Source organism: Quercus robur, chromosome 2 (genome assembly GCF_932294415.1).
Source record: "Quercus robur chromosome 2, dhQueRobu3.1, whole genome shotgun sequence".
Classification (NCBI taxonomy): Eukaryota; Viridiplantae; Streptophyta; class Magnoliopsida; order Fagales; family Fagaceae; genus Quercus; species Quercus robur.
In genome coordinates, this window is record NC_065535.1 from 24,486,023 (window position 1) to 24,610,683 (window position 124,661).

Consider the following 124,661-nt stretch of genomic DNA (forward strand, 5'->3'; position numbering starts at 1 on the left):
ACAATCAAGAATTTCTATGGTGAAGTCAATCGTGTAGATTATAGATTAGTGCACACCAAAGAAGGATACTAAGAAGAGTAGTCCAATTGAGTTGGAGTTGAGCTTGGATTGATCAGTAGGATCTACCATAGGTAGGTACTTTGGGATCGAGTATATTCCCTATACTTGTAACCTCAATCTTTGTTAGTGGATAATTCAAGGAGTGATGACCTATATATCACCTGTTAGGATTTTTCCTGCGAAGCTTTCACCATCGTGACCATGTTGCCCGTGTCAAATTTATTTGTTGCTGCATTAATTGAATGTTGCATAAAATTAGACAAATTTAATCAACCGAGGTAATTAGTTAATTTAATTGGGGCCACACTTGAACGCAACAAGTTTGACTCTCTAAATTTTGTATTAAAATGGAATAGTCAAGGGGTACTTCAGAAGGAAACTTAACGATTTTATTTTAATCCAAAACTTAAGGGTTAAATGTAACAATTGAAAATTTATAAATTAAATTATGGTAGTGTTAACCACAAGATGGTAAATTGTGATTTTTTTTTTTATAAATTTTGGCTAATTATTTCAAATATATTATTCTTCAAACTTATAATTAGTTTACAAAGTAATAAATAAAAATTAATTTTTTGTGAGAATAGTAATCTTCTTCTAAACTAGAAGAAGAAGTTTATATCAGTAACATTTAAAACTATGGGAAAAGTGTTGGGAAATTTAGTCCTCAGTTGATTTTAATTAATTAACCAACTTGATTAGTTTAAACTAATAATGCGAAATTCCAATTTAACATGTGATGTACATAACTATATATGGTTATGAAGAAAAAACTCGGACAGAAAAAATGGTTTCGATAGTTTGTAGCTTACCACCAAACTATAGAATTCACTAAGTAAAATACAAGTTGTTACAATACAAGATTATCATCAATCCAATAATTGCTACCTACGGTAGAAACTTACACACGTAACAGTATGCAGCTCCAACCATGTTGAACTACTTATGAATCTCTTTAATGTACAAATACCTAATCGATATCTAACCCTATAGCAACAACTTGATTAAAGTAGGTTGTTGATGCAGTAACTTCACTTGAGGCACTCCTTTTTTTTTTTTTTTAATGTATATAGGACTTGAGGCACTTCTTGGTCTTCAATAAGGTGTCAGAGAGTTCACTTGGTACAAACCTTTGGAGCCAAACATCGCAACAAGATCTCATTTTCAATGAGTGTTTTCATGCTTATGATGACCTAATAGTACACGGTTCCTTGGGTCCTTTGGTTATTATGGATTGCAAATTGAGAAATTAGTTTACTCAAGTCTCGATAGGGTTTTCCTCAAAAAACAAAAAGAGTCTCAGTAGGGTGACCGGAGTTGAGGAAAGAATTTAGCTTTAATGAGACTCAACCGATTGAGCTGTAGTCGAGGCAGCATAAACTTCAACTTCGGAGCAATTTTTTGTGTTTTCAATATAATTCTTCAAACACTAATCTCGACCCTAAATCTTACAATTTAATTATTACATTTGAAACAAAGCTTTGGAAGGGGGTTTGCCAACAAATACATTTGACCCTACTGAGAGTTTGTCAGAACGGTGTGATTGCGAACTAACTTTCCTCTCCCTACGATCTTCGAATGTTTGATGGTATCAACTAATGCTATTGAGTATTGACCATCATGGTACGTGGAAGGATGGACCGAGGACTTTCACATTAAATGCTTTTCCTTTTTTGTTTTTTAAGAAATTTCCAATTTATTCCTATAGCCTATAGCATTTTTATTTTTATTTTTTGGAGAAGAATATAGGACTTGATAAGTTAATAACCCCAATTTAGCTTTAAAAGTAAAACAATTATGCTTTGATTTGTCCTGGGCTTCAACAAGAGTTGTCTCCAAGTCCAAATACATCCACCATAGTTAGAAAAACATACGTTTCACAAAACTAAAATAGCACATTATGCAAAGCTAGAAAACATATTTAAAATTTCATATTTGGCAATTAAGGAAAGAAACTCAAGCCCTACAGTAACTAGGGAATTCTAGCCTTTTGCCCTTAATTTTTTAAAAATTTAGCAATATGCTCCTATTTCGAAACTATATAGGGATATGCCCCTGTTTCGATACTCAATTACCTTAAAATCGAATTTCAATGAAATACTCGATTCGTAGAAAATCGAGTTATGCCCAATAAAATTATTAAAAAAAAAAAAAATGCATGGAACTCGATTTTAGGGAAGTCGAGTTCCAAAACACTGCTATAAGGCTTCAAAACGTCACTATAGGGCTTAAAAACGCCACTATAGGGCTCCCTGAACCTAGTATGGGGCGATAACACATAAAATAAATTTTGCAGGAAAACGCCACTATAGGGATTTAAAACGTCACTATAGGGATTAAAAACGCCACTATAAGGCTCCCTGAATATGGGGGCAATCGCACTTATAAAAAAATTTTCATGAAATCGGCGCTATAGGGATTTAAAACGTCATTATAGGGTTTAAAAACGCCACTATAGGACTCCCTGAATATGGGGCGATCACACTTGTAAAATTTTTTTTTGCATGGAACTTGATTTCCTGAAAGTCAAGTTTAATGCAATTTTTTTTTTTTTTTTTTTTTTTTTAAGTTTGATCAGGCATAACTCGATTTTCTACGAATCAAGTATTTAATTGAACTCGATTTTAGGGTAATCGAGTATCGAGACAGGGGCACGCCCCTATATAGTTTGCAAACAGGAGCACATTACCAATTTTTTTTAAAATTAAGGGTAAATTGCCAGAATCTCCCAGTAACTAAACGTATGGTAGGCTAAAATCAAGAGAAGTATAAGGGCGAATGAGTTAGGAAGGGAAAGGATATGGTGTTGGTGATGCGTGTTAATAGCTTAATGCTTATTTTTATACTTTGCTGGAAGTGTGTAAAAGGTGCTGGTTGAGCGAATAGATGGAGGGAGTTTTTTCATAGTGAAGATTAAATATTGTCTTATTGTTTCATACAAGCCTTTACGGTGGTTGATGATCTACTTTTGCTGAATTTATGTATTGCTAATGCTGACGGAACATCAAAAGCCTTTCCTATGGGCAGCTGTGGACCTGTGTTGGGCATAGGAGTTGGTTGCATTTTGGATATGTTTGGGAATAGCTTATTTAGCTAAAATTAAAAACTTTTTGTTAAAAGTGTAAAAAATAAACTAAAAAAACTAGCTGAATAGTACAATAGAACTCATGAATAGCACAAAAAAGAAGCTAAAAACTCAAATAAGCTGAAGCTTATAACTCATCCCAAATGAACTCTTTAATTGTTCATGGTTTTGGAAGCTCAATGGTAAAAGAGAAGAAAGCCTTATAACTCAATGAAAAAAATTCACAAATACTCTAAAAACATTGATTTATGAAATATTTTTAAAAACTTTTTACGATAAAAAAATAATAATAATTAACTTTTTGACAGTTTTTTATATTTTTCATATAATTCATATTAATTTTTTTTTATACAATATTAAAATTTTTTTAAAATTGTCAATTTACAAATGCTCTAAGAACACCATTGAGTTAACACTAATTTAATTAGCCGTGATTGGTGTTTCCAAAGATATGTTCAAATTCCCCAAAAAAAAAAAAAAAAAAAAAAAACTGTAAAAGAAAGGAGTTGTATTGTAACTAATGTTACTTAATCGGCTAATTATAAGGCAAAACAACAATTGCTGATAATTGTTTTGGGAAAAAATCAAGGTAATTGGGTGAATTGTAATCGAGAAGTTAATTAGAAAAGGAGAGAAAATTGAGGCCAAATTTTAAGGAAAGCCAGCAGACTCAGTTGGAATGAAATCCTTCTTTTTTTTTCGTATTTCTTCATGGGCTTGGGCTACTGTACCTTCTTCTTTTTTTGTTGATGGAATGGACTGTACTTTTATGAAAGATATTTTAATCATCCTAACATTCTTTAGACTATTTGCCTGCCATTGGCCTGTAGGCTGTCTCATCTGTGGGCTGAGTTAGGCTCATAAGCCTATGGCATTGGAAAAAAAAAAAAAAAATATATATATATATATATATATAGGGTGCGGTTAATATGTGCCCTTAGGACATATATTAACAAATTCATTTTTGAAAAAATTTTATTAAAAATTGAAAAAGTTGTCAAAATTTTTTAAAATCACAATAAAACTTTTTCCAAAAATGGTGTACTATTGTGCATCCTTAGGGCACACATTAGTAAAATATATATATATATATATATAGAGTAATAAAGGATTTATTATTAATGTATACCGCCGTATTTTAATAAACCATTTTAAGAAATCTTTTATAAAAAAACGAAAAGTAATTAACCAGACCTTAATAATAATAATAATAAATGAGAAGAAAAATCCACTTAATGGAAAATTCTTAGATATTCTTGGAATATGAAAAAATAATGTTTCTCTCTTCTCACATTCATAGTAAGCCTCATTATGAATTAATTTAATAAAAATAGACCCTAATATAGATGTGAAAAAAATAAATACTATTCTACATATTTCTAAAATATTTAAAAATTACACTTCTTTTTTTTTTTTTTTTAATTACACCTCAACAACAAACGCGTAGTCAAATTCGTGAGCTCATGGTGGACATTGGAACGCGTAGAAGAACCCGAGGTTAGGTCCTACTTCTGCTGCACACGCGATATAACTCCTATTCTTGTACAATCTTTAGGTATAGGTATAGGCGTATAGCCCTTCATGCTTTATTATTTTCCAAGCAATTGTGCTATGCTACGTCAACTCATTAAATATCCAATACTAACTGGAAAGTTGATAGAATAAAGTTTCACCTTAATTTCTACACAACTGAGTGAGCGAGAGAGAGAAAATCACTCAAATCAGTTTGTGCTTCATTTATGACACCCAAAATGTTGTTGGCTTGGTCACGATGTTGTCTAGATTAAAATATGACATCAATTGTTAAATCATCACATTCACATTCAGCTGTTGGCTGAGATGGTCCTCCAGGCTCCAGCCACCAAAAGCTTACTCTTCTTCTTCTTCATTTTTTTTTTTTTTTTTTTTTTTTAAACGTTAGGAATAAGGTTAAAAGTTAACTTTTTTTACTTTGAATCTCAGGTCTTACTTGATATTACACGTTAAATATATTGCGTTCACTTGTTGAAGCTTACTTTTTAACTTTTCTTATGTAAGGACAAAGACAGAGATTTAACTTCTTTTTTTTTTTTCCGAATCTCATATATCTTGGATGATAATTACACCAAATCTCAATCCGTTTATAAATGCGTAGCTAATTACGCAAAGACAAAGGAATCCGCTTGAATTGATTTGTATGCTAGTAGTTGGCAAAATGGCGAATTAAATAATCATGCTACCTAACACTATTGCTTTCCCCACGTTAAAGGCAAACTTGATTTGAAATTCGAGTACCGAAGTGACAATAACTAGGTTCCTTCTCAACATAAACTTAAAAGAGAATTCATCTGCTCCAAAAATGAATTTTTTTTCTTCTTTTTGCCGGATAACAACCACGTTTCACATGCGTGAGATCAAAGCCATTGAACATTGATACAATAACCAGGAATTAATGTGTCTTATACAAAGCGTCTAAACAATAAATTATAAATGTATAATAAAAAACCATACCTCATTAAATTGAAGTCATTAGTTGGACTATGAGGCCGTTTGGATTCAGCGTTTTCCGCTGAATCCAAGCTGCGTTTTCTGAAATTTTTTTTTTTTTTTTTTTTTTTTTTACTTTAGCCGCATATTTTGACTAAATCAACTGTGAACAGTGCATTCGTGCACTGTTCATGGACCCACAAATTTCACTTTTCAGCAACTTCTTCATTAAAAATGGGTCCCACGATACTATTCACATATTTAAAAATTATTTTGCTATAGTGTTTTCAGTTTCAGTTTTCAGTTTCAGCAAAAATAAGCTCAATCCAAACGGATCCTATATAGCTTTTCTCTTTCTTTTTTTTCTTTTTTTGAGCTAAAGAGACCCAGTTACTCACTTATTAAAAAAATAAATAAGCACAGCTTAGGAAAATGAAAGAAGAGTCTAAGTATTATAAAATAAATGTGAGTTTTAATTAGTTCAACTTGTGATTAAAGTCTATAATAGTTGAATAAGAAATTTTGTGTTTAATTTTCACATACACAAAAATCAATTAATATTTTAATTTGATGATAAATAACATAATCATTAAAAATGATGGGATACTTTGAAACCCTGTTTATTAAAAAAAAAACTATTATAAAAAATATAAACTATTATAAAAAATGCTGCGAAAATATTTGCGTGTACAGCATTGCAGCAATTGCTCATAGGTAAACATATTCCCTTTTTCGCAGAGAAGTAAAAATGCTTTCGTGCGTTTTGGGCTACAATTTTGTCATGGATAAGACCTCCACATCATTTTTTTTTTTTTTTTTGCTAAATAGCCTCCACGTCATGTTGACGAGTCAAAAATACTACTAGATCATAAGATCACGATTTCTTGCTTGCTTAACTAAACAATTCCACTTTTAAGTTATTTACAAGTATACCAAAAATGAAAATTTGACTTCCTTTATAATTCAATGGTGAGAATAACTGAATAAGTGAATGAGGGGAGAGGAAAGAGTAATTGAGGGGACAGGGATGTGGCTTTATACTCCCCTGTTTGGATGATTTTTTTTTGAGGAATCTTATCAATGATTACCTTAAGACACATGTTAAAGATTAATAAATGCTTAATTATGAGCTACAAGCCTCTAATGCGTACTCATTAAAAAATAAAATGCATATGTTAATGATTCATTGACTTACATGTACAAATTTTTCTCTAAAAAAAAAATATACACAGATTCATTGTGGTTGTGTACATTTTTATAAATTTGTACAATTTAACTTTATTGTTTGAAAAATATATAAAAATATTAGATGTTGTTTCTCAAAAAAAGAAAAGAAAAGAAAAAGTTAAAAAAAACACTCAATATATTTTAATCATTACTCTTGAGACATTCGTTAATAAAATCATTTTTTTTAAGTGGACAATGATTGGGATATATGTCTTACTAGGGTTTTAATAATATATATAATATTCAATAGTATAATAATTGGAGATAAGAAATTTGAACCATGATTCTCCTAATAAAGAAAATGAGACTATGCCACTGTTGCCACAAGACTACCCGTCTCTTGCCTCTTGGCTGTCCCTTGCTAGTTACAAAATAAGAAAAAAGGAAACACTTAGATATATAATGGAAGAAAGTTATACTGTACTCATTGATTTGCATCTCTTATATAGCAAAAGATAGATGAACAACGAATAATGGGGTGCCAAAATAACAATAAATATAAAAATTGAACATTTTAAAAGTTTCACACAAGAAATATGAAGAGTTTTCAAGGCTAACCATATACCTTTTAAAAATCTTAGGTAAATTTAAGGTAAAAATCTAATATTTGAAAACTTTGGGAGAGTCATGGGTCCCTCCAAACCATCAATGTGATTCCATCCCTGATTACATATGTACGTGTCATATGATGGAATAGACGAAGATCATTTTCATTAAAAAGAAAAAAGAACCTTTTTTTTTTGTAATCTAGGAAAGAGCTGTCTCTTTACATTTTGCAAAGGTTCATTACACTTCTCACATGCCTTTCCTATTCATCCATTTCTTTGATGGTGCTATTCTTCAACGTCTAGAATTGATATCAAAATTGTAGGGATGACATTAATAATTTATAGGTTAGAGATGAAATAGAAATCAGACACATAATTTACCAATAAAAAATTCGGTGCCCTTAATCATAATAATAATAATTGTTCCGTCGTTATCATCATTCTTATCACTATGATTCATAGTAAGAGCAGCGTTATGTTCAAGCCAGGGGTTCAAATGAAACCCCTGACCTGTCTAAATATTTTATATATATATATATATACTTCAAAATTTTGTTTTGACCCCCTAAAATAAAATTTTGAACACCCTGAACTAAATTTTATTTAAACCTAAAATAAATTTGAATATGATCATCTTAATGCTACTTTCATAATATTTTCACAATAAATGTTATGTGGTAAGTTGTAACTGGTTTATTTAAACCCATAATTGACATCATTTTTTACCTACCTTCAAAAACTTGCCACCTAGATTTTGTTTTAAATTATTTGTGAAAGTATTGTGTATTGAATTTTATAAAAAAAAATGTTTCAAAATCTTGCTCTTTCATTTAAAAATAAATAAATCTTCTCTCCAGGACTCAGGCTTACTTTACTGTTGACAACAGAATAAAGCTATTTTTCCCTGCACTTTTCTTCTTCATAAGCAAAATATTACACCACTATTACAATCAACATATCTCTATCTACATATGTGATTCTTTCCTCATTCTCCTTATCTCTTTTTCTCTCTTCTATATTATCTTAGTTTTTCTCTTTGTTTGATCAAATAGTTTGATAAACTTTATATATTTCCAAGTCCAAGAAGTTTTTTAGTGTTTGCTCAAATTCCAAGAGAGTGACCATGTTTATAATTAAAAAGCCATAAACTTCAAAAACAAAAACTTATATTAGTTACTATTTTTTTTCTTAGTGAGCGTTTGCATTACATTTCTCCTCAGCGTTTTAGCGTTTGCATTTACTCACCACGAGGACCCACGCTACAATGCCACGAAATAAATGCACAACTCTTCCCAGCTGAAACACATGGATGAGATCAGCTTGAACGCACCGTTTCATTAAGCTGTGCGTGTGCGTGTATTGTTCATGGACACATCCTTGAAAGGAAACGCGTTGTATCGTGTACATGTACTGTTCACTCACAATAACCCACGAAGAAGCAGAGTAATAAAACACAAAACGGTGCGTTCAGGCCAACGTCTATTTTCGCATTCTCCAGGTTTCCTTTTTTCTCTTAACTACCATGGCAGATGTCTTCAATTTTTTTCAATGCTCTGTCTTCTTCCTCTTCAATGAATTGCACCTACCCACCAACCAATAAACCATCAAAACAGAGGAAACACAGTAATTACAAATCCATTACACGGAACAAACGAACCCGATCCCCTTTGTTCTTCCTTCGCTCGAGCTCACCTTCTATCCGGTTAGGACATCATTGCTGCCATTGTAGGTCTCTGCATTCATAGGTAAGTTGTGTCTAACTTCTCATATTCTCTAATTTGTTGGTGTGTGGTTATATTGTTTTCCATGAGGTTTCAATCTGTGGTTTTTTGTGTTCAACGTTTGTGTGTGGTTTTTGTGTTTTCCATGACACTAGTATGTGGGTTTCTCTCTCCTTCGTGTAATTTTGTGTGTTTCTCTTCCTACCTATGTTGTATTTGTATTATGCAAGTTTATTTTGCATTTTTCATGTGGGCATGTGTAACCGATTATGATATGCACACGAATTGTTTGTTGAAATGCCTCAATGAGTATAGAAGGAAGTTGTAGCAAAAATGGGTAAAGGGAAATCGAAGGACGGTGGTAATGATGCGAGAACTGGGTGGAAAGAACCAGCGGAACTAAAAGTTTTTTGTGATTTATGTGCTGCTCAAATCCTAGACAGCAAGAGTGGAGAATTTTTGAAAAGGGAAGGGGTTGATGCAGTGATTAAGCAGTTGGGTAAAATGAGAAAAGTGGTGACTCACATGCAATTTAAAAATAAATGGGATCATTTGAGAAAACAGTGGAAGGTGTATAAAGAGTGTTTTGAGCGTGAGACTAGGTTAGGTATTGATTCTGTAACTGAGAAGCTCGAGGCCAGTGATGAGTGGTGGACCTAAAAGATTGCGGTTAGTTCACTTTACATAATTGTGAAAAACTCCACTGTCTACAACTATATTGTGTTCTAACTACTGGTTGTCCACATGTAGGCATGTCCCAAGGCATTAACCTTTTAAAAAAAAGGTATGCCGAATGTTGACTCCATGGAAATCATATTTGAAGGCACGGTTGCAACGGGAAAAAATGCATTTTGCACAAGTGGTGAAATACCAAAAGAAAGCATCGAATGGTCTGGGGACTCCGCTAATAACAAAGAATTTGTTGACCCCTAATGTCAACCCTCTATGAATGTTGACCCAATGGAGGTTGAAGGTCCATCATTGTCAAGGGCAAGACCAGCAGTGAATAAGGGGAAAGGCTTAGCAAGCGGTGTCCACTTTTTTTGAGGAATTTGCAAGAAACCAAGAAAAAAGCGTTCAGTTGTGCAAGAGATGTCTGACTCTTTGAAGAACATCTCAGATGTTATTGTTGAAAGTAGAAGTATAAGTACTCGTACACCATTTACTTCCATAGCAGCTGCTGAGGTTCAAGCAACTCTAGACATGGTGTTGAGTCTTCCTGGGGTCCAATTGGGTGATCGCCTTCATTTGTTTAGCACCTGCTTCTTCATGGGAAACTAAAAGGGTAGGTTCATGTTTGCAGCACTTGTGAATCAAAAGGACGTCCAGTTGAAGTGGCTAGAGTTGCAGTACCAAAAGAAACCTTAATATCATTTTTCCTGAAGGAAAGGGGATTGTCTCGATAGGGTTGCTTAGGCTTGGTGTTGTAGTAATCGGATTTTCTTTATGTACCTATTGCACTCTTTTTTTTCTTTTTTTTTTTTATTGGCAGAAACTATGCTTACCATGGGTGTGTATGTAAGACAATGATTACTAATTAATTGTCATCTAATGTATGCTCACTTGTTCCTTTTTCTTTTGCTAGTGTTTATAATTGTTGTCTATAAGTAAGACAAGAGTTAGTAATTAAACCATAGTTCTAATTGCATTAGTGTCTACCCCATAGTTTGAAGTAAATTTATTACAATCTAGATCTTGAATGAGTCTTTGCTAGGATAGTCAAATTTATGTTGTTGGACTCAATAATTTATGTTGTTGGACTCAATAATTTATGTTTCTCATAAACAACTAGGGCTTTGAAGGCGACTACAATGATACTCAATCTTACAGTTGCAGACAATGGTGCATCTCTTACTGCTTGAATATAAAACTACCTAAAATTATTTTATGAAATATTTACTTGGGCAAGTTTTCTTGTCATCTATCTTGCTGTTTGTCATTATGTTTTTTAGTGAACATTCTTTCTTTTTGCCATGTGGAGGAGTCAGCTTAATCAGCCAATTGGTTGATTATGCTGTGAGCTGATCTACTTAACTTGCAGTTAAAATTATACAAGTTACACGCATAGATGCTTTCCCTTACCTGTGCTGATTGTTATCTACGCATTAATTTTATCATTCTAGATTATGTATGGCTAATAACTAAATTCTATAAATTTATAATGGCACATCATTGAGCACTTTTTTGTTGTTCTCTCAGTTATTGAAAATCTATAATGTTTATGTTGACAGGATTATTTTTAATGAACTTTCCAAGCTCACGTCAAAGCTAGACTTGGTGGTGAGAATTCATTTCTTTTTTTCAATTGTTTTTTATTTCCATTGTTTAAAATGAACCGACATGTTCATTTTCAATCACAGTAATTTGCAATTGTTTCACATAGTTTAATCTGTCGCCCTTATGTATGTCCCACTCTTTATTATTGAGTTTGTTGATAAGTAGGAAATGAAAAGTAGGAAGAATTCTTTGTAAAGATTAGTGAAATTTGTACATCCAGCAGCAAAATAAGCTTTCCAATAAATAATAAAACAAAACAGTTTTTGATCTTTTTTGTACAATTTTGGAGTACTTTAATGTATCGAACATGTGTTTACTAGGTGTGTTACTATTTTCTTTATCATATATTTTTATTTGATTGATATTACATATAAATATAATAAGTTATTATTTTTTTGAGAAAGTAATAAGTTATTATTAATTTGACAAAAATGTATGATTAATTATTTAATTATACTTGTTTATGCATTCAATTGTTATTGTCCTACCGATATATCTTTAAACTATTAATAACTTTTTAGACTATTATACAATATAGTTGTATTGTATACTAAATTCTATTTAGAATACAATTTTAGATTATTGTATATAATATGGAAGTTGTATGTACAAATATATATATATATATATATATATAGATATATATCATTTTATTTTTTACTTGCACTCATGACAAGTGTCTATCTCTGTCATTGCCGACCCTCTAGAAAAAAATCCTAGAGCTGACACTGATTCATAGCCAACATTAATCTTGCTGATTTCGTGCATGATGCATTGAGTGGATTTAGAAGCAAGCAGCATGTGTCTCTCAAAGAAAAATGAAAAGTGGGAGCGACGTCTCTGATCGCTCCCATTTTAATTTATGACGCGGGGAATTGGTGCACCAAAATGAGGTCATATCAAGGAATATATATATATATATATATATTTTCAAAAATAAAATAATGTAAAGCGTGCATCTGTTGCGTCGCTATTAACAATTGCATAATAATCGTCAAAATATACATTTTAAAAAGTCAATGATGATGCATTGGTTGTATTAAGTATAAAAGCACTTGTGCAGAGGAGGAATGCCTTCTTTTATGGAGGTAGGTGTCCATAATATCATATGATTAAATTGCAAATGGCTTATCAATATATATATATATATATATATAAAAGATAAATAAATAAATAAATTGCTCATGGCGTGGTGCGCGTGAAAAGTGAAAATAATATGCCACATGATCCGCGCTTTCTCGGGTTTCAAAATAGAAAATTAAAATCGCATGATTTTTTTTTTTTTTTTTATTTGATAAGAATACCAGGTTAGCTAAATACGCCAAAGGTGTTAGTGATTATGTAACTTGGATAGGTGAAAATTCTAGTATGCTTGAATCCGCATTAGCTCAAGATGTATTGAATTTATCTTCTTCTTAAAAACCGCATAAATTGACCAAACATCAAAGTGTTCGATAGAGATTTTTTATTTATTTATTTTTTTAAGAAATATAGTTAGAAGAGAGAAAGATGAGTTCCTAAAAAAATAGATGTGTGTATGTATATGTGTGTGTGTGTTGGGTTTAAGTCAGGGACAAAACCAAAATTGTAACTCGGGTGGCCTAGGTTCTTTGTTTGAGAATTTTCAAATTTTGGAATATCAACATTAGAGGTTGCCAATGTTACATCATTGATATATGTTTTTGACTTCTTTGTATTTTTTCTAATGAAATAAAAGAATTAAACATTATAGTTGATAATCTACGAATCAAAGGGAAGTAATAGGAGTATTAATTATATGGATTTATAGCCAAGAGTTTTGTATCTTAATTGGCACTTGCTGATATTTTCAATGTCCGAAAATTGGTGAGATAGAATAAGATGTGAGATCTTTTCTTATCAAAAATTGCAATTTGAAGAAATAGTAATATGTAGCTACACTTCATTATCAACTTGCCTACAGGCTTCGACAATTTTCATATAATCAGGGACGGAAAGTTTGACTAAGTGTTTGTTTGAGAACAGCTTATTTAGTTGAAACTAAATTCTTTTTGCTTAAAGTACTGTAGATAAAGCTAAAAAGTAGCTGAAATAGTATAGTAAAGCCCATAAATAGTAGTAAAAATAAGTTGAATAGTAAAAAAAACTGGCTTTTTAAGCCAATGCCAAACACACACTAAGTGTGCGCGTTTGCATCCAAACCTAGGTTCTGTGCATTGTTTACGAGACCCACAAACCTATTTTTTTAGCAAAATTTTCATTAAAAATGGGTCATATGACACTATTCACACATTTAAAAATTATTTTACTATAGTATATTCAGTTTTCAGCAATAAGCGGTATCCAAACAGACCCTAAGTGTTTGTTTGGCAAATATTATTTTTGCTAACTTATTTTACCATTCAGCTTATTTTTGATACTATTTACGGGTCCTACTACACTTTTTGGTACTATTCATGAGTTCTACTGTACAATTTCATCTAACTTTTATCTTTATTTACAGTATTTTCAGTAAAAAGTTTTCAATTTCATCAAAATAAGCGGATCCCAAATGGACCCTAAATCAATATACTCAAGTTAAGTTATATAATAACATCTCAATAAACTCACAATTAAGTTGAATTTTCGAATGGGTATTAAAATAGATTGAGTGTGGTTGTGCCTAACTACTGTGTGGAGCGGTCAATGGTGTAGGATGTTACTTGATGGCGGTGGAGTGGAGCCATGAGGAAAAGATAAAGTTAAGAGAGGCAGAGTTAATTGGGTAAAAGTTATTGGGGTTATGTGATTTATTTTGCTAGAGATTTATGATTTCTAATTGTTTTGTTGGTAGTATTTTATTATTGTTTAGCCCCAATTTATCATTTGTTTGTTGGAATTTTAGTTTATTTTAAGGATTTTCTTGTTATCTAGGTTATTGTCCAAATGATTTATTTATTTGCTTAGGACAACTAGGCAATTATAGATAAATATGTTTTGGATTTCATGGGTATTTGAAAAACTTTTGGGTGAGGAGGCCAAGATATAAATTTTAGTGCCAAATGTTAGAACTTATAAGAAACTACATATGTTATTCTCAATTTTGTCAAAACCCCGTGGCGCGGGGGGGGGGGGGGGGGGGGGGGGGGGAGGGGGGGAATGTGGGTTCACTACTCAATATTTTTTTAATGAATGCAAATTTTGACAAATCTTTCATTAGGACCCGGGAGGGGCATGGGTCCCCTGGGCCTCAACATGGGTTCGTCTTTGGTTTAAGTTACATTTGGTGTAACTTTAAGTTATAAGTTTCACCACTCAATATTTTTTTGAATGAATGCAAATTTTAACAAATCTTTCATTGGACAAGATTTCTTTTTATACTCTACATACTTACAAAAATTTAAGACGATATGAGATTAATAACTATATCATTGACCAAATGATTACATTTTAAGTTTTTGTATTTAAAAGTGTGCATGCAAAATGAGTTTCTAGATTGAATTGTAAATAGTATCCAATTGGCATGTTTCATGGTATGTGTATCTATACTACTATTCAAAGAGCTTCCAAGTCATGGAAGTCTTGGATATCAAAAAATGACTTCTACGCTGATTTTCAAGCTATGACCTCTAAGTTTTTGATATCCCAAATTATCCCCTACCTACTCACTCACAGGTTTTTAGTTAAGGGGATAAATTTGCAAAATAAATTCTCACAACTTAAAACCTTCCACTAAACCCACATAAATAGCCGTCTCTCTTTTATTTTCACTTTTTAAGTGCTCTCTGTTTTTTGTCAGATTCACATGATGGTCCAAGGTAATTGCTCCATTTTCTGTGTTTTTGGTTTTAGTTTTTATTTTATTTTATTTTTTTTTAAGGAAGCCTCCTCCATTTAAACCTGGTTGTTGGTTAAAGCATTATTGTAATAAGGTCCTTATTTGTTCTGCTCAGTGCAGACTCTGCGCATTGGGTAACTCTTAACCCTTCTGCAATTTTCATATTAGCCATAACAAAATCTTTCTCTAAACTAGTTTGAAGAGAAACACTTTAAAATCTTCATATTTCTTTTTGTTGAGTGTGAATTTTGAAAGTCTAACTATTAGATTGCATGTTCTTATTATTTCTTTTATGCTTGCAAAATTTCAAGAAGATCAAAGATCAATTATTATGTTATCAAATAAATGTTAAAATTTCAAGATTTTGTGATCTAAAATTGTGTTTAAAAAATAAGTTTATTGATCGAATAGTAAATAACAATTGATTTGAATGAAATTTGATATATATGTTAAGAATGAACATGAAATTCAACAGTTAAATTTTCAAAATTCACACCTAAAAAAGAGATATATTAGAAGTTTTAGCCAAAAGTTAGTCCGGCTATGGTAGGTTATGTATATGACCTTATATATACTAGTTTGGAGAGAAATTTTGTTCCATTAGCTAAAAGTTAGTCTGGCTATGGTAGATCATGTATATGACCTTATATATGTTCTGTTTATTTCGCTAGAAAACCTTCTATAGAGATAGTTTTCCACAATTTCCAGTGTTTTGTAGCACCAAAAAAAAAAAAAAAAAAAATTTGGTCAACAGAAAACTATCTTTAGTCAACGGAAAACCTTAATAAAAATAAAGATTATTTTCTATAGGTTGTTTTCCAAAAAAAAAAAAGTTGGAAAACAATCTCTCTCTCACGCTTCACATTTCCTATAAATATTATATTATTTTGTAGTCTCTGTAGCCATGGGAAACAGGAAATTTTTTTGGCGCCTTCTCTCTCTCATGATAAGCTCTCTTCAACAAAATGGTTATATACGAAATGATACAAAACTTTAGCCTAAGGCCTCTACAGGACTATCAAAAAAACACAAAACCATATAAAAGAATTTGAAGGTTTAGTTCCACTCAATATCTACTGTAGCACTAAACAATCAACAGGTCAGCGAATAACTCTAAACACAAATGGAAGTAAGAACAAACTGCTTGAATTAACTCATAACTACATCTAGATATGTAATCCAAAAACAAATAAACCCAAGGTGATCAAGTTAATCGGCTCTATAGTTTCACCTGAAAACTGACAAAATCTGGTTGTAAACCATCGAGTGAAGCTAAGGGTTTGCTTGGTTAAGCATTTTGGGAAAATTTTAGTTTGAAAACCAAATTCATACTTGTTTTTTTTTATTTTATTATATTGATTACATAAGATGTGTTTACGTAAATTTCATATTATTCATGTTTTAAATTATACAAGAAATGTTACAAAAAGTTTGTGCATACCAAACACTAGAAACATTTTCAAGCTCATTTTCAAGATTGTTATCAAACACCAGAAAATGAGATAGTTTTCCAAAAAATGTTCTCTAAAAAATGACCTATTTTTTAAAAAAACTTTAATGCCGAAACATACAAAGTGATAATAAATAAACTCATTAGATATTTTCCCCCAACTTAGCAGGTAACGCCATTGGAGGATTGGTCTTCCATTGAAGCATGTATTATACGATATATGAGAAGTTAAATACTACTGTACACTGCTATACGATATATCTTTGCGATTGGAGAAGTTATATATTACTGTACAATGCTGAACGTGAATTTATATATTTAGGTTATTTATTTATTTATTTTTTTATGGGTTTGATAATTTTGATAAAAAAATAAATTAAAAAAAAGGTTAGATGAAGATGTGAAATTTGATTTTTTTTTTTTTTTTTTTTTTTACTAGAACACGTGAATATGATATATTTTGAGTTTTTTCTTTCTTTCTTTAATTCTTTAATATTTTCTTCTACTTTGCAAACCAATCAGTAAATGAAACTAATATTTTGTTTACAGAAGCCACGTTCATGATGTGAAATTTGATATGTTTTGAGTTTTATTTATTTATTTATTTATTTTTTATCTATTCTACTAGCTAGAACACGTGAATATGATATATTTTGAGTTTTTTCTTTCTTTCTTTAATTCTTTAATATTTTCTTCTACTTTGCAAACCAATCAGTAAATGAAACTAATATTTTGTTTACAGAAGCCACGTTCATTTTGTTTTGCCCTAAAAAAGATGCTTCTTTCCACTGGGGTTTGAAAACGTGAGAGCCAAGGTAATTGAACAGAACACTCCACTCGGGTTTGAAAACATGAATCTTATATATATGCTTGGTTTTTAATGTAGTGAATTATTTTAATTTTACCCTATGTAAATATTTCATGTTTCTACATTGATCCATCAACTTCTTTATAATAACTTTAGTAAATATTTTCTCATGCAATTTTTAAATAGTTTTGTACTTAAAATTTCATTATCTATTTTCACTTTATGTAAATTTATAAGATTTGCTTAGAGGATCTTTTTTTCCCCTAAAGGTTAATATTGAATTATAGCATCATCTTCCAATCATTGAAACATTGATCATAATATTAACAAAATTGTTAGGTGATAATTAAGAAATACTAGACTCTGAGTATGCGCTCACTTGCGTGCTCAAAGACTCTTATACATACATACATACATACATACATATATATATATATATATATTTGTAAAAGTTAATAGTTTTCATTCATTATAATTTGAAGTTACTACATTTTTCAATAACAAAAATACCTACTATATAGTGTGATGAGATTTACGCCAAAAAATTATTTTACCCACAAATGCATAAATCTCATCACACCCTTAGGCATTTTTATGATTGGAAAATGTGGCCACTTCGAATTATGATGAATGAAAACTATTGTCCTTTACCAAAAAATAAAATAAAATAGAAGAACATCTAAGCACGCACTTGAGTGTGTGCTCAAAGGCTAGTTAACTATTAAGAACATAGTGAACATGAAATCCAACAGTGATATTTTTTAAATATTAATACAATAAAAAGTTATTAGGTAATGTAACATTACTTAAATTTATTCCATTTGTAAGTTTTCATCCAGCCAATTTGTAAATTGTGAATTATCTTTTTAAATTATATTGATCAAAATTGATATTCTTTAAACATTTTAGATCAAGAATTTTGGTTAAATAAATTGGATATTACACAATTAGAGTAGACTAGTTTTAAAAAATTATGAAATATATAAAAATTAAATAAATTTAAAATAATTTAGATAATAAACATCACTTTACATGCCTAAACATTTACAAGTCAAAAAAAAAAAAAAAAAAATATAATATAAGCCAAAAGAAAACCTTATTTTTCACCGATAACAATGTAATATGGATCTCTAACTCATATCCATAATTTTCCTTGTAAAAATAAAAATAACAAAAGTGTAGTATACATACCTATAATTCTCAATACACAAAAAGGGTTTTTATCTTGCAAAATAATAAATGCTTCTATGGGGTCGAAAGGACTTGGAACAAGGATGGGCGTCCTAAGGCTCTAATCATCACAATTAATTTGTTAAACAAGAGGGTAATCCACAATGGGAAGACTGAACAAGTATAATCAAGAATCAAAATGAACACTTAGATTTAAATACATGAATACACTTTTGTCGATGTTACAAGCAAGCTTTTATAAGTGGAAAACACTCCTAAGACTTAAACACTTTCTCTCCCCATTTTTCTAGTCCCCATTTAGTGTGTAGGAAGAGGTTATTTATACCTCAGATAATCCTCCCCCTTAGTGGATTACCAGGCTAGACCCCATCGTGGATTACCAGGCTGGATGTCAGTAAATCTTTGTCCAATCAGGTTTCTCTTCCCTTAGTTTCATGATGAAAATGGACTTTTGGAGTGTCAACATTGTTTAGGCCGGTCATTTAGCATTAAATGCGACGTGCATTAGGTAGAAACACCTAATTATTGTGGAGGTGACTACTGCTTAGATTGCGTGCCACTTTTCTTGGCTCCTCGGTTGTTTTTGGGCAATTCCTTCTTCCTCAGCTGTTTTAACCCTCGAACGCAACCTTCCCGTTGCACAATGAGTCTTGTCTTCTCTTCTTGGGAATAAAGGATCCAGCCCCACTCGACCTTTTCCCTTACTCAAATAATAAGGAGAGGTTGGAGTTAGAATTGCAAGTTACAACAATATAAGAAAATGAAATTAAGAGAGTCAAGATAAATTTAAAGACTAGCATACAGTAGATATCATAGGAGTTAGATTAGAGTTTTCTTTACCTATTATATATATATATATATATATATATATATGTGTGTATATTCAATAGTTTACAGCGGAATGGTGTATTTGAACATTAGGTGTCTCCTTTTGAAAACACTAGGAGGTAGTAACCTATATTATACAAGTTAGTTATATAGTTGACTCTTTTTAAATTGTTATCCATCTATATTAAAACAAATGAATTAGATATTACCACATTATTAATACTTAAAACAAATATTGACTATCACAATAGTGGTATATATATATATATATATATATTCAATAGTTACAATGGGAGAGCGTATTTGAATATTGGATGTCTCCTTTTATAAACATCGGGAGGTACTAACCTATATTATACAAGTCAATTATATAGTTGACTCTTTTTAAATTGTTATCCATCTATATTGAAATAAAGGAATTGGACATTACCACATTATTAATACTTAAACAAATATTGATCTTAAACAAATATTGACTATCACAGTAGTAGATATTTTATATATAAAAATATAACTTTACCAAACCTGTCCTTTAATTTGATAATGATTTACTTGAGGATATGATAGGGATATTACAAATTTTAGAACATAAGTCTTTCAAACTAATGTATGGTCACAAAATATAGTTAAACATTTATTTACTATATTGTTAAATGACACTAATCACATTCATTACAACTTCAGTTTTTTGATAATTTGTAGAAAATTATTCAATACTTCCATTGTAGGAAATTTAACCGAAATCTCAACCTGTGAGAAACAAAAAAATAGAGAAAATACACGCCAAAGAAAGCAATCACACGCACAAGACAATATTTTCGTAGTTCGGCAATTTGCCTACGTTCACGGAGTTGCAGGGATTTCACTATTATCAGGGAAAAGTACAAAGTGCGGCTACAGTTTTTCTCTCTCTCAAAAATACGGCAACCACGCAAACCCTAATCACACAATTGCGTTTTATACACAAAATGGGCCAAAAGAAATTTTCCTGGGGGCATTCGGCCCAAGCCTCCGCTCTATGGACTAAGCCTTAATAAATCTCTCATTAAAAATCATGCAACATTATTTGGGTCGGTTTGGGTTGTCAAACCAAATCAAACAAAACTAGTCTTCACAAAGCCCAACATCCATTACCATAGCAATGCTCCATTCTCTAGGTCCCACAATTAAGGGTACGTTTGGTACACTGAATGAGGATTACGATATGAATTATAATCTTTATTACTAGTAATAAAGTGCGTTGTAATGTAATAACTAAACATATTCATTATTTTGGTTGTGAATTATAACATTAGAATGAAACTTAAATATTTATTTTAGGAAATATCTTACTCATACAATTATATCTTCTTAAAAATTGTTATTTTTAAATTTAAGAGAGATATATGTTATTTTTTATGAATTTTTATTTTTATAATTGTTAGATGTATATGGAAAGTTTGCTTATTTGAAAATATATTAAATTTTGAAATTATTGCACTTACTAAGGAATATCTAATGCAACCTTTTAAAGAAGAATAATTATTCCTCATTTTAAAGAATAACTATTCATAAGGAATGACTACTTCTTGTAATAAAAATATAACCAAATTAAAGAATAACTAAACTATAGGAATAACTATTACACTACAGTGCCTATTACAGTTTACCAAACATGCCCTAAGAGTTTGAGAGACGGAGAACCAAGGATTGAATCTCACAATGGGAAGTGTATGTGGAAAAAATTGCATGCTTTCGGCTCATGCTCACTAGCATTCTCAATGGGGATGAGTGCATAATTATTGTTCATTCAGATTCCCTGCTCCCACAGGCCGAAACTTAGTAGGTAGAGTGTCATTATGGTCACACTTAAGTAGAAGATGCCAACTTAGGTCACCCACCCTACCCATTTTTTTGTTCACTAAAAAAAAAAAGTTAGATTATATGTGCAAATGTAGTTCATGTTTTTTTAAATTGAACAACATCAAATTTGTTCACAGTTACTTGATTAAAATTACTTTTTCCACTGTGTCTAAAATATTTTACCTTAAACATATCTATACTAATAATTAATAATTCAATGATTATTTAAATTGTATTATTTGAATTTGTTATGTATATGATTTTCGTTTTTAAGCACAATCTCAATAATAATAAATAGATCATATCCATCAATAGTAAAACTATAATACAATATGGGGGCGTTGGTTCGCCCCGATATTACATTACACCATAATATTACATTAATGTAATTTTATATTAATGTAATTTCAATACAAGAATACAATATTACATTATTTAAGAATGTACGAGATTAATGTGATGTGATATATTTTGTAATTTTAGATTATGATAGTGTTAGAAAAAATAAATGAAACCAAAAACCTTAATGTCACATCATTGTAAAGTACATCACATCAAAGACACATCACAACGAACCAAATGTCCGAATAGTTCTTCCATTATAATCATTAAGTAAAAGTAAGCAAGACTTAGTATAGTTGAAGAGAGACAACGCATGTCCAATTGTGTACAACAGTAAACAAGCTTTCTTTCTTAGTACATGCGTAGGTAGGAGATGAACATGTGATGGAGTTTTTTGGTGCTATGTGGTATTGAGATGGTGAGATCAGTTTAGTGAAGTTTAATTAACATGTGGGGTGAGATCAGTTTTGTGTTGTGTGGTATTGAGATGGTGCAGGGTCAACCGGATGTATTTGGGGTCTAAAACGATAACTAAATTGAGGCATTTTATGCATTTTAATTTCAATTAAATAAGTGAGTTTCAATTAACTCATCTGGTAAAGTCTTTCATAATTAAATAAGAGATATGAGGTTCAAACCTTGCCTAAACCAAAAACCAATTGGTGTCTTGGTTTGATGATAAAATGTTATCATCAGGAGCGGACGCCATAAGTTGAAACTCTTCAATTTCAATTGAATAATATTTTTACTAAAAATCTATTTTTCCAGCTTTTTAAGATGCATGTTTACTAATTAAATTTTGTTTCAAAGTTCTGATAACATATCCTTTTCAACTAATAATATGACTAATCCTCATAATCTTTTTTGTGATACAATTGATCTTGTATATGATAACATCAATTTTTAACTTTGGAAAACTTCTTTGTACAAAGTAGCAACATCAAGTATTGTATTATTAGTAAAATTCTCTAAGCAACACGTATTTTTTTAAGGGAAAATTACACTTTACCACTTTAAACTATATTTTATGTTACATTTTGCATCCTAAACTTTTCGAATGCACTTTTTTGCAGCCTAAACTATGACTCTTGTTACACTTTGCACTCCGATGTTAAGTTTACTGTTAACTTGGATGGAAAAATATGACACCATGTGAAAAGACCTAATTGCCCCTCTTCTCAATGCTTTAAAAATAAAAAGATAAATTACACTTTACCATCCTAAATTATACTTTTTATTACACTTTGCACCCTAAACTTTGAATTTTTATTTAAGTTGACAGCAAACTTAACGGCAAGGTGCAAAGTGTAATAGGAGTCATAGTTTAAGGTGCAAAACGTGCATTCAAAAAATTTAGGGTCCAAAGTGTAACATGAGGTATAGTTTAGGATGATAAAATGTAATTTTCTCATTTTATAAAGTATCTAACCTTTTGAATATAAATTTATTTGACATTTTCATTTTCACAAAACTTAGTTTTTGTTAACAACTAATATATTACTTTATATTACATAGATAAAACAATGGATTCTGACTTATGTGTCTTCTAGACTCTACGAACAAAGATAAAACAAAGAATAACACAAACTGAAGCTTGTCCACAGGTACAAAACCAAACCAAGTGAGAGAAGTTTTACACAAATCCGAAACATAGATTTTAAAGCCAAACCTGAAGGAAATGCTTGGTCATAGAAGAAAGTTCCAAGCATTCCTACAAAGAAGCTTAAAGATATCACTGTTTTATGTTTTAAAATGAAAAGTGGCAAAAATTTTAGCAGTGAGTACAAAAAACAAGACTTGAGATTGAGATTGGTTGGTCTTTTGGTTTTGCCTATGTTTGGATTGCACTGAAAATGAAAGATTTTTGCGTCTGGCGTTTTTTGTGTGGTGTGCACTGTTTACAGGACCCGCAAGTACGAATTTCAACAAATTTTTCTTTAAAACTGGGTCTCATGGCACTATTCACACATTTAAAAATTATTTTGCTATAATGTTTTCAGTTTTCAGTAATAAACGGTATCCAAACAAACCCTTAATTTTTCTTTGTTGAGAGAGAGACTAAAAGAAAGATATTTTTCAGCTTTTGTATGGAGATCACGAGTTCCACACTTTGAAACTCCCACGTAGAGTAAATGAAGCATCTAGCACATTTAAAGAATAAATTTTTGAAAAATGCTAAAGCGAATACAAATTTTATTACATATATAAAACATATTATCTGATGTGGTAAATAATGTGATTTGAAGGGTTTCATTCACCTAATAAATGAATGTTTGATTTGTCTTTTTATGTTTGATGATACATCAATTTATAAGTTTATGTAATTCATTTTGTATTAACCCAGTATTAATTTATATTATTTTTGTGAGTTTTTTTTAAGAAAATAAAATACTTTTTATCTATTGGCTAACATGTGGGTTGCTTAATTAATACTCTTGATACATCGATTAAAATTTGGGTGTCTTTTTTCATTTGGAGGTCTTGGGCGACTACTTAACTTGCCTAAGACATGGGCCAACCATGAATTAACGAGACAATTACTATGAAAGAAGGAGAAGTTTTATCCCAAACAGTTACTATATGTGAGAAGAAGAAGCTTTATCCAATAGTACTAATAATCTTGTTGTCATCTCAAAAAAAAATAAAAGTCTATTTAATATTTATAGTAAAAGGATCCTATTAACGGCTACTTTAATGTGTTTGTTAATTGACAACTTTCATGAAAATTTTAATACCACTTTTATGAAAAATATACAAATATGTCCCAAAAGTCAATTTATTTTTTCTTTTTACATAAAATGTTTCTAAAAATATTTATTAAATTAATACACATTTGTTAATTTTTTTCCATAGTAAAATTAGTAGTAATTTTAGTATTTCCCTTAATTGGCACGTGGGTCTATGAAGATGGAGAAAAAACAATGAGAGAAAAGACAGGTAGGATAAGAGACTTGGGTTTAGGGTTTCGGCAAAATTCCTAGCCAACTAACACAAATAGGACACCCAACCGCTTGTGAGGCAAAAGTGCACATTTTGGACAGGTAACACAGCTGTCAAAATAATCTTCATAATTCTCAAAAAAAAAAAAAAAAAAAAAATCTTCAGACTACACCCACCTAACCATAATTAATAATATTAATTAGTCAGATTATCAAAAAAAAATTAATTAGTCAGAGTATCACTTTACTATTACATTAAAAACGGGAAAACAACTTTGTAAATTATGACACCATTAATTACATCACAAACATAAAACGGATAAAACAAAAACAAGTTCACCAGCCAAAAAAGAATAAGGGTACGGCTAACAAGTGATATTTTAAGAAAGTTTAAATATAAAAAATGTCTAAAAGTACTTTTTAAATCAATGCTCTAAATATATTTATTAACTTTTTATCTAACGTTGAAATTCTATTTTAACATAATTTAAGTATATATGTGTGAAATTTTTTTCAAACTTAAATTCACCCCAATCTCTTAAAATTATCACCATGTCAAAGATACACAGTAATAATTAATTAAAAATATAAAGAACAACAAATGGACAAACGTGAATTTACAACTTTGCCATAATATCGCTTGATAAATTATGGGTGGCAGAGTTACTGTAAGGGGTGGAGTAAAGTGGTGGTCCAAAAAGCATGGAAAGCTGTGGATTTTATTGTTTTAGTTGGGAAAAAAAAAAAAAAAAAAAAACCAGAAACCGAAACAAAAACAAAAGAAAAATAGGTTGAGTGGGAAAAATCCAAAAAAATGAAAAGTCAGAGGACGTCAGACACAAAATCGATATTGAGTCCACGTGAGACAGCTCCGGGCAAACCAAATTTTCCTCGTGCGGTCTTACCGGCTATTCCTGTATCTCTCTCTCTCTCTCTCTCTCTTTCTACGTAGTTTTAGTTAGAGTTTCGACAATTGGACTTTTCGGATTTGGTAGATTAATAAAAAAAAGAAAAAAGAAAATTCTATTAAGGGAAGGTAACTTACACCTATTTTTTCGGTTTTGTAATTATTTTGGAAAAATGAATATCCGTTTGCATTTGAGACACTGTTTCTCTCACCTATAAATAACAGCTGTGGAACACATGCTCATTTTTTCTCCTCTTCTTCCTCGCTCTTTTATTCTTTTTTATTTTTTATTTTTTCCTCCTCCTCCTCCGACCACCACAGAGTGCCGGCGAATTCGCCGGCGATAAAACGACACCGTCTATCCTCCTCCTCATCCTTCCTATTTCAGCTTCGCTCTTCTCTCTCTCCCTCCCTCTCCTTATTTGGATCTTTTGTCTCTTTTCAGATCTGGTTGTTCAGGTACAGATTGCTCAATTTACTTGCAAATTATATTTCATTTTGTTTTTCACTCTTTATCATCTAATTGCTTTGTTGTTGATCTTGATCTGCCATTGTAGATTTTGAAAATTGATCCTATTTTTTTTTTTTCTAATTTTTGCAATAGATTAGGTAATTAAATTTCTGTAATAATGTGGTTTTTGTTTGAAACTGTGTGTGTGATTTGTTGCAGAGTTCGATTTTGAGAGAGAGAGAGAGAGAGATATGGATGGGAGCAAAGAGATGGGAGTAGGTGTGGGACTTAGAAACGTGAGCTCGCATTGCTCCATCTCGGAAATGGACGACTACGATCTCTCTCGTCTTCTCGATAAGCCGAGGCTCAACATCGAGAGGCAGAGGTCGTTCGACGAGAGATCGTTGAGTGAGTTGTCGATCGGTCTAGCCAGAGGAGGATTAGATAACTTTGAGAGCACGTGCTCCCCCGGAGGAAGGTCCGGGTTTGATACCCCGGCTTCTTCGGCTCGTAACTCATTCGAGCCTCATCCAATGGTTGCTGACGCTTGGGAGGCTCTTCGCCGCTCTTTGGTGCATTTTCGGGGTCAGCCGGTTGGGACTATTGCTGCTGTTGACCATGCCTCTGAGGAAGTTCTAAACTACGATCAGGTATATATACTCTTTTTGATATTTTATGAGCTCACTGTGTAATCTACTATGATCCAATTCATGTACCACACCCATTAGAGATTGCTAGAATAATAGTATCTTTTAAATGCTTAAAATTGAAAACTTTGATTCAATTCAAGAGGAAAACGAACCCATTTGAAACTAAAAAGAACGGACCCATTTAAACTTGTTATATGTTTTTAACATGATGACAAGCTATGTGAACCTGGGGTATTACTTTTTATGAACTTAGTATACAACAATAACAACAGCAACAACCGGGTCTTACTCCCAAATTTTTGGAGTTGCTATGGATCCTCAACAGATTAGTATGGGTACACTACATATTTTCTATTCAAAGTCATTCTCTTTCACTGCATCTGGGGTCTGATACAGTGCCTCGCTAGTAAGGGACACCCCAACTGGTATCTGTAGTGGATCCATTCTCATTCACTGCATGTGGGGTCTTTTTTTTTGGGCCTTGGAACCGGTTATAAACAAAATATATGACACTAAGCACAGACACTGTATGTGAACTTCGTTTATGTTTTATAAATCTAATTTGATGTGTGTTTCGCTTTAGGTTTTTGTACGAGATTTTGTTCCTAGTGCTTTGGCTTTCCTGATGAATGGTGAGCCTGACATAGTCAAGAATTTTCTCTTGAAGACTTTGTACCTTCAAGGGTGGGAAAAAAGAATAGACAGATTTAAACTTGGGGAAGGTGCAATGCCAGCCAGCTTCAAAGTTCTTCATGACCCTATTCGAAAAACAGATACACTTATTGCAGATTTTGGTGAGAGTGCCATTGGGAGAGTTGCTCCCGTTGACTCTGGATTTTGGTGGATAATTCTGCTGAGAGCTTATACAAAGTCCACAGGGGATTTAACTCTTGCAGAAACATCAGATTGTCAAAAGGGGATGAAGCTTATTTTAACTTTATGTCTGTCGGAGGGGTTTGATACATTCCCAACTCTGCTTTGTGCAGATGGATGCTCTATGATTGATCGAAGAATGGTAGGCTGCCTCTAAAATGATTTTACTCATATATACTTTTTTAGTTTTATAAATAATTTTTGTCAAAGATGCTTGGATAATGCTTAGCTGCTCCTTTACCAATCTGTTTGGTTCTTATTATGAAATATATAAAGTTTCTACGGGAAAGCAAGGTCACCTCATTAAGTGGTCTTGGTTGATGTTGACCGGCCAATTTTAGTTTCAAAAGAAGAGCAATTGAACCAATGAAGAATTAGCTTGCTCAGTGCAATGTTATCTTTTAGCCATGTTGTTCTTTGGTGTGGAAGTCAGGTCTAAGTTTAATGGCTTCCTGGAATAATTTCTTTTCTTATGACTAAATAAATCCTTGTTTTCATAGGTATATGTTGTTAGTGACAATGAACATTATTTTCACTTAATATTTATTTACTTGGATTGGTTTTAGCAGTGTTTGAGCGTATTGCAACAGAGACTTTTTGAGTTCTAGAATGATCTATTAAGCATTAAAAGATATTTGCATACCTGTAAAAAAATAAGAATAAAACTCAATGATGTTTGCATTGTTACAATGCTTCATTCTAAGTGTAGCAACAGGATTATTATTTATTTGTAAAAGCCTCGAGACGGAGAGGAAATTCTTAATCATAACGATATGTGAAAATTTTTATTGTTTTGTAATGCTCACTGCCTTGTAAGGATGGATAACCCAGTTTCTCTTGTTTCCTGTGCACTTCCCTCTTTTTGATGTGCTTTAGTAGGATATGGAAAGGATTTACATGAAGATGCAGATGTTTATTTATTTGTTTTCTTTAGTCTGTTGAGGATGTTTCCAATTTAGTATCCCCAAATAGAATGAATGCAAATGTTCTTATTTGATCTTTGCATAGTCCTTTTCATGTTCTTTATGGGTCAACCCCTCATCTAAATTTCCTTTTATAACTGCTCAATGAGGATGCTGACTTTTCATTCCATATTCCTTGTAAATGTAAGTCACACAACTGTTCTCAATTCTCTCTTTCCAGCATTATTCTCTACAATATATTACTTTGTCTCTTATTTTTTTTGTTTTGGTTGAAAATTTTCTCTAGTGCTTGGTGTTGACTCCAAGCAATCCTAGGTGGTGACTCCTAGGTTCTATCTTTCCTTTTTCATTGCTTGGTGCAAACTCCAAGTGACCTAGACGTGACTCCTACGTTCTATAATTTTTGTTGTTTTTTCGTGTTAAAAAAATTTCCCAATAGACATTCCCCTTGAGAATTCTTCTATCTTTTATCAATTTTAATATCAAAGCCCTCTGTTCTGCATCAATTCTTTTCTTTCAAATAAGTGCATTTGGCAACTCAAACTTACATTATTGAAAGAGGGAGTACATGGGAGTCATTCTCTAAGCCAATTCAAGAAGATCAAACAAAAATGGGATGAAATTGTTAGTGATGCCCCCTCTGTTTGATTCCTTGCTCAACTTTCTCATTCCTTGGCCCTGCTTATTCGGATATTTGTTGATGCCTTTTTTTTTTTTTTTTTTTTTTTTTTAATTTATTTTTTTTATATTATTTTAAAACTACACTATCAGCTGTTAAATCTCATTTTATTACTTTTTTTTTTTCAAATTTTAAATTTTAAATTTTTTAAAGTTGAAAAATCATTTCAATGCCTTTTCCTCTACTTGATGAAAAGCTACTACTAAGCCAAGGCCTAGGGGTGTTGAATACTGCATAGATTTTGATGATTTAGCAGGTTTTGCATAGTTTGATGCTTTGGCTAAAACAATTGCATTGTAGTGAACATCAAGTAGTTTATAGCTACAATTAGATTCGAAGCAAGTTTGTGGGGAGTAAAATTAGCAGTTGTCAAATTTTTGAGAGTATGGTTTTATTCAGAAACTCTTCTTGATTGACTTCACTGCATTTCCTTAGTTACTCTTCTAATTAAAGAAGTATTATTTTAATTTTTTCACTTATTATCTCCATTTTTTTTTTGTATAAAAGGAATTCATCCATAGCCTGGTTCTTGTGCCAGGCATGCTTATGTTATCATAGTGGATTGTTGTTGTATGTGTAAGCAAGCTGGGGAGTCTATGATCACTTATTGTTAAATTGTTCTATGGATAGAGATCCATAGTCTTTCATTTTATGCCTCTTTGGGGTGCAGTGGGTTATGCCAAAGAGGGTGTAGATTTGTTGGCATTTTGGAAGGGGCAGTTTTCTAGGCAGAAAAATGGTGATATTTGGAATGCAATCCCTCTGTGTCATGTGGATTATTTGGAAGGAACAAAATAACTGGACATTTGAAGTCCTTGAATGATTAATGTTGGCTGTGAAGTTGATTTTTCTACATACTTTGTATGATTGGATGGCTCCCACAAGTGGTCATTCTGTCTCTAGTTTGCCCTTTGGTTTTAAATACTTGATGTTAACCTGTTATGTTTAATTATAGTATTCGTTTTTGAATTGACATGCTTTACCTTTGGCAGACTTCTCGTTCTATTAGTTTGCAAATTGTGTTGTTTGTTAATTAGTCCTTGAAATATACTCTTTAGTCCTTTTGTCTTGAAATTCGAACAGGCCATTGATCCTGAAATTTACTTTCTTTTAGGTCATTGATATGGGAAAAGGAAAAATGCAAGACACTTCTGTATAATACTTTCAGCTACTGCACTTGTCATATATTGTTGGCATGTAACTTTACTCTTTTTTGCTTCTTTCCTCTGTTTTTAATATTATGCTTGTATCTCTTATATAGCCTATGGAACTTATATGGAATTGTATTTTTTGTTTCTGTTATAACTGATCTGTTTCCCAAAATCATAACATAATGTTCCCCTGGTCTTCTTCACCTTTTTTCTTTTTCTTGAGGAATTTGTCAGGAGTTCAGTTATTCTTTTACACTTTTGAAGAAGTCTTTCCTCATTTACATTTTTATTGCGTGAATTCTTTTCCAGGGCGTATATGGTTATCCAATTGAAATTCAGGCACTTTTCTTTATGGCGTTGAGATGTGCTTTGGCAATGCTTAAACCTGATACAGAAGGAAAAGAATTTATAGAGCGAATTGTGAAGCGTTTGCATGCATTGAGTTATCACATGCGAAGTTACTTTTGGCTTGACTTCCAACAGCTAAATGACATTTACCGCTACAAGACTGAGGAGTACTCACATACTGCAGTAAATAAGTTTAATGTTATTCCTGATTCGATCCCAGAATGGGTATTTGATTTTATGCCAACACGTGGTGGTTACTTTATTGGAAACGTTAGTCCTGCAAGAATGGATTTTCGATGGTTTGCATTAGGCAATTGTGTTGCGATTATGTCATCTCTTGCAACACCTGAGCAATCAATGGCTATTATGGATCTTCTTGAATCTCGCTGGGAAGAGTTGGTTGGAGAGATGCCTCTGAAAATAAGTTATCCTGCTATAGAAAGTCATGAGTGGAGAATTGTAACTGGTTGTGATCCCAAGAATACCAGATGGAGTTACCATAATGGAGGATCTTGGCCAGGTTTGCCTCTTTTCTTGTTATCCAAGTTTTCTACGTTAATGCTTTTAAGTTATGCCAACTGAAGTCCAATATGAATTTTAGTGAGGACCTTTTTGCCGAGGTGGTAGGAATAAACTCACCATTTTGGCACTCAATAGTCAATATGCATATGTTAGGGTCAAGTGAAGGTCTGGATAGCACAGGATTTTTATAGGATGACAATGTTGTTCCCATCTAGAAGGATGCTTTTCTATCTTGCATCTATGTGCTTGAAGAGCTATCCTGAAAGCAATCTCTCTCAGTCCTTCCCATCACTCTTCTCTGCACACAAACCATAGAAGGATGCAATCCAAATAGAAAATCATGATTCAGGCATAAAAGCAGATGCTTGGGTTCCAAGAGACGAGGATAAAATTTAATTTTAGTCGTTGGTTTATTAAGTATTAGGGTAGAAAGGTTCTTTTATCATTAATTCTAGGATAAAATTTATTTTACATCTTCCTTGATGTCACTCAGTCCTGATTAAACCATGTGTGTTTTAAGTATATTTATGTTTGATAAGTTGTGTGATTTTGAATATTTCAATCACATCTCATGCTTCAAGGTCGGAGTCACACCCTTTTCATCAAGGACAAAATTTAGCTACAAAATTGGTTGTAGCCAAAGGCTATAACTTTACTCAATAAAATAAACATTATTACATATTTTGGAAATTTAATCGTTAAATTGCATGTTCTTTACGCTCTTTATACACATGTCAAATTTTGTGTCATTTGGATATTCTTTACTTTATAATTTATAAGCTTATATTTTATGGTTAATTTTAAATTACAAAAACTTGCAATTTAAACAATTTATTGATGACATAGTTATTGATCTTTAATTTTCTAGAAATTTTGCAAGCATGGAGAATATAGGAAGAAGATGTGATCCAATAGTGGATTTGTCAAAATTCATCTCCAATAAAAAGATATTGAGTAAGGTTGTAAACTAAGGCAATAACTAATTTTGTAGCTAAACTTTGCACACATGATTGGGATATGACTTGTCAACCAATTATATTATGTCATATGTTAAGAGAATTATATCTTTAACCATTCTTATATTTTAAATATTAAAAAGATGGAAAAGAAATAAAAGAAAGAGATTGAAGATAGATAAAAAATGTAGGGACAAACAAATCTTGAACAGGGGGAAAAAAAAAGGAAATATAGAAATCAAAGTGGGGATGAGTGAGGGATGTAATAGAGAGGGAGGGATGCAGCAGAATAAAGAAAGAAAGAAAAAAAAAAGAGTTGAATGGAAACAGGAATTGTAACCTCGCGGTCTGCTGTAGTCAGTCTCATGGTGTGCTTGATTGGAGAGTCAGCTGTCTCAGCTTTTGCGGGTTGCTTCTCAAGCCTGTGAGTGCCAATCTTCGCTTGGGCCGGCTCCGAGGCTCTACCTTAGCTTTTCATTGGTTACAACTAGGGGCCTTTTATCACATCGTGCACGCATCTTCAAGAAATCGGGGGTGGGGGGGGGGGGGGGGGAGTACATAGACGAGGTGGTCCTGGGAATGAAAGCCCATTACTTCATGCTCTAGAACTCCTTAACTTAGGTTGAACAAAAAAGGTTAAATCTGGTGAAACCATAGCGTAGGTAAAACCCATCAGCTTGATGAGGTGGCCCATGGGAATGTGCTACACGGAAACCAACAACTAGCTCGAGTGCAGCATGGAGGTTCTTGCCAAGCGACTTCCCCCCTAACCGAAAAATATTCTGACAGCTATATTTATTACTATTGCCTTATATGAGTGACATGAAGAAGAATGAAAAAGAGATGTTTTAAGTAGTTTCCATATTGCCTCTTAACTTCCTTTATTTATGTGGTGCAAGATAGAGTTGTTTTTCAAAAAATTTTAGTGGAAAACAATCTATAAAAAAATATCATATTTTTAATAGGGTTTTCCATTAGCCAAAGATTGTTTTACTTTGACTTATTTTTCCTGATAGTACCAAACATAGGAAAACATAGAAAACTATCTTCATAAGAGGTTTTCTATCGAAACAAACAGAGCATTAAGTATTACTTGAGTTTGTTTTCTAATCCCATCATGCAATTCTTGAATATGACAAACAAATGCTATACTTTGTGGCTCTAACAAGCCCCACATGTCCCAAGAGCCTTGTAGCTCAACTAGTTGACACCTCCTGGTATTTCCAATCGAGACATCTAGGGTTCAAAATCCTTTACCCCTAACTATCGAATTATCAAAAACAAGTGGGGACGCCGAGAAGATCTAAAGGCTTTATAATTATGCACAATTTCTAATGGACTGACGTCTATAGACCTATTGACAGAATTGTTGTATGCAAATTGAGCCAGAGGGAGAATAAAATCCCAATTTCTATCATGTTATCCTTCTAGACATCTTAATTGGTTCCTAAGACTCTTATTGAAGACCTCACTTGGAACCCTCTAAGTTTGGAGTGTTTTCATTTTTGTCCCTATATTTTTGATTTCTATAATTATGTACCTTAACTTTCATTCAGTTTCAATGTTGAGTTTTGACCACCTTCCAAACCGTACCATTAAATCCTATAAAAGGACGTAGTTTTGCTATATTTAGATTTCAAATCTAAAGAGAAATTAGAAAAATAGTTTCATACTAAAATAATTATTAAAAAAATATGAAATTACTTTAAAAAAAAAAATAGCCACCCACTTTTTCCTTTTATTTCTTTCTTCTCTTTCCTCCATCTTCCTCTCTGTCTCTCTCTGTCAATTTCTGGCAATAGCTTTAGTCAGTGATGCTATCAAATATACCACCTCGTGATGCTGAACTCGCAATAACATAGTTCTGCCCAGCTCCTATTGGACCTTGATCTTGCAGCTCAGCTCATATAAGAACTTGATCTTGAAGCTCATTGGTTAGATGTTGTTTTGGTGAGTGAGGTTGAGGTCGGATGAGTGCAGAGTGATAGGATGTTGAAGCTTGTGGAATATGGTAAAGTTGATGAGGCTGTGACAAATATCTTTGTGGATGTTGAAGAGGAAGGAGGAGGACCTGTGGGGTTACACAACAACTACGTATGGATTTTTGTGGGGTTTGGCTTGATTGATGTTGGGGGGTGGGGGGATGCGGCAAGTGGTAAGGATATAACTAAGTGTGTGTTTGGATTTGGTGTTGTGGATTGGGACCATTGGTGGTTGTGGGGTTTAACAGCATTCATTGTTTGCACTTCATGTTTGAGCCATGCAATATATTACTGTTCTCATAATCTTTCTTGTTTTTTTTTTTCTTCCTGAGATGGCCTTTCTAAGCATGTTGGAAGATTCAGTTGAGAGGTGATAGGATCTAAATCTTTGATGTAAGACAGATTAGGAAAAATGTGCCTACAAGTGCTTGTGTTGGGCTTAGGTTTTGGAAAATGTCGGAGAGTGTGATTAGGGTTAATAGTTTGAATATTACTTGGAAAGTAAGGATTTAAAGGGTGAAAAGGGGCCAAAACAAAGAATAATAGGCTGCAGGAAATTTCTGGCTGGAGTAATAAGAGGGTTTTAGTGGTTTACAAATCTACAATGAACAAAGGGAAGAAATTGTTGTAATTCATCTTTTTCTTATCTACTCTTCCTGGGAGCACTGCTTCTTTCTTGAGCTTCAAGGCATTTTAAGGTGCCTTGCCTTGAGGCGCACTTTGAATTGTCCTCGTGCAAGTTTATCAAACCATGGGTGTTTCCGTTCATTGAACATAATGTATAATTGAGTTGCTTTTTCCAATCAATGTCATTCATTTGTATAAGATTATTTCTTTCCTGTTAGTTAAACATAAAAAAGCTCAACACCTTGTACCAAGAATAGCACAAAATTACATGGGTTTAGCAGGCCAAGCCTTTTGTTTCGCCCCAACCTAGCCCCAATCCACACATAAGTTATATTGGCATCAATGATTTATTGAACATTATTCTCTTCATGTGTATAACACACAAAAGTGCACGTGCAAATACACTGCTGCATGCATCCTTTTGACATAGGACAAAACCAAAACTTGATTCAACACATAATTAAAGGACAGAAACAACAAAAATCACCTGGGAGTCGGCACCTAGGGATACTTGGGGTCAGCACTAAGCAGAATAGAAAATCTAGGAGTTAGTACCTAGACTACTAAAATTGTTTCCATAGGAGTACAATATTGTGCTTGTCTGGACTACTAAAATTAAACTCTAACACTGTCTTTGGTTGGGATGAAAGCTGGGGGATGGGAAAAGGGAGAGGGGGGGGGGGGGGGGGGTGTTTTGGAGAGAAGAGAAAAGTGGGAAGAAAACTGAGTTTTCTCTTGTTTGGTTGAGAGTGGAAAATTGAGGAGAAAATGGGGTGGTTCTAGGTATTTTCCACCTGGGCCACCAAACCAAAACACCATTTTTCCAAATGAGAGAGAAAACAAGAGAGAAAAGAGGGCTTCAATTAAAATTACCCAACTACCCTTCACCAATTGCGCTGGAGTGTACCTTGGAGGCCATGGGTTTTGGGTAATGTTGCAATGCCACTGACGTTCATTGAGCTCTTTATAAGTGAGCACTGGAAGTTCTTTGGCTGGCATTGTTTGTGGATCTTTGCCGTTCACTTAGCTGGAGTGTAAAAATTTGCAATTATCCATGTGTGCATGTGGACCTTTTACCACATAGACACTCGTTGTATGGTGGCAAATAAATGAATGCCCCATTGATTTCTTTCCTTTAAATTTTTTATTTTATTTTATTTTATTATTTTCCATTTTTATATATGTTGTGAAAATATATTAGAAACTATCCAAAATTTTTGTTATTTTTTTATGTAACTTTATACTCTTGATAAATTCATTCTATGAGTTACCCATTAGGGTGCAGCCTAGTGATTGGAAGCTTGGAATGAGTTGTAGAACCAGACATTCTGGGTTCAATCCTCACTCTAGGAGTTTCCTTGGATTACCTGGTACATGGTTTTGGTGGGTGGGGTTATGTATCCATGGTTTACTCCCTAAGGGTGGGTCTAAAGGGTCTTACCTTAGTGAGATTCCATGTCATCAAAATTTATTTTATTATACAGTCATTCTTACATAATAATTGAAAAATATCTTATAAAACATATTAAAAAATAAAGTTCTAGGAGCATAGTAGTAAATTTGTACAAACTATCTTTTTCATTCTTCCACTTTTCCATCATTTGTACCAAATAGTCAAACACACAAGTCACAAGGTGAAAATCTAAATCTTTTCTATCATTCCAACATTTTCCATCCTCCCACCTTTCCATACTCCGAAGCCCCAACAAAACATAATCTAATTCTAGTTGGTTTAGGAAGCCCTAATTCTATTTCACTTGGGAAATCCTACTTATTGAATTTCAAAAGTAACCTTAACTCTAGGAAATTAAGTGTCCGTTTGGAATCCGTTTATTTTCTTGAAACTTTAAACTTTTTGCTGAAAATACTATAGATAAAGGTAAAAGTTAGCTAAAATAGTACAGTGAAATCCATGAATAGTATCAAAAAGTGCAATAGGACCCATGAATAGTAGAAAAAATAGACTGAATAGTAAATTAAGTTGGTAAAAATAATTCATGCCAAACGGACACTAAATGCTAATAACCCAATTAAATAATAATACCTTAAAAAAATACCATTGACCTCCAAAATTAAATAAAACTAAATCAAGATAAATGTTTCTTTGTGTTTCTTGCTTCTCCTTTTCTCTTTACTTTAGGATAAAACTGTTAAAACAAGAAGCATCATATACAAATCTTGAGTTATGCTGTTCAAGTTTGTGTCTGAAATTCATAAGCTTTTTTTTTTTTTTTTTTTACAATATATATTTTCCTCTTTATCTCGAGTGCAGTGCTTTTGTGGCTGCTGACAGCTGCTTGCATTAAAACGGGACGACCACAAATTGCAAGACGAGCAATTGAGCTTGCTGAGAATCGTCTGCTGAAGGATAACTGGCCAGAATATTATGATGGGAAAACCGGGAGGTATATTGGGAAGCAGGCAAGAAAGTACCAGACATGGTCAATTGCAGGATATTTGGTGGCAAAGATGATGCTAGAGGATCCATCACACTTGGGAATGATTTCACTGGAAGAGGACAAGCAAATGAAGCCAGCTCTTAAGAGGTCGTCATCTTGGACTTGCTGAAAAGCTCAAGCAAGGAAAAGCAAATAGGAGAAAAAGAATAGAGAAAAAGAGGTGGTGAAACATCTTGTTATATAAATCAAATACTATTCTTTGGTGCTTCCTGCCTTGTACGGCTTCATTCAAAGTTTGCTTGTGTACAATAGCCTGTGCTAAGACTAGTTTTGTGATTTTCCAAATAAAAGATGCATTTTGTTATTCAAGTTATAAACTTTGGGAGGCATTCTGCAAATGCCATGGTGCCAATTTTTATTAGCTCTTTACAGGCTAAATGGTGGTGTCAAGTCTTTGCTTTACCAGATAAGAGACATTGTGGATGATCTTATAAATATATTGTGGACTTTTTATTAAAATCATATTGTTCAGTAGTTGTTTTGAAAGTGTTTAATTATCTTCTGATCCATTGGTATTCTCTCACAGCTTCTTGTTGTGACAGTTCAGAGAATACTAGGGTTGTGAAACCAACTCTCCCACAATGGGGGTCTGAACAATTCGAGACTAGCCCAATAGGGTGGTTTTGAACAACTCAGTACTCGGCTTGAAAAATTACCAGATAAATATTGATCAACTACAACTGAACTTGGCTGGATTATGCTTTAATCAAGGCATTTATTAGATCTTTGTTTGCTATCAAACTTTCACAAAGTTTTTGAGTTAATACTCTTAAGGCATACTTGGTATGTAAGAATAGCAATTTACCTAAGGAATAGCCATTTCTTTTTGAAAGGTTAGAATTGATGGCTATTTTTAGCTATACATAGGCTCTGAGGACTAGTTAGCAATGAATTCACCTCATTTGTGTTGGAATAGACTCTACGATGGAATAACTATTAAATTAGAGGTAGAATATTCATTATTATTATTATTTTTTGTTTAAATTTATCTTGATCTTTTTAGCCAGTGGCATTCAACAAGTGACCAACATTTTCAAGTATATCATAGACAGTGACAAAGTCTGATTTTTTAAGAAGCATCATTAACTGAAGATGACAATATTAGCTCCACTAGCGATGTTGAAGTGGGAAATTTTGGCGTGATTGAGGCTCTTTGACAATGATTCTATCTAATTCCGGACGGATACGATTTGTGGACCAAGAGACTAGAGTTTGAGAGCTATGATGAGAGGATAGAATTAACGAGAAGTGATAGTAGTGTAGTTAAGTCTTAACTCCCGGAGATTGACGACTAAATCGATTTCTACCAGGACAATACATGGAGGATGTTAGAGGAGATAAATTGCGAACGAGGTCAAAAGAGATAGAAATTGTGGAATACGCAAATTTAAAATTCTATTCATTATCATCACTAAACAGATGAGATAAATAGAAATAGTTAGTGACCATAGACCCATTAGCCCATGCAATGTAGCCTACAATATAGCGTCAAAAGTCTCGGTGAACGGAAAATTATTAGGTATTTTCAGAGTATCATAAATGCATAGTCCCCCCTTTTATATGAATGGTGGGTCCGACCATGAATTTAATTAGTAGAACTCATCGTTCATGTGAGAGGAGGGAGTATGCATTTATGATACTTCAGAAGTACACAATAATTTCCCTTGGTAAACAGGCTAAAAGCCTAAAACCCATCCTAATAAATGATCTCATCACATAGTACCATAATCAATGGCTTCATCAAGGGAAACCAAATTTCAAACAATCTAAATTTAACCAGTGTGAGATTATGGAGAGAGAGTGTTACTGAAAAATGAAGAGAGGAGAGAGTATTCAGAGAATATGATGGAGAGAGACAATATTTAGGCATTAAAGAAGTCTTTACAACCTGTTATAGTGAGTTCTTATTTATAAGAACTTACTGTAGCAAGGTTGTAAAAAAATTTGGATATGCATACCTAGATGAAGTGGGTTTTTAATGTAATTGGGTTGTAAAATAGCAATTGGGAGGTTTCACAACCCCCCATGCTAATACTCTAACCGAGATAAGTAAGAAGAGGAGGGGAGCAGATAGATCAACAGCCTTTAAACTCGATCTCAGCAAAGCATATGACAATTAAGTTGGAATGCTATTGAAGTAGTCTTGCGAAAAATGAGATTTAGCCATCAGTGGATACAAATAATAATGCAATGTGTTAGGACAATACAACATCCTGGTTAATGAATCAACACAACCAATTATCCCCAACAGAGACCTTAGACAAGGTAATCCATTATCCCCCTACATCTTCATTCTTTGTGAAAATGCTCTCTCTTGCAACCTTATAGACATTGAAACAAGTGGTACGCTAAAAGAAATTGAGCTAAGAAAAGGTGGGCCAACCAAACTTCTTATTTGCAGATAACATCCTAATCTTCTTGAAGATTTAGAAGGAAGGTCCAGGAAAACTCCGCAATGCACTTAGGCCCTTTTAGCAAAACAATTTTGGAGGATTGCTTAAATCCCTCAATCTCTTCTAGTCACTACTTTAAGAGATCTAAGTACTTTCCAAAGCACAACCACTTGTAGGAAGCCACTCAACAACCTTAGAATTCAACAAGGATGTGGAAGGCCATATGGGAAACAAAGAATACAGCTAGGGCATGCCCAATGGAGAGTAGGGGTATGGGGCAAAACATTAGGCCCAAAGACAGCAACCAGTAGTTCCAACAATGCACTTCCGAAATTTTGGAAGAATCCAGTTAACGGTGCTCTTTGGGTATTTGTTAAAGGACATTTTTAAGAAAATTTTGATATCATTTTTATGAAAAATATAAAAATCTGTCATTTTTTTTTTTTTTCCATAAAAAATTTCTAAAAATATAATGTACTTAAGATATCTGTTAACTTTCCTCAGAAATGTTGCAATTACAAGAAGGAACGGTAGTGAATCTCTTAAAAAATGATCATCTTGCTCTAATTATTAAAATGGAACATACTAGGTACGAAGAGGGTTCATATTTTTAACACAAGAATAAGACCAAAATGACCAAGAAGATGAACCACGCGAAGGGAGAAACAAGCAGACATAAAGCAGGCTATGAAAATTGCATATTCCACATAGGGTGACCTTGTTTAATCGTCACCTCCTACACAACGGCCTAGCCATCAAAATAAAGCTAGCCCATAGGCATATAACAATAGTCAATAGACATTAATGCAACCTACGTAGAGCCATAGTGGATATATAGGAAGAAACATCGGACCACCTATTCCTTATGTTCCTGTTTGCACGAGCATTATGGTTTTATCAGAATGACAAACAAGAAAAGCTGGTTGAAGAAGAGAAGAATGAGAAGCTGAAGAAGAAACAAGTTATAATGCAACAATGAGCTAAACGACAGTTAGTTAGTTGTTACGATGCAAAACGACTTGTAGCATTGTTCTCTTCTATTTGTAGAGTTTGGTAACCATGTGACTAGCACGTGCTATGATTAAATGTTAGTTAGTTTAGGTAGTTATATCTGTTAGTTGGTTTCCCTCTTGGCCTCGAGTATATAAACAGAGGTTGTATTCATTTGCTAAATTAATCAAAGTTTCATTTACACAGATCTTTGATATAGTATTAGACTGAAACTTCTAGAGTTTTCTTTTCCTTTGTTGAAACTGAAATGGGAGTTAAACGGCAAGCAGTGAAGGAGCAGAACGACAACAGCGACAAAAGATTTAAATGTAAAACAACAAAGAAGAAAAATAAAGGAATTAAACGCACCGTTTGATTCAGTGGAGAGTTAGTTACATATTCTGCCAGATATCATTGTATTATTGGTTGCAAGTTTGAGAGTTCGTTATGAGTTTTAGGCGCCGGTTTTGAGTCTCTATTTTTCATGTATATAAGTAGTTGTAAGCTAATTATTTTGTAACTAATTCAGGAACAGTTTCTTGATTAGTGAATGTAAGTTTTCTTTTCTATCTCAAAAGCTCTCTCTAAGTTCTCTATGATTTTCTGTTTTTACATGGTATCAAAGCAAATTTTCCTTCACTTTCCTTCCAACCAAACTAAGTTTTCTTTCTGAATTAGATTTTTCTTAGCTTTCATGGCTTCAGATTCGTTGAGAGATTCGTCGAGTGTACCTTCTTCTTCAACTGTACTACCTACAAGTGCAGTTATGGTAGATGAATTTGCTAATAATCCTTTCTTTTTACCAGCAAACGAGAATCCTGGTTTAATTCTCACATCTCAACCTCTCATTGGTCCTGAGAATTACATGAGTTGGGCAAGATCTGTGTTTTTGGCCTTGAGTGCTGTAAATAAGTTTGGATTTGTGAATGGTTCAATTCCAGAGCCAGATCCAACCTCACCTTTGTTCAATTCTTGGAGTAGATGCAACACTACAATCCTCACATGGCTGACCAATTCACTTAGCCCTGATCTTAAGGCAAGTGTGATGTACATCAATTCTGCAAAAGACTTGTGGATTGATCTTAAAGATAGGCTATCTCAAGACAACACACCAAGATTATTTGAGCTTCAAAAGGAGATTTCACACTTGGTTCAAGGTTCACTCTCAGTGAGTTCCTATTTTACCAAATTCAAGACTTTGTGGGATGAATTTGTCAATTATCAACCTTTCACAGTTTGCACTTGTGCTTGTGTTTGTGGTTCTAAGTTATCTTAGTTAGATGCATAGCATAAAGAACATGTATTTCATTTCTTAATGGGCTTGAATGATAGCTATGGAAACCTCATTGGACAAATCTTGCTAATTAAGCCTTTTCCTTCTCTTAGCAAAGTGTGTTCTTTGATTTTGCAAGAAGAGAAAAGAAGGAGTATAGGAAATACTGTTAATTTGGTTCAACAATTGGATGTTGTGGCAATGTATGTGAATAACAATAGACCTTTTCAAGGAAATCAAGGTTAGAGCAAAAGTGGTGGGAAAGGAAAGAAGGAAAGACTTGTTTGTACTTACTGTGGCTTTACTGGGCATATAGCAGATAAGGGCTATAAGCTCTATGGCTATCCTCCTGGATACAAACCTAAAGGGGTTAACAAGCCAATGGCTAATCAAGTTTCAAGAAATTTTGGGTTTGATGCTAATTCCACTATTTAGCCTAGTGGATTGCTTAATTTTGGAGTCCAATTTGACAGCATGTTTCAGAATTTGGTTAATACTCCTCTTGGTGTTCAATCTAGTTTTCAAAATGCTATTGCAAGTGCACCTTTTGAAAGGGTATGTAGGTATTGGTTCAGGTGTTGGTACTCAGATCTGTTAAGTTGCATCTGTCATGGCTCCCAATACCATTTCTACCTCACTACAGACATCTGCATCTGTCACACTTTAATCATCCTTGCCTTCTACTTCCAATTTAGCTTCTTGTTCTTCTAATTTCTCAGGTAATCCTTTTTGGATTCCACCTAATTTTTCTCATTCAGTTTTTTCTACTCAAGTAGTAGATACGATTGTTTATAAATCTGATTCTTGGATTATAGATACTGGAGCCACTAATCATATGGTTCATTTAGTGACTCAACTTACCTCTATTACTTCAATTGTCAATACTTGTGTCTATTTGCCAAATGGGGAACAAGCCTTAGTCACACATGTGGGCATTGTGCATATTTTTTCTACTCTTGTCTTAGCCGATGTTTTGTGTGTTCCATCTTTTGGTTTTAACCTAATTTTAGTCAGTAAATTTACCAAGAATCTATTTTGCTGTCTCATTTTTCTTGGTCATTGTTGCTTTATTCAGGACCTTGCTCAATGGAGCATGATTGGTCAGGGTAGAGAAAGCAATGGTTTGTATCTGCTGGACTCTTCCATTCAGCATAGATCTTCTGCTCTTACTGCTACCAGTCCTCTTTCAAGCACAGATTTATGGCATACTATATTAGGCCATCTTTCATTTTCTAAACTTCAATTGTTGAAAAATGTTGTAAATATTGATGTTTCTAATAAAGCTTCATGCTATGATGTTTGTCATTTCTCTAAATAGAAAAGGCTTCCTTTTTCCATTAGTAATCATGTATATTCTGCCCCTTTTGAATTGATTCATTGTGACCTTTGGGGTCCTTTTGCTACTTGCATTGTTGAAGGTTACAAGTATTTTTTGACTATTGTGGATGATTTTTCAAGATGCACTTGGGTTTATCTTCTCAAACTTAAATCAAATACTCAGGTTTTACTTCCAAGTTTTGCTAATATGGTTAAAACTCAATTTAATAGCAACATTAAGACCATTAGAAATGATAATGGTACAAAATTTTACCTTAAAGACTTCTTTCATTTCAATGGTATCTTGCACCAATTATCTTGTGTTGATACTCCTCAACAAAATGCCATTGTTGAGAGGAAGCATCAGCATATACTTAATGTTGCTAGAGTATTGAGATTTCAATCTAAGGTTCCCTTGTATTTTTGGGGTGACTGCATTCTCATTGTAGTCCACTTGATCAATAGGGTTCCTTCCAAATCTCTAGGTAACAAAAGCCCTTATGAAATTCTTTTTAATACTCCACCATCTTATACACATCTTAGGAGTTTTGGTTGTTTGTGTTTTATCTCCACCTCACCTAATCATAGGCACAAATTTGCACCTAGTGCCAGGAAGTGTGTGTTTTTGGGCTATCCACATGGCATTAAAAGCTACAAAGTATTAGATCTTGATTCTAATTCTGTTTTCATATCCAGGGTCATTGTTTTCTATGAATCCATTTTTCCTTATGCATTTGCTTCTCATCCTTCCACTTCTTACCTAGATGATTTTGTTTTTCCTCATGCTACTTCAAATGTTCCTTGTTCCATTGACTTTGTTTCTCCTTTACTGTCTTCCACTACTGTGATCATTCTAATTCCTTGTCTTCCAATGACACTTCTATGGTAGAATCATTAGATGCTCCTACTTCTGATGTTACTATACCACATCCTAATCCATTAGATGATCCTAATGCTAATACTTCTATAGTAGAACCTATTTCAGATTTTGATTCTGCTATAATCTCTTGTTCTGCTATAATCCCTATTGATCCACCTATACAGCCCCAATTAAGAAGATCCACTAGACCTCACATTCCTCCATCTTACCTATCAGATTATTCTTGTAAATCTGTTAGTGCTAAACCTCAATTTGGTTTGCCATATACCATTTCAAATTTTTTGAGCTATTCTCACTTGGGTCATACTTTTAAGTCCTTTGTCCTAGTAGTCAGTGCTATTCCTTCAGAGCCTACCTCCTTTCATCAAGCTGTTCAATATCTTGAATGGAAGGTTGCTATGGACAAAGAGATTGAGGCATTGGAGGTGAACCATACATGGACTTTGGCTCCTTTGCCACCTGGTAAGACTGTTATAGGCTGCAAGTGGGTTTACAGGATCAAGTATTTGCCTGATGGTTCAATTGAGAGGTATAAGGCTTGGTTAATTGCTAGAGGATTCACTCAGAAGCATGGTTTGGATTATTCTGAGACTTTTTCCCCAGTTGCTAAATCAGTTTCTGTCAGGATTGTTCTTTCTTTGGCTGCTATGAAAGGGTGGTATTTACACCAAATGAATGTCAATAATGCATTCTTGCATGGTGACTTGGTTGAGGATGTGTATATGTCCTTACCACCTGGTTTTTACAGCAAGGGGGAGGGTTTAGTTTGCAAGTTGAATAAAAGTCTTTATGGTTTTAAGCAAGCTTCAAGACAATGGTTTGAGAAGTTCTCAACTACCATTTTGCAGTTGGGTTTCGTACAGTCCAAATTAAACTATTCCTTATTCACACATTCACAAGGTGCTTCTTTCACTGTTCTCTTAGTTTATGTTGATGATATATTGCTTATAGGAAATAATCCCACTTGTGTTACTGCTTTGAAGAAGCTGCTTAATGATAAATTTGGTTTAAAAGATCTTGGTTCATTAAGATACTTCTTGGGCTTAGAGGTTGCAAGGATTAATGCAGGCATTATTTTAAACCAAAGGAAATATGCCTTGGAGATATTGAAAGATACAGGTTTTATGGTTGCAAACCTGTGAAATTTCCTATGGAACAAAACTTAAGATTGTCTAAGTATGAAGGGAAACTTCTTGCAGAACCAAGGCTATGTAGTAGGCTTATAGGAAGACTCTTATATTTAACTTTGACAAGACTTGATATAACATATGTTGTGCACAGATTGAGTCAATTTATGTCACAGCCTAGAGAACCTCATTTGTTGGCAGCACATTGGGTTCTTCAATTCATCAAAGGTTCACCAGGAAAAAAGGATTTTCTTCCCTAGCAATACAAAGTTACATATCAAGTCCTTTTGTGATGCAGATTGGGTTGGATGCCCTGACACTCGAAGGTTTCTCATAGGATATGCGGTGTATTTGGGGGATTCTTTGATGTTGGAAAATTTAGACCCCGATTGATAGAATTAACAAGTTTTAAACCCAAGTTTTTAATTAGATTTATTATGAATAAAACTTGTTAAAACAAACAAACATCAATATCATGTCAAAATCATGTAGTGGAAAAATAAATAAAATAAGATATGATGACGCAGGAAAACTAATGAAACAAACTAGTTTCACAGTAAAATACCTGGGGGGAAACCTTCCCGTAAAGCAATCCACTATAGAAAAGAGAAGTTTCAGATCTAGTACAAAGCTTTTGTCCCTAGACTCTTCAATCCTCATAGATGAACTTATAGCAGAAAACTTTTATCGTTTCAGAACCTATGAACTCTTCAATATATGAACGCCACCCTTTGATGCACGAATCCCAGTACGTGACTAATCAATTGCGTGAATCCCAGTACGCAACTTAATCACCAACTAGAAGAAGATGTTGGCTGCAAAGTTCTTCATTTCATCAATAATGAAGATCAAGAAGCACTTGGTTACAAAACCCTGAGGCACAAAGATGCAGTAGCTTCTTTCAGAGAGAATAAAGCATCGGTCACCTTTTGCATATGTTATCCTTGTATTCTCTTATATGACGGCCTCTAAAATAAGCCTTATATAGGTTTAAGGTTGTGAGAAAAGAAACCCTACACAAATACAAAAGCTTGGGCTGAAAATCAGATCTGGAAATCTGAATTCCCGTAACCTCGATAGATACATCGATTGATCGAGAATCTGTCGAGCTTCATTCATTAAATCTCGATAGATAGCTATCTGTCGAGCAGCTGTCGAGCTATCTATCCACAGGTGTCGAGTTATCTGTCCAACTTTAATGAATAGTTTTTCTTCACTTGTTTCTTGGTCCAATCTTCATGGCTTTAATACTAGACTTGAACAACATGTTTCTTGAAGTATTAAACACATCTTAGATCTACCCAAATACAAATAAAGTGCGTTTTGTCAAAGGATTAGCCAATTACATAAAATATGTCCTTAACATTTGATATCTTGGGGATCAAAGAAGCAAGGAGTGGTGTCTCGGTCCTCTACAGAAGTTGAATACAGGGCCATGGCTAGTGTAGCTTGTGAAATTACTTGGATGATGCAGCTACTTAAAGATCTAAAGATTGAACACCACAAACCTGCTATGCTATTTTGTAATAATCAAGCAGCATTGTACATAGCTACAAACCTAGTTTTCCATGAACGAACCAAACACATAGAAGTTGATTGTCACTTGGTTAGGGACAAAATTTTGGAAGGGAAAATAAAGACTTTTCATGTAAGCAACTAATTCTCAGGTGGCTAATATATTCACTAAGGCCTTGGGTTTGGCATCTTTTACAAGGCTATCAGAGAAGTTAGGATTGAAAGATATTTTTCAGCCAAAAGTTTTGAAGAAAGCTTGTTCAGTTCAAGTCACAGAGTCTAAGACACTGGACTTGAGGGGGAGTGTTGAAACTGAAATGGGAATTAAACGGCAAGCAGTGAAGGAGCAAAATAACAACAGTTACAAAAGATTTAAATGTAAAACGACAAAGAAGAAAAATAAAGGAATTAAACGCACCGTTTGATTTAGTGGAGAGTTAGTTACATATTCTGCCAGATGTCATTGTATTATTGGTTGCAAGTTTGAGAGTTGGTTATGAGTTTTAGGCGCCAGTTTTGAGTCTCTGTTTTTCATGTATATAAGTAGTTGTAAGCTAATTATTTTGTAACTAATTCAGTAATAGTTTCTTGATTAGTGAATGCAAGTTTTCTTTTCTCTCTCAAAAGCTCTCTCCAAGTTCTATGTGATTTTCTGTTTTTACATCCTTTCTAGAATTCGTGTTTTCTTTCTTTCTCAAAAACTCGAAGTTCATTAATGGTTATTGACTTATTGTTAGCGCCAATACTTCTGCTTCTAAACCTTCATCTTTACAGGATTCATGCATAGCAGATGATCATCTGTTTCTATATCATGGAGAGAATCCTAGTATAGTTCTTATGTCTCAGCCCTTAGTTGGTGAAAACTATCCAGCTTGGGCCTAATCAATTAAGAAGGGGTTTGTAGATAGAACACTCACAAGCTTGGATTTAAGTAGGTAACATGGTGGGAGCATGGATTACAAATGTAGTTTCACCAAGAATTCAAGTTAGCATCATTTACATAGATACAACCCTGGAGATTTGCAATGATTTTAGAGAAAAATTTTCTCAAGGAAATGGATCATGAATCTTTAATTTGCAAAAAGTGATTGTAGAGGTTACACAAGCCTTTTGCCCAAAAAAAAAAAAAAAAAAAAAAAAAAAAAATCCCATGCCATATGTCAAAATATATATTTCAAACACTCATAATCAAATATCATTACCAAACACTTTTTTTTTTTAGTTACAGTTTTAAGTAGCTATTGAAAACTGTTATTTGAACATTGCTACAAAAAAGGCCCATACCTTTTAGGAATTTGAAATATACAACGGTTGGTAATCAATAGAAAAATGATAAAGAGATTTTTTTTAAAAATATATAGAGAGATTAAAACAAAAAAGAATGAATAAATAATATTTAAATGATATAGAGAAATGATAAAGAGTTTGTTGAAATGTGTATTTGAAAAAATAGTAAGTAAAATATTAATGGACACTGCAAAGTGCTCATTAAGAAATAACTTTTTGTCAATAAAGTCAATTTTTTGTTAAATTTTTGACTAATTTTATAAAATATAGAGTTAATAAAATTAACTTTTTGAGTTTTAACTATAACTCGGTGATATTTATAAACGTAACTGATCATTTTTCTAAATAGTATAACCTCTTTAAAGTAACAGTACAAAAGTTTGGAAGGTAATTACTATACAAGGTATACATGTACGTTTTTTTTTTTTTTTTTTGATAACTATACATGTACGTTTCTTTTTGTGTTTGCACTTTCAGTACATTAACTAGGCCGGGTCCAGTAGAACGTGTCTGTCAGTTCATTCCTCACGACGTCGCATCCTTTGGTCCATTCATTTTAAATTTGTGGGACAGGTGACTTTTATAGATTTGATCTGTGCCAGACATTAAGGTTACATTAAAGTTGGTGCCAGACATTAAGGTTGGTTTGGTTAGAGGGTTGAAAAAATAGGATGGTAAAGAATTGGAAGAGAATAAAAAAGTTGGAAAAAAAAAAATTTTTTTTGGTTAAAAGTAAAAAAAAAAAAGAAGTAAATTTGTATAAATTTACTCATATATTTTTGTTAAAAAATAAAACTTAATTAAAACAAAGAAGTGATAAACAACCCAAAAAAAAAAAAAATGCAATCACCTAGTTATGTCCTCATTAAGGGTCTGTTTGGAATTCGCTTATTTTACTGAAATTAAAAACTTTTTTATGAAAGTACTGTAGATAAAGATAAAATTTAGTTAAAATAGTACAATGGAACCCATGAATAGTACCAAAAAGTGTCGTGAGATCTATGAATAGTAGCAAAAATAAGCTGAATAATAAAATAAGTTGACAAAAATAATCTTTACCAAATGGACACTAAATAAAACAAAAAAGTAACACATTTATTTAGTAAAAAAATTGTGTATATACAAATGGATGAAGGAAAAAAAGAAAAAGAAAAAGAAGTAAACAAAGCAGTTGGAAGAAACAATAAAGAAGAAGAAAAAAAAAAAAGTAAAAAAAGTAAAGGCTATTGATGTGGATGAAGCCATATGCAAGTGTATTTGGGCATTTTCGTTCATTAAGTAGCCATATTTTCTCCTTTCAGTTTTCTTCTCATTTTGGGAAGAAAGCTTTTTGGTGAGTTTAGGAAGAAAACATCCGGACCCTACTATTTATTTTTCTTCATTTCTACCCAACCAAACATACTCCAAAAAAGTTTTCTTTTCTATTTTCTCTTCAAAGTTTTCCATTCACTCTATACAACTGCTGGTAATGAATAGAAAAATGATAAAGAGATTTTTTAAAAAATATATAGAGAGATTAAAACAAAAAAAGAATGAATAAACAATATTTAAATGAGATAGAGAAATGATAAAGAGTTTATTGAAATGTGTATTTGAAAAAATAGTAAGTAAAATATTAATGGACACTGCAAGGTGCTCATTAAGAAATAAATTTTTGTCAATAAAGTCAATTTTTTGTCAAATTTTTGATCAATTTTATAAAATATAGAGTTAATAAAATTAACTTTTTGAGTTTTAACTATAACTCGGTGATATTTACAAACGTAACTGATCATTTTTCTAAATAGTATAACCTCTTTAAAGTAACAGTACAAAAGTTTGGAAGGTAAAAGTACTATACAATGTATACATGTACGTTTTTTTTTTTTTTTTGATAACTATACATGCACGTTTCTTTTTGTGTTTTCACTTTCAGTACATTAACTAGGCCGGGTCCAGTAGAACGTGTCTGTCAGATCATTCCTCACGACGTCGAATCCTTTGGTCCATTCATTTTAAATTTGTGGTACAGGTGACTTTTATAGATTTGATCTGTGCCAGACATTAAGGTTACATTAAAGTTGGTGCCAGACATTAAGGTTGGTTTGGTTAGAGGGTTGAAAAAATAGGATGGTAAAGAATTGGAAGAGAATAAAAAAGTTAGAAAATAAAAAAATAATAATAATTTTTTTTGGTTAAAAGTAAAAATGAAAAAGAGAGTAAATTTGTATAAATTTACTCATATATTCTTGTTAAAAAATAAAACTTAATTAAAACAAAGAAGTGATAAACAACCCAAAAAAAAAATGCAATCACCTAGTTATGTCCTCATTAAGGGTCCGTTTGTGATTTGTTTATTTTACTGAAATTAAAATTTTTTTTATGAAAGTACTGTAGATAAAGGTAAAAGTTAGTTGAAATAGTACAATGAAACCCATGAATAGTACCAAAAAATGCCGTGAGATCTATGAATAGTAGCAAAAATAAGCTGAATAGTAAAATAAATTGGCAAAAATAATTTTTACCAAATGGACACTAAATAAAACAAAAAAGTAACACATTTATTTAGTAAAAAAATTGTGTATATACAAATGGATGAAGAAAAAAAAGAAAAAGAAAAAGAAGTAAACAAAGCAGTTGGAAGAAACAATAAAGAAGAAGAAAAAAAAAAGTTAAAAAAGTAAAGGCTATTGATGTGGATGAAGCCATATGCAAGTGTATTTGGGCATTTTCATCCATTAAGTAGCCATATTTTCTTCTTTCAGTTTTCTTCTCATTTTGGGAAGAAAGCTTTTTGGTGAGTTTAGGAAGAAAACATTCGGACCCCATTATTTATTTTTCTTCATTTCCACCCAACCAAACATGCTCCAAAAAATTTTTCTTTTCTATTTTCTCTTCAAATTTTTCCATCCACTTTATTTCACCTCCAAAGTGCATTTATAACTATCAGTCAACAAAACAGGACAAGCCCTACCAAAAAACCAAAAAAAAAAAAAAAAACCTACGTTCATGATGGAAGTTATTATTAATTTGAATTTGAATTTATCACTAAAATTACTTTTGTGTCCACCAATAACAACTAATGAGAATTTACTACTTAAGATTTGTTATAAATATATTGTGGATATAACATTTCTCATCAAATAAAAAGTATTTTTTTTTGTGAGTATTCTAAACTATGTGTGAACAAAAAAAAAAAAAAAAAAAAAACTGAAAAGAAAGTTAACTTTCATTTGCTTGATAGATATAAAACAAATATATAAAATATATTTGGAAGTTTTATACTAAAATTGTGATACAAAAATTAAAGTTAATTTATTTCCAAAAGCTTATTTAATTTCCAAACAAAAAGCAAAGGCTAAATTACAAATTATACTCTTTAATTTTGTATAAAATTCAATTCAATCTTGTAACTTCATGTTCATTCAATTTATCTTTTAATTTTTAACTTTATTCAATTCAGTCCTCTTATCATCTTTTTTTAATATTACCGTTAAGTGTTCAAAACGAGACCAAAAAATGATGTCACTTTAAAGATTACAAATAATGCAATTCTAACAAAGATTAATGAAATGACTAAACTAAATAAAATTAAAAGTTAATTAACTGAATTGAATGAAAATAAAGTTATAGAATTGAATTAAAATTTATTCAAAGTTAGATGATGCTACATGGTATAGATGCCATTTTTATATGATGGAGAAAACTCAAAGTAAACTTTGAATACATACGTGTGCATGATTTTTAGACCAAAACCGTAAAAAAGAAAGGTTCAAGATTTTTAAGGTCAAACTGAGATCAACCGTAATGATGTCATAATTAATTTAATAATTATTTAAAATGTAAATAAATATATTAAATTAGTACAAATACAAAATTTGACTAAAATAATTCCTAAATAAATATAAATATCTATATTTCAAATGTATTTTTCATATTATATCTTTTATTATAAAAAATTAAATCCAAATCAAACATAATAAATAAACAAATATATATAATTAAGTACGTAACAATGTCAGAGTTGATTTATTGTAATGCATTTGTGGGACACCTCACAATGGTATTGTAATGCATGCATGAATAGAATAACAAAGTTAGGGTTAGTAATATTATTTGTCTTTTTTTGAAATATATGCAGGTGAAAAAGTGTGTAAAAATCTATATAATGTTGTTTAAAAACTGAAAACTGTTTCTTAAAATACCATAACAAACCGCCCTAAGTGATTGTGATGTGACGTCTGTAGTACTAGGCTATGTACTACAACTTTATCAAACAAAACAAAGACTAGAGGTCTCAGTTAAAAAAAAAAAACAAAACAATACAAAACAGTGAGAGGAAGGGAGAAAAAGAGAAAAGAGTTGTTTTTCAGAGCCACTGCTTTGGAGAGATCCGATCGCTCGTTGACTGTCGGTTGCAGCAGTCGACAAGGGTGGAAGCTTTGATGAAGCATCTTAATTTGTATATATTGAATGAATTTCTTAGAGGTTTTCTTAACAATGGTGATAAGGTGCTGTAAATACCTCCTTCACTGATTTTTCTACATAAAACGGTTTTTAAAATTAAAAGAACCGTCTTAATGAACGGTTCGTTCAGGATTTCAAAACCATAACATGCCGATTTTTCTTGTGCTGGAAGGTAGAAATCACATGCATTGTTTATAGGTAAGCAGAAGAATGAAGAATCACGTGATACCTTTTTGGAGTTGAAAATTTGGTGATTATATATGAGGTCACTAGAACACCACGTTCACATCTAAATTTTAAAGAGCAAAGACAATTTGTTTTGTTTTGTTTTTTTATTTTTTATTTTTTTTAATTTATTTATAAATAGTCAGTAGTAACGCGTTACATGTGTTATCACTTATCAGTGACACACTTATTATTCAAAAAAAAAAAAAACATATATAAGACCCTTTCGGCTTTCCTAAGTTCCATGCATTTGAATTAAGTCAGGCTGAAATATTTGAAGCTATCAAAGAACAACGTCAAGTTCACAAAAGAAAGAGTGAGCTGAGTAAAAGATATGAATTCCAAGAACAAAGAATGTCTGTTGAACTTTATTGGCTTTCTGTTTCTTGTTGCACAGTGTCTTTCCATGGTCGAAGGAGAGGTCCATTACTATGAATTTGTTGTAAGTACTTACCATATTATATATAGTTGTCTTTTTATCTGCACTGACTATAATAGCGTAAGTGTTTTCTTGTTTTGGAATGATTCTAAGATATTACAAATTTAACTATATAAGATTTATAAGCTGGAGTAATACTTATACTAATCACATGAAAAAATGCTGATATTTATTTATTATGTTGTTGAAATTCATCAACTATATTTATCATTACGTTAGTTTGTTACATTTTGTAGTAAAGTTTGAAATAATTTTAACATTTTACTTTCCAATATTGTGGGTTTGAACGGATAAGCTTATCACCTGGATTGGAGAATAATAGCTTGATTTTTTTTTTTTTTTTTTTTTTTTTTTTTTTCTTCTTCTTACATTAATTTAATTATCAATAAATGCTTCTTAATTATTTCGCAGCTTGCGGAGAAAAACTTCACGAAGCTGTGTAACACAACAAGAATGTTAGTTGTAAATGGTAGTATTCCAGGACCAGTAATACGGGTACACAAAGGGGACACAATATATGTCAATGTTTACAACCAAGGTTATTATGGGGTGACCATTCATTGGTAAGCTTAATCACTCTTTATAAACATATGTGCACGTATATAGGCATGGTAAAATTATCCAAACATAGTTACACATAAACTCTGAACCAAAAATAAATTGAAGTCTCTCTCTATCTCTCTCTCTCTCTCACACACACACATATATATACCCTAAACCAAAAATGAATTGAAGTTTCACACACACAAAAACACATTCATAAGGGAAAAAAATCAAACAAAACTAATGCAAGGAAAAAAAAAAATCATCATTCTATCTCTTACATAAGTACTGCTCAACAAGATTCACATGATTGGATAATTTTATGGTTCTTATAGGCATGGTGTAAAACAACCAAGAAATCCATGGTCAGATGGCCCAGAATATATCACACAATGTCCTATTGGACCAGGATCAAACTTCACATATGAGGTCATATTTTCCACTGAAGAGGGAACACTTTGGTGGCACGCACATAGCGATTGGACACGAGCCTATGTTCATGGTGCCATTGTTATCTTGCCTGCTATTGGAACAACTTATCCATTTCCCAAACCGGATGATGAAGATATAATTATCCTTGGTATGCTTATATTTTTAAATCTCTCAATCCCACTAGATTTTAATAATAATAAAAAAAAACTTTCACATATGTTCAATAAAGAGTCAACATCATTTTGCCCTTATTGAAAAGATATGAATGTGATGCTAGTGATGTGAGTAGGGGTGTCCAAGTAGACCCAAAACCCGACCAACCTGCCCAACTTAGCCGACCCGTCCTGAAAATCGGCCGACCCGACACTGGCAACGGTTGGTAGCGGGTCTCTGTCCATAAAACCCAAGACTGGCAGGTCGGTTAATGGGTTTGAGCATGAAAAACCGATTTTCAACTGACTCGACTGGAAAATACATCAAAATTTTTGTTCTTCGCCGATTGGAGTGGTTGGCCGGTCTGATTTTGTCTGATCTCTTCGAGTTACACTAAGATCTCGTCGGATTTCTTCAAGATTTGGCCTGATCTCGTTGAGATTTACCAAGATCTCTTCAAGATCCAGCAAAAGCCAAAGATTTCGGGCAAAATTTAGCGACGATTTCTGCAAAATCTGGCGACGATTCACACCGTTTGAAACTGACTGATACTCGACCGGAAACCTATGACATCCGACCACCTGAATTGTTGCCTTTGGCGGGTTGGCAGCGGGTCCAAGTTTAGGGGACTTGATCTAGTTAGGTTAGTTCCGGGTTGGGTACAAACCTAACCTGGACCGACCCGTGGACAGGCCTAGATGTGAGGTTCATAGTTAGGCATCTTGACCCTTACAACATTTTTCTTTTTATCAGAAATAAACAACTAATGACCTTGCACTTTGCTTTTTTAACATGATACATGCAAGAGAGTCAATAACATACTGGAAGGCATTTTGGTTTGTTCAAAGAAATGATATTTCGGTATCGGTTAATATCGGTGTACTATTTTAGAATTATCGCTAATACATATATACTATATATTCATTGAGTTAAAAGTGTGTATATAGTTAGTAAATTTATATCCAACCTATATGTTTAGTCCAACATACCCAATAAAAATGGCCCAAGTCCAACATATCATATCAATCTAACATTATCTAAGACATAAAAAAAAAAAAAATTAAGATAAATATAAGAATGGAAAAATAAAAATAGAAAGTAAGGGGCTGTTTGGTACATTATTTTAAACTCATATTTTCAATTTTTAAACAATATTACACATATTTTCACACATTTTTTCATCTACACGTAGTTCTAAAAAAACTGAAAACTGTTGTTTAAATACTCGTACCAAACGAGCCCTAAAATTTCGAAATTGAAACTTGTGAGGCCCACATGATTGCCTTGGAAATAGAAGAGAGTTGCTGTGGACAATAACTCTACTTCTTATCCCAACCACACCTTTTAACTTTCAAATTTTTTTTTTGGTTACTTATTGTTCTTCTCCACTTATTTCAACGGTTCTCTCTTTCTTCCATAAAATGACTATCTATCCAACCAAGCTTCAGTCCCGCTTAGCCCAACTAAAACATCGCCGTTGGGTCCACTACCACGCCTCTGTTAACCTCTGGTTCATTGTTTGTTTTTTTGTTTTTGGGTTTAAATGAAAAAATTGCAGAAGAAACAATTCGGGCTGAAATACGTTTTTCGTCCAGAATGGCCGAAATGTTATGGTATTTAGAGCGAGATGAAACAAGGGGTGTTTCTGTACCGGAGTGAGTTCCGAAAGGAAAATATCGACCGGTACGAAGTTATTAAATATGATTTTTGTTTTTTTTTTTAATAAATTTTCTTATAATTTATAATACTATTTTTGTAAAAAAAAAAAAAAAAATTCTTAGCTTTACATGTTGTGCATTCATAATGTGATTTAAAGTAGTTTTTGTTCTATTATTTTAATATATATATTTTTTTGGTTCAAATGAAACTTGATTGTCGAGAGCTCTCTTATTGGATGCATAGACCAACTCTAAGCCTTCTCACATGTCCAAAAATCATGTGTCATATCTCTACAGTCTGTACGCATCTTGTCCTCTATATATAGCTGCTAGTGTATTTCTGATTAAGTTTTGTTGAGAATGCAGGTTCATTGTACAGTGGAAATTTAAAAGCCGAATACGATTACGACCTAATATATGGCTCTGACTTGCCACACTCTATTGGTTACACCATAAACGGCGAACCAGGAGATTTGTGTCCATGCTCTAAAGGTACGAGAGTAGATTTTAGATTTTATAGCTCAGTGATACTCGGAATTAAGATCTTCTGGAGTTACTGACAAACTCAATCACATAAAGTTTATTTATTTATTTATTTTTTTTGACCTTTTGTTTTGTAATAAACAGTTCAGAGTCTTCAGACTAAAGTAGTTTGCTAATATGAACCGTTTATTACAAACTAAAAGGTCAAGATCAAAACAACTCAATCTAGCATAATTTCTCTTTCCTAGAATCTTAATTCAAGATATCTACCCTGTTGGATCATTATGTTACGGAAAATTTTAAATCTATGACAAAAAGCTATTATAAGCTAATGTGGCAATAAATGATATGGAAATTGTTTTTTTTTTTTTTTTTTTTTTTTTTGATACAAATGATATGGAAAATGTTAAAGGTATTACAAGTTAAACGTGATTAATGAGTTTCAATCACCTCACAAATGAACCTATGTAGTAAAACTTATATTACCTATAACGCTATTCTAAATAAGATTTGTCATTTGTGTCACTACAATAAGATAATAAAAAAAAGGTTAAATATATTATAAATTTTACTACATAACCTTCATAAATTGACGTGACAATAAATATTATTGGTGAATGTAAAAAACATAATAAATGAATATCAAAATCACTTTATTTTTTTTTTATGTGATTGTACTGGCCGGTCATATAATAAAGAATATAGTATCTCTAACATCACTTGTAAGATAATAAATGAGTTTTTGAATTACTTTTTGGGATTAGTATATTAATTTGCACAACCTATGTAGTAAAATCCATAGTATTTTTATCATTACTTTGTAGTATCCCTAGCATCTTTCTATGATATAATCTTTATAAGTTGGCATTTTTTCAATCACAAAAAAATGATTACACACCCATTTATTAGATTTTTGAAATACATATAAATTTATAAAATTTATTTACTAAGATTTGTAAATATTTAAAATTATCCATAAAAAAATCACATATTGGAATTAATTGAGTCATAATCTTAATGTTGTAGAAACAACATACCGTCGGGTGGTTGATCACGGCAAGACCTATCTTCTTCGTCTAGTCAACTCAGTTGTGGCAGCAGATATGTTCTTTGCAATAGCCGAACACAACCTCACAATTGTTGGAATGGATGCAAATTATATCAAACCCATAACTACTAGTTACATAATGATAAGCCCAGGACAAACCATGGATATTCTACTCACAGCAAATCAGACTCTTGGCCATTATTATATAGCTGCTCGACAATTCTGGAGCCAAGGTGTGGGAGTTACAAATTTTGACCAGGTCAATGTCACCGCGATCATCGAATACAGAGGAAACTACACTATTCCATTATCTCCTTCCTTTCCAAGTACACTTCCCACTTACAAAGACTTAACAGCTGCCATAGAATTCTCAAACCTTTTTAGGAGCTTAGCAAGCAAAGACCATCCTGTAAATGTCCCCTTAAACATAACCACCAGAATGTATATTACAGTTTCCATGGGTCAAATTGATTGTAAAAATAGCACATGTACATCAAGAGGTGCGGAAATTATATTAGCTACAAGCGTGAATAACATAAGTTGGAATAACCCAGTTCCTACTGATGTACTGCTTGCTTACTACAGGTTTTTTCCCCTCTTTCCCTCTTTTATTTTATTTTTTAATATAGATTGCTTTGTTTTTATAGAGAACAAAGTATGCAGTTTCAATTCTTTTCCATTTGTTCCTTAACGATTGCAAGTGCAATTTTTGGTAGCTTATTTTTATATTATTTATCAACAGATATAGTTTTTAGTAACTTTTATGTTAAATGTATGACAAAAAAATAAAAACTGGTTTATTTTCAAATTAAAGACTAGAAGTTAGAATATTAAAAAAAAAAAAAAAAAAAAAACGCAAAACCTAGCGCACACTGCATGTCCTATGATGCCATAGTAGCGATAGTTAAAACCTAAGAATAAAATACTATGAATTTTACTCAAATAACCATGTAGAGTTTGATAATTACTTGGTCCTCTTCCATGTAATCAATATATGTTTTAATAATCTTTTTAGAGTTGTGATATTATGGTTGAGAGATTTTTTTTTTTTTAATTGAGTATTTTATTAAAGGACTTTTGCCAAACATTGCATGGATTATTGACTAGATATGAATATTTTATCAAAACGCAACATGATTATCCTTCTACCATATATAAAAATACATTTTGATTTTTGATTATATTAAAATCTTTCTTGTAGGAATATTAGTGGGGTTTACACTACAGATTTCCCAGACCAACCCCCTTCTTATTATAACTTCACAGCTGACGAACTTCCAATTGCTCTGGCAACAACAGACCTTGGGTCCAAGGTGAAGGTGTTGAATTATAATGAAGCAGTTGAGGTTGTTTTTCAAGGTACCAATTTATTGGCCGGCGCTGGGACTCATCCAATGCATTTGCATGGGCATAGCTTTTACGTGGTTGGAAGTGGTTATGGAAATTATAACAATGAAACCGACCCAAAAAATTTTAATTTGGTTGATCCAGTCGCAGTGAATACCTTCGGTGTGCCTAAGAATGGATGGCTTGCCATCAGATTTGTAGCAAACAATCCAGGCAAGTTATTTTATCACTATCTTATATGTTTAGTTTATATTATTATAAAAAGTGCATGCATTAGAGATAGGACATTCGTTGGCTTAAGATCTTGTAACCACAAATAAATAAAAATAAATATGGATAATTTTTTTAAAAATAAGTTTAAGGGGGAAGATGGGATCAAACTTGTTGGGAAAAAAAGAGAGTTGCTACTGGCTTAAGGGGAGGGGGGTGGGGGTGGGAAATTGAATCGCAAATGCATGCATTTAAAAATTGATCTAATTATCTGATTCTGGCTGGTCTAAGAATTGTTGATGTTAATATCAATAATATTTGGCAGGTGTGTGGTTTTGGCATTGTCATATAGATAGACATATGACCTGGGGTATGGCTGCTGTATTTATCGTAAAGAATGGAGGCACTGCTGAGACAAGTATCCGCAAACCTCCTCCTCACTTGCCTCCATGTAAAGTTCCATCAGAATCGTGGCTCCAAAACAATGATGGATCCGATGGAAAAGAAAATCAATCAATTTTTATCTAAATGGATTGATTTACTTATGTAATAAGTTTATCAAATATTGTATTGCCTTAATTAATTCTACTTCCTAATCAAGAGAAATTATTCAATAATCTCACTTATTTCACATAATAGTGAATCTCAGTAATTAAGTTTATAGTGTGATGCACCATTCGTGTGCTCGTGCACCTACATGATTGGGTATACACATACACATACATATACACATACTTGGAGTTGGATGCCATGAGTTGGTTGTTTCTCTACATGCCTTTGCTCCCATGGTCACATATTTCACCGCTTTCCCTTGCTTGCCTCACATACACGTAGACTCACACCTATGCTTTAGATACAAGTGCACACCTTTTGAGCCTTTAGGATAGTTTATTTTCCATCTAGTTAATGTTGAGCAACGATATGAAGGCTAGCTACGACTGGGTAGACTTAGAGTGCCTAGCTTCTTCTCATCCTATACCCTTACTTTCGACCTATTTTGATAGAGAGACCTTCATGAAGCCATGTTTTGGGTCTTGAACCTATAATCAGCTGGCTACTCATTCGTCTCTTTTTAAGAGGCACCGTGTACTCTCAAGCTCGCGCTGGTTTTGAATCTAAAATAACTTTTTGGGAAAATTAAATACTGTGTATCCGGTCTTTGCGAGAAGAAACTGGCATAACAATTTCACAAAAGGGGGTATGAATGACGAAACTAATAGGTTGCTATGCTAAATATGCTTTGAACCATGTTGTGGAAAAAACATGTATCAAGTGTCTTAAGTCTAAACCCTCACATGTTATATATATATATATATATATATATATAGACACACACACACATACTCTCTTTGATTTATTGTATTGGCCCTAGATTTACACTCATTACAATATTAAAAAATTATTAATTTTTCTTTCAAAAAATGCATTAAAAAAAAGCCATGAACCCAAATTTTCATACACGCCAAACACTTGAATTTTCTCAAATTTTTAAATCCCAACAATCAAACCAAGAAATATTTTTCTAAAAAAACAGCAACCCAATACCACAAATAAACCAATCATAAAGTTGACAAATATTGCTCTCATTAGCGTGGGCAGTCTTTAGACCCTGATAAGCTGCCTTGTTCCTCGAATTGGGCTGCGATTAAAGTGGAGTTTCCAATCTTTAAGTAAGGAATTTGCTGGAATGTGGGTAATAAGTTAGGTTTGAGTTTTTGGGAGAGCAACTGGGTGAAAGGCAACGCTGTTAGAGATCTTATTGAAGGCCCTCTTACACAGCATGAGGAATATCGGATTGTTGTTGAAATGCATCAAAATGGGAATTGGAAATGGGAAAAAATTTCCTTTGAGCTCCCTAGGCAGATTGTAGATAGAATCCAAGCCATACATATCCAAGCATTTGGTGAAAAGGACGACTCCTTGATGTGGAAACTCTCCCTTGATGGGGAATTTAATATGGCATCGGCTTACCTCTTGGCCATTGTTGAGCTGCCTAAGCCCCCTCCATTCACGGACTGTTGGATTTGGAGATTGGACACATTGCCTAAAATCAAACATTTCTTTTGGCTGTGCAACCATGGGAGCGTACCAGTGAGGCAAGTCATTAAGGCAAGAGGCATCAATTGCAATGGTATTTTCCCTTTGTGTTCTATACAGGAATAAACTATATTACATGTCCTAAGAGATTGTCCAGCTACTAGGAATTTCTGGTTGAGCTTGAGAGTGCCTCAAGCCTTAAATGATTTTCTTTCCCTTGATCTGATGGACTGGCTAAAGCGCAACTGTTTATGCAGCAACATTATACATACAAACGGCCTTCCCAAAAGAACCCAATTTCCCTTTGTTGTGTGGCTGTTATGGAAACAGCAAAACAAGGCTGTTTTTGAAAATTCCCTCTCAACCGAAGCTAAATAACCTGTGCATTTAGATTGCGAGAGAGTATTTCTACTGTGTCAACAAAGGCCTGAAAATTAAGCAACAAATTACTATTCAAGTGCGCTAGAACAGACTACCAGTGGGATGGTTTAAGTTGAATGTTGATGGTGCTTCTTTTGGCAATTTGGGCAAGGTGGGTGGGGGTGGACTTATACGTGATCATCATGGGAGTTGGGTAAAGGGCTACATGAGGCATATCGGGTTTGCATCCAGCATAGCAGCTGAGTTTTGGGCCTTGAAGGACAGACTGATGCTTGCTTCTCAGCTCGGCATCACTCAACTCCTTGTGGAGTTGGATGCTAAAGTGGTTGTGGACTTGATGCTTTCTTCAAAATCCTCTAATAACTCCTTTTCTGCTTTGCTCAATGATTGCAAGTACCTCCTTCACCAATTCAAACAAGTTAGGATCAGTCATGTTTATCGGGAAGCGAATAGATGCGCCGTTCACCTCGCCAAAGGAGGTTGCACCCTGATAGGGAATTTTGTGGTTTTAGACTCTCCTAATTCGGATGAACTTTGTATCATTTTAGATTTTGATGCTTCTGTTCTGTACTCCTTAAGGCTTTCAGCTAGTACTTCGCCTTTTTTGGCTAGCTAATTAATGCAGATCATCCATTTTAACCCAAAAAAAAAAAAAAAAAAAAAAACAATCATAAAGCCACCCAAATAGCACCCATTATCACTGAGTTCAACCATCAAACCTCCAACAACTTGTCACCAATGACTCAATGACACCAAACCTGATTCTAGGCGGCAGCTAAGGTTGAGGTTGGTCTTGTTGTCAAAAACCATGCATCCGATCCATACACATGGTGCAAATTGGATGGAAGGATTAATGATAACAGCAAATGTGAACTTATAGAACTAAAATGACAAAAGTAAAACTTAAAAGACCAAAATTTTTGCTCATTGTTTGCAGTTGCAAAATTATATTATATATGTACAGATAAAATAAATTAACAATTGATAAATTGCAATCAGTTCACCAAACTATAGGCATTCGTTATACTGAAATACAAATAAAATGATTGAATTACGCGAAAATATATAATCTACATCATTATGATATATATTTTTCCCATATAAACAACTAGTGCATAGAAACAAACCTTTCTCATTGAAGATATGAACGTCTCGTTTTCAATGCCAGCCTGAAATTCAAAATAGATAAAATCTAAGCATGCATTAGACAATTAATTATTGGTGGCTTCTGCCGAAAAGTTGTTTATGTTTGAAGTCTCCACCGCTAAAAAGCACTGCAAGAATTAATCGTCAAGCAGTGTCAGCAACATCTTGAGATGTCTAGGATTTTAATGAAACCTTTTATAAAGAGAGACATTTCCAAGTTGTGTTTGTACACAATGGACAAGAGGGAGACAATTATTGATAGAGAAAATAGTACAATACTAGGGATATATGGTGAAAAGGTCCGTATGTTGAGTTATTTCTAACAGCTTGACAAATAGGTAGGAACAGCACCAGTTGTTACAGATTACAGAAAATTGCAAATTACAATTCTAGAACACTGCACATAGCAGTATTGAGTATGATTGGGTTGGGTTCGAATCAATCAGGTTTGCACCATTATTGCGATCGTGTTGAAAACTTGAAATTACCCAGATACACAGGTTCACATCCATAAGACCCCCCCTGAAAATTAATAAAACGTCAATATCCCAATTAGTAGGTCGTCCAACTTAGGCCCATTTGAATCAAATAGCTTCTGCAAATTACTAACTAATAAAAATAAAAGTTCTAGATATTCACTAAAATATGGTAGTTAAAAGTTAAAACGTGAATTATACTGTGAAAGCACGAACATAGCATTTTGCCTGCTTTGCCCGAGTCACACGTACCTAATATGGGATACGCATGGGACACTGCTGCACGCATGTCTCAGATTTTTTTTTTTTTTTTTTTTTTTAATTATTGGACACGGCCTATGCCAAAAAAAGAGAGAAAAAAAAATAATCTATAACCTTGAATCTCCATTCTTCATCTTCAGTCTTAACTTTCTCTTTCATTTTTTGTTTTCAGAAAAACTTTTTTTTTTTTTTTTTTTTTCTTTTTTAGAGTTATGTGACAGACTACCTCTTCTTTTCCAATTTGACTTTTAAGTGGCTAGCAGTTAGCCACCTCTCTCTCAAACTCACGCGTCTCTTTATTTTTTTTTTTTACACTTTAAACCCTCACTCACTTACGTCTCTCTTTTTCTTTTCTTTTTTTCAATTCAAATATCGGGATGGCACTCACATAATAGGCTTTAATATACTTGGGACATGGGCTTAAATTATTAAAGGAGGTAAAATATTTTAGATCTCTATCATATATATATTATAGACTCTTAAACTTTAATTAAATAAAATATTCTCGGTTGCTCTTAAATTGATACATGTTTAATATTATATGAAAAATAAATGCTTAATCATATATAAAATATAAATAATGATTATTTAATATACGTATCTCTGCCATATTTGTATCCTAATTTTTCAGAAATTGTCGTATTACTGTGTTGTACCCATACCTAATATCCATATCAGTGCTTCCTAGTTAATAAGTAATCAATCTCTCCGTTTCAATATTAGCTTCACAAAAGTTTTCAATAAGTAAATATACATGCATGTGCACATACCTAAGCACACTACATTAAAAAATGTGATATTATATATATATATATATATATTATATTAACATGTTTGCTTTCGTAGATGGCCCATCTTCAGATATATAACCATTTCTGCACATGATGCTTCATTTCCAGTTGGAAAAATGTTAGGACTATAATTTTTGTTACAACTTATCCACGTAGCAAGTTATAAGTGGTAGAGTAAAAGTGGTGAGTTCATGTGGGTTTACAGTTCCACTACTCACAACTCACCACGTGAATAAGTTATGGGAATGTTGAGATAAAAGTTGTAGTCATAACATTACTCTTCCCAGTTACATCACCCAGAATCCTTGCAACTCTTTCCATACTTGGTAGCGGCATTAATATCAATTCCTTAAGTAAGGTAATAGAACAAAAGTATGTCAGAATCCAAATAAATGCATTAAGTTAATGTAAATTAATAACCACAACAATTACCTTCCACACCAACACCATACTACAAAAAACGCGAGCTTTAGCTGCGCTTTTTTAAGCGGCGTTTACAAAAACGCGGCTATAGATTGGCTTTGAGCTACGCTTGGCAAAAACGCAGCTCAATCAATCGCGTTTACCATATGCAGCCCAAAGATCAGCTCTATAGTTGCGTTTTTTGATGTTTGAGCTGTGTTTTTGTGGGTTGGGCTTAGGCTGTGTTTTAAAAACACGAATCACGAAACTTACAGGTTGTTAGGCTAAATATGTTTTAATACCATGTATCGGAAAAAACATGTACCGAGTTTATTACGTCTAAACCCTCACATGTTATTTATACACACACTCTCTAATCTATTGTATTGCATGGCCCTAGATATATACTCATTACAATATCAAAAATTATTAATTTTTCTTTCAAAAAAATTATTAAAAAAAACCATGAACCCAAATTTCCATACACGCCAAACACTCGAATTTTCTCAGAAGTTCAAATCCCATCAAAATCAACCCAAGAAATATTTTTTTTAAAACAGCAACCCAATTACAAATACACCAATCATAAAGCCACCCAAACAGCACCCATTATCACTGAGTTCAACCACCTAACCTCCAACGACTCGTTACTAATGATACAGTGACAAGTGACAACAAACCTGATTCTAGGCGGTGACTCAGGTTGAGGTTGGTCTTGCTGTCAAAAACCATGCATCCGATCCATACACATGGTGCGAATTGGATGGAAGGACTAGCGGTAACAGCAAATGTGGACAAAGCAAGTAAAACTTAAAAAGACCAAAATTTTTGCTCTTTGTTTGCAGTTGCAAAATTATATTATAAATATACAGATAAAATAACTTAACAGTTGATAAATTGCAATTAGTTCACCAAACTATAGGCATTCGTTATACTGAAATACAAATAAAATGATTGAATTACGCGAAAATATATAATCTACATCATTGCAAATAGAAATGATATATATTTTTCCCATATAAACAACTAGTGCATAGAAACAAACCTTTCTCATTGAAGATATGAACGTCTCGTTTACAACGCCAGCCTGAAATTAAAAATAGATAAAATCTAAGTATGCATTAGAGAATTAATTATTGGTGGCTTCTGCAGAAAACTTGTTTATGTTTGAAGTCTCCACCGCTGAAAAGCACTGCAAGAATTAATCGTCAAAGCTGTCAAAGTATGCAGGTGAGTTCTTCCATTTATTTCGCATGCTGGAAGAAAAGCTGTCAAAGCTGGAGCTTGAACGATGGGCAACGATATCATGGGCAATCTGGTATGCACGCAATAAGTTCTACTTTGACAAAGTCCAGCGGCATCCAAATATGGATTTCGAGGGGGCAAATGGATTTTTGAGCGAGTATCAAAGATTATGTGTTACACAGAGGAGTAACTAGAACAGTGCAAACTTTATGGTGTTTCTCTTTTTAACTATTGTGATCTGCTGTTTGTAGTTATGGCAGACTTGTTTGGATCGTTGTCTTGGCCTCTGTTTTGATATCACGTGGCCAGAGTTGTACTCTGTTTTATACAAATCGTCAAGCAGTGTCAACAACATCTTGTGATGTCCAGGATTTTAATGGAACCTTTTATAAAGAGGGACATTTCCAAATTGTGTTTGTACACAATGGACGAGGGAGACAATTATTGATACAGAAAATAGTACAATACTAGGGATATATGGTCCACATAAAACTTTTTTTTTTTTTTTTTTTTATTTTTATAAGTAACTATGTATTTAGCTTCTTGAATTTTGAATTCCTTAAAGCTTGACAAATAGGTAGGAACAGTACCAGTTGTTACAGATTACAAAAAATTGCAAATTATAATTCTAGAATATTGCACATAGCAATATTGAGTATGATCGGGTTGGGTTCGAACCAATCAGGTTTACATCATTATTGCGATCGTGTTGAAATTATCCAGATACACACGTTCACATCCATAACAATCATCCCCCCGGCCCTCTTAAAACATAAAAAATAGATTAATTAGTAACATGAAAAGTAGTAAAACGTCAAATATCCCAATTAGTAGGAGGTCCAACTTATGCCCATTTGAATCAGATAACTTCAGCAAATTACTAACAAATAAAAAAAATGTTCTAAATATTTACTAAAATACCGTAGTTAAAACGTGAATTGTAATGTGAATTAAAATTTTTTTTTTTTTTGTTTAATAAGTTGGAAAGCACTGACATAGCATTTTGCCTGCTTTACACGTACCTAATATGGGATATGCATGGGACACTGCTGCATGCATGTCCCAGAAATTTTTTTTTTTTTTTTTTTTAATTTTAATTATTGGACACGGCCTATGCCAAAAAAAGAGAGAAAAAAATAATCTATAACCACGAATCTCCGGTCTCCATCTTCAGTCTTAACTTTCTCTTTCATTTTTTGTTTTTAGAAAAACTTCTTTTTTTTTTTTTTTTTTTTTTTTTTTTTTTTTTTTTTTGTGGAGTTATGTGACACACTATCTCTTCTTTTTCAATTTGACTTTTAAGTGGCTTGCAGTTAGCCACTTCTCTCTCAAACTCACATGTCTTTTTATATTTTTTACACTCTCCCCCTCACTTACGTCTCTTTTTTTCTTTTTCTTTTTCTTTTTTTTCAATTCAAATATTACGATGACACTCACATAATAGGCTTTAATATACTTGGGACATGGGCTTAAATTATTAAAGGAGGTAAAATATTTTAGATTTCTATCATATATATATATATATATATAATATTATATGAAAAATAAATGCTTAACCATATATAAAATATAAATAATGATTATTTAATATATGTATTTCTGATATATCTGTATCCTAATTTTTCAGAAATTATTGTATCAGTGTGTTTTACCCATACCCAATATTCGTATCCATGCTTACTAGTTAATAATTAATCAGTCCCTCCATTTCTATTTTAGTTTCACAAAAGGTTTCAAATAAGTAAATATAAATGCATGCACACATACTTGAGCACACTACATTAAAAACTGTGATATTATATATATATATAGGGTTAAGTTTAAGTTACACCTAATATAACTCTAAAAAACGTTATACCACCTAATAACTTCTTATTAAATTCAGACTTTGAAAATCCAACCGTTAAATTACATGTTCTATATGTTCTTAACATGCATGCCAATTTTCATATCAATCAGATATAATTTTTCATTCGATCCATAAACTCATCTTTTATGCATTATCTTAAACTAAAAAAATTTAAATTTAAATAATTGATTGATGACATGACTATTAATCTTTGATCACCTTAAAATTTTACAAGCATGGAGAATATTTGAAAATAATGTAATCTAACGGTGGATTTGTCAAAATTCACATTCCATTAAGAAATATTGAGTGGTATAACATTACTTAGAACTCTAAGTATTACTTGAACCCAACCTCTCTCTCTCTCTCTCTCTCTCTCTCTCTCTCTCTCTCTCTCTCTCTCTCTCTCTCTCTCTCTCTCTCTCTCTCTCTCTCTCTCTCTCTCTCTCTCTCTCTATATATATATATATATATATATATATATTAGATTAACATGGTTACTTTCGTAGATGGCCCATCATCAGATATAAAGCCAATAGCTATATACCAAAGCTTTTGGCTAAAAATACCACTTTTTATAATTACTTTATGAGACAGACCGTTACGGACTATTTATTATTTTTATAAAGATGTATCACATTTATATTTCACCGACAATCAATTATTTAAAAAATAATTGTGAAAGTTGGTGCAGAATTCAAATGTCTTCCTAAAAATAAAATTTGTTTCTTTGATGAATCTGAGCGGTTGAAGGGTAAGTGAAGGTGGGCCTACCGTAGAGTGTTGCATTTAGTTTAATTTTGGCGTTGCTGTAACATCTGGTGGTGGGGAGTGTTGGAGAGTTGGTTAGGGTATCTGTGGAATAGAGAGTACAGAATAAAAAGGGAAGATGATTTGATTGGAAATTTGGAACGTAAGGTAAAGGCAGTACTTGGGGCAGGTTTGAATTACGGTTCGGTTTTTCTCTTTTCTTGCTTCGCTCTTCACTCTTCACTCTTCTCTCCTGTTTGCCCAAACTCGATGCCGTTTTATTACAAGAAAAACATCAATCATCATAATCTACCACACTGTATCCACCATGCCATTGGTTATATAAAGCTTAAGAGCAGAATGATACATTTATTAAGCTCATTAAGCCTTCCCTAATCATTAAATTTATTATCCTATTATTTTAAAATTGCTAGTTCAAACCCTCAGGCATGATACATTTCTTAAGTTCTTCTGCTTTTTGTACTTATTGTTACTTTCATGTTATGAAAGAGCACAATACTTTCTAACATAACCAAATTGAATGAGCACCTTAGTTTTCCACGTCCCTTTTGGAAAAATAGGGTATTTGTCACTATAGCAACACAAAATTCTTTGAGACGCGAATATTCTTGAGAAGAAGCCCTTTTTCTTCATAGATCTACATTACTTAGCACCTTCCAAAATAGAATGTTAGCAAAAGCAATCTGATGGTTTTTAGACCCCTTAAAACACAATTGGATTAACCTAGTTAATTAGCCAAGTTATTATTTAGTCCAAATTCCAAATCTAGGTTATCACAATCAAACAATCATATCATGCAAAGCAGTAGAAAGATAAATAACACAATGATATGATCACCTAGGAAACCAAACCGGTAAAAATCTGGGGAGGATTTAACCTAGCTATCCTCAAGGTAAACCTGAATCCACTATGAAAGAATCGAAGTTTTACAATAGGACTTAGACCGCTAACATCGTATTGCTACCCACCAGTAGAAACTCTAACACGACCACGTGCAAGCTCCGAGACCACGGACTCCTTCTTTCTTGGATTCTCCAACAAGTACAAGCACACCCGCTTGTGTTTTTTTAAGTTCTTATGACAACAACTGAATGATCGTCAAGTTCTTGAACAAATCTCCTTCTTGATAATCCTAAGTTTATGTAAAAGAAAGCTCCTCACGGATCTTACAAGAGATTTACTCAAATAGCAATATGAGCAATACTAAAACGTGGCTAGGGTTTACCTTATATACCTAGGGCAAAAACACAAAATCCTAAACGTTTTAAATAAACTAGGGCTGAGTTGAAATTCTGCAGAAAACACATTCTGCCCGAATTTCGATTGATCGAGCCTAAGCTTCGATCGATCGATCCAGGCCGAATTGCTTTATTAAATCTGCATCAACTTAAATCCAACTTTACATAAATGACACAACTTTGAGCAAGTCTAAACACGACTAAACATCTTGTTTTGATCATGGTTTGCCAATAATACACATTAGAGTTCTAAATACATAAGATCCTAAGTCTTTAGAACCTAACACAATCAATATTGTAAAGTAGGACAAAACCAAAACAGTGCAACTATAAAATTAAAGAGGGCGAGTGACCTAGGAGCTAGGCCTGCTTGAAGTCAACATCTAGCAAGAGAAAGCAAATCTCTAAAAGTTAGCACCGCACAATTAGAAAATTCCTAGAGAAATTTGTTTAATTAATTAACCCGTAATATGTATTCATAAGAGTACAATAGTATACCATGCCCATTTACACTATAAGGACAAAACCCTAATTGTAATTGGCTAAGGAAACTTAATTTTAAGTGACTTGGGAAATCCAATTATTGAATATAAAATAGCCTTTACTCTAGGAAACTAATAATAATCTAGGATAAATTTTTAATTTGGTCCTCCAACTATTGACTAAAGTTCAATTTGATCTCTCAACTATTAATTGTATCAATTTAGTCTCTCGACTTTCAAAATTGAGTCAAGTTCATCCTTAGGCCTCTTGTCTATTTAAATTTTAATGGAATTAATAGTTGAAATTGATTTGATTTTAAAATCTATACACTTTCTATAATGGGAGATTCATGGAAGAAATTGACTTGATTTTGAATGTTGAAGGACTAAATTGGTTCAATTAATAGTTGAGAGACTAAATTGACACAATCGGTAATTGAGAGGCCCAATTGAAATTTACCTTATAGTTGAAAGAACAAATTAGTAATTTAGCCTAAAAATCTAATAACCTAATTAACCACTCATACCTAAAATAAAACATAATTAACCAATACAAATACAATTGACTTCCAAAATTAAAATAACCGTTGGTGTGGGGGCGTCAATCTATTTTTTCCCTCTTTTTCTTTTTCTTTTTTGTGCAAAATACTATTTTGGTCCCTAAACTTTACCAAAAGTTTGATTTTTATCCCTAAACTTTAAGAAGTTCATTTTATGTCCCTAAACTATTAAAAAGTTCATATTTCGCCCTTAAACTATTGGAAATTTTTTATTTATGTCCTTATATTTTACCGAAAGTTTGTTTTTCATTCCTAAAGTATTGAAAAAAGTTCTTATTTCATCCCTATTTTGTCTCTAAACTATTGAATTTATTTTTTTCACAAAGCTGAGGGATGAAAAAAGAACTTTTTAAAGTTTAGGGATGAAAACAAAACTTTTGGCAAAGTTTAGAAACCAAAATAGTGTTTTACATTCTTTTTTTTTTTCTTTTTTTTGAAGATTTGGGTTTTACTAGGAGACAGATTTGGTGGCATCATGATTTTTTTTCCTTGTAATAGATTTGACTGTGACCCATGGGGGATACTTGGAAAACACAATTAAATTTTTTCTTTGATACCAAATTTGATGCATAAAATAAATAAATAAATAAATAACAATAAAATTGAAAAACATAAGCTTAAAGGATAGATGACCAGCACCTAGGCTTACTTAGACACACCCTTGATATAGTAAGTATTTTGGTGTTTGAAGTGTTAAAAATAGTTTTTTAGTGGCTTTACAACATATTTTAGTTTAAATTCTTATAGCTTATCAACCTTCCAATTTTTTTAAAATTAAATTAAAATAAAAAATGCTTCGCACTAATTTTTTTTGGATCCCAGAACATGACTATTCACGTTCTTCTGAAGAACATTGTTATTCATGTTCTTCATGTTCTTACTCAAATAACATGTTTGGTTGCTTAGAAAATTTAAAAATCAAGATTTTCTATTCTTTTCTTGCATTTTCTTAGCAACCAAACCCATAAAATCACCAAAACACTAAAACCGGGCAAAAACCCAGCAATCTGAAACCTCTTGTAAATCAAACCAAAACCTCCAATAAATCGAACCGAGCAAATAAACTCATAAACCCAGCAACGAAACACATAGAACACGCACAAGTATTCACACATATCAAAGCCCACAAATTACAAATAAAAAATTCAAAGCACAAAGATCTTCAACTATATATATTTTTGTAGGGACATGATTATTTAACGGCCCAAGAATAACGTTGGGCTCGCATGTAAAGGGCCCGAACAATATGATTTGTAGAGAGTGGGTTTGGAAAGGCCTGCCTTTGGGCGCTGAGTTTTGGTCTGGTCCCGGTTTCATGAGTAATTATACAAAGATGAGTTTGGACTGCATAGCTGAGCCTTGCATCAATGTAGTTTGAAAGGTTTGGCTCCTCGGAATTAGTCCGAGGAGCATTACATTCTCACCATTCCTCCTTTTTCTTCCTTCTTTCTCCGGGGGCCCCCCCCCCCCCCCCCCCTCTTCTTTTTCTCCTCCTCTTTTCCCTTTTATACTAGTATTCGATTTCCCTTCTTCATCTACGTGTCAGTTTCTCCTTGTTTGGGGCAGTTACTCGTCCTATCAATCTTCACGTCAGAGTGGTTGGGAAAAGCTGGATAGCATGGTATGGGGTATGGGTTTGTCAGGTGCTGGGCTCCACGTTATGGTGTTGGCAGCTTTCTAGCTTGTACTGTTCTTGTACTGAGTTTGTCCTTTTCTTCAGGCGTTTTGTGAGGCGTTGAGCGTGAGGTTGTCCTCAGCTATTTTACTGGGCCATCAAGTGGTTCTCCTCGTACCTCCTCGGCAGTAAGGCTCTTCGACTTGGGCTTTGGGCTCTTAATGTGAAGTGGGCCGGGATTCCAAATTTCAGGCCCCACAATAGCCCCTCGAAATCCTGCTTCCCGACCTTTTAGTTGGTAAGGAGGGTTTTGGTGATGCTGAACCCATCTCGTGACTTGTTCAAGTTCCGTGCCTTACTGCTACTTATGTTCTTCCATTTGCATGGGAGATGTGCCGAATTAAGAGGCATTACTTTATTCTTCATCCGCGCAGTGTCCTTTGTCATTTCAGTATTCAAGGCGCGCCTTTGCGAGGACCTTTAAATCTTGTGGTGGAGGATAGCGTTGGAAATTGTCCCAGGGCTTCCTTGTCTGTAGCATTTCTTGGGAATTTGCTCAAATTAAATTAAATGACACCTCCTTACCCTTTATATAAGTAGGACAGGTGGTTGTTCTCCTGGCACATGAACCCTTCTGCTCTCTTCAGAATCATAACCCTTTTATCCATAACCAGTTCCCATATCTAGTGTCGTCCTCCCTTAGTGCAATATGTTTGATGCTTGGGTGGAGGTGGAGGAACTTCACCCGCCATCGAGGCACCGGACCCTTCCAAGACTTAGAGTGATGTGGTCTGGGCAGGGAAGGCACAGGTTTAAAGTGTCCTCCCGCTTGGATATGGTGGGAACGGTACCCTCCCCTCTTTCAGTCAAAATCCGAAGCAGGTTCTGGTCATACCAGGTTTTTGGTGTGTCAGAAGAAAGAATTTCCGCCATCAGCGCCGTCTGCCTTGTCACAGGCACATTTTTGTGTAGGCTCCTCAACTTCCCGTTCCCGGCACCTTTTCTTCAACGGTGCGGGCCTCAAGTTGGGTTCCCTGCACCTTTTTTTCGGCTGCGCTAGCCCGAAGCCAGGCTTTCTACACCTTTTCTTCAATGGTGTAGGCCCCACGTTGGGTTCTTTGGCTGCCTGAGTTATAGGCATGTAAAAGTGTTGAGGAATGGTTTTCCTTGAACAAAGTCTTGAAACAGCAGCCAACCTCTCCTTTGTACTGCTTCCTCGGCTTTATCTTTATTCTCTTGTATCTCTCTTTTCGCTTATGTAGTTAGCTTTAATATAAGCTTGTTCCAGCTTTTCATTGTACGCTGTACTATTTCTTTGTCTTAATAAAAGAGGAATTTATTTACTTGTTTTGAATATTTTTCTTTTTTGCAACAACTACTTTGTGAATGGGTGTGCTCCATGTGTGTTTTTATTCAATGATACTTAGAGCAGGAAACCTCGAAACATAATCCAACTAATTCTAATTTACTGACATTACCAGGCATAATAACGATAATTCACAGTAAATTAAACTCAGGAAACTAACCGAGATAACAGCTGAATATTCCGTAATACGTGCGAGGAGACCGTCCGAGAACGATAAACTCTAAATAATCCATCCGAGGGGGTAACCGAGCAGTGAGGGACTCTAATTGCGTTCTGACAACGTATGGCACTATATTGCAGTCGCACCAATTCCTCTGGTACCAAGGATCCGAGGGTAGGCTGGGAACCCATGCAGCTTTGGGATTAGCCCACTTATAAATGGGGAACTCTTTCGCGGGGTAGATTCTAAGGGTCATATAATGTCCAGGTTGTGTCCAATCCCCGTATTGTCTCTTCTAAGTACTTGGTTTCCCCATAGGCTTGAATCCGAGGACCATGCAAGGCCTTGGTTCTGTCCAAAACTTGTAGTTTTTTCTGTCTACTTGGTTTCCCCATAGGCTTGAGTCCGAGGATCATGCAAGGCCTAGGTTCTGTCCAAAACTTGTAGTTTTTTCTGTGTACTTGGTTTCCCCATAGGCTTGAGTCCGAAGACTATGCAAGGCCTTGGTTCTGTCCAAAACTTGTAGTTTTTTCTTTGTGTACTTGGTTTCCCCATAGGCTTGAGTCCGAGGACCATGCAAGGCCTTGGTTCTGTCCAAAAATTTTCTGTCCAAAAGTTGTAGTTTTTTCTGTGTGTACTTGGTTTCCCCATAGGCTTGAGTCCAAGGACCATGCAAGGCATTAGTTCTGTCCAAAACTTATAGTTTTTTCTGTATACTTGGTTTCCCCATAGGCTTGAGTCCGAGGACCATGCAAGGCCTTGGTTCTGTCCAAAACTTGTAATTTTTTCTTTGTACTTGGTTTCCCCATAGGCTTGAATCCGAGGACCATGCAAGGCCTTGGTTCTGTCCAAAACTTGTAGTTTTTTCTTTGTACTTGGTTTCCCTATAGGCTTGAGTCCGAGGACCATGCAAGGCCTTAGTTCTGGCCTTGGTTCTGTCCAAAACTTGTAGTTTTTTCTTTGTGTACTTGGTTTCCCCATAGGCTTGAATCCGAGGACCATGCAAGGCCTTGGTTCTGTCCAAAACTTGTAGTTTTTTCTGTGTGTACTTATTTGTTTTTCGAAGGCCAGCCCCTAGACCATGGCGGGGAGAGTTGGCTTGAGACCGGAAGCCCCTAGAGCTGCCCGCGTCGTTGGCACTGCAGGGCGTAGCCCCTAGCAGAGGTTTATGTCGGAGCAACAACTACATATCGCCGGAGATGGAGGAAACCCCGCGAACCTCTACTTGCTAGAGTGTTGACTCAACCGCCACCTGTGCCAACGCGCAAGCCTTCCCACAGACGGCGCCAATTGTAGGGACACGATTATTTAACGGCCCAAGAATAACGTTGGGCTCGCATGTAAAGGGCTCGAACAATATGATTTGTAGAGAGTGGGTTTGGAAAGGCCTGCCTTTGGGCACTGGGTTTCGGTCTGGTCCCGGTTTCATGAGTAATTATACAAAGATGAGTTTGGACTGCATAGCTGAGACTTGCATCAATGTAGTTTGAAAGGTTTAGCTCCTCAGAATTAGTCCGAGGAGCATTACATTCTCACCATTCCTCCTTTTTCTTCCTTCTTTCTCCGGGGGCCCTCCCCCCCCCCCCCCCCCGCTCTTTTTCTCCTCCTCTTTTCCCTTTTATACTAGTATTCGATTTCCCTCCTTCATCTACGTGTCAGTTTCTCCTTGTTTGGGGTAGTTACTCGTCCTATCAATCTTCACGTCAGAGTGGTTGGGAAAAACTGGATAGCATGGTATGGGGTATGGGCTTGTCAGGTGCTGGGCTCCACGTTATGGTGTTGGCAGCTTTCTAGCTTGTACTGTTCTTGTACTGAATTTGTCCTTTTCTTCAGGCATTTTGTGAGGCGTTGAGCGTGAGGTTGTCCTCGGCTATTTTATTAGGCCATCAAGTGGTTCTCCTCGTACCTCCTCGGCAATAGGGCTCCTCGGCTTGGGTTTTGGGCTCTTAATGTGAAGTGGGCCGGGATTCCAAATTTCAGGCCCCACAATTTTCAATTTCCCAGTATAAACCGATTCTTTCAAATGAAAACCTAAAGCCTAGCCAATTCTTTCAATTTCTTGGTTTCAAACAAATCCAAATGAAAACTCAATAGCAAAAACCCAACGAATATATTATTTCAATTTCCTAGTACAAAAAATTTCATATGAAACTGAGAAGCCAAATACATATGAACATATCATACCACCAATCAACAAAAATAACAAAGTCAAGGTGGACAAATAAAATGTGTCCGCCACCACCGATCAATCACCAATAACAAATCCAACTAACAATTCACCATTAGACCTAACCGACCACCACTTCACAACCACCACTAGGGGTGTTCACGGTGCGGTTTTGGGTTATTTTTAGCACCGCACTTTGCGGTACGGTTTAGCTAAAACCATAACTACACCGCAACTTGTTTTTGTGGTCACATGTGTGATGCAATATGGTGTGGTGCGGTTTAGAGTTTAGCCAAAACCATAATCGCACCGCACCTCATTTTTGCGGTCACATATTCAATACTATGTATAAGATGCGGTTTGAAGTTGGTATATTTTTCAAATTTCTTTTCCTACTAAGTCCAAAACTAATTTTTCTCTTTTTTTGGGCCAAGTTTTAAATTATTGAGCTAGTTTTTCTTTATTTTGGATTGGCTTTTCTAGTCAACACTTGCTAGGGTTATTAAACTTTTTTTTTTTTTGAAAACTAGGGTTATTAAACTATTAATAATATATTTAATATTAAAAATAAATAAATATATTAATATATAGAGAGGGTGCAATGCGGTGCGGTTTATGCGGTTTTCTTATTATAAAACTGCAAACCGCACTGCACCATGTGGTGTGCTGCGGTGCGGTGCAGTGCAGTGTATTATTACTTATGATGCGGTGCGGTTATGCCATTTTGCGGGCAGTTTTGGTACTATTTTTGCGGTTTTTACAGTTTGGTGACCACCCCTAACCACCACCACCGATCTCAGCCTCTCTTTCTTCTCTAAATTTAGATCAAAGCCAAATTGCAAACAACGTTAACTACCACCGATCTTAGTCCCTCTCTATCTCTAAACCCATATCAAAGCCATATCCCAATGACCACAACCTCAGAGAGAGAGAGAGAGAGAGAGAGAGAGAGAGAGAGAGAGAGAGAGAGAGAGAGAGAGAGAGAGAGAGAGAGAGAGAGAGAGAGAGAGAGAGAGAGAGAGAGAGAGGAAAATGAAAAATGACCACAGTGCTAAATGACCAAAGTGTGTGGCACTGTGGTTATTGATAAATTTAATTTTTGTGATGTTGTGTTTGGTAGTCAAGAAAGTTTTTAAAAAAAAGTTGAAAAAGTTGGTACAAATTTTTTTCTTAGTCTTTAAAACTAAAAAAGGTAAAAACAAAAAAATTAATTGATTTTTTAAAATTAAAATTAAAATTGAGGAATTAATTTTTTTAATTAAAATGTTGACTGGAATTTTTTAAATATCAAATAAAATTTATTTTAATGGTCACGTCAGCATCATATCTACCACTAATACATTCTATCTTTCCCGTAAGATGGTTCCATTAATAAGATGACAGTGGAGTCTAAATTAAAAATTATTCTCAATTTTTAAAGATCAAAATAAGAGTTTCAAAAAAGGATCAAAAGAAAAATGTCCTAAATATCCATTTGGATATAACTTATTTTAGGTGAAATTGAAAACTAAAAACTGAAATCACTATAGCAAAATAATTTTTAAATATATGAAAAGCCTACTGTTCATAAGACTAAACAGTGCACCAAATGCTGATTTAAAAAAAAAAAAAAAATGGAAAGAAACGCAAAACGTGCGTTTGAAAGCGCGTACACATAGGGTCTGTTTGGATTGAACTTATTGTTGCTGAAACTGAAAACTGAAAACACGGTAGCAAAATAATTTTTAAATGTGTGAAAAGTACTGTGGGATCCATTTTTAATATTTTTAAATGCGTGAATAGTGCTGCTACAGTATATAAAAAGTGACGAAACAGTATATGAATAGTAAAAATTGTCTCTGAACAGTAAAATCTGTCTCTCCTTAAACGCATGAAAAAAAAAAAAAAAAAAAAAAAAAAAAAAAAGGGGAAAAACGTGGACGCAGGATTCAACAAACACGGAATAGGGGAAAAACGTGGACGCAGGATTCAGCAAACACGGAATCCAAACCCACCCATAATCAGAAAAATATATTTTTACCTTTCAGTATATGACAGCTCTTTCCTCGGGTAAATTGCCGCATGGCACCCTCTTGTCGCTTTTATTAAATTTGTGATATCATATAGGTGACTTTAAAAACTTTATCGCTGACAGACATTAAAGCGCAACTTTTAAAAAAAAAAAAATTTTAATGAGATTAAAGCGCAGCTATAATAGAGCAACATCCAATTATGGCATTCTATAGAGAATCTAAACTAACTGTCAACAAAACAAAAAGCTTTTTGTTTTATAAGTATTCTAAACTAACAGTGAACAAAACAAAAGGCAACTGTCTACCTACATAAATCTGTTTTTTCAGATTCTCAAAATAAAAAAAATAAAAAAAATTTATAATCCCTTCACTTCACGATTCAGAATGTTAATTATTATCTTTCTAACTTCTAAAAATACTTCTAATTTAATTAACTTATTTTTATTTTTAAAACATAAAAAGTGATGTTAAAACTGTAAATGGATAAGATTTAAAACTAAAAAAACCTATCCCATGTTCTATAAAAATTCCCAGGGTCTCATGTACACAACCAAAATTACTCCAAGTTTCTATAAATAAATAAAATAAAATAAAATAACTACCCCATGTTCTATATATATATATATATATATATATTTATAAAAAGTTTACAAGACACTTATTATTAAATTCCATAAATAATAAAAAAAAAGACACTTATTATTAAATAATATAAAATAAAATAAATAAATAAAAACATATATAAGACACTTTCCTAATGACCGTCCCGTTTGAATGAAGACAGGCCTATATTTGAGACTCTCAAAGAACAACGTCAACATCTCAAAAGAAAGAGTGAGCTGAGGAGAGATCAGATCGCTCGTCGACTGGTGGTTGCAGCAGTCGGCAAAAAAAAAAAAAAATCACGTGATACATTTTTGGAGTTGAAAATTTGGTCACTAGAACACCACGTTCTCATCTAAATTCTAAAGAGCAAAGACAATTTGTTGTTGTTGTTGTTGTTTTTTTCTTTTTTTTGGAAATAGTCAGTAATAACGCGTCACACGTAAAAAAAAAAAAACATGTATAAGACCCTTTCGGCTTTCCTAAGTTCCATGCATTTGAATTAAGTCAGGCTTAAATATTTGAAGCTCTCAAAGAACAACGTCAAGTTCACAAAAGAAAGAGTGAGCTGAGACAGCTAGAGTAAAAGACATGAATTTCCAGAACAAAGAATGTCTGTTGAACTTTATTGGCTTTCTGTTTCTTGTTGCACAGTGTCTTTCCATGGTCGAAGCAGAGGTCCATTACTATGAATTTGTTGTAAGTACTTACCATATTATATATAGTTGTCTTTTTATCTGCACTTACTATAATAGCAAAGTGTTTTCCTGTTTTGGAATGATTCTAAGATATTGCACAGTTTACTATATAAGATTTATAAGCTGACATAATACTTATACTAATCACATGAAAAAATGCTGATATTTATTTATTATGTTGTTGAAATTTATCAACTATGTTCATCATTACGTCAGTTTGTAACATTTTGTAGTAAAGTTTGAAATAATTTTAACATTTTACTTCCCAATATTGTGGGTTTGAATGGATAAGCTTATCACTTGGATTGGAGAACAATAGCCTGATTTTTTTTTTGTTACATTAATTTAATTATCAATATATGCTTCTTATTTCGCAGCTTGCGGAGAAAAACTTCACGAAACTGTGTAACACAACAAGTAAGTTAGTTGTAAATGGCAGTATTCCAGGGCCAGTAATACGGGTACACAAAGGGGACACAGTATATGTCAATGTTCACAATCAAGGTTATTATGGGGTGACCATTCATTGGTAAGCTCAATCACTCTTCATAAACACGCGCACGTGTACACACACATATATATTAAAACGGTTTTTTAACATGAGTTCTATGAACTCACATTCAAAAAAAAATAAAAAAAATAAAACATAACTAATGCAAGCAAAAATATTTTCATTACTCTATCTCTTACATAAGTACTGCTCAACAAGATTCACATCTTTGGATAATTTTATGGTTCTTATAGGCATGGTGTAAAGCAACCAAGAAATCCTTGGTCAGATGGCCCAGAATACATCACGCAATGTCCTATTGAACCAGGATCAAACTTCACATATGAGGTCATATTTTCCACTGAGGAAGGAACACTCTGGTGGCACGCACATAGTGATTGGACACGAGTCTATGTTCATGGTGCCATTGTTATCTTGCCTACTATTGGAACAACTTATCCATTTCCCAAACCGGATGATGAGAATATAATCATTCTTGGTATGCTTATATTTTTAAATCTCTCAATCCCACTAGATTTTAATAAATAAATAAAATAAAATAAAAAAACTTTCACGTCTGTTCAATAAAGAGTCAACATCATTTTGCCATTATGGAAAAGATATGAATGTGATGCTAGTGATGTGAGTTAAAAGTGTGTATATAGTTATTAAATTTATATCTAACCTATATGTTTAGTCCAACATGCTCAATAAAAATGGCCCAAGTCCAACATATCATATCAATCTAACATTATCTATGACTTAAAAAATAAAAATTAAATATAAGAACGGAAAAATAAAAATAGAAAGTAAAATTTGAAAATTGAAACAGGTAAGATCCACATGATTACCTTGGAAATAGAAGAGAGTTGATGTGGACAATAACTCTACTTCTTATCCCAGCCACAACTTTTAACTTTCAACCATTTCTTATTTTTTATTGTTTTTTCTTTTCCTTAATTTTTCTCCTTCATCTTCTTCTCCACTTATTCATCGGTTCTTTGTTTCTTCCATAAAATGACGATTTGTCCAACCAAGCTTTAGTTCTGCTCAGCCCAACTAAAGCAGTGCCGCTAGTTCCACCACCACGCCTCTGTTAACCTCTAGTTCATGGTTTGTTTTTCTGTTTTTTATTTTATTTTTGGTTTAAATGAAAAAATTGCAGAATGAACCATTTCGGGCAGAAATACATTTTTCAATCAGAATGGCCAAAATCGGCCAAAATGGCTGGTACCTTCTGAAATGGTCCGGTATTTAGAGCGAGACAAAACAAGGGGTGTTTTCAGTACGGTAGTGAGTTTCGGAATGGAAAATACTGGCCCTACCGGTCGGTACGAAGTTATTAAATATGATTTTTGTTTTTGTTTTTTGTTTTTTTTTTTTAAAATAAGTTATCTTATAATTTATTATACTATTTTTATAACAAAAATCTTAGCTTTACATGTTGTGCATTCATAATGTGATTTAAAGTAGTTTTTGTTCTATTATTTTAATATCTTTTTTTTTTTGGTTCATTAAATTTAGAAGTTTTTTAGGTGTTGTAGTTTGACTCCCTCCAATACAATCCACCATGTAGCTTTGGGAAATTGTAACTATTTACAATGAATTGTATTGACTAATAAATCAAATTATTAAATTTATCTTGAAGAACATAAAGTACAACACATGAGGAATTAGACTTAAATTTTGTCCATTATTAATTTTTTAAAATTAATACGTGATTGTTGATTAAACAATGTATGGCACGAGACTAATTCTAATATGTTAAAAATTCATGTTCAAATGAATGAAAAGTAAAATGAAACTTGATTGTCGAGAGCTCTCTTATTGGATGCATGAACCTACTGTAAGCCTTCTCATATGTCCAAAAATCATGTGTCATATCTCTACAGTCCCCACGCCTTTATCTTTTCCTCTATATATACCTGCCTGTGTTGGTCAATGAATGAATAATATTATGCTAGTGTATTTCTGATTAAGTTTTGTTGAAAATGCAGGTTCATTGTACAGTGGAAACTTAACAGCCGAATTGGATTACGCCCTAATATATGGCGATGATCTGCCACACTCTATTGGTTACACCATAAACGGCGAACCAGGTGATTTGGGTCCATGCTCCAAAGGTATGATAGTATATTATATTTTAGATTTTATAGCTCAGAAATACTTTGAATTAAGATCTTCTTGAGTTCTTTAATTCTGATCTTATATATTTTTGTAATAAAAGGTTCAGATTAAATCATGTCATCAATCTACCAGCAAGAATCTTAAAATAATAATGTCACATTTAAAAGAATCAATTAAATTGATATGTCATATTTTGAAATTTTGATTTTATTTTTAAATTTTCAAAAATTGAAAAACTTAAATCCAAGACTCAATCTTATGTGTCGATCTCTAACCGGAGGCAAGTTTATGCTTCAATTTTTACTTGTTTCGCAGTCTCCATATCTCTAAATTTCACGTAAATCTATGAGATTGAAGCTGAATTAGCTTTCTTCTTTCATTTTTTTAGTTTTTAATTGCCTGAAAATACGTATTTGCGTGTGCTAAATGAAAAACTCTATCCTGTTTCCGTTGTATGTTAATTCTCCCTCACAACAGAAACAGGATATAACTTCTCGTGCTAAATAAAATTTTCGTAAGAACAAGTGTGGGGGCCACCCTCTTGTGAGGGAGAAGTAACATACAATAGAAACAGGATATAACTTCTCGTGCTAAATAAAATTTTCATAAGAACAACAAGAGCTTAACTAAATGCAAGAAGACTCAAATGAACTAGGCACAATAGAAGTATAATTAAACACAGCTATAATCAATTCTGAGTTTCAAGCATATAAAAATGCTCCGAATTGTAATGTTTTCAAGATCTAATAATTGAGCACTAATTGCAACTAGGGATGACAATTTTTATCCATATTCATGAACTCACTGATTAACCAACTAATTTGGATAAGTCTTAACACAACCCATTTGAATAATTGGGTTGAATGGGTAAAGGCCCATTAGGTTATTTAATTATATGGATCTTAATAGATAAACCCACCAATACCCACTAAAACCCATCTAAAATTTAAATAAGCAATAGAAAATCTAAATTTTTAGAAAATGACCGAAATACTCCCGAACCTAAAAAAAGACTAAAATACCCCCTGAAACCTACAAAATGACCAAAATACCCTCAAAATCTAAAAATCACCAAAATACCCTCCGAAACCTAAAAAATGATTGAAATACCCTTGACCCATTAGGGGGTATTTTGGTCATTTTTAGGTTTTCGAGGTATTTTGGTCATTTTTTTTAGGTTTTAGAGATATTTTGGTCATTTTAAAGGTTTCGTGGGTATTTTGCTAATTTTACAAATTTTGGGGGTATTTTGGTCATTTTAGTGGTTTTTGAGCATATTTTTGGTGATTTTAGAGATATCAGAAGTATTTTTCTCATTTTAGAGATTTTGGCGATATTTTGCTCATTTTAGAGATTTTGGGGATTATTAAGGGAGAAATTGATGTTTTTGAATAAAATATTGGGAAGCCAAGCCGAAACTCAACTATGGGCTCTTAAGACGGTGCCCTAAGGCTTTCAGTGTGATGACAAGCCTATCCAAGCAAGAAATAAAGGCTGCACTTGACAAAACAGCAACAAAAACCCAATAAAAATACTTTACAATACTTAATTAATACGTTAGTGGTCCTGTTATGATAGTACAAGGGAAATAAATTCCCCAGCGGTAAGGGTGAAATTACACTTAAAGAGTCCAGAAAGATAAATTCTCCAACGGTAGAGGTGAAATTACACAGTCCAGAAAAATAAATTCTTCAGCGGTAGGGATGAAATTACACTTAGAGTCCAGCAGTCAATGATTAAATAAATTTAGGAAAGTGTTAACTTTTGGGGGTCCTTGTGTGTCTCAGTCAGGGGAATTTATTGCACTTTCAGCCATCATTACATTAATATGAGAAAATAATTTCATTGTTACAAATACATTATATCATTCAATAGTAAAACAAAAGGTAAAAATTAGAGCTTCCATAAGAAAGGGGTTAATTGACATACTATGAAGGGAGAAAGAGATCCCAGCTCAGTACAGCAATTATTAAACTAAGATTTTGGGGAATATATATACATAAAGCATGAATGGAGTAATGTGGGCTGTTTTGAGTGAGTGGGATGGAATTAATGCTGAGGTTAAGGCTTTAGTGAATAGTGGACTGTTTGTGACTGATTAGGGAGCATTTATGAGCTGTGGATATGCAAAAAGAGGAAAGGAATGTCTGAGGCTAGGTGAGTATGGGCTAAGGATAATGAGTTGTGAGCTTGAGGAGAGCTGAACCACAAGCAAAATGACAAACAAATCAGAAGTTTTCAGAGGTAGTAGCCGTGTATTTGTGGGCTAGGGTGCTTATGTTGTTATAGTGTAGTTTAGGGAAGCATTAATTAACAAGAATCCAAAAAAAGTAGGACTAATCAGGGGTAGTGAATCATGCTTAATCATCATAGGATTTGGCCAAAAGTAGGAGATTTGCTTTTGGGACTGCCTTGCTTCTTTGGGTAATATGACACATGGTGGGTTTTTGGGGTGTTTTGCATTAAATGTCAGGATTTCTAGAGTTGAGTTTAACCAATAGGATTAAGGCAATTATCAAGAACGAATCCTAGTGCTACAACTGAGATTTGGACCCTAAGAAGTAGGATTCAACACCCTAAGCTAGGTGTCAAAGTTTAAGTCCACTTCAGGGGGTTCTACTAGAGATCCATTTATGCCCTCCAAACCACATGTTACCAATTTTTCCCCTTCAGGATTCATGGGCTTGGCACATGAACCATGCCTTAAATGTTTTTGACATTTATAGCATCAATTTGTTCAGATTTGGATAACTTGGCTTCAGCCCCCCTTCCGTTGGAGATATAGTCTTGAGGAAAATGATAGAGTTCCATCACCCATTAGACTTTAGCTTATATCACAACCTTTGGGCACTGTTCAAGTCAGGTAAAGGGTGACAGAAAGCTGATGGGATAACCCCTAATTCATCCTCAAAGACTTGGTTCTCTTGTAGAGGCCTCCAGCTGTACCTTGGTCAAGGATGAACAAGGGCTGGTTGTCCACTTTCAATCCTCTGCCCCTTGCTGGGGTTCTTTGGATTGGGCTTGCTCATGTGGGCTGGTCCCTTTGGGCTAGGTTGTGTTCATCCTACAAAATGGGCATCAACAACACATGTTGCCATGGGTTTTCATCCCCCATGGACTTTTATTATTAGTAAATATTTTGGGCTTTCATAGATACTTGTAATGGGTCCTTAGGCAATGAGTTGTAATATTTGAAATAATGTGATAAGTTTCAAAATGCTTTTGTAAGTAACATTTACTATTTTTGAAAGTGATGAATTCCACATCATAAGTAATGTTCATGATTTCTAATAATCACATCATAATTTAAATGGTGAGCTTGTGGGATTGAATAGTTTCCATGAGCTCCGAAGATGGATGTTGTGATTGTAAATGATGACCACACGTTCATGGGTTTATAATATGAGATGAATATCATAATTTTCAAGATAACTTTTTGTTGAACTTTTATAAAATGGTTGCTATGGTTTTTTGCCATTGTAATGTTTGAGAAACATTGTTCATCTTTTAAATGAAATAAACATGATATTTTTTGCCAAGCATTAATATTCTCAAGCTTTTGATAAAATCGTGCCAACGTAAATTGGACTTTTGATATTACTAGTGAGAACTGGGTTTTTGATGTTGCCAATGTAAATTGGGCTTTTGATGTTGCCAATGAAAATTGGGCTTTTGATATTGTCAATGGAAATTGGGCTTTTTTAATGTTGCTAGCAAGAACTGGGCTTTTAATGTTGCCAATGAAAATTGGGCTTTCTGATAAATAATTTGCCATGGATTTAAATCATGGGCATTGATTATGGAATTGAATCCCACTGATAAGATAGTATTGCTATGAATTTGAATCATGAGCTTTGATTATGGGGTTGAATCCCATTGATAAAATAGTACTGCCATGAATTTGAATCATGAGCTTTTTCCAAATATTGCTAAGCATAAAAAATTCTTGGGCTTTAGAAAGAATGAGATTTTAACTTACTTAGTAAATAATTTAGGCTTTATAAAAACCATTGGATCTTATTGTGTTTTACATTTGTAGCCTAGTTTTTTGAAGGAAAGAAAAAACGGTTGCGAGCTAGCATAGTAATGGTAAAAAAAGTGTTTAGGTATGCCCAATAATTTTTTTGTGATGTTTGAAAAATAAATAGGTGTTATTTAAATAATATTAGGTGTAAGTAAAAAAAAAAAAAAAAAAAACCATAATAGGGATAATTTGGATGTTAAAGGGTATATTGGTAATTTTGGAAGTGTAGGGGTATTTGGGTCATTTTGGGTATTTTAGGGCATTTAGGTCATTTTGGAAGTTATGAGGGTATTCAAGTAGTTTTAAAGGTATTTGGGTCATATTAGATTAAATGGGTGGGTATTGGGTAGTTAATTTATATATAAACAGGTCATAAATTGGTAAATGGTACATTACACATCCAACCCATTTATGACCCAACCTACCCATTTGCCACCCCTAATTGCAACACATTATGTCAATGTGGTATCCATTTCATTGAGTAAAATGCAAGCACATAATAAGTATATAATTTTATTTGTTATTTTTTGAGAAGAATAAGTAGATAATTTCATTGGAACAAATTTAAATTGAGATATATTTAGAGAGAGAGAGAGAGAGAGAGAGAGAGAGAATGTTATATAGGTTTGATGATTAAGATCTTGGGTTGGGCCAAACTCCATCTTGATCCAAGTTCTCTATCGTTGCTGCTGTCGAGATCTTGTTTGAGATAGGCTTGTGTCATCAATGTCAGCACGACGGTGAGAGTAGAAGTGAAGAAGGACAAGAGGTATAATAGTGAAATTGGTTCTTAGATCTGGGTCTTTTCAAGTTTTTGAAAACTAAAATAAATTCAAAAAATTCAAAATTTGACATGTTAAATTTTTTTTTTTAATTGCTAATATTGCATCATTATTTTAAGGTTTTTGTTAATGGATTAATGACAGGGTATAATTAGCATAGTTAGTAAAATACGGTATGAGTTTAATATGACAAGCATTAGGACGAGTATAGTTCGACATCTTTCAAAAAAGTACATTTCCAAAATTCAACATAAAAATACGAAAATAGAAAGAAAAAAAATGGTACGTGTATGTTACAAGTATGTTATGTTTGTTTTTTTTTTAAATAGTAACAAAAATATGTAAGCATTTACCATATCTTTTTTTCAATAAATACAATCATTTTTGTATCATAACCTTTTAACTCCTATCAAGTGTGATTTAATCTTTAGAACATTCAAATAAAATTTAAATTTTTTGAGAACAATGCAAGAAAAATTACAAAATTTATTATATAAGTCATATAAATTGACACGTCACTAATTATAAAAAGTAATTTAAACACTCATTATTATTTTTATAAAACAACACCAATCACATTTACTGTCTCATCAAGTATTAAGTTTTTGTAGTAGGAGTAGTGCTATGTTCATATCATTTTTCACAAAAATTCTATAGCAAATCCTCGATGACAAGCTATTATTGGTGAGTGAAAAAGTGATGTTAATGGTGAGCCTAAATTATAACAAGTAACAATTTACTACTTAGATTTTGTTGTAAAAATATTGTATACCTAGCATTCCTAAGTAATATGTGTTGCACTAGTTTTAGAGTATTTAAGATAATAATAATAAAAAATCCTAAACATGGATATTTTGGCACTAGGAACAATAACATAGATTCCGAATGTGTTTTGTCAGGTTTATATTTTAAATATATTAAAAATAATTTTTAGGGTCTGTTTGGGAACAACTTATTTAAATAAAACTGAAAACTTTTTCTGAAAATATTGTAGATAAAACTAAAAGTTAGCTGAAATAATATAGTGAAACCCATAAATAGTACCAAAAAGTACAATAAGACCTATAAATAGTAGTAAAAATAAGCCAAATAGCAAAATAAGTTGCCCAATGTAAGATTATCCCAAACGCAACTTAGGCTCATTTAGTGTTGAACATGTATTCGTTTTATTGAGATTTTTTAATATTTTATATTCCTTGTCTGATGCAACAACCAATAAGTTTCAATAAAAAGATGATTTTTTAACATTTAACAAACCCGAATGTAACGAGCCGATTTTTACCCTATTCGTATTTAACGCTTATTGTACATTTAAACTTAAAGTAACGCGTTTAGTTATGTAGCTTTGCAAACAGTACGTAGTTTTGTAAAACAGTAAGTAAGATGCGAGTAACTTTAATTTTAATGGATGTACGCCAATAGTTCGTGTACTTTATGCATATTTACCAATTGTGATAATCAAAACCGTTTATTATAAAATAAAAGGTCAAGATTAAAATAACCCTATGTGATAGAATTCCCTAGAATCTTAGTCCAAAATATCTACCCTGTTGGATCATTTTGTTACAGAAAAGTCTAAATCTAAGACAAAAATTTTGCAAACTAAACTAATGTGGTAATAAATAAGATGAGAAATGCTAAAAATGAGATGGAAAATGTTAAAGGTACTACAAGTTTTGCTAAAGGGCTTTATGTAGCAGAACATATATGGCAATGAATGTGATTGGTGGGTTTCAACTAGATCATAAATATTCATTTGAATCACTTCTTTATAATTTGTGACTTATTAGTTTGTAAGCTCAATTTAGTAAACTTATAGTACTTGCAACATTACTCTTAATGAGATAAACTTGTAGTACTTGCAACATTACTCTTAATGAGATTTGTTTCACTTAAATAAGATAAAGAAGAAAATTTTACTTTATAACATATACAAATTGACGTGGCAATGGATGTGATTGGTGATTGTCAAAAACATAATAAATGAATATTAAAATCACTTTTTTTTTTCTTTTCCTAATTTGGTGATAGTTTAATTTCTACCGTAGTAAAAATTATAGTATCAATAGAATCACTTGTAAGATAATTATGAGTGTTTGAATTTTTTTTGTGATTGGTAACACATTAGTTTGCAAGACCTATATAATAAAATCTATAGTATTCCTATCATCACCTTTTGTAGTATCTCTAGCATCTCTCTACTACATAATTTTTACAAGTTGACATTTTACTAATCACAAAAATGTGGTTACATATTCATTTATTAAGTTTTTTAAGTCCACGATCATATTTATTGTCATGTCAGTTTATAAAATTTATTTACTAAAATTTGTATATATTTAACGTTATTCATAAATAAATCACACATTGGAATTAATTGAGTCACAATCTTAATGTTGTAGAAACAACATACCGTCGGGTGGTTGATCACGGCAAGACCTATCTTCTTCGTCTAGTCAACTCAGTTGTGGCAGCAAATATGTTCTTTGCAATAGCTGAACACAACCTCACAATTGTTGGAATGGATGCAAGTTATATCAAACCCATAACTACTAGTTACGTAATGATAGCCGCAGGACAAACCATGGATATTCTACTCACAGCAAATCAGACTCTTGGCCATTATTATATAGCTGCTCGACAATTCTGGAGCCAAGAGGTGGATCTTACAAATTTTGACCTATTCAATGTCACCGCGATCATCGAATACAGAGGAAACTACACTATTCCATTATCTCCTTCCTTTCCAAGTACACTTCCCAATTACAAAGACTCAAGAGCTGTCATAAAATTCTCAAAACTTCTTAGGAGCTTAGCAAGCAAAGACCATCCCGTAAATGTCCCCTTAAACATAACCACCAGAATGTATATTACAGTTTCCATGGCTGAAATTGAATGTAAAAATACCACATGTATAGCAACCGGTGAAGAAATTATAATAGCTACAAGTGTGAATAGCATAAGTTGGAGTAACCCAGTTCCTACTGATGTACTGCTTGCTTACTACAGGTTTTTCCCGTCTTTCCCTCTTTTATTTTATATATATATATATATATATATAATTTTTTTTTTTAATATAGATTGCATTGTTTTTATAAAGAACAAAGTATGCAGTTTCAATTCTTTTCCATTTCTTCCTTTACGATTGCAAGTGTAGTTTTTGGCATCTTATTTTCATATTATTTATCAACAGATTAGTTTTCAGTAAATTTATGTTAAATGTATGAAAAAAAAATAAAAACTGGTTTATTTTTAAAAGGCTAGAAGTTAGAATATTAAAAAAAAAAAAAAAAAAAAAGAAAAAAAAGAAAAAGAAGAAGCAAAACCTTGCGCACACTGCATGTCCTATGATGCCATAGTAGCGATAATTAAAAACTAAGAATAAAATACTATAACTTTTATTCAAATGACCATGTAGAGTTTGATAATTACTTGATCCTCTTCCATGTAATCAATATATGTTTTAGTTATCTTATTAGAGTTGTGATATTATGCTTGAGAGATTTTAATTTTTTTTTTTTTAAATTGTGTATTTTATTAAAGGACTTTTGCCAAATATTGCATAGATTACTGACTAGATATGAATATTTTATCAAAGCGCAACATGATTATCCTTTTACTGTATATGACAATGCATTTTGATATTTGGGGTCTGTTTGAATACCGTTTATTTTATTGAAACTGAAAATTTATTGCAGAAAGTATGGTAGATAAAATTAAAAGTTATTTGAAATAGTACAGTAGGGCCATGAATAGTATCAAAAAGTGTAGTGGAGCTTATGAATAGCAGTAAAAATAAGCTGAATAGTGAAATAATTTTTATTTATAATTTGTATCCAAACGGAGGCTTGATTATATTAAAATCTTTCATGCAGGAATATTACTGGGGTTTACACTATGGATTTCCCAGACCAACCCCTTAATTATTTTAACTTCACAGCTGACGAACTTCCAGAAGCTCTGGCAATGGCAGACCTTGGGTCCAAGGTGAAGGTGTTGAATTATAATGAAGCAGTTGAGGTTGTTTTTCAAGGTACCAATATATTGGGCGCTGGGTATCATCCAATGCATTTGCACGGGCATAGCTTTTACGTGGTTGGAAGTGGTTATGGAAATTATAACAATGACACCGACCCAAAAAAATTTAATTTGGTTGATCCAGTCGCAGTTAATACCTTCGGTGTGCCTAAGAATGGATGGCTTGCCATCAGATTTGTAGCAAACAATCCAGGCAAGTTATTTTATCACTATCTTATACGTTTAGTTTATATTATTATAAAAAGTGCATACATTAGAGACAGAACACTCGTTGGCTCAAGATCTTGTAACCAAAAATAAATATGGATAATTTTTTTTAAATAAGTTTAAGGGGGAAGATGGGATCAAACTTGTGAAAAAAAAAAAAAAGGTTGCTACTGACTTAAGGGGAGGGGGGGAAGGGAAATTGAATCGCAAATGCATGCATTTAAAAATTGATCTAATTACCTGATTCTGGTTGGTCTAAGACTTGTGGATGTTAACATCAATAATATTTGGCAGGTGTGTGGTTTTGGCATTGTCATGTAGATAGACATATGACCTGGGGTATGGCTGCTGTTTTTATCGTAAAGAATGGAGGCACTGCTGAGACAAGTATCCGCAAACCTCCTCCTCACTTGCCTCCATGTAATGTTCCCTTAGAATCGCGGGTCCAAAACAATGATGGATCAGATGGAAAAGAAAATCAAACAATTTTTATCTAAATGTATTGATTTACTTTTTTTTATTTTTTGATGAATGTATGGATTGATTTACTTATGTAATAAGTTTATTGAACGTTGTATTGCCTTAATTATTTGTACTTCCTAGTCAAGAGAAATTATTTAATAATCTCAGAGCAATGCTCCTTCATTTCACATCATAGTGAATCTCAGCAATTAAATTTATAGTGTAATGCACTATTCATGTACTCATGCACCTGCATGATTGGGTATACACATACACACACTTGGAGCTTGATGCCATGAGTTGGTTGCTTCTCCACATGCCTTTGCTCCCATGGTCCCTTGTTTCATCTGCTTTCCCTTACTTGCCTCACTTGACACGTAGACTCACACCCATGCTTAGATACAAGTGCACACCTTTTGAGCCTTGAGGATAGCTTATTTTCTATCTAGTTGAGCAACGATATGAAGGCTACCTACGATTGGGCAGACTTAAGAGTGTCTAACCTCTTCTCATCCTGTACTCTAACTTCGAACCTAGTTTGATAGAAAGACCTTTATGAAGTCATGTTTTGGGTCTTGAACCTATCATCAAGTGGTGACTCCATCTCTCTTTAAGAGGCTCCATGTACTCTCAAGCTCGCGCTGGTTTTGAATCTAAAACCACTTTTTAGGAAAATTGAGTACCGCGTATCATGCCTTTGCGAAAAGAAACTGGCATATCAATCTCTCACAAAAGGGAGTACGAATCACAAAACTTACAGGTTGCTAGGCTAAATATGCTTTGATACCATGTTGTGGAAAAAACATGTATCAAGTTTCTTACATCTAAACCCTTTTATATATATATATATATATATATACACTCTCTGATTTATTGTATTGACCCTAGATATATACTCATTACAATATTAAAAAATTATTAATTTTTCTTTCAAAAAAATTATTAAAAAAAAAAAACCATGAACCCAAATTTCCATACACGCCAAACGCTCGAATTTTCTCAGATTTTCAAATCCCAACAAATCAAACCAAGAAATATTTTTAAAAAAATATAGCAACCCAATACCACAAATAAACCAATCATAAAGCCACCCAAACAGCACCCATTATTACTGAGTTCAACCACCAAACTTCCAACAACTTGTCACCAATGACACAGTAACAACAAACTTGATTCTAGGCGGCAGCTAATGTTGAGGTTGGTCTTGCTATCAAAAACCATGCATCCGATCCGTACACATGGTGCAAATTGGATGGAAGGACTAACGGTAACAGCAAATGTGAACTTATAGAACTAAAATGACAAAAGAAAAACTTAAAAGACGAAAAATTTTGCTCTTTGTTTGCAGTTGCAAAATTATATTATAAATATACAGATAAAATAACTTAACAATTGGTAAATTGCAATCAGTTCACCAAACTATAGGCATTCGTTATACTGAAATACAAATAAAATGATTGAATTAGAAAATATATAATCTACATCATTGCAAACAGAAATTATATATATTTTTCTCATATAAACAACTAGTGCATAAAAACAAACCTTTCTCATTGAAGATATGAACGTCTCGTTTACAATGCCAGCCTGAAATTCAAAATAGATAAAATCGAAGTATGCATTAGAGAATTAATTAATGGTGGCTTCTGCAGAAAACTTGTTTATGTTTGAAGTGTCCACCGCTGAAAAGCACTGCAAGAATTAATCGTCAAGCAGTGTCAGCAACATCTTGGGATGTCTAGGATTTTAATGAAACCTTTTATAAAGAGGGACGTAAGGATGCAATTTGAGTTCCTAGCCAAAAGGATAAATGAACTTAGGTCCAAAAAGCTCAATATAATGAATTTGTAGAGGGTGGGTTGGAAAACTGGGTTTTAATGAATCAAACAACAAGCAAGGTGGATTCAAATGACGAAAAGATGAAGATAGACAGGTTTATTCTAAATAAAATCATCTTTGGCATAGTCCGAGGAGATCAATTCTTGTATATTTATCTCAAGTTAGATTACAAGTTCAATTTTTGATTGCTACAGTGTTTTTCTCTTAATTTCTCGATCCCCACTTCTCAGAGTATTTCTTCCATTTTATACTATCTTCACCTTTCATCTCCACTTTCCACGTGCAGATCAGATTGTTGGTGTTAATCCTTATCCCATCAGCACCTTTCTAAAGTCTTTAGATAGTAGCAGTAAGGCTGAATATTACTATTCAGGTATCACTTCCTCATCAATGCGGCCAGAGAGTTAGCTGCAGAACATTTAATGCGGTGACAGCAGCTTTTTCTTGAGATATTTCATGACTTTCCTTTGTCTTGTTCCTTCCTAGTACTAATCCTCATCCATAAAATGATCCAGAATGTTACCCTTGATGGTAGACCATACCCTTTGACTTTGGCTTTGCTTAGCCGAGGAGGGATTATTCCTCGAACCACCCTTCTGGATGACTTTAATCGGATTTCACTTCTTCACTCACTAACACGAATCCTTCTTAAAGTGTTTACCCGTCCTTGGATTGTTTAACGTCCTCGGATTGGGCCTCTGGCCTAATATATACATAAATATGGGCTCTTGGGCCTATCAACCCTATAATAGCCCCTCGAGATTCTTCTTTCTAGCTCCTCGGGAAGAAAGGAGGATTTTGATGTAATGATAGTTCCTCCACACCCATTTTACATCACCTCTAATGGTACAAATGCCCTTTTTAACTACTCAAGGCCCGCTCTTAACGCTTCGGCATTCGAGACTCGCCTTCATTAAATTTTTACGACTCCATGTTCCCCACGTTCTATGGTGCGATGCGGATCCAACGGCTGAGGATTTTGCTGGAACCCGAGCGGGAAATTTCCCACTTGTAACTTTATTTTTTGATATAAATACTGCCTGAATCAATCACTCATCTCACTTTAGCATTCATTTCACTTGAGCGCTCATACACTAAACCTGCAAACTTACCCAAATCAATTGTGCCCTTACAAATACCAAGAGATTGTCTTACGAGAATTTTCTTCTTTCTGTAAGTCTTCATAAACCTTTTCACTTTACTTTTCCATATACTTTCTTTTCTTTGTGTCTTTTTCTCCTCGGCTCCTCTTACTTCTCTCAATCTTCTTAGTTCCTCCAAAATTTTCTTAGGAATGGGTAGATTCACCCATCTGGTAGACTCTGAGGAGGGTTTAAAGAACTTTAAAGCTCAGTATAGAATCCCTCCAGGAGTAGCCATTAGGTACTGTAAGGAGAGAGAATGGCATGAAAAAAATGCAAGAGGGAGAAGTTGTAATCCCAATGATTGCCTTTATAGAGGGTAGGATGAGGATTCCCATTGGCGCCGTCACCAAGGACTATCTTAAGGCTCATAAGATAGCTCCTACTCAATGTGCCCCAAATATGTTCAAAATCTTAGGGAGTGTAGATGCCCTTAACGAGAGAATGAGTTTAAACCTCACTCATCATGACGTCAATTGGATTTACAACCTCCATCACCTAATGTGGCAGGGGTATTACCTAAAATCTAGGTACCCTGAGGTCAAGCTCATCCAACGCCTCCCCAATTCCAACAAAGGCTTGAAAAATGACTTCTTGATCGTGTCAGGGGAGTGGCATGATGGCCTCTCTTGTCCTACAAGAGAGGGGAAACCAGGTGGGGTTCTAGGTCTAAGTTTATAATTTCATAGTTACTCCCTTTTCCTTTTCTTTTGTTTGTGTTTGTATATGAAATTTCCTTCGATTTGCGTTATTCCTTACTAATTATGTTTTTTGTTTTTGCCAATGGTTTTGCAAATAAGAACACTGCAATTCCCAACTTTAGTCTTGTGAAGCAGCAGAGCTTGGACAAGATCTTAAAGGCCGAGGTGTTCATCCACACAGACGGCCAACTGAGGGCGGCCCATCTAATCTTGGATTACATCCCCATCTCCAAAAGTTTCCAGGCGCTGAGGTGTGTAATTAAAGCAAGAGACCCTCGCCTACACCGGATCAGTGTTGCTGCTCCAGGCTTCCTTATCTCCGGTCCTATCCCCAAAGGCACTCTTACCACCGATCCAATCCCTGAAGGTATACCAAAGGTTAGCCTTGCCACCACAGTATACAACCGAAGAGGCCACTTCTTCTCACCCTGCCATCACCAAGGAAAAAGAAGAAAAAGAAGAAGAAGTAGTTGAAGTATCTGACTCTGAGGACAAGTTCAAAGTTTTTAATCAACCTTTGTCCCCAGAAGCTTCAACTGGTGATATCAGCCATCCTTTCCCAATCCAATCCAGCCATAACCAAGAAGTTATCTCCATACTAGGCGACATGGGAATCTAACGCAAGCCAAGGTCCACCCTCCAAGAACTATTGGAGTCCTAGTCTAGGGGGAATGCACCTGGGAAGGCCACTCAGACCAGGCTTCCCACTCCTCCACCTACCCAACCCCTCTGACTCGAACTTGCCGACCTTAAGAAGAAACGGGAGCAGAAGGGTAAGGAGGTGATGGAAAGAGGAAAAACCCACCCCTCCCAAGAAGACAAAGCCTAAAGAGGGGCCAAAAAAGCTAGGGTGGGGCAAAAGGGCGTCGACCAAAGGAGTGATTCTTAAGTTGTACCCCTGTCCTGGGCCCCCACCCTAATGCTGGATGGAGCACCTCTGCCTATAAATGCCTCCATCAGGGACTTTCGAGGAGGAAAAGTTGGCTACGTGGCCAATGCGGTGGAGTAGGCACTACCACTCCCTGAAGATATGGCTGATCTAAGGTCCCTAAGGAGGCACGAGGTCTTCCTTAGTCTAAAAAGGGACCTCACGATGGTAAGTCTTTCAATTTGCTCTATTTTCTTCTTTTTTCTTTTCTTTTTACAAGTTTCCTCCCCTTTCTTCCTTTTACTATTTCTCTTTATTCACCTTTACCATGTTTCTTTCCTCGACAGGCCATTCAAGACACGTTCCGGGTAGAGGAGATAACAAACTACTACCACTGCCAAATGAAAGAAGAAGAAGGGAGGGGCAATGCTACTGTAGAGGCCTTTAACCTAGTCGAGAAAAGAATAAATGAGATGAAGAATAAATTGTTCGAGGTAGAGAAGGACAAAAAGAGCGTGAAAGTTCAAATAGTGTGTAAAACACCTATGAACATTTAGACCCTCAAATTAAAAATACCAACACACGCTTATAATTAAACAATATATATGTGTAAAATGAAATATAAGCTATAACCAAATTAGTAACACACTCTAAACCATAATTAATAACCAACATAGCAGTAATTAAAAGGTAAAGAGAAAGGGAAGAAAGATCCAAATACAAAATAACACAACGATATGTTATCGAAGAGGAAACCAAAGTACTCGACGAAAAACCTTTCTGTCGCCCTCCAAGCGGTTAATAATCACTAGAGAATAAAGTTGGGATACATGAATAGCAGAAAACCCTCCAAGCCTAATCTACCCAATGCACCTAAGCCCTCTAAACTTCTTGCTCCAACAAGGTTACGCTAAACATTGTCTTCTCTAGCTTACCGTATCCCGCAATAGCCCGTTACATCAACCAAAATGATTTGGTCCCTTCTAAACTACTTCCCAAGCACCAAAATACCTCCTCACTGATATGGGTATGGTGAGATAAGGATTTGGCTAAATGTACCTCTCAAGGATATGTCAATGGAGAGGGTGAGAGTAGAGGAATTTGGAGAATCAAAGGATGAAGATTATGGATGAGTCAATCTTGTTTTTCTTTAGGGTTTTTCTCTCAAAATTCTCTCTGGAAACTCTTTACATTTCGTGGGTATAAAGGTATTTATAGTAGGGTGTATGAGGAATGCGAAAGGTCAATTTTCATCAAACAAGGCATTTTGACAACTCGACCTCGCGACTAGAACGAGTCACAAGTTTGAGTCGTGAGCTAACTGCTTAGCCAAGTTGGAAGTTTTGTCCTATAGTGCTCCAGCTGTCGTGACCCTTCAGCTCCCTTGCATGCTTCAGACGTGTGCCACCTTTGGCGACTCACCAGTCGTGAGGCTCTTCTTGAGTGCACACTTTTTGAGCTTTCTTCACACTCTCTCACACACTACCCTTACATAATTTCCACCTAAATACAGGATATCTAACTGCTAAATTACAAGCAAATTTGACACGAAATAAAGCCAACACATGTTTAAATAAATTCAACCTTACAGAGCATTGAGGCCGCCTTGGACAGCGCTGAAAGGTAGGCTGAAGGCCAATGGGTTCTCCTTTGCAATATCGACGATCAGCTGGCTGCCACTAAAGGACAAATCGCCACCTTGAAGAAAAAATTGGAGGAGGCCGAGAAGGCAAAGGACTAAGCCAAGTAAGAAGGCTATGACGTGGGGGTAGCAGAGACCGAAGAGGCCCTCAAGGCTAAGGTCTCGGGGGTATGTAGAAACTACTGTCTCCAAGTGTGGAATGAGGCCCTTAACCAGGCTGGGGTTAAGGCCTCTTCTGCACTCAAGAAAGTAGAGAATGTATACTACCCTCCTGCTATCTGCGCACCAGGCTCAGCTAATTCCAAGGCTGACACCCCCTCCGAGGTGACAGAACTTGGAAAGGGTAGCCCAGCCAAGGCCCTTTCTTCTTCTGGCAACATGTCCGAGGAGGCCCAACAACAGGGGGTTGTTGAGAAAGAAGCTAATGCTGACAAGGGAGTGGCCCCAAATGCCACCAAGCCCCCAGCTGTTCCTCAAGATCCACCTAAAGAGAAAGAGGTGCCTTCCATAATGGAGATAGTTCTAGCAACTCTCCCATTGCCTACCCAGGGTGACCTCAAGATTAAAGATTCAGGATCATCAGAGGTAGCACCCTCCCAAACTACTAAGGGTCCACCAAAAGAGAAAATTGTAATAAAGAAGAAGTAGTTTTAGAGTAATACTTTTCAATTATTTTTTTATTTTTATTTTTTTAATTTCTAGAACTTGTAATTTAGTTTGATCTTTTGTAAACAATTGGCCTTTTTCTAAGGCTCAGATAAATGATAATTTACAAGTTTTTTCTTTATATTTGTGATATTGATATTGATTCTAACATAGTTTATGTTTTATCTAACACTTCATCAACATGGAAATGAGATAAAGTTTTATTTAGTTTTCTGCATGAGTGGCAGCATAGATATCCCACCTTATATGATTAGCAGCAAGATAAGTCAAATCTGCTAAGTCCATAATCCCAGCAAAGTGTAAACTTAATCTCAAAAACATACATAATTGCAGAGCATCTGTTCACATTAGGCCCCACTTAGTGTTCCATTTATCAGTAAGCCTAAGGAATTAGGGATGATAGTCAACTTTCAAACTAAATCATGGACATACTTTCAAATGCTTTAAGTGATGCTCATGAGTGTACATTTGATCATGTTATTGTAACAAAGAGTTTTGCCACTTTGCATGGCTGGTTCTACTTGATACTTAGATAAATAATAGAAAGTATGAACTTGCCCAATGTATGTGGTCCGAGGAACCAAGTATAACCTGGGTTCTGTTTGATACTTAGGTGAATAGCTTGAAATATCAATTTACCCAATGTATGTGGTCCGAGGAGCTAAGCATGACCAAGATTCTGTTTGACACTTAGGAAAATAATAGGAAGTATTAATTTACCCAAAGCATGTGGTCTGAAGAGCCAGACATAACTAAGGTTCTGTTTAACACTCAGAAAAATGATTTAACATATCAATTTACCCAAGGTATGTGGTCCGAGGAACCAAGCATGAACAAGGTTTTGTTTGATACTTAGAAAAATGATATGAAGTATTTATTTACCCAAAGCATGTGGTTCGAGGAGCCAATCATAGTTAAGGTTCTGTTTAACACTCAGATAGATGTGGGGAAGTATTAATTTACCCAAAGTATGTGGTCCGAGAAGCCATGCATAGCTAAGGTTCTGTTTAACACTCAGATAGATATCAGGAAATATTAATTTACTCAAAGTATGTGGTCTGAGGAACCAGGCATAACTAAGGTTCTGTTTAACACTCAGATAGATGTCAGGAAGTATTAATTTACCCAAAGCATGTGGTCCGAGGAGCCAGGCATAGCTAAGGTTCTGTTTAACACTCACATAGATATTAGGAAGTATTAATTTACTCAAAGCATGTGGTTCGAGAAGCCATGCATAGCTAAGGTTCTATTTAACACTCAGATAGATATTAGGAAATATTAATTTACCTAAAGCATGTGGTTCGAGGAGCCAGGCATAGCTAAGGTTCTGTCTAACACTCAGATAGATGTCAGGAAGTATTAATATACTCAAAGCATGTGGTCTGAGGAGCTAGGCATAGCTAAGGTTCTGTTTAACGCTCAGATAGATGTCATGAAGTATTAATTTACCCAAAGTATGTGATCCGAGGAGTCAGGCATAGCTAAGATTCTGTTTAATACTTAGATAGCTAACCCAAAAATATCAATTTACCCAAGGTATGTGGTTCAAGGAGCCAGGCATGACCAAGGTTTTGTTTGATACTTAGGAAAATAACTTAGAATATCAATTTACCCAAGATATGTGGTCCAAGGAAACTGGCATGACCGAGGTTCTATTTGATATTCAAATAAATAGTAGAAAGCATGGCACACACTGTAATAAACCCAAATATGGTGAAGAAATATTTCATTAATAATAATACCTTCTCAGGTTGTTTACATTCCAGAGGCATGGTACAACTTTTTCCTCTAAATCTTCAAGATAATATGCACCTATTCCAGCCATTGATGTGATACGATATGGCCCTTCCCAATTGGGCCCTAACTTTCCCCAGGCTGGATTTTTGGCAGTACCCAAAACCTTTCTTAATACCAGGTCCACAAGTGCTAGTGGCCTTAACTTCACGTTGGCATCATACCCTTGCTTGAGCTTATGTTGATAATAGGCCAATTGGACCATAGCATTTTCTCTTCGTTCTTCAATTAAGTCTAAGCCCTTCTCTAACAATTCATCATTGTTGTCTAGAGTGAAAGAACTCGTTTTCAGCATTGGGAAACTAGTCTCCAAAGGAATAACAGCCTTGACACCATAAGTCATCGAAAAGGGTGTTTCCTCTGTTGACCTACGAGGCGTGGTCCGATAAGTCCAAAGGACGTGTGACAACTCTTTCACCCATTTTCCCTTTGCATCATCCAATCTCTTCTTGAGTCCATTCACTATGATCTTGTTGACAGTCTCGGCTTGTCCATTCCCTTGTGGATAAGCTAGTGTGGAATACCTATTTGTAATTCTCAAATCGTAATAGTACCTCCGGAAGGCTTTGCTATCAAACTAAAGACCATTGTCCGAGATGAAGGTATGAAGGATCCCAAACTGAGTGACAATATTTTTCCAAAAAAATCTCTTGACATCCACATCCCTGATATTTGCCAATGGTTCAACTTCAACCCACTTGGTGAAGTAATCCGTGCCGACTAACAAATATCTCTTATTCTCTACTACCTTAGGGAAAGGACCTACAATGTTCAAGCCCCATTGAGCAAATGGCCAAGGGCTGGACAGAGGATTAAGGACTCCTCTCGGTTGATGAAAATTTGGTGCAAATCTTTGGCATTGGTCACACTTTTTCACATATTCTTATGCTTCTTTCTGCATATTCGGCCACCAATATCCCTGAGTGAGGGCTCTGTGAGACAAAGACCTGCCTCCTGTGTGACTTCTACAAATCCCTTCATATAACTTCTCAAGAAGTAGCTCTGATGCTTCTAGGTGTATGCATAGTAAGTATGGCCCAAAAAAAGAACATTTGTACAACTTTTGGTCCTCGGATAGCCAAAACCGAGGAGCCTTTCTTCGCACCTTGTCAGCTTCTGATTTCTCCTCAGGTAAGATATTCTCCTTAAGGAATAGTACTATAAAGTCCATCCAGCTAGGACCCACCCTAATCTAATGAATGTGAACCACATTTCTCCCTACTTCAGCAGGCTTACACAAGTCTTCCATAAAGATAACCAGAGGAAAAATTTGTGCCGAGGAGGTTGCCAATGTGGCAAAAGAGTTAGCATATGTATTTCTACTTCTAGGGATTTGCGATAAATTAAAATACTCAAATCCTGACTGTAAGTGTCTAACCTGGTTCAAATATTCTTGCATTCGGAGATCTCTAGCTTCCAACTCTCCCTGAACTTGGCCCACAACCAGCCTTAAATCAGAGAATATCTCCACTGCCTTTCCACCTATCTTCCAAACCATGATCATCCCTACTAGTAGTGTTTCATACTCAGCTTCATTGTTTGTGGCAGAGAAGCCCAATCTCAAGAATTTCTCAATTTTGATCCTCTCAGGAGATATTAGAACTAGTCCCACTCCAGATCCTCTATGGTTAGCTGCACCATCAACATATACCCTCTAGGACAAAGGCTCTTGTAAGGAGATTGCACCAACTGATTTTCCATCCATATTCTGCTTCTCCATTCTCTCTTCTAATGGGGATTCAACAAACTCAGCCACCAAATCAACAAGGACTTGACCCTTGATAGAGGTGCGAGGCATGTAATTGATATCAAAAACTCCTAGAATCGTACCCCACTTGGCAATCCTCCCTGTGTAATCAGCACTTCGAAGTAGAGATCTAAGCGGAAGTTGGGTTAGGACAACAACTATGTGTGATTGGAAGTAGTGGGGGAATTTGCGCAAAGCGTGCACCACTACCAAAATGGCCTTCTCCAGTGGTAGATAACAGACCTCAACCTCATGTAGTGACTTGCTCACATAATAAACTAGCCTCTGCACACCACTATTAACCCGCACCAGTACTAAGCTTACAGCATGAGAAGCCACATCAATGTAAGCAAATAATACCTCTTCCATCTTAGGCCTGGACATGACAGGTGGCCGAGAAAGGTATTCCTTAAGTTGTTGAAAGGCCAAGGCATACTCTTCAGTCCACTCAAATCTCTTCCGTTTATTCAACAACTAGAAAAAGGGTTTGCATCTATCCGCTGACCGAGAAATGAACCGGTTCAAGGCAGCAGTCATTCCTGTTAGCTTCTGGACCTGATAAGGGTTAACCTCAATTTCGCGGTAAGTGACCATATAGCCCAAGAACTTGTCTGATCCCACACCAAAAGAGCGCTTGGAAGCATTAAGGCACAGCTTGTGTTTCCATAGTATCTCAAAAATATCCCTGAGGTCTCCCACATGCTCGGACACCACCTTACTTTTCACCACCATATAATCTATATAGATTTCAATATTCTTGCCCAATTGTGCCTCAAACATCCTATTCATCATCCCCTGATAGGTGAACCCTGTATTTTTCAAACCAAAAGGTATCACCTTGTAATGGTAATTTCTAGTAAGAGTAACAAAAGCTGTCTTTTCCTGATCACCCAAGACCAGTGGTATTTGATGGTATCCCTGAAAGACTTCTAAAAGGCTCATCCGAGGATGGTCTACAATTGCATCTACTAGTTGGTCTATCTGAGGCATAGGGAAAGGGTCTTTTGGACACACTCGCCACTTCCCACTTTTCTTTTTCACCACTACGGTATTGGCCAACCACTCAGGGTAAAAAACCTTCTTAATAACCCTAGCCTGCTTAAACTTCATCACCTCGTTTTTGACAACATCAAAATGATCCTTAAATGAGCTCCGAGGTGGTTGCTTTTTAGGGGTGACTGATGGATTGACATTCAAATGATGGCAGATAAAGCTCAGATCCACCCCTGAAACTTCGTAAGCACTCTAAGCGAACACATCAACGATCCTCCTGAGAAACTCCATCAGCTCTTCCTTCTCCTAAGAAGGTAACTGAGCTCTAACCTAAAAAAACTTTTCCGAATCATCGCCCACAGTAATTTTCTCCAAATCCTCACATTTCACCTCCTTGGCCGGCCCATTGATAAGTAACATCGGAGTCTTTGATTACTATGAGCCCCCCTCAGCAAAGGCCGAGGACTCAGCCTCAGGTTGGTGCAAAATTGCAACCACCAAGCATTGCCTAGCCATGGATTAACTCCCAACAAGCTCTTCAATCTGGTCCCCGGACGGATATTTTATCTTCAAATACAGAGTGGAGGAAATGACCCCCAGGGCATGAAGCCAGGGTCTTGCCACAATGGCCATGTAGGGAGAGTAGGCATCCACTACAATGAAATTCACCTCCACCACCTTTGATCCTACTTGTACGGGCAATCAAATCTGGCCCTTAAGAATAACAACCTTCCCGTCGAAGCTTACCAGAGGTGAATCATAAGCTATCAAATCCTCAGGTTTCAAGCCCAGCCTATTATATAAATCATGGTACATAATCTCTACTCCACTACCTTGATCCATCATTACCCTTTTAACATCATACCCCCTATCCTAAGGGTGACTACCAAGGCATCATCATGTGGCTGTATGATTCCCACCTTGTCCTCCTCAGAGAAACTCATTGCTGGCCGGCTCTCCACCCTAGCCTTCTTCGACTCAGGTTTTGAATCCTTGGCAGGTAACCAAGCTACAGACATCACCCTAGAAGGCTGTGAGATAGTTCTCCTAGGAGCAGCAAAGATGACATTAATTATACCCAAATGGGGCCTTGAAGAAGTGTTCCCTTGAGCCTTTGACCCTGCTTGGTCTCCTTGCCCATTGGGCCGATACAAAAACTGTTGTAACCTTCCATCTCTAACTAGTTGCTCTAGATGGTTCCATAAAGTTCTGTAGTCCTCGGTGATATGCCCTCATTCCTGGTGGTATTGGCAATGAAGACTTTGGTTGTGCCTCATGGGATCTCCATCCATCTTATTTGGCTATTTGAAGTATGACTCGTTCTTGATCTTCTCCAAGACTTGATGCACTGGCTCTCGGAACACCGTGTTAACCACTTGAAGAGCCGTAGATCCAGATTGCCCAACAAAATCCCTCCGGTGTCTGTTATTGTTGTAGCAGTCCGACCTAAAATCCCTCCTTTCTTGAGGGATAACCTTACCCTTCCCCTTACCTTGTTGTTAGTCCTTTCCGACCCATTTATACTTATCAATTCGGTCCATGAGCTGACGCACACTGCCAGAAGGTTTCCCAGTCAAGGACTTCCTCAAACCATGCTCAGCAGGTAAGCCAACCTTAAATGTCCTTATAGCCACATCATCGAAATCCCCATCGATCTCATTGAACATCTCCCAGTATTTGTCCGAGTACATTTTCAGGGTCTCCCCTTATCACATGGACATGGATCATAGGGGATCTAAGGGTTGAGGAACTCTATTGCACGTGATAAAATGAGATCCAAACACCTAGGTGAGCTCCTTGAAGGAATCAAGGAGACTGGGGTGACCGGCCACAAATCTTCCGATGATGAAGTTAGTTTATTTCTACAAAATCTCTGAAATTTCAAGATTCTAGGAATATTGTCTAGAATGAACTTACCCTTCTTCACAAGAGTAGAAGTGTTTATATAGGTCAATGTAAGTGGTTATTCATCTCATAACTCCCCCTATTATTAAGGAGTTCGTAGGATTTAGAGTCAACTCCTGTAACTACCGTGGGAGTTATGTTTCTTGACTATCGTTTCCATAACTGTCGTTGGAAACGATTCATCACAAAGAGGCCTAATTTTGTTTATTAAGTGTAGAGCTTGTCCATCCAAACGCTTCTAAGGACGGACGAGGTCATTAAGGACGCCTAGGATGATCACTACATGCGCTTGGTTTGCCCTAGTTGGTCTTTCTTTGGACGAGCCATATGGACGAGCTCAGGAGTTGGCGTTTTTTGTAACACCATCAGTTGCCCCCTTGTCCACATGGATCGTCTAAAGGATGTGTAGTCACATGGATCGTCTAAAGGATTTGTGTACTTAATGTCTACAGTTGTACGTGCCACGTGTTATAATTTCACTGATGTCCAGTCTCGTCGATTTATTTTTTCGAGGGGTAAGCCACGTGTCATATCTTGGTTGGTCGTACCGTTTTGAATACCCAGGTTAGATGTCTATAAATAGTGGAATTCCTCCTCTACCCTTTACATTTCTGAAATTTTTTTTCGTCTAGAGCCTTGTCTAGAAGTCTCTCCGCGTCCATAGTCCTTTCTCGTCTAAAGCCAGGTATTCTCTTCCTTCTCGTCTTTAGGTATTTGGTTTCCAAAAAATGTCTGAAACTGTTATTTCCTCGTCTAGCGATAGTACAGAGAAAGCTATAGACGAGTATTATAATACAACCAACAATAGTGGTTCAAGTAACAGTAGTCATAGTAGTGAGGAGAATTCTACGGACGAGGTGTATACCTCTGGTGTCCACCTCTGGTGTCCCTAGGCTTCCTTTAGAAGTTATCCAAGAACAACTTAGGAAAGCCTCTAGTTCCCAAGCTGGCACTTCGTCCAATGTCCCTTCGTCTAGTCCTTTAGACGAAGAGGAGACCGTTTATAGTTGTGTTGTAGGTATTCATTCCAAAACGAGTGAGCAAAGGCTTAACAATCTTAGGGCATGGTACCAAATCCCAGATAAGCTTAACCTTAGGTTACCCATCCGTGGAGAGTGGTGTTGCAATCCCCGTTTTGGGATAGTCGTCTATGAGGCTTATTTCTTGGGGGGCTTTAGGTTACCATTGAATGCATTTGCTAGAGAGTTAGGTTAGGTTAGGTTAGGTTAGGTTAGGTATATGTCAATTCAACCCTAATGTGTCGAGATTAGTTATCTCTATGCAAATTTTGTGGATTGAAGTATTTGGGAGGGACCGTCCCTTTACTGTGGACGAGTTCCTTTTTTGTTACAAACCTTCAAAGATAAATCAATCCCTTAGCTTTTACCAATTCATAGCTAGGGGTAAAGATTGTAGATTAATCAAGTCCCTGACCTCGTCTGACAAAAATTGGAAGATAGAGTTTATCTTTGTCTCCGGTTTTTGGGCAGGGAACCCTATGGACGTTGGCAAGGACCCTTTTGCCCCTTACTCTAGGATCTTAGGGAACCTTCGTCCTGAAGGTACATCCCTCCCCTTTTTCATTTTTCTTTCTTTCAACTTATTTTTTATTTGCTTCTAACTCTTGTTTATCATTTGTTTGATAGGTGTTAAATGACTTTCCTTAAGCGAATTCCACCGTGATCGCGTCCATAGAGCTCGTCTTTTCGCCGATAGGGATTTTCGTTCTTTAGTTACCCTACGACGTCTTGCCAAGTAGGGACTTGGTCCTGAACCATCAGATGAGGCTATTGCTCACAAAGTCATAGTACGAAGAAGTAAGTTTCTACCTAATGTCATTTTGAACACTTACCTTATTTCCTGATCTACTTATAATTCGTCACTTATTGTCATTGTTTTTCACTTTTAGTGTGTCAACAATGAAAGAAAATAAGGGAAAAGAAATGGTAGATGAAGAAGATCGTCCTGAGACCCAGCCTCAAGTTCGTCCATTGGCTGGGGACAAAAAGAGATTTGTGTCCAAAAATCTAGATTTGGGAAATCTCCCCAACCGACGAGGCAAAAAGGCCAAGCATGGGTCGTCCCAAACAGTCAAGCCCAACATTCCCTCATCTCAACAGCCTGTCAAAATTTATGACATGGACTCGTCCACTCCAATTGAAATCACTTTGTCCAAGTCTCCTCCACCTAAGACGACTGTGCCTGCCACATCCCAGCCTTCTCAACGGGTCCCTTCAAATATCATTGAAAATGAAGACCTAGCTTTGGAGCGTTTTCAGAAAGCTGTTTTAGACAAGGACATAAATACTTGCTATGACATGTCCTTTAAGGATTTTGAACACTCTGGTGTTCACGATCTTTTTAAGGTAAGTAAATCATATTTTTTCCTCATCTTTGCTAAAAAATATACATATATATATTTTCATCTAACTTTCATTTTTCATTTTTTTTTTTTTAGGCTATGTCAAAATTTATTGCAGTGTCCAAGCAGACTACAGGATTGGACAAGATGAGGGTCCTGTTAGAGACGAGGATTCAGGAGGTGAAGAAGAATCCAAGAAATGGGCTGGGGTGGTTGCCAAGGTTGAGGAGAAGACAAAAGAGCTCCAAAACTTGATTAAGGAGTTAAAAATTGATGCAGTGGAAAAAGACACTCGTCTTGACCATCTACAGAAAAAGAACAACAAGCTGAGTACTCTTTTGACCAAGGCTAAAGAGGATGCCGTGACTGAATTCAAAGCGTCCAAGCAATATACTAATCTTCTGGATGCCAATTATGCAGCAGGTTTTGAGGATTTCAGAGCGGATGCTATGGAAAATTTCCCAAAAGTGGACTTTAGCTCCATTAAGCTTAACCTAGCTGCTGCTACCAGCTCTCTTCTTCAAACTAGCTCCGAGGACGTCAATGTGGAAGACGATGCCACCACTCAGCCACCTCAAGACGACCCCAATGCTAATGCCCCTCCTTCTTAAAGACGAGACTTTTACACTTTGGCGATCCTTGTATTTCTTTTTCCTTTCTTTTGGTTTTTGTTTGGTCCTTGGTTTTTGGGACCTTATGTTACAAAAATACATTTGCCTCGTCCATGGTTTTAGGACGGGGTCTTAAATAATCATTTCGGTTTGCTTAACTTAACAAGAGTTTTTGGACGTAGGCTATCCACCCTTTAGTTAATGAATGAAAGTTTATTTCCTATCATTGTGTGGACGAATGCTGTTATCTATATTAACTCCAGTTTTGGCTCGTCCATGGTGAAATTATATATATATTTATCTATATATATATATATATATATATTTTTTTTTTTTTTTAATGTAACTCAACTTTGTGGACGATAGTATTTTTCCTTTAGCTTCATTCGTCCTAAGACTTGCAAGTTGGTTTTATATTCTATCTAATTTCTTTTGCCTAACTTTTCACTCGTCCAAAGATTGGATTGTTTCAGTTGGCTTTTTATTCTCGTCCTTAATTTGGAGAAATATGCTTTATAAGGCTTTCCCTCATTTATGACTTGAATGAGTATGCCTAAGCTTTTCCTTGTTTTACTTAGGAAAACTTATAGACGTTACATCTCTGCGTCCAGAGAATTTATTCGTCTTGAACTTTTAGCCCCCTTGTGGATTAGCTTGAACGAAAATAGTATGGAGATTTTGAATTCACAACATTTCGTACATAACATAAATATTGTTCACAGATAAGGCACTTACTTACAAGCTAATGCCTTTTTAGGGAATTTAATAAGTACAAACTCCATAACTTTGCCCATAACCACAACATAAATAATAAAGTAGCAGTATTAAACATAAGTAGCATCAAACATAAGTAGAACGTAGGTATACAAACAAGCTCCAAGCTCATCTATAGTAATACTCGTCCAGGCTATCACTTTTACTGATAGTACCTCCTTAGGTGCTCTACATTCCAAGGATGCTCCAATTTTCTCCCGTCCAGGGCCTCCAAGTAGTAGGATCCTTGCCTTTTATAGTTGATAACTTTGTAGGGTCCTTCCCAATTAGGCCCTAGTTTCCCATGAGTCGGGTTCTTGGTTGCCAAAGAAACCTTTTTTAGGATGAGGTCTCCTATGTTGAATCGCTTCAGCTTCACCATTGCATCATATTGCCTAGCCATTAGGTTTTTGTACCTTGTCGTCCTATGTTCTGCGTCCATCCTCACCTCGTCTATTAGATCGAGGTTTAGACAGAGTTGCTCCTCGTTATCCTTATCCTGATACATTGTCACCCTATGGTTGGCCATGTGCACTTCTGCAGGTATGACTGCGTCGCTTCCATAGGCTAACTTGAAAGGAGTTTCTTCTATAGGAGTTCTCACCGTCGTTCTGTATGCCCATAGAACACCTGGTTGCTCGTCTAGCCACACTCCCTTTGCCCCCTCAAGCCGAGTCTTGATGATTTTCAACAAGGATCGATTTGCAACTTCAGCTTGACCATTTGCTTGGGGATGGGCGGGTGAGGAATAATGATTTTGAATTCCGAAGTGTTTACAAAAGTCCCTGAAAAGTATATTGTCAAATTGTCGTCCGTTGTCAGACACTAATACTCTGGGTACCCCAAACCTGCAGACAATGTTCTTCCAAACGAAGTTCTTGACATTTTGTTGTGTGATATTTGCTAGGGGTTCTGCCTCTACCCACTTGGTGAAATAATCAATACCCACTACTAGAAATTTCATCTGCCTCGTCCCAATCAATACCCAAGATGTCTAGCCCCTATTGTGCAAAAGGCCATGGGGCCATCATAGGGGTGAGATACTCTGATGGTTGTCTAGGGACATTACTAAATCGTTGGCATTGATCACAAACCTTGACATATGCCTTGGCATCAACTTGCATGTTTGGCCAGTAGTAGCTTGCACAGACGACCTTGTGGACAAGTGATCTGGCTCCTGAATGGTTGCCATATGCTCCTTCATGAACCTCCCTCAATACATAGTTAGCTTCGTCCGGAGCTAAACACCTCAGATAAGATTGTGAAAAACCCCTTTTGTATAGTACCTCGTTCATGAGGACATATCTGGCTGATCTAACTTTAAGCTTCCTGGCCTTATCTTTTCCTTTTGGAAGCTTTCCATCCTTTAAGTATGACACTATTGGAGTCATCCAATTCTCTTCACCCTCTATCTGATGCACCTCTGGAAAGTCTATGCTAGGTAGGTATTGAATTTCATCAAACTCGTCTATTACTTCGCTTGTTGAGGCTTCTTTTGCTAAAGTATCTGCTTCAATATTTTCTTCTCTTGGAAGCTAAACGAAATTGGCTTCCTCAAACTTCTTAACAAGGCTAACACCCTGTTAAGGTGCTTCTTCATTCGTTCTTCTTTGGCTTCACATGTCTCATTCACTTGGCCTATGACTAGCTGTGAGTCTCCCAGGACAAGTATCGATTATGCTTCCACAGATTCAGCCAACTCCAACCCTTTAAGAAGGGCTTCATATTCAGCTTCATTGTTGGTCGTTTAATACTGTAGACGAACCTTGTGCTTCAATTTATCTACCTCCGAGTATAGTAAGACAACTCCAATTCCTCCTACATGTTGTGTTAATGACCCATCTACATGGATGATCCATTTCTTTTTATCTTCTATTTCGCTTAAGTCTTCACAACTTGGAGTGAACTCTACAATGAAATCTGTCAGGGCTTGAGCTTTTATTGCATGCCTTGGTTGATATCTGATGTCAAATTCACTAAGCTCGACAGCCCACTGGATCAATCGTCCTGCAGCTTCTAGCTTGTTCATTGCTTTCTTGAGCGGATGATCGATCATGACGTTGACGACATGAGCTTGGAAGTAATGCTTAAGCTTCCTGAAGGCCGTTATCAATGCAAAAGCCAACTTCTCTATTAGCAGATATCGTCCTTCCGCTCCCCTTAATGCTCTGCTTGTGTAGTATACGGGCTTTTGCACTCTTCCTTCTTTCCTTATCAATGTTGAACTAACAGCATGTAGAGTGACTGCTAAGTACAAATACAACTCCTCCCCCAACACGGATGGACTTAGTAAAAGAGCCATAGTGGGGTAGATTTTCAAGTCCTGGAAAGCTTTTTGACACTCGTCCGTCCATTCAAATGCCTTTTTAAGTACCTTAAAAAAGGGCAAACATTTATCAATAGCTTTAGAGACAAACCTATTAAGGCCAGCAACCCGTCCGGTAAGAGACTGGACTTCTTTGATATTTTGTGGAGGTTCCATGTTTAGTATCGCCTGGATCTTGTCTGGATTTACTTCAATCCCCCTATGCGAAACCATAAACCTCAGGAATTTCCCGGATGATACTTCGAAAGCACATTTGCTGGGGTTCAACCTCATGTTATACTGCCTAAGTGTGTCAAACGTTTCTTGCAGGTCGTCCAAGTGCTTCTCCTCATCCTGACATTTCACCAACATGTCATCTACGTAAACTTCTACATTCCGCCCAATTTGTGGACGAAACATGTGGTTAACCAACCTCTAATATGTTGCCCCAACGTTTTTCAAACCAAAGGGCATCATCTTATAACAAAATAAGCCTTGACTCATGACAAAGGATGTCTTTTCTTGATCTGCGTCATCCATTCTTATCTGATTGTATCCGGAGAAAGCATCCATAAAGCTAAGTGCTTGTGTCCCGCAGTAGAATCTACCAATTGGTCAATGCGAGGCAACGGGTAGCAGTCCTTGGGGCAGGCCTTGTTCAGATCGGTGAAGTCTACACACATTCTCCACTTACCGTTTGCCTTCTTGACCATTACTACATTTGCCAACCAGTCTGGATAATAAACTTCTCGAATGAACTTCGCTATGATCAACTTCTGCACTTCTTCTTTAATAGCATTGTCTCTTTCAGGAGCAAACACCCTTTTCTTCTGTCGTATAAGCTTAGAGGAAGGATACATATTTAGACGGTGGGTAATGACACTAGGGTCTATACCCGGCATGTCCTCATGACTCCAAGAAAATACATCAATGTTTTTCCTCAAAAAACGGATGAGGTCCTTCTTAACCACCTCTTCTAAATCTGCTCCAACCCTGGTGCACCTCTCAGGGTTTTTCTCGTCCAAAGAAATGTCTTCCAATGCTACGATAGGCTCCACCACAAGTTTTCTTTCTTCAATGTTCATTGTCTAAACCTGTTCGTCCATGGCCAACATGGCCAGGTAGCACTCTCTAGCTGCTAGTTAATCTCCTTGCACTTGTCCTACTCCATGTTCTGTTGAGAACTTAACCGACAGGTGGTAAGTGGACGTGACCGCCTTCCAACTATTTAGAGTTGGTCTTCCAATTATGGCATTGTAGGACGACGAACAGTCAACCACTAGGAAACTCACATCCTTAGTTACTTGCTGCGGATATGCCCCCACCACTACAGGCAATGTGATGGTACCTACAGGTTGCACTTTCATTCCTCCAAACCCTATCAATGGCGAGCACACTAGATGAAGTTGATCTCGTCCAAGCCTTATCTGTTGGAAGGCAGGGTAGTACAATATATCTACTAAACTTCCGTTATCCACCAACACTCTCCTGGTTGTATAATCTGCGATGAGTAAATTGATGACAATGGCATCGTCATACGGATGATGGATCCTCTCAGCTTCTTCGTCGGTGAATGAGATAGTTGACTCGTCGGTCCCCCTCGTCCTTGGTGATCGTCCAGAAAGCTGGACGTTTTGCACCACTTTGAGATACGTCTTCCTTGACTTGGAAGACTGTCCTGCTAAAGTCCCTCCTATAATAACCCTTATCTCTCCAAGTGGGGGTCATGATGATTCTTCCATTTTTCCCTTCAACTTCTCATCTTTATGATCTCTTCCAACAAAATGCCTCAACTTTCCTTGTCTAATAAGATTCTTAATCTGCTGCTTCAAGTCATAACATTAATCCGTGTCATGGCCATGATCTCTATGGAAGCGACAGTATTTATTCTTATTGCGCTTGTTAGGATCGCCTTTCATCTTCTTTGGTCACTTCAAGGAAGGATCATCCTTAATCTGCATGAGCACTTGATCGAGTGGGGCATTTAAGGGTGTATAATTCTAATTCCTTGCTGTGGGGCCTGTCTTCCTATTATCTCGGTCCTTTTTGTCATCCGTCTATCCCTTCTTTGGACGGGGCCCTTGTTTAGAGTGGCGGTTCGCTTCCATTTTCTCAGTTCTCTTTCTCTTCTTGGCTATGATTGCATCTTCTACATTCATAAAGTTCTGAGCGGAATGGACGAGTTCAGCGATAGTTTGAGGCTCTTACTTGTAAAGCTTGTGAATGAACAGATCTGAATTAAGTCTGTTATGGAAAGCTGCCAATAGCAACTTATCGTCCATCTCGTCCACCGCCAAAGCTTCCCTATTAAAACAAGTGATGAACGACCGCAAGCTTTCATTTTCCCCCTGTTCTATAGTCAACAGGCTGGACGAAGAACATGTGTGTCTCTATCCTCAGATGAAGTTATTGACAAACAATTTACTTAATTCTTCAAAAGAACTTACTGAATTCGGGGGTATTTTGCCGAACCACACTCGTGCTGGGCCCTTGAGAGTGGTAGGGAAGGCTCTACACATTATTTCATCGAGAACCCCTTGAAGATGCATAGTGGTCTTAAAGGTAGCAATGTGATCAAAAGGGTCTTATGTCCCATTATACGAATTCAGAGAAGGCAACTTGAACTTTGGTGGTAGAAGGTGACCATTGATGGTAGCTGTAAAGGGGGAATCAGTTCTATGGACCAAATCTTCTATAGGATTCACCCTTCTCATGTTCTCTTTCATTTCTTCCATGACTTTCTTCATTTGGTCCATCTCTTCTTTCAAGTGTGGCACCGTTCGTGAAGTGGTACCTCTTAACTGACTTCCAATTTCAGCATTTTCTCTATCATCATGACTCTGTGTTTGTCCTCCTCCTTCACGCTCTTCATGTGTCTGCCTTCTCAGATTAATCTCCCTTCTTAATTCTTGGTTTTGGCGAGTTAACTCCGCCATTGCAGCCGCCATAGATTGCACGTGGACAGATGATGTATGCATGACCGGTGTAGATTGGCGATCGCGATGGGGGTTGCTTAAAGCATCTCTGCTTCCCTGATGGCCTAGGCTAGTAGCCCTCGATCTGGTTCGTACCATTCAACCTTTTGTCACGGAAAAGAAAAACAACTGCAAAATAATCTTTCCCACAGACGGCACCAACTGATGTTTCTCGGAAAATCAGTAGGTTGGATGATGCGGATTAAGATAATGTGTCAGACCTGAAAAAGAATTGACAAAAGTCAGAGAAAACCAGGGTGACCGGCCACAAATCCTCTGATGATGAAGTTAGCTTCTTTCTTGAAAAAATCTGAAATTTCAAGATTCTAGGAATATTGTCTAGAATGAACTTACCCTTCTTCACAAGAGTAGAAGTGTTTATATAGGTCGATGTAAGCGGTTATTCATCTCATAACTCCCCCTATTATTAAGGAGTCCGTAGGATTTGGAGTCAACTCCTGTAACTGCCGTGGGAGTTATGTTTCTTGACTATCGTTTCTATAACTGTCGTTGGAAACGATTCATCACTAAAAGGCCTAATTTCCTTTATTAAGTGTAGAGCTTGTCCGTCCAAACGCTTCTAAAGGACGGATGAGCTTTTTAAGAAACCTTATCCGTCTAAACGCTTCTAAGGATGGACAAGTCATTAAGGACGCCTAGGACAATCACTACATGCGCTTGGTTCGCCCTAGTTGGTCTTTCTTTGGACGAGCCATATGAACGAGCTCAGGAGTTGACGTTTTTTGTAACACCATCAGTAGGTGGTCCAACTTATGCCCATTTGAATCAAATAGCTTCTGCAAATTACTAACTAACAAAAATAAAAGTTCTAAATATTCACTAAAATATGGTAGTTAAAACGTGAATTGTACTGTGAAAGCACAGACATAGCATTTTGCCTGCTTTGCCCAAGTCACACGTACTTGATATGGGATACGCATGGGACATTGTTGCACGCATGTCCCAGATTTTTTTTTTTTTTTTTTTAATTATTGGACACGGCCTATGCCAAAAAGAGAGAAAAAAATAATCTATAACCTTGAATCTCCATTCTTCATCTTCAGTCTTAACTTTCTCTCTTTCATTTTTTGTTTTCAGAAAAACTCTTTTTTTTTAGAGTTATGTGACAGACTACCTCCTCTTTTTCAATTTGACTTTTAAGTGGCTAGCAGCTAGCCACTTCTCTCTCAAACTCACGCGTCTCTTTATTTTTTTTACACTTTCCCTCTCTCCCCTACGTTTCTTTTTTTCTTTTCTTTTTTTCAATTCAAATATCAGGATGACAGTCACATAATAGGCTTTAATATACTTGGGACATGGGCTTAAATTATTAGAGGTAAAATATTTTAGATCTCTATCATATATATATATATATATATATATATATTATAGACTCTTAAACTTTAATTAAATAAAATATGGGTCTTTCTACCCTACCCCTTATTTTTTTTGGGGGGTACGGTACCTACTAAAATCTAAACCACACAATTCTATCGACTTTAATCTCGACCGTTTAATTAAATTTAATGGTTACCAGTTACTGGTAGAACATGTAAGTGTATAAAAGCAACCAAAAAAATTTTGTGTTCCTTCAATTCTGATTTTTGAGGCGATCCAAAGAAGACGATGTCGATGCTCTTGAGAATTGAGACTGCTTCTGCAAACTCCAAGGTGTAGACACCCTCTTTCGTTCTCCAATTATAATGTATGCCTTTTGCGCATGTGTCCCCCCAATGATGAACTAATTAAATGATATGCATAACTCTCTAATATCTCTCATTTGACACTTTATTATTTTATTTTTCAGCTTCTCTATTTATTTATTCACAGTTTTTACTATCAACCTTTATTTTAATTGCATTTGAAGCTACAATTTTTAATCCATGCACACTTGTCTTTTTTTTCCTTTTCTTCATTTTTCCACAAAATCCTCAATTTTTGAAAGCTATATCCCAAAAAATCAAGTTTCGTCCCTCAAACTCCTGTTGTTAATTTAATTTAAAAATAATTGCATTTTAATTCGAATACTAACAAACCCAGCTTTAGTGGTCCCAAAAGAAAAGGACAAAATAAAACTGAATAGTGAGACATGCATTTTGGGTACAGTACTGGCAGACACCTCCCACACTAAGCAAGTCCGGCGTGCCCTGAGCTGGAGGAATTTTTTTGTCTTGGTTGTCATTCCACTGTTCCAGTCGGGGCAGTAGAGTGCAAACAAAAATGCACAGACCGATAACGGGTGGATTTTAAAAATTTTGAAAAGAGGGAGTGGGACGATATAAGGACGGAAAAATAACAATAGGGGAGGGAAAAAAGGAAGGAGGGAAAAAAGGGGAAAAACGGAGAGACCATTTTTTTTTTGTTTTCCATTGCATTCTAATCTTGAAAAAAAGCTTTCAAAAAACACAAAAGGAAAACATTGAGAGATTGAAATTTCTTGGGAGTAAATCCGGTCCTGAGGGGGGACAAATCTCACACTGTACACAGGTATTTCAGCACTTCTCTGTCAACCATTGCCGGTGGAGTATCGCGTGGTGGGAGGGCCATCCATCAGAGAGCGCCGTTGTCGTCGCCGTTCGTCTCAACGGAGTCACCACCAAATTCGTCCAAGGGAGCTGGGTATGTTTTCAACCTTCCCACTCTTTATTCTTGTGTGATTCAATGGTTTGAAGTCATAGCTTTGCTGGGTATTTGCTGGGCGTTTTGCTGGGTATTTTTTTTTTTTTTTTTTTTTTTTCAGTCTGAATGTTAAGGCTTGGCTGTCTTGTGAACAATGAATAAAACTTGTTTGTAATAAAAGAAAGCTCTGTTTTGATAACCGGTTAAGTAATGGCAGAAAGCTAAAAGAGAATAGTGGGGTTAAATCATGCATGTGACTTCTTAAAAGTTGGGTCTATACATTGAAAACTTGTGAGAAGACATAGCTTTCTTTCTTTTTTTTCTTTTCCCACCGTAGCTAGCCTCTACATGTTGGTTGGACTCATGTTGTTTCCAACAACTCTCATGATTTTGGTTTCCACAAACAAAATGAAAAAATATACTTTGTCTTGTTACTTCAAATCAGAGGCAAGTCCTTAATTTCGGTTTCCACAAGCAAAAAATAAAAATGTACTTTATTACTATTACTCTTATTATCATTATTATTATTATTATTATTATCATTATTATTATTTTTACTTCAACTCAAAAACAAGTTTATGTCTTCGGTTTTCACAAACAAAAATAAGAATATGCTTTATTTTTTTTTACCAAGTCCATGTTTTCGGTTTCCAAAAATAGATATAAAAATATACTTCATTTCCTACTTCAAATCAAAACCAAGTCACAAGCTAATCTGATTAAACCCACTTTTCTCTAAAAAAAAGTAATCCTATTGGTTCCCTTAAAATGAAATCTTCTCATGTTGCTCAGATCATGGCTTGGAAGAATTTAAGCTTACACATGTTTTATTTATATATATATATATATATATAGAGAGAGAGAGAGAGAGAGAGAGAGAGTAGTTGTTAATTTCTTTGTCATTATTTTGTTTCGTTATTAACTTGTTGCTTGTTTTTATCATCGTTATTCTGTCTTATGATTTAGCTTTAGGCCACCATGTCATAAAATCAACTACTTGCTTGATTTGGTGTAATGAATTCGATTAGTAATATTGTGCCCATCGAACGATTAATTGAATATCAAATAGTCCTTACTTATTTAGTAGAGATCGGTAGACATACCGGGCGTGCGTGGGTGCCTCATACCTTTCCACGGCGTAATTTGACCCCCGAACTTGTCCTTGGTGGACGTAGACCATTTTTCTTATCCATTGAGTCAATCAAATAAAAAGAAAGGGTTTTATTTCTTGTTTTATTTTCCCTTCAAAAAAATAAAATAAAATAAGTGGCGACTCCTCAACTTTTTTTTTCAAACTCATGATTTTTCTAATAAAAAATACTCTCAAGATCAAACCTTCATTTTCTTGAAAACCCATCCCAAGAGGCATCACGTGGCCGTGTCCACACAAGGTGTGAACTCTCTCTTCTTATTTTTTTCATTTTCAACGATCAGAATCACGTTTTTTTTTTTTTTCTTTCTTTCTTTCTTTTCATATGTGGTTTTTTGTTTCTTGGATTTGAATGACTTCAGAACCCTAAACTCCTTAAGGATATGGTTTTGGTGTTCAAATATCATTGATTTTAGATCCTTCAGTTTTATTACTGAAGCAAAATATTTGGGCTTTATTCTTTTAGTTTGGGATTTAGGCAAGTTGAAATCGAAAGTTTCAAACCAACATTTTAATTTTGCTTTCATCTTCTCTAGATGTCAAATTTTAGGTTCCACTACTTTGCGCCTTATTGGATAGGATCATTTTATTTTAGTGACAAGTCACAGCTAGGACATAGTTTTGATTACACAGATGTCTATATTTCGAAAATAACATAATTATTATTTAATATATGTCTTGCTCTATAATTTTCATGATTCTAAATGTTTTATGTTTCCACTGTTATAGAAAATGAGTTCCATGAGGAATTTGACAAATTGGGGGGGTCAAATCTCCTTTTTTTTCCTTGTTGTTTAGGTTTGGAAAAAGTTACAAAGGAAAATCCATAGGAATAGTATTCAACTATTTATTATCTACTGTAAACATTATATTATTTATGTCAACATCTTCCTCATACATAAATTCTCAATAGTCAAAATAGTTCTCAAAGCTGCAGTCCAAATGAACCTACTGTGATTTAGTTGACAAATTGTGGAGATCGTGTACTTAAATCAGCGACAAATTACTGGGAACATAAAGAATTTGATTATATTAGTTGATTCATGCTGCTCAAATGTTGCCTATGAGATTTGATGAAAATTTGGTGGTGTGGTGTCACAAAGAAAAGAGAGCTGGAGAGGCCAAGATGGTTAGAACTTAAGTGAATTGTTGGCCAGTCGTGGTTACCAAAAACGAAAATGTCTCTTAGGGGGTAGACAACTTATATTACTACGTTTTCACATTACATCTGGATTAACTTACTAAATAGTATGGTTTCAGTAGAGGCACCTGCTTCCTTAAATCTAGAGCATGCATAAAAAGCCATGTGGCATCAAGTGAGGGTTATTTCTTGTATTTTAGATTTGGTGTTGTTATTCTAGCAATTCTGTCTAAGTAGAGCTTGGCCTTTGCTTGGTACTTGCAACTACATTGGCTGCATTGAGAATATAAGGTGTTGACAGATACTGGTGCTCAACTGTCCTAATAACACTATTCTGGTGAACACATGCCAAAGGGGCCCTGTTAGTTTGGTCATTAAGAGTTAACTTGGAGTTTGCATGGTTAGAGACCTCTCTTATGGCTTTCATAAGGAATATCTTGAATAGGAATATTGGACTTGCATTGATAGTCTTACATTTTTTTTTTATTATGTAAAGTGTAAATTATTTTTAATTTTATGAGGCTTGCTTCCCTTTCTCATTGGGTATGCTATTGCTATTAGAATTTTTCTTGCTACATTCCCTTGATTTTTCTTATGGCTTTCATTTTTGGGATTTGTTACATCCGATGAGAAATTTAATTCCACTCTTTCCTTTTACATGAGATTTATGTCTTGGAAGATGGGTGCTAAATTTCCTTTGGAAGAAGTTGAAGTGATAATAAGAGAGAATATAAATAATGCACTTTGAAATCTATAGTCTTAGATTTACTTACCCAAAAAAAAAAAAGCCTTGAGATTCCAAAACCTTGGTCAGTGGTTCTAGGCATTGAGAGTTTCTGTTATGTTGGAAATTAGCATCCTTTGTGGTCACTGTGCTTCTTTAGGATGAGTTCAACATGTGCAAATGCTTCAAGGCCTGAAGTGACCATTGTACATGAGCATACCTGCATTTTTGAAAAATGCCTTAGGCTATGCAGTGAGAGCTTGTTTTTCTATTGAAATTCTTACTACATGTTCACCTTTCTTCAATCAAGTGTGATAGGTCTAACCTGTAATGTGTACAAATATATAGTGGCAATTTCAAGTATATGTTAGTGCTTTGAAGATATGGAGTGCACATCAAATCAGTTGCTAACATCTTTCATTAGTTCTCTTTATGAGTGGTCCTTTGCTTTGGGTCTCACAGATAGTACTTCTATTCAAAATTTCATAGAGTCAATTTATATGTAAATATTTTTCAGATGTAATTCTTTAGGCTACTTCATGTTTTTTTTTTTTCATGAAGTAGTCTCTTTGCAATAAAGTTATTCTTATGTATATATATGTTAGTATTTTGGATCCAAGGTATTTGCTTATTTTTGTAGTTACTACCTCTATATTTTTGTGTATTTCAAATATAGTCTTATACTCTCTTGGCAACTCAACACAGTAAAATTTTAAAATTTGTTAGTAGTGCTTTAACAATCAATCATCCAAAATGATTTGTTTTGATCGAGGTCAACTCTCAATATTCCTAGTTTTGACAATTTCTGAAAACATCAAGATGATTAACGGCACCTTGGATTCACGCATATAATCTATGGCAAGCAAATATTGCAGGGTTTGCATGCAATCTGCCAATTACAGAATTAGGAGTGGTACCTACGTAGTCTAAGAACATTCTAAATTTAATCCTAACTTCTGTTTTTACTCTCTTTTCTAGTTTGTGGAGACTGATAACTGATTCCCACATAATGCTTTTTCCTGTTCACTAAATCGGATCCTTTAGTAACAATTCTTGAACATGGAATATTATCAGTGACTCAAACAGCAGGACTATTGGAATCTGATTTTGGAACAGTCTTGTCACATAACAAAAATAACATTTCGTACATTAGGTTCATGAGATTCTCTTGCAGCTCGTGCAATTGTGAACTGTAACATTGTTGGATTTTTATTTTACTCTTTCTAAATGAACCAAGCCAGCTAGAGTCTTTCTTGAGCCATATTGAAGAAATAGAGCTCTGTTCAATGTATTTGTCTTTGAGCAGACTTTTTTGTATTTGTGGCAATCCAAAAGAAGTCTCCTTTTTTTTTTTTTTTTTTTTTGAATAACTACTTTGCTTTTGTTTTATGACACTATCGATTTTCAGCTGATACCAATAAAACTTTAATGGAAATTTGCAGGTTGTGTAGCATTGGAGTTTTCTCTAAAGGAAGCCTATTCAAATTACCTTGCTGGAACATGTACCTGCTTGGCAAAACCATGTCTGTATTACTAGCAAGCTAATGCCACTAAGATGATGTAAGGCATATCTTAAAACATATATAAATAGATATAAATAAATAATATGTCCCTATCAATCTCACACATTAATGTTAATTAGAAAAATATAAACATCAAGAAAGTGACCTCAACTATGTTATTTTAGAGGGAGGTATGCCCTGAATGTGATGTGAGCTACCAAGAGAGATACGTAGAAAGTTAATTGATATATTCAAAGATTTATGGAAGAAATCAAGATAATTCTAGCTTTTTTTTTTTTTTGTGGATTTTGTTTTTATAAATCATTTAGACACAACTTTGAAATGGTCAGTTGTGATTAGTGGAGATAAAGTGATGGATTCATATGAAAGTAATTGTACATCATTCACATTTGACTATTTCATCAAATTATGATAAAAGTTGTGGTGTTAGCACTTCAAAAAAAAAAGTTGTGGTCTTAGAAGAGCCATTATGTTATGATGGGAGCCACATATGTCTCGTGTAAAACAAATTCCTCCATTAGAAGAATGAAATGTTAGGGACTTTGCTAGCTTTTGTTTGATTCATGTTAATGAAGTGAATATTCATGGTCAAAAAACATTAAAATAATCAAAGTTTGACCAAGACCACCATTTTGAGTCCTTCAAGGCTATCACATTTTCATATATAAGAATCCTTAGGGTCTATTTGGGATCCACTTATTTTACTGAAACTGAAAACTTTTCGCTGAAAGTATTGTAGATAAAAGTAAAAATTAGCTGAAATAATACAGTAAGACCCATAAATAGTACCAAAAAGTGCAATGGGGCCCATAAATAGCAGCAAAAATAAGCTGAATAATAAAAGAAATTGGTTTTTTAATTTGGAGGCAAACACACACTTAGAGTCTATAAAACAACTTCATCAAGAAATACAAGAGCAAACATTATGTCTAAATTGCTTCTTCTTAAGTGCTCATCTACCGCATCATATTATTTATGATACTAATACATATGTCAATAGGTCTTGCTTACACTAAGGAGTTAGTGTGGGTTACTGTCAACCGCCAATATAAATGAACAAAATAGAGAGAGATGAAAATTGACCTTTTAATAGCCAATTATGTTAAAATTGACCTTTTGTAGCACTGATATGTCTTTAACGAAGAAAACATTTCATTGCTATTATGGCTCTCTTAGACTTAGCTGGTGGAGGCTTTGCTAACTCAAATAAGGCTGACAATTTTCATTATGGTCAAAATGATAAACAATGAAGGACAAAAATATTTAGTTTAAAATTTTTAAAAGGGTCGAGTTGTTTGTTTTTGCTAAAATTAGTTAATTGAGTTTAATTGTTTTTAACTTTATTATTAGTAATTATTGTGGTTGGGCTAATTTTTTGAGATATTTATTTTGTTTTAAATTTTAGATCTAAATTTTTTTAATAGCTTTTAAAAGGAGGAAAATGCTGGAACTACAGTTTTTTTTTTTTTTTTTTTTTTTTTTTTTTTTAAATTGCTATTGTGATAAGCAGTTATTAGTGAATAAAAAAGTAACTTTAGTGGTGGGCCCAAATGTAAAAGTACTGTCAAATGTGATGTTAGAATAACAAAATGTGAGGATGGAACCATTAAATTTGAGAAAAAAAAATAAAGGAACCACTATCTGTGACAAAAGAACTATCAAATGTGATGTTAGAACTGCACAACGTGAAGATAGAATCATCAAATGTGAGAAAAATGGTAAGGGAACCACCAAATGTGACAAAACAACTGTCACATGTGATATTGGAACTGTACAGTGTGATGATGGAACCGTCAAATGTGATAAACAAATAAAGGAACCATTAAATGTGAGAAAAGAACTGTCACATGTGATGTTGGAACTGAACAATGTGAGGATGGAACCGTCACCCAATTTGACAAAAGAACTGTCATATGTGATAAAAATAGACTAGATGCGATGTTGGTACTACTTAATGTAACAATGGAACCATCAAATTTAAGAAAATAAATAAAAAAAGGAACCACTATATGTGACAAGAAAACTGTCACATGTGATGTTGGAACTACACAATGTAAAGATGGAACCGTCAAATGTGAGAAAAAAGTAAGGGAACCACCAAATGTGAGAAAAGAATTGTCACATGTGATGTTAGAACTACACAATGTGAGGATGAAACTGTCAAATGTGAGAAAAAAGTAAGGGAACCACCAAATGTGAGAAAAAAACTGTCACATGTAATGTTGGAATTGCACAATGTGAGGATGGAACCGTTAAATGTGAGAAAAAAAGTAAGAGAACCACCCAATGTGAGAAAAAAACTATCATATGTGATGTTGGAACTACACAATATGAAGATGGAATCATCAAATATGAGGAAAAAAGTAAGAGAATCACCAAATGTGAGAAATGAATTGTCTCATATGATATTGGAACTACATAATGTGAGGATGAAACTGTCAAATGTGAGGAAAAAAAAAAGTAAGTGAACCACCAAATATGAGAAAAAACTGTCACATGTTATATTAGAACTGCACAATATGAGGATAGAACCGTCAAATGTGAGAAAAAAGTAAGAGAACCACCAAATGTGAGAAAAGAACTGTCATATGTGATGTTGGAACTGCACAATGTGAAGATGAAACCGTTAAGTGTGAGAAAAAAGTAAGGGAACTACTCAATGTGACAAAAGAACTATTATATGTGATGTTGGAACCGCACAATGTGAGGATGAAACCGTCAAATGTGAGAACAAAAAGTAAGTGAACCACCTAATATGAGAAAAAACTGTCACATATGATGTTGGAATTGCACAATGTGAGGATAGAACCGTCAAATGTGAGAAAAAAGTAAAGAAACCACCAAATGTGAGAAAAGAACTGTCATATGTGATGTTAGAACTACAAAATGTGAGGATAAAACCGTCAAGTGTGAGAAAAAAGTAAGGGAACTACTCAATGTGACAAAAGGACTGTTATATGTGATGTTGGAACCGCATAATATGAGGATGAAACCGTCAAATATGAGAAAAAAAAGTAAGGGAATCACCAAATGTGAGAAAAGAACTGTCGCATGTAATGTTGGAACTGCACAATGTGAAGATGGAACCGTCAAATGTGAGAAAAAAATAAGGGAACCACCAAATGTAAGAAAAGAACTGTCACATATAATGTTAGAACTGTACAATGTAAGGATGGAATCATCAAATATGATAAAAAAGTAACCTGAAGTAGCAAGTTACCTACTAGTGGGTACCGTACCCCCCTTTTTTTGAGGGGGGTACCGTAGAATTACTCATAAAATATTCATTATTGCTCTTAAATTGATACACGTATCTCTGCCATATATGTATCCTAATTTTTTAGAAATTGTCGTATCACTGTGTTGTACCCATACCCAATATCCATATCCGTGCTTCCTAGTTAATAAGTAAACAATCTTTTAATCAATCTTTCCGTTTCTATATTAGTTTCACAAAAGTTTTCAATAAGTAAATATACATGCATGCACACATACCTAAGAACACTACATTAAAAACTGTGATATTTTCTATATATATATATATATATATAAATAATAGATTAGATTAACATGTTTGCTTTCATAGATGGCCCATCTTCAAATATAAAACCATTTCAGCGCATAATGCTTCATTTCCAGTTGGAAAATGTTAGGACTATAATTTTGCTACAACTTATTCACGTGGCAAGTTATAAGTGGCAGAGTAAAAGTGGTGAGTTCATGTGGGTTTACAATTCCACTACTCACAACTCACCACATGAATAAGTTATGGCAAAGTTGTGACAAAAATTGTAATCATAACATTACTCTTCCCAGTTACATCACCCGGAATCCTTGCAACTTATTCCATGCTTGGCAACGACATTGATATCAATTCCTTTAGTAAGGTAATAGAACAAAAGTATATAAGAATCCAAATAAATGCATTAAGTTAATG

General features: G+C 34.7%; 2 protein-coding genes and 1 long non-coding RNA gene across 6 annotated transcripts; all 3 read left to right on the top strand.

Annotated features, from left to right (window-relative positions):
* Positions 1-25,715: 25,715 nt before the first annotated feature.
* LOC126713002 (probable alkaline/neutral invertase D) lies at positions 25,716-37,567 on the top strand. The gene is made up of 5 exons (XM_050412589.1): positions 25,716-25,946; positions 26,158-26,588; positions 27,172-27,603; positions 30,524-31,082; positions 36,922-37,567. Exons 2-5 carry the CDS (start codon positions 26,190-26,192, stop codon positions 37,215-37,217), a joined length of 1,686 nt encoding a protein of 561 aa, XP_050268546.1. The 5' UTR covers positions 25,716-25,946; positions 26,158-26,189; the 3' UTR covers positions 37,218-37,567.
* A 15,173-nt stretch (positions 37,568-52,740) lies between these two features.
* LOC126713003 (laccase-14-like) lies at positions 52,741-91,452 on the top strand. 4 transcript variants are annotated; one of them, XM_050412593.1, is made up of 8 exons: positions 52,744-53,003; positions 79,512-79,663; positions 79,879-80,123; positions 81,622-81,747; positions 88,960-89,566; positions 90,433-90,788; positions 91,097-91,299; positions 91,338-91,452. In XM_050412593.1, the coding sequence occupies exons 1-7, from the start codon at positions 52,896-52,898 to the stop codon at positions 91,297-91,299; spliced, it is 1,797 nt and encodes a 598-aa protein (XP_050268550.1). In that variant the 5' UTR covers positions 52,744-52,895; the 3' UTR covers positions 91,338-91,452. The 4 variants fall into 4 exon arrangements, with proteins under 4 accessions (XP_050268547.1, XP_050268550.1, XP_050268549.1 ...); XM_050412590.1 differs by lacking the exons at positions 79,512-79,663; positions 79,879-80,123; positions 81,622-81,747; ... (2 more) ...; positions 91,097-91,299; positions 91,338-91,452 and adding exons at positions 53,412-53,563; positions 53,879-54,123; positions 56,153-56,278; ... (1 more) ...; positions 58,519-58,877; positions 59,200-59,491 and having other exon boundaries at positions 52,741-53,003; XM_050412592.1 differs by having other exon boundaries at positions 91,097-91,452.
* A 23,651-nt stretch (positions 91,453-115,103) lies between these two features.
* Positions 115,104-120,991, top strand: LOC126713008 (uncharacterized). Its single transcript, XR_007651246.1, has 2 exons — positions 115,104-115,238; positions 120,644-120,991. It is a non-coding gene; the product is annotated as an uncharacterized LOC126713008 (long non-coding RNA).
* The last annotated feature ends 3,670 nt before the right edge of the window (positions 120,992-124,661 follow it).

What these genes read in the sequence shown, in the direction of transcription:
- LOC126713003 (XM_050412590.1), top strand. Translation starts at nt 52,896, where the DNA reads ATGAATTCCAAGAACAAAGAATGTCTGTTGAACTTTATTGGCTTTCTG. An exon ending in TCCATTACTATGAATTTGTT is followed by an intron (nt 53,004 to 53,411) that starts GTAAGTACTTAC and finishes ATTATTTCGCAG; the next exon opens with CTTGCGGAGAAAAACTTCAC. An exon ending in TGAAGATATAATTATCCTTG is followed by an intron (nt 54,124 to 56,152) that starts GTATGCTTATAT and finishes TTGAGAATGCAG; the next exon opens with GTTCATTGTACAGTGGAAAT.
- LOC126713002 (XM_050412589.1), top strand. Translation starts at nt 26,190, where the DNA reads ATGGATGGGAGCAAAGAGATGGGAGTAGGTGTGGGACTTAGAAACGTG. An exon ending in CTATGATTGATCGAAGAATG is followed by an intron (nt 27,604 to 30,523) that starts GTAGGCTGCCTC and finishes ATTCTTTTCCAG; the next exon opens with GGCGTATATGGTTATCCAAT. An exon ending in TAATGGAGGATCTTGGCCAG is followed by an intron (nt 31,083 to 36,921) that starts GTTTGCCTCTTT and finishes TCTCGAGTGCAG; the next exon opens with TGCTTTTGTGGCTGCTGACA.